The sequence below is a fragment of the Marmota flaviventris genome, chromosome 10, assembly GCF_047511675.1.
Source record: "Marmota flaviventris isolate mMarFla1 chromosome 10, mMarFla1.hap1, whole genome shotgun sequence".
Classification (NCBI taxonomy): Eukaryota; Metazoa; Chordata; class Mammalia; order Rodentia; family Sciuridae; genus Marmota; species Marmota flaviventris.
In genome coordinates, this window is record NC_092507.1 from 6,275,015 (window position 1) to 6,399,414 (window position 124,400).

The 124,400-nt window shown below is 50.1% G+C and overlaps 2 protein-coding genes across 10 annotated transcripts; one reads left to right on the forward strand and one right to left on the reverse strand.

The window, feature by feature from the left end:
- The first annotated feature begins 5,572 nt into the window (after positions 1-5,572).
- Positions 5,573-54,776, forward strand: Pik3cd (phosphatidylinositol-4,5-bisphosphate 3-kinase catalytic subunit delta). 6 transcript variants are annotated; one of them, XR_011708742.1, is made up of 25 exons: positions 5,579-5,640; positions 25,199-25,317; positions 37,808-37,980; positions 40,101-40,329; positions 40,406-40,638; positions 41,041-41,220; positions 41,467-41,616; positions 42,009-42,098; positions 43,097-43,318; positions 43,890-43,986; positions 44,075-44,205; positions 44,585-44,635; positions 44,708-44,875; positions 44,960-45,081; positions 45,294-45,437; positions 45,584-45,683; positions 45,823-46,001; positions 46,103-46,215; positions 46,390-46,468; positions 47,168-47,335; positions 47,904-48,027; positions 48,198-48,343; positions 48,675-48,807; positions 49,520-50,200; positions 53,722-54,776. XR_011708742.1 is itself a non-coding variant. In XM_027947473.2 (24 exons), the coding sequence occupies exons 3-24, from the start codon at positions 37,840-37,842 to the stop codon at positions 49,655-49,657; spliced, it is 3,138 nt and encodes a 1,045-aa protein (XP_027803274.2). In that variant the 5' UTR covers positions 5,579-5,640; positions 25,199-25,317; positions 37,808-37,839; the 3' UTR covers positions 49,658-51,493. The 6 variants fall into 6 exon arrangements, 5 of the variants coding, with proteins under 5 accessions (XP_027803276.2, XP_027803274.2, XP_027803277.2 ...); XM_027947473.2 differs by lacking the exon at positions 53,722-54,776 and having other exon boundaries at positions 49,520-51,493; XM_027947476.2 differs by lacking the exon at positions 53,722-54,776 and having other exon boundaries at positions 44,711-44,875; positions 49,520-51,493.
- Positions 51,564-119,453, reverse strand: Clstn1 (calsyntenin 1). 4 transcript variants are annotated; one of them, XM_071617327.1, is made up of 19 exons: positions 119,341-119,453; positions 82,330-82,452; positions 71,722-71,751; positions 70,442-70,637; positions 69,840-70,048; positions 69,386-69,535; positions 69,093-69,278; positions 67,097-67,345; positions 66,596-66,717; positions 63,241-63,403; positions 60,104-60,160; positions 58,851-59,008; positions 58,462-58,610; positions 57,944-58,170; positions 57,290-57,460; positions 56,818-56,963; positions 55,593-55,728; positions 55,136-55,320; positions 51,564-53,172 (listed from the first exon to the last, which is right to left on the reverse strand). In XM_071617327.1, the coding sequence occupies exons 1-19, from the start codon at positions 119,429-119,431 to the stop codon at positions 52,972-52,974; spliced, it is 2,949 nt and encodes a 982-aa protein (XP_071473428.1). In that variant the 5' UTR covers positions 119,432-119,453; the 3' UTR covers positions 51,564-52,971. The 4 variants fall into 4 exon arrangements, with proteins under 4 accessions (XP_071473428.1, XP_071473429.1, XP_071473430.1 ...); XM_071617328.1 differs by lacking the exon at positions 71,722-71,751; XM_071617329.1 differs by lacking the exon at positions 60,104-60,160.
- Positions 119,454-124,400: the final 4,947 nt, after the last annotated feature.

Sequence of the window (124,400 nt, forward strand, 5' to 3'; positions counted from 1 at the left end):
ACGTCCTTGATGGCAACCCAGCTAAAGAAATCATCTGGAATCCTCCTGTAGAGACTTGTCTCTTCTCCCTCAGTTATTCGCGTGTTCGACCCCAGTCCTATCTGAGGACTCATGGGTATCATTTTTATACTTGGCGTTAAAATTCAACGTTACTTGATCTCGATGCTCAACTTGCTCCAGCTTCGGCCGCTGGAGGTGTTTCCAGCCCCTGACAGTGTCCTCTGACGGGCGCCCGTCTTCCTGGAGTGTTCTTTGCTCTGTTTTGAACACGCCTCTACTCTGGCACCATAAGATGCTCCAGGCTCACGGGGTCCTTTCCTGCCCATCCTAGAATCGCCATTCCTCCCGGTGGTCCTGGTCCCTTTTATTGAGGAGAATTCACTAGAGATCAAGATCCAGATGCTAGGCCTGTTCTCCCGGCTACCGTTGTGCTGCTGTTTCTAGACCTTTCTACTTGACCAGGCCAAGAAATACAGGCATGCATTGCCTAACAATAGGACATGTTCTGAGAACTTCTGTGGGTGCCTTTGTCAACAAGTGGACATCCATGTATGGGTGTGCGCTGGATAGCACAGCGTGACCACTCCATGCGGGCTTTTGTTTTGCAGAGCTAGGGATGGATCCTAGGTCCTCACACATGCTAGGCAAGTGCTCCACCACTGAGCTACACCCTAGCCCTTTAATTTTTTTGAGATGTGTCTCACTGTGTTGCCAGGCTGGTCTCAATTACTGGGCTCAAGTGATCCTCCTGCCTCAGCTTCCTGACACTACAAGCCTGGGTCTCATGACTTTTTGTTTGGTGGGAGGTACTCGGGATTGAATCCAGGGGCACTTAACCTCTGAGCTAAATCCCCAGTCCTTTTTATTTTCTATTTTGATGCAGAATCTTGCTAAGTTGCTTAGGCTGGGCTCCAACACCCTTCTGTCACAGCCTCCTGAGTGGCTGGGATCACAGGCTTGGCCATTGCACGTGGCTGTACTATACTTTTATATGACTGGATGGCAGAAGGTTTGTCTGCCTCAGCATCACCACAAACATACCAGGGGACATGTCACACTAAGACATTGCAAGGTCAGTGGGCGATAGGACTTTTCAGCTCCATCATAATCTTAGGAGACCACTGATGTATGTGGTCCATCGTTAACCAAAATGCCATTACGTGGTGCGTGGTGGCTGTGTCTGTGTTTATACCGTGGACTTTTAAACATGTAAATCATAGCCCGCCACTCCCCAGCTCAGCTTAGAACTTCCCTCTGCTTTCCAACACTCTGGGGCAAACCGCAGATCCTCGGCCACCGCCCAGTTTGTACCCCACCCTTGCCAGTCCCCTCCAGCTCTTGCTGCTGCTCAGGGCCTCCTCCTTGGCCCTTCCCAGTGTGCTCTGGTCAAAGCTCTGTTCAAATGTCCTGACCTCAGAGAGGCTTCCTGGGCCCCAGGGTCCCCCTCAGGCTCTTCCCTATTGTCCCGTGCTTCTTTGCAGGCTTATATCTTGTTTTTGTTCTTCACATTTTCTCATCCCCCTGGAGTAGGAAACCCGTAAGGTGGGGTTCTCCCTGCACCCCACGCTCGGCTGTAACCAGCTCAGCGCCTGCACAGCTACACTGGCTGAGTGTTACCAGCGTGACCACCCCAGAGTCCAGTCTCCTGACCCCAAAACTCGGCCCTCCACTTACCCTGCCTTGCCCTCCACAATTCCTTCTTCATGCTGTGGACTAAGGAGATTCTCACAGGAGTCTTTAGAAGGCCAACTTCTGTCACCTGGACTTGGTGCCAGGAGCAGGGCTGTTGATTCATCTAACTTGCACCCAACCCTGGAGACAGACGGGAGGGTAGGAAGGCCAGTACTGTCCTCCTGTGACTCATGGGGAAACTCAGTCTGGAACGACCCCTAGGGTTGCACAGCTGGTAGGTGGCAGGCAGGGATTTGGACCCAGACAGTCTGGGGTTTTCGAGCGTGTGTCTTTCAAAAGACGATAGCTGGATGGACACAATCCAGGGCACTGACCAGGCCTGACCCCCAAGGCCTGTTCCCCTGCGGCTTCCTCTGAGCCGTCTAGGTCATTCCGAACCCTTCCGTCCCTGGCCTGGAATCAGGTGCAGGGGCTCCACCCCCACCCCCATCTAGCACCTGAAGCCCTCATCTCATTCTGCAGCCAAGTGCATACAGCCTGGGGGTGGACACTGCAAGGACCTTGGGTGCTGCTCTGCGCCTGTGTTCTTACACCGTCAAACTTTCCAGGGATGGAGTCCGACCTTGGCTTCATTCCCTAATCCTCTGCTCTGCCCTTTCTTAGCCATCTCCATTGTGTGGTCCAGGGCAGCAGCTTTCTGGTGGTGTTGAAATGCTCTTGACCTCTTGAATTCACACACACACACACATGCACGCACGCACGCACGCACACACACGCACACACATGTACGCGCGCACGCGCACGCACACACACACACACACACATGCAGCCTACAAGTGGACTATAACCTATGGGAGTGACGCCCCATGCAACACAGTCTGATGTTTCCTATTCTGTTCTATTATTTTTATTTATTTATTTATTTATTTTTGGCCCTGTGTGAATCCCAGGTCTTTATGTGTCATACACTACCACTGAGTTATAATCTCAGCTGGCTTCCATTTTACTTTTATTTTATTTATTTACCAGGGATTGAACTCAGGGGTGCTCAACCACTGAGCCACATCCCCAGCCCTATTTTGTATTTTATTTTAGAGACAGGGTCGCATTGAGTTGCTTAGGGTCTCACCACTGTTGAGTCTGGCTTTGAACTCACCATCCTCCTGCCTTGGCCTCTCAGGCCACTGGTATTTCATTTTAGTTTTAAATTCAAACCACTGAATAGATCTGTAGCACAGAAGGTGTCACAGTCTTCTGATGCTGCTGTTGAAAAATGCTGTTCTAGAGCGGAAACACCCCATTCCACCAAGCCCAAAGATCACTCTCTAATAACTAGAGTAATGACTCCAAAACTCATTTGTTCTGGGGACTGAGTCTGTGTCAGGCACTGTTATAGCATTTTGTAGTATTAACCCAGTTGATCCTAGCAACAGTTGAGCATTATTATTATCATCGCCACACTATAGACATGAAAATGGGAGCAGAGAGAGATTTAGGTCCCTTGCCCCGAGTGCCGCAGCACCACAGCGCCCCGCAAGGCAGTGTGGTTCCAGGGAGATGCTCATTCTCCACTGTGAAGCTTCACCACCCTTTTCTGGCCAAAGCAAAAGGCTAAAGACTTACGCTTCTAAGCTGGGTGGAAGGGAAAGCAGAGCGAAGTGGACTTCCTGCCAGGCAGGGCACAAGGGGGCAGGTGTCTGTAGCCCCTCATGAGGGGGCTGAGGAAGGGGACTGGCTCACACTTGTTCCCCTCTGTGCCTGGGTGCTCAGTGTGGCTGCCTTGAGCTAACTCTGCTTGTGGGCACGCATAGGTGACAGTGCAAGGCTACCAGAGGTTGGGCAAGGACCCTGCTTGTGCATCTGCTGCTAGAAGCTGCGGAAACCAATTGGCTTGGGGGGGGAGATGGGGGGGCAGGGCTCCAGGGACATGGAAAAGAGGCCTGGCTGAGGCCCATCTGCACTGGCCAGCCCCACCCTTTATTGACGGAGGCCTCCATACAATGGGCCCAGTACTTCCCAGCGGGACTCTGCAGAGAAAGGCACCCAGCCCAGGAGTAGCAGTGTGGACCTTCCTAGGGTTAACCTGCCATTTTCCCCTTAGGAGGGCCATAAATTCTCCACCGCATCTAGTTCATTTTATTTACAGTTCAAAGGGAACTTGAGGTGGCTTCCTCCAATACACACATGACAACAGTTAAAAATAGAGTGAGAGAGATCAGAAACCAGAGAGAGGAAGGCAGAAGGCGATTCTATCAGGAACTTGAGGAACGCCGATGACTATAATTGATCGTTAAATTTAGTTTGAGCTTCCTGGCACCCCTGGCAAAGGGGAGGGGCACTCTAAGTCTCTGTGGTTAGGGTCTCAGAAAGAAAGTGTATCAGGTTTTCAGGAAAATGAAACTTCTTAGGAGCTGCAGCTTGGCTTGGTAGTGAAAGGAGTGAGGATCCGGAAGAAGTCGCAAGTTTGCTGACTGTGGCAAATGATTCAACCTTCCAGAAACTCAGTTTTCTTGTCCATAAGTTGGGGGTTATGAGATTTAGTGATAAGATTTATTGCTGGGCATGTGGTGCATGCCTGTAACCCCGAAACTCTGGAGGCTGAGCTGAGGCAGGAGGATCAAGTTTAAAGCCCTGTCTTGAAATAAAAATAAAAGGGATGGGGGTATAGCTCTGTGGTAGAGCACCCCTAGGTGCCATAACCAGTATTGAAGAAAAAAAAATCTTACTTTGCTGGGCTGCTGTAGGGGTCAGAGAGGATAATATGTGAAGCACATCTTAGTGAATTCCCCTGGGAGCATCTCAGAAGTAAAAAAAAAGAGCATGATTAAAATTGTCAGAAAATGCATATTCCATGAAGAATTCTTTCGGAAGCTGCAAGTATCCCTCCTGTTTCAAACAAGGAAGTCTGTAAATCAAGGAGCAGTGTAAACTGCAACCTAGCCAAGCAGGGCTGGGGACTAGAGCAAGAACTCTCAGGACAGGCTGCTGGCTTCACCACCACAGTGTGTCTCTGAATTGCCCCCTTTTCTCCTGACTTTTGCCAGGATCTCCTTGGCATGGGGTGGAGACCTCTGCTGAGCCCCTGTCAAGCCCAATTGTCAGAGTCTGCAGGAGGAGGAGGGCTGTGAGCCTGTGAGAAGTCCAGTGAGTCTGTGGGGGAACAAGGGTCCATGCCTGCAATCCCAAGAATTCTGAAGCCAACACCACTGGCTGGAGCTATCCTGGTCCAAGGCAGCTTGTGGATAAAAGGAGTTCCTCTCCACCCCTCGGGTTCCCCCATGGGTCCACAGGAAAGGTCACGGCTACTTCACTCCCAGCAGATTGAGGAGGGTGGGGTGTTTGAAGCCATGGTGTTACTAAACAATTGCCTGGCTCATGCCCCACCGCATCCTAGAAGGATAGGAGGTCACTTTGATAATCTTGGAGATAGGCTGCCCCCCACGTCCATGCTCTTAGGGACTTTGAGCCCCTCAGGCTCCCTTTCACCCCCTTAGTCCTCTCTTGCCCTGTTGTCCGCGTGGGCACTCTGGGCACTCGGAGGGTTCTTTGGGTGGTGAGAGCTGAGATTACTCCCTCCCCCGCCCTCCAGGGGGGGGGATCCCTTTTAAAATTCTTCGGTGTGTGAATTTGGAGGTTTTATGGGTTCATAGTTTCTTTTGTATAGAAAGAAAACTTGAGGTTTTATGGGTTCATAGTTTCTTTTGTATAGAAAGAAAACTTGTTTGGAAGCAGGGCAAGGTGCAGCTTCCAGAGCACCCAGGACGCTGCCCCTCTGGCCTCAGGCCGTGGGGCGGGCCAGGGCGCCAGCGAGGTGCAGGAGGACCTCTTGTTTTTCCTGTTGTAAGCAAAAGGAAACAAAGTGGGAAGTGGAGTGTGCGGGTTGTCAGCCGGCGGGCGGTCCCCACCGCGCCCCGCCTCCTCGCCTCGAGGCGCACTAGCGCTCAGCGCCCTCGCTCCGTGCGGCCGCCGGGCCGAGCCGCCCCAGCTTCTGCCAGCTGCGCCCGACGGGTAAGCGCGCTTCCCTGGCTGCGTCTGGGGAGGTGGGAAGAGGACAGGGACCTGGGGCTTCGGAGGCGGACAGCTGCGCTCTGGACCGCGGGGTCCGCTCGCGGGCAGGTTCCCCGAATGCACAGCTCGTGCGCCCTGAGCCTGGCGTCACCCCAAGTCTCTAGAGTCGGGCAGTGGGCACCCTGAGGTTAGGCCGCGGGGACCCTGGCCGGGGCTGCACCGGGAGCACGGAGCGTCCCCTGTGCGACTGCCGAAAGGAGAGCTCCCCTGCGCCTGTACCGTGCGCCCTGACGAGCCCGACCGCGAGCTCCCCGGCTGGCATCAGGGTTCCGGCCCGACCTAGGCGCGAGGAGACGGGAAGCGCTCAGCCGAGAATGCCGGTCTCCGAGCGCTTGTGAGCGGGACCTAGCGGCCTCTCCGACTGGAGGCGAGATTCAGGCTGCGCTCCGAGCGGTGTCGCCCAGGTGCGTCCGGCGAGGCGCGGAGGACCGGGCACAACTCCCCTGCGTCCTGGCGCTGCTCTCCCTCCCAGCCTCGAGGAGACAGGATCAGGGCTGGAAAGGGGCTGGGGCCCTGTGAGCAAATACCAGGAGATAGAAATAGAGCTGTCTTCAGCTCACTCAAGAGGCTATGGGTTCTCCCTCCCGAGCGAGGACGCGCGGCCCCTTCCTTCTCCCCGCCCGCCCGCGCAGCTGGCCGCGTTCACGGCAGTGGCGAGTGCGAGATCAGCCACCAGATCTGCGGCTGAGCCCGGGTTACAGCGGCAAAACCGCCTCCAGCTTTGCATTTCCGGACCTTTTTTTTTTTTAACACTCTTACCCGTAATTCAGTCTGAATGAGACTTAAAAAAAAAAAAGTTTCCTGTTTTTATTTAGGCTTCCTCCTCTGCATCTCATCCTTGAGATCGAGCAAAGGAGCGATGGGGTGACATTCCGTGGGCTGGCGGGGGTGGAGGGGACGAACAGTCGACTGCGCTTTGCCCTGGCCAGGAGATGGGCGTCAGGGAACCAGGAAAGGACTGGTGGGAGGCTCGGGAAAGCGCGTTTCGGAGGGAAAGAGGTGGGGATGTGATTCCCGGGGCCTGGGAGGGATCCCTGGGGCGGTCCACATACTGGGTCATCGCTCGCTGTCCTTGGGATCTGCCCAGTTTGCTAACAGCGCCTGGTGGGTTAAGCAACTTTCACTTGATTCCTGTGTCCCCAGAAGAAGGGACCTTGAGCCCCACCAGACTATCAGGCGGGGCTTCTTCACCCGGGATCCTGAGAAGCCCCATCTGGCAACACCCTCTGGGACTTGGGGCATGGGCCTGCGACTATGTAAAGCGGGTGTGCCTGTATTTTCCTCCCTCGGGATTTTGCAAGAGGAAGGTTCGCTGCTCCAAAGGGACTTGGAAACCCGAGACCCATTCCTCTGTTCTCTTCCAGAACAGCTGGACAGGCCCTGGTGCCTGGCTGGGCCTGGGTGTTCTTGTTAATTGAACGGTATCTTAGGGACGTTTTCTCCCCAGAGACTTGCCCTTTTATGTTATGTGTTAGCAGTTAAACAACCTTAGGAGCTGAGTGATGTTGTCTCCTTTTTACAGTTGAGGAAAGGAAGGCTTGGAAAGGTTAAATAATTCACTTCTTCAGGCAATTTACAAATAATTGATCCAGAATCCTGTCTCCCAATGGAGGAGCCCCTGAGGGCAAAGAAAAGATTTGGTCCTGGTAGTTCTCTTGGTGAGGTGCTGGGGAGGCCTGGGGGTCTTCTCAGAGACTCTGCCTGGAGTTACCCCTGATGCTCCCTTGTAAAACCCACATGATTTGATTAATGCTCTAAGTGGGGACCAAGTTTCTTTTGATTTGTGAGTCTGTGAGCAAGTACCAGGAGATAGAAATAGAGCTGTCTTCAGCTCACTCCAGAGCATACGTGCCAACCCCTCAGCAGGCAACTCCATCACTCCTGGAGTTTTGTTGCTTGATATCAGGATTCTGTTGATCTTGGGGAGTGGACTGCCCGCCACGTTCTGGGTGGTTTCTCTGTGGTGCTTCCACAAACTCCTCTGCCTAATGGAAGACACTTCGGGGTGCAGAGGGGGAGTGTTCTTACCAGCCATTGCTTGCTCTAGAGACCACCCAGCTTCGTGCCTTCAGAGCCCCTCCCCCCCATGCCCACTACTGGAGTTCCAGAAGGAGAGCACTGGCCACACTGCAAACATAGATGTTTCTGGAACTCGGGTTTCAGCTCCAGAGGCACACTGATCTTCCCCTCTACAGGACAAACTGCATTTCTGCAGCTCAGTCCATGCCAAGGAAGAACTCAAAAACATGAGAGGGCACTAAGCTGTGGACTTCAAGCAAGAGAGCTTTATGGACTCTAGAGTGTTGGCCCCCAGAGTGTTTACCGATCTCTGGAGCCAGGGGTTGTGCTAAGGGAGACAGGCAGGCAGGGAGGTACCAGCCCCTGAGGGGCTCACGGGACACAACACTCTACAATAGCCAGCACCTCCAGACCCAGCTGGGTTTTGTGCCTGCAGGGAGTTAGGGGGTGGGAGTGAGGTTGAGGGGTCAGTTCCTGCTTCACCTTGTTTTTCTTCAATTTCACAGTTAAAGGGAGAAGTGAATGTGCAGCTCATGAGGCAATTCCCCTTTGGCTGGCTTATTTTGCTTAGAGAACAGTTCCCTCCCTCCCTGAGGCCAGCTGCTCTGTGGGTCTGATGGTGGAGCTCAGGGCCCCAGCAAATGTTTCCTTAATGTGAGACCTTAGAAAAGCTCCTCTATTCCCCCAGTGGACGAGCATGATTCCCACAAGGCCAGTGGAAATCCACCTAACAGCAACCCAGAGGATGGCAGGAGACGGCTTGTTCAGCAGGGAACAAAACATTATCTTTGTGCTGCTGCTAGCATCCTGAGAACAGCCAGCCTGCACGCCTCCCCTCTCTTCTTGTAGTTCACGCTAAAACCGAATGGTCATTCATGTGGCTGCTGGAAATCCCCCGCCATCATATCAGAAATGCTGCTGGTTTCAAGGTGGGGAAAAAACAAAACAAAACAATAAAAACCTGGGACCCTTCCTCTTCATTCTTTGCAGCCCAACTCTGTGCCTTTCTGCCAGACACCCCAAAATATGGTCCACTCTACCCTCCCTGAGGGCCACCACAGTCCCTGGGGCCAGTTACGTTTCCCTTTCCTGCTGCACGTTCTTTCTGCGGCTGCATGAGAACCCTCCTCCCTCTCCTAAAGTAACACCCTCCCACCTGCCTCTGCCAGGCTGCTCCTGGAAATGGGTGCTTTCCAAGGTCACCTGCTTTCTGAGCACAAGGAGAGTTGTGGAAGCCCTGGGTGTGGCAGTTCCAAAGTGGTGTTTCAGGTTTGCTCACACCCGGGGAAATAACTTCCACTGGGGAAAATGCACAGAGGGTGGCAGGAGAAGCCAGAGGGGAGCAGCCTGCCTGGGATTCAGGTCTTGGAGGGACGCTGCACTCATTTCTTGGAACAAATGATCACACATTTTGTGGCTTAAAACAACAGAAATGTCCTCTCTGATGGTTCTAGAGATCAGAAGTTTGAAATCAAAGTGTCATCAGGAACCCGCCCCTGCCAGGGGCTCTAGGGTCAGGGTTAGGGAGCGATGGGAGCATCCTTCCCCAGCTTCTGGTGGCCCTGGGTGTCCTTGGCCTGTGCTTCACTCCATCTCTGTCTCTGTCCTCACTTAGCCTCATCTTTGTGTCTGTATCTCCTCATGTGTCCCTCATAAGGACACTTGTCCTTGGGTTTCGGGCCCACTTGGATAATCCAGGAGAAATCATCTCAAAATCCTCAGCTTAATTGCATCTCCAAAGACCCTTTTCCCACACAATTATTTTTCCAAATAGTGCACAGGTCCCGTGGGTTAAGACAGGGAGAGGCGAGGGTGGGGACACCCATCGGCCCCCTAGGGATAGAGGGATGTGCTTCTTTCTGCATTTTCTGAGGAAGGTGCTGAGTGTCTCTGCCTGCCTCTGCCTGCCTCTGCCCTGTCCTGACCCTGGGTGACCTTGAACCAGAATTTCAGTCCCCCTGCGGAAGCACTGCCCGGAGCCTTCTTCCCATTCCCCAGCTCTGGGAACAGGCAGCCACCATCCAGGTCAGCTCTGCCAACTGCCGCCCTCCTCCAACCCCCTGGGGTCCCCGCAGCCACCAGACTGCTCTTCCTTCCCCTCGGCCACCTTGGTTTCCCCAGCCCCTTCTCTGTGCAGGGCTGCTTCCCAGCCCAGGGTCACCCACCCTATCTGAGGCCACAGGGCCCCCACATTTTGGGCTGTTCTCTGCTGCCCAGCTCCAGGAGAGGTGGGGGCAGGGCCCAGTTCTGCGGCTGTGCCTTGGGAAGTAGTTGACTCACTGAACCCGGAAGTAGTTGACTCACTGAACCAGAGGCTTTCATGGGGAGGGCCTGGTGGTGCTTAGAGGTTTGGGGCTCCCCACTCCCATCGTTGAAGCTTGTGGGAGAGAAGGATGAGGACATGGGGAGCCTGAGTGGGGTGAGAGGGGGCTCCAGCGCTCTCTGAGGTGCTACCTCCATCTTCTGCCTCCCCCCACGGGGACAGCTGCTCAAGTCTGGTTGTAAAACTTGGGATGAGTGGTTTCTTACAGGCAGGGAAGCAAAGTCAGAGCCCTGTTAGTGAAACTTCGTGACATCATTGATGTAGGGGTGGGGGTCATGGGGGCATTGCCACATGGTGTTTGGAGCCAGGACTAGGATTTCTGGGAAATCGACCCAGGGTCACTTGATCACTGAGCCACCTCCCCAGCCCTTTTTAAAATTTTTGAGACAAAGCCTCACTAAATTGCTGGGGCTGGCCTTGAACTTGTGATCCTCCTGCCTCAGCCTCCTGAGCTGCTGGGATTAGGGGTGTGGGCCCTGCGCCCGGCTGGCAATTCTGCGAGGCAGCTAGGCATGTGCTTTTGAGTTGGTTTTCTTCATTTGTCATTGCCTTTCCACACTGGTTCACACCTAGCCACCCTGTCTTGGTGTGTTGTAAGGGTCCCAGAGCAGGGGTGCCATCGTCCCCTCCAGCATCCCCTTTGAGGGAGGTTTGTCTTGCTTCCAGATGCACATACACCACCACTCCCCAAACACTGTAATTGATATTTTCAGGCATGTGGCCTTTCCCATATCCAGGAATCATTGCATCAAAGACATCAAACGTGTTTATGGCTCTTGGAGCTGAGTGGTTTTCCAGAAAGCCTGCGCCAATTTATCCCAGTGACATACAACAGTTTCACAACACCCTTGTCAGCCTCCAATAACACTGAAGGAAATGTTTTGCTAATAGTCCTAAAAGGTAGTAATTTCAAGCATATCTCTTTGATTGCTAATGAGGTTAAATAGCTTTCTTTCTGGTCATGAGCTGGGTGGCGTTGGCTGCCATGTAATGTGGTCGTTAAACCCTGGAGTTGATGGATCCAGAGTTGAACCGGAGCCCTTCAACTTCCTCGCTGTGTGACCTTGAGGGGATTACTTAAGTCCTGATCCTCCATTTCTTTGTAAAATGAAGCGGATGGGACTTGTTCCTAGGTTTGTCTTGTGCATTTAATGAGATAAATTAGATAATGTTAACATCGCCCAGCGTGCCGTCCATACCCAGTGCTGAGTGTTCTTGATGTTATCGTCATTTTCACCCTCAAGATACATCGTGCTTTAACAAGGAGGACTGGCTTACATGTAAGCCAAAGGGATTTGGATTTAAGCATAGGGATCAATATTTCTGCCTTGGATATAGATGATCCTGGACGAGGAGCTGGCTGACTCTTCTGTCCAATTGCAGTGTGTCCTTGGCTGTCTGGCTAGACTTGCTGTGAGCATCCCCGGAGCAAGCAAATGATCCCATGTTGGGGTGATGCACACCTCACAGAGCGGATGGGGAAGGGCTGTGATGGGCCTTTGGGAATCCCAAGGCCCTCACGGGGCTGTTATTCCAGGACCTTGGTTCTCTCTCGCCATAGCATGGAAATGGGAGACAAGACTACTAGGTGGTTGTTGTGGTTGTTTACAGAATTCATCTTAGGGGCTGTTCCACTGATGACATCCACATGCTCCTTCATGCAGTTTGGGAAACTGAGGCAGCCCCATGGATGTCACAGGGATGTCATTTCCGGGGGCGGGACCTAGAGCGACAGCAGCAGTCCCGGTGGCGGCCCTTGATGTCAGCTCCTGGAGCCCCTGAGAGTAAAGTGCTCTCTGCTTTCATCTCCAGTGGGCCTCAGCCGGCCTCAGCGAGGAGCCCGGGCCGGGGCAGGCCTTTGCTCCTCCAGCCGACCTGCTGTTGAGAAGCAAGCTGATGAAACCGGGATCTTGGCCACAAATCAACAATCTTATGAGAAATTTCTTCTAGAGGAAAAAAAAAATACACAAAAAATACACCAATCCCCCAACTTTCCCCCCTTACCTGTCCATCTCAAAAAAAAAAACCCACTAGAAAAGTTTCTCGTGGGCTGGGGCTACAGCTCAGTTGGTAGAGTGCTTGCTTTGCGTGCACAAGGGCCTGGCTTGATCCCCAGCACCAAAAAGAAAAGAAAAAAAAAAATGTGTTCAGAGCCAATGGAAGGCTGAGCTCAAAGACCACACCTCCTGTCTCTGCTGGTTCCTGAGGCAGGAGCAAAGCACCGGGGCATGAGTCTTTTTTCCCTGCGTGTGGTGGGACGAATATTTGAATAATACGACTCATCTGCTGTCATTTGGAAACCAGCGTTGAAGTGTGGCCTATTTTTAAATTAAGCACAGCACATCTCATGCTTGGCAGTTGCCTAAGATGTGCTGGCTTCCTATGCCCAGCAGTGCGGTTAGAGAAAATGAATGGAAGGTGGCTTAATGTTAGCATCACAAACAAGAGCTTTAGAATTAGACAGATGGTTCATGTCTTGGCTCTGACACTTAAAGCACATGTGACTTTGATGAACTGCATAAGCCAGCAGGCTGGCATCTGAAGATTGGGATGATGATATCTTTCATTGAATTGTCATGCAGATCAAACATAATAAAAAAAACTAGTAGTGGGTTATGGCCATTCAAAAGTTACAATTTTGCCATTGGATGAATGAATCTTTGAGGCCCATGATGTGGGACATAAAAGATATCTGTGTTGTAAGTCGTTGAAGTTTGCAGGGCATGTTAAATTAGTCAGCTTTCCATTACTGTAACAAAATACCTGAGATGATCAACTTGAAAACAGGAAAGGTTTATTTTAGTTCACAGGCTTAGAGGTTTCAGCCCATGACTGGTTGGCTCCCTCGTTTTTTGATCTAAGGCAGGGAACATGTGGTAGATAAGCTGTTCTTGTGATGGACAGGATATAGGGGGGAAAAAAAAGAGATAGGATTCTTACTACCACTTTCTTGAGCCTAAGACCTCCCACGAGACCCCACCTCTTAAGGTTCTACCACCTCCCAATAGCACCAGGGGCTAAGGGCAACCCTTCAACCTGTAGGCCTCTGGGGACATTCCATATCCAAACCGTAGGTGGTAGGTTGTTCATCCATTATCTCATTCTATGTTCCAGGGATGACTCATTCAGAATGCACAGGGCATATGTCAGTGGAGAGTAATTTGCTTTGTTCTTTATCAGCCTGTTTTGAGGGTGTAGTTTTTTCAGCTTTTTCTAGCCGTTTGGTGTTTGAAGGTGCTTTGGACATCAGAGTAATCTGTTAGAGATAAGATCTCATCCAGGCCTTTCTCCCCTGGGGTAGTGGCAAGAGCAGTCCCCAGACCAACTCTCAGGGCCTGGACTGGACAGTAAGAGCAGCTCACATACCAGGCATGGTGGCACACACCTCTAATCCCCAACTCGGGAGGTTGAGGCAGGAGGATCACAAGTCCGAGGCCAGCCTCAGCAATTTAGCAAGGCCCTCAGCAATTTAGTGAGACCAATGTCAAAAAAAAAAAAAAAAAATGCTGGTGATGTAGCTCAGTGGTAGCGCACTCCGGAGTTCAATCCCTGGGACAAAACAAAAACAAAACAGCTCACTAGTGAGGTGGGCCATCCGCTGACCTTGACCACAGAAGTGGAATGTGGGCTGACCCTGTTACCTGTGAGCCATAACAGCGAGTCACTGTTCCTGGGAGGGCAGCCACTCCAGGAACCCCTTGCTGTGGGTTTTTAGGGAAGTAGCTGGGAGATGGCAGGCAGCTGGCAGTAACCTTGACCCAAAGGACCATTCTTCTCCAACTTTCCCACCCCGCTCCCCTGGCCAGAGGAGTCGGGATGCATAACCCGATGATGTCTGCAACGTCCCACCCCGGCCATGACCTTGCTTTGAAGCTTCAAGGTCTATTTTTAACACTAACATCAATTTTACATTCTATTCCATGATACGTGCATGTTTATTTTACTATAAAGACTATTTCCCCCTAACTCTTGTGTCAAATCGATGCTCTGGGAAGATGTTTATGTTTTTTCTGTGGCTTCCGCTACTCCCAGCACAGAGACTCCAACCTTAGTTTGAAAATAGTATGAAGAATGATCAGACAGAATTGTGACCAGAAATGCCCAGTTCAGTAGCAGCCCTTATGTCTTAGGTGACTCGTAGGCTGGGTAACTCCAGCTTGGGTCTAGAGGGAGCATCCAGAAATGGCTACACCTCGAATCTAAGCCTTTTCTCTTAACTTGGAGCTTGTCTGTGCACGGGAGGCGCAGCTGCAGCTTTGGTTTGAGTTGCAGTAGGTTCCCTCTACATTTTTATAATTCTCCACCGTCTTTGCAGTTGTCTTGCCCCGTCAGCTGACCTTCGACCCCACCTCTTTCCCAGTCCCATTCAACAGAAAGTCTGAGCGAGTTCTCTTCCTCTGATTTGTAGAACATTTGCCTTCATCTTCATGGAAAGAGCTCTTGCTCCTCACGTCCGAGTTCCAGGCACTGGTGTAAGAATTGCAGGATGTGATTACTAAGGTGAGCAGTGGCGTCAGCCTGGAGCAGACTCAGCAAACTCATGCAGAGAACCCAAGGGAGCCCCAAGTGGCACCATGTTGAACTTATGGGTCAGGAGGGTTATTTGCTTTTTTTTTTTTTTTTTTTTTTGGTACCAGGAATTGAACTCAGGGGCACTTGACCACTGAGCCCCATCCCCAGCTCCTTTTTGTATTTTATTAGAGACAGGGTCTCACTGAGTTGCTTACTGCCTCACTAAGTTGCTGAGGCTGGCTTTGAACTCACAATCCTCCTGCCTCAGCCTCCCGAGCTGTTGGGATTATAGACGTGTGCCCTGCACCCAACTAATAGGAATATTATTTCCTAGGAAATAAGTTTCTTCTGCAATATAATGTTAATAAAATAGGTATTACTTGTTTTGTTTTGTTTTTAAAAGATCCACTTGCCCTAGGGTTTGTTGGAAGTCTGCCTTGAAGTTCTTTTCCACCTTGACCATGACTACCTCTTAAGTAAGATATTGTATGAGTTTACCCTGTAAACTTTTTTTTTTTTCATTACTGGGGATTGAGCCTAAGGGAAGCTCTACCACTGATCTACATCTTTAGCCCTTTGTATTTTTTATTTTGAGATAGAGTCTCCCTAAATTGCCAAGACTGGCCTTGAACTTGCAATCCTCTTACCTCAGCCTCTAGAGTAGCTGAGATTACAGGCGTGCACCTCCACACAGCCTCTAGAGTAGCTGAGATTGCAGGCGTGCACCTCCACACATGGCTTAAATCCTTTTCTTTGTCCTAAATTTACAAACTTCTTTTTAAAGGCTTTTGGCAAAGACCAACTTCCTGTGTCATTTGGTGACTCTCCACTGTAGAACGACCTCATTTACAAGAGGACCATTCTTAGGGACAGCTGCAGCCTCTGGTTTGGGCCCCGTCTTCTTTGTGAAGGGCCTTGGCTTGGGCTCCTGGAAACGCGTTCCTGTGGGAATGAGCTCTGTGGACCTTGTTTAGAGTGGATGGAATCTTCCTAGGGGATGAGAAATCGGTACTGTGTCCAGGCCCCACCTCTGGGGCGCCCAGCGGCTTGAGACTAGGCAGGGTGTCCCTGTGAGATTAGCAAGCAAACTCCCTTTGGCCAAGTGGACCGGGTGGGTGCTGAGCCAGCCACATCACCTGTTTATCTCTGTGGCTTTCTCTCTGACACCAGTCAGCTGACCTTAGACCCCGTCCTCTTTCCCAGGCACCTGGAACTTTCCTCCACTCCAGTGACAGGGAGATTCCCCAGGCCTGCAGGTGGCCCACCTCCCTGGATGCCACTGCCCCTCCTGACTCTTCTCCTTCCTCCTTTTTTAGAATAACAAACTTTATTAAGATATAATCCACATACCGTGCGATTCATTTAATGCACACCATTTGTTGGTTTGGGGTGTAGTCAGGATTGTGCAGCTGTCACATTTTGGAACATTTTCACCCCTCCAGAAAGAACCCCTGCACCAGTAGCCGTCTCCCCTCATTTCCTCCCGATCCCGCAGCCCCTGGCCATCCCCTCCGTCTCTCTGGACGTGAGTCTTCTGGACTGTAGGTAGTCTTTGTGACTTTTTGGTCTTTCTTCCTGCCTCTTCCTTGGGGATCTGACTCCTACAATTACCAGAAGGGTTGTTTGCCGTGAGCATTTATTCACTCACAAGTATGGAAGTCTACTGTGCTGCAACAAATCACCCCGGGACAAAGCTGCTGAAACAACAAGATGCATTATCTCATGTATTATCTCTGTGGGTCAGGAATTTGGGAGCAGTCTGCAGGGTCGGGTTCTGGCCCAGGACCTCTCACAGTGAGCTGGGAATACGGGTATCTAGGGCTGGGGTCCCTGCCAAGGTGTCATCGGCAGGCTTCAGTGGTTGTGGGCCAGAGGTGCCAGTCCTCCTTGTGGAGCTGTTTGAGTGTCCCTACAGCATGGCTGTGGGCTTATGGAGAGCCAGAGATGAGCTCGAGAGCCACAGATCCCAAGACCAGAGCCCCATGGTGTTTCCTGACCTAATTTTGAAGGTGAATGGCATGATATGCTGCCATTTTCTTTTGGTCACACAGACCAGTCTTGCTACACAAAGGAGTGACTCTCAGGAGGTGCAAAACTAGATACAGTTTCACACACAGAACTTGTCCTAGTGACACTCAGCCAGTTTGTTCTTGGGACTGCCTGGGACTTTTGAATCGGCTATGAGCTGTCTGGCGTCTGTTGCTGGGTTAAGCGTCTAGCCAACCCCCTCTGTGTTTGCAGTTAGGAAGTTTCCTGGGTTTCCCACGAGGACAGATAGGACCCTGCGTCTGGTTCCACAGATCTGCCCACTTCTGCTCGTCTAGTCTTGGTGGATGACTTCTCCAGGTGTTTGTGGACTTTGTTTACATTTCTATGGAATTGATGAGACAGCTTTTGGATTTTCTTTCATTTATGTTATCAAGAACAACTGTCGCTCAGCACAGCCCCAGGATCCATGGGATGTCTGGCACTTCCCACACACTTCCCCGGGTCACTGTGATATTGTGAAATAGATATTGGGTCTTTCTCTTCGTTTCCTAGGATACGACTCCTAAAATCCTTGGAATCTTCCAAGTAATCCATGTCTCTTTGGATGCTAATGAGTTGACTGGTGGCTGGCAGCCCCTAGGTAGCTGCAGGAGGGGCCTGCTCATCAGAAAGACCAAGGTGAGATTGGAGATTTGGGTCTTTCAGTCCCAGCCCTCAAACTCTAGGGAGGAAAAGGGAGCAATGATCTGATCACCCATGCCTATGTAATGAAGACCCCATTAAACCCCAAAGAACCAGCTTCAGAGAGCTTCTGGATGGCAGAGCAGAAAGAGGTGGTACCCAGAGAGGCGCAGGAGCTCCGGGCATGACGTGCCCTGGGCATCTCCTCATCTGATGTTCGTCCTCAACCTTTGTTACGGCTTTATTAAAAGCCAGCGAATGTGAATAGCCTCTCCTGAGTTCTGTAGCTCATCTAGCAAATTGGTTGAATCCAAGGATGGGGTCACATTGCAAGTGGGGACTATCTTGTGTGACTGAGCCTTAACCTGTGGGATCTGACACCATCTTTGGCATATAAGGCCACAGTTGAAGTGGAGGGTGCCCTGTTGGTGTCTGCTGCAGGATTGGTTGGTGTTTAGGCTCAAGTGGGGAACCCACGGGACCTCCGGGGTCAGAGGTGTGCTTGTTGGCATGACGTGTGGGAAACTGAGTCTGTTTCCTCTAAACTCAGTCACCTTTGTGATGGGTCACACCATCCAAAAAAGGTCACCAGAGCCACATTCTTTCCTAAATAGTCCATGAGAGTGTCTTGAGGGGCAGAATAGGGTCTCACATAGCTTGCCTTAAAACCTGAGCCTCGGGCCTCTCAGCAACCGGGGCAGGAGGAACAGTCTTAAGGGGTGGTTGAAGGGGGCTGATTACTACTCTGCCACTTGCTGGGTAGCTTTTGGTAAGTCTTTAGCCTCAGTCTCCTGACCGAGACAATCATAGCTACCTTGTAGGGTTGTTTTGGTGGTTTAATGAGGTAATCAATATTCCAGGTATCTGTTGCTGTACAACAAGCCTCCCCCAGCTTAGAGGTGTAAAGCAGCATGTTTTATTATGCTCAGCAGGATGGCCTGGTTGTGCTCGGTGATGTCTGGGATCCATTACTTGAACAGCTGGAGCTGGAATCATCTGGAGGTCTCCCCCCTCAGTCGGGGACTGGGGTGAGGATGAAGAAAGGCTGGGCTCAGGTGGACTGCCAACCCTAGTGCCTACACCTGGCATTTCTTTCTGGCTCTTCTGGGCTTCATCATGGTGGCTTTGGGTCGGTTAGGCTGTACGTCAGCACAGAGCTCCAAGAGGAGCATTCCTGGAACCCAGGAGGAAGCTGCCTGGCTGGCTCTCAGGACCCGAGCTCTCGGGTCACTTAGCACCACTGCTGCCATAACTTTCTTGGGCAAGGCAATCACAAGTTCCCCCAGATTTAAGGAGAAGGAACATAGATGTCACCTGCCAACAGGAGGAGTGTTCCGGAATTTGCTGGCAGATTTAAAAACCTTTACCATAAATATAAAGCGTCTGGTACAATAACTGCCACATAGTGTCAGAACACGGTAGCTGCTGCTGTTGGTTGCCATGGTTCTAATACCTGCATTAGCCAGCTTACTACCACTACGACGGACACTGGAGACCATCGACTTATAAAGAAAAGGTTAACTTTGGCTCATGGCTTTGGGGCTTTCTGTCAGGATCCACTGGCCCCGTTGCTCTGGGGCCTGAGAGGCAGCACATCATGGCAGAACAGATGCTCACCTCACCAGCAGGAAGCCAGTGAGTAGGGAGGGGGCTGGGGTGCCACAGTCCCCCTCCAGGACTCACCCCCAGTGGCCTAGGACTCCCTCTAGGCCCCATCTCTTAAGGTTTCCACACCTCCCAATGGGGCCAGGCTGGGCAGCAGGCCTTTGGTGCCTGGGCCTGAGGATCAGGACGGAAGCAGCACCTCTCAGGCACTGACTCAGGTCAGCACGTGGGAACTTACTGCTGTGCGTCTCACTGTGTGGCTCAGGCAAATCACCTGTCCCCTGAGTGACCTTTAAGTACAGCTCTGTGACTATACTCAATTTAATCTTGCCAGATTTATTCTATTAACCTTCTCTTTTTTAACCATTTTTTAAAATACTTTTTTTTAGTTGTAGTCAGACCCAATACCTTTATTTTATTTATTTATCTATTTTATGTGGTGCTGAGGATCGAACCTAGCGCCTCACACGGGCTAGGTGAGTGCTCTACCACTGAGCCACAACCCCAGCCCCCTATTTACCTTCTTCTAACTTGGACACAATTTTCAGGTTTTTTTTCCCAGTCATTAGTTTAATTTTCTGGCCCTCAGCGGTTTCTCAAACACAGCTAGAGGTTTTACAAGAAGATTCTAGAAAATCCCTTTCAGGTACCCTGAGGCATCTTTCATAAGCTTGGAGACTGACTCATGTTACACCTACTTATTTCCTTATTCTAATTTTTTCCTAGTAAGTATTCACCACTGGCCTTTTTCATGATGGAGAATGTCTTTTCATCCAACAGATGTAAGGATGTCAGGATCACATATTTGAATCAGGACCCTGAAACTGGCAGAAACGGAGACAGGTGCAGCACATCTGGACGGCCCTGGCCAGGTGCTGCCAGAAGCTCCCCACTCATGTGCCATCTGGCTGGTCCTGGCTTCTACCTTCCCGGGCCAGTCCTCTGTGCTGGTGACCCTTTCTGAGTGACCTGTTTTACAGACAGGAGACAGAGCCCTGCAGAGCTTAGGAAACTGCCAGCAATCCGGGTCTAATTCCAGAGTCACACTCTTGTCACCATGCATGCTGTTTTGGTTGACCCACGAAAGAACGAGCACAGTCATCTTTTTTTTTTTTTCTGTTGTTTCCGCATTCCTGCTGTAGGTCACAAATTCTGATCGCATCCGTTAAGACAGACTTTTGGTCTGGCTTGGGGAATTGACAAAAAAAAAAAAAAGGTTTTATTTCAATTAACTTTGTTTTTTTAACTACAGTTGAGCCACTTTTTGAGTTAACTGGAGAGCAAGAACTCAAAGATTAATGAAAATATGTGTGGGTGGCAGGGGAGCAGAGCCTCCTGTAATTAGGCTCCCTCATCCTTATGCTTTGAGAATACAAACATCAAGGGAGCCCTGGACACCGTGGCGTGCACCTCTAGTCCCAGTTACTCAGAGACCCAGGCAGAAGCACTTGAGCCCAGAAGTCTGAGGCCAGAAAGGGCAACATGGGAAGACCCTGTCCCCAATAAAACAAAACAAAACAAATCCAAGGTAATAAAGGGGTAGGGAGTTTGTGTGAATCAATATGGAAGCTCTCTTTTCACTTCTAGGAGGATTTTGATAAGCTCTTCTATTTTCCTAATAGAATTAAAACCAAAATTTTGAACTGGTTATTGTTGGTTGCATCTATTTTTTTTTTTTCCCCTGACTTTAGCTTTCCTGGTCTTGTCTCCAACTCAGCAGTGCTGTATGTGACAGTACCCAGGAATGTGAATGCCAATTTGAGAAGGAAGAGGGAAGCAGAATTCCAACAGGGCTGTGGCGGGTATCTGAGGGTGGTTGAGAGAGGCTGAGATTGCATCAGGGCAAGGTGACCTGGCAAATGAACTCCTTGAGTGGAAAGGGACTCAAATGGAAAGGAAACAGGAGCCTTTGCCTTAGGCTTGGGAACTTAGAGGATAGACTCCTTTTGGCAGTAGCAAGCAGAGGGGCAGAAGTCTAATTTCTTTAATTACTCTGATTTTTTAACAGGAGTGAAACACATTTATTTACTGACTACACTGATTTATTTACCCCCTCACATGGTTTTAGAAAGGGCTTAAAGTGCACGAGCCATGATCAGGGAATCAGGAGACTAGAGTCTTTCCTCTCTCTCCACCACCAACTAATGTGACCTGGGGCCAGCCAGGTCCCCTGGCGTCTGTTTCCTTTGTGTAAGAGCGAATACTGACTCTGCCCACCAGGCACTGCCTAGAGACTTCCCCGTGTACCTTATTATGCCATTTAATTCTCCTCCAAGTTATTATGGTCTGTATCTTTCCAGAATTTTTGCACAGTTCCAGCACATCTTCATAATTAATATGGACCTCTGTCTTTTTGTCGTTTTTGCCATTTCAAAGATTCTCGGATTTTCCTCTCGGCTCCGGAGAAACTAGTGCCTGATATCTCATTGGGTCTAATTCCGATGGGGACCTGGTCGTTGAGTCTGGCTTTCACTCAGATCTGTGTTGAAGGAAAAAAGGAAGTCTTCTAGCAGGGGGACCACTGAAGAACTGGGCCCCTGGGGAGGAGGGCTCCCTCACGTGGAGAACGGGTGGGGTTAAGCGGCCGTCGGTGTCATCTGCTGTGGAAAATTTCTTTGCGGTTGGCGAGTGTTTAGCATACGTGCCTCTGCAACCAGGTGCCTGACACAGAACTCTTCCTAGTCGGCCTGCGGGTCTCAGGTCCGGCCGTAATTACCCGTAACTTCTCCTCCTAGGAAACCCCGGCGCTATCGGTACCGCGCGACCCGCAGGGGACTCACACCTTGGCTAAGTCAGCGGGCTGAGCTGCCATCTGACGTTTCCGGCGCTGCAAGACTGGCTCCGCAGCCCCCGCCGGAGGAGTGACGGGGAGGGGCTGGCAGCGCGGGGCGGGGCCCGGGGGCTGTCCCCACCCGGTGACTCGGGCTCCGCCCACAGTGCCCGGCACGGCCAGTCTCGTGCTCCGTGGGAGGGCCGGTGAGACTGTGTGGAGCGCGGAGTGCGGTGTCTGTGGTCTGCGTCTGAGCGTGTGACAGTGGGTCTGAGCAGTAGAAGGAGGGTATTTTTGAGTGTCTGTAACATCTAGAGATGGCATGGGGGGTATCTTTTCCTGCCCCTCGGCCCTGTCTCCTCCTGGGCTTCCCAAACACCGGGACCCCTGGGGTTGCTCCTGGGTGGCGGAGTGGAGGGGACATGCAGTGGCCGCGGAAAGCGCCTGGCCGGGGCTGCGCGCCCGGGATGGCAGCTCCCAGATCCCGCCGCCTAGTTCTCTCATCTCGGACGTCTTTGATACTCCCAGAGCTTCGGACAGCTTTTCCCCTTGCTGTCTTCACTCGCACGAGGGATGCTCCTGGGGCTTGTTCACTGGGGTGGACCCGCCGCGCCCTGGGCGCCTCTCCAACAGCAGTTAGCACCGCCAAGGAGCGTTCCTCGAACACTCGCCCCCTGGGTGGGGGGGGGGGTTCTAGGCCCCGCCGGTCCTCCTCCTCCACTGCACAAAGTCTAGGTCTGTGGACCCGAAGCAACATGGTAGGGCGACTTGAGTCGCTGCAGAGCGACAAGTTTATGGGTTCTAGGGGGTTCCAGGGCTGTTTTGCCGCTGAGAGGCTGGCCTTGCGGATTGGGTCAGGATGTGAGTGTGGACGCTAGAGTAGGAGTCCTTCACCTTCGCTCATGAATTTCCTCATTTGCCGTCGGGGGAGAACCGTGCCCACCTGCCGCGTAGGTGCCTGGATAAAACCGGGACGCTGGAGCAGAAGGCTGGGGCAAGGATCGCCACGCTGTTCCGGCGCCAGCGACCTGCCAGCGCGCACCCAGCTCTTTGTTCTGAATTGATTTGTTAGTGAAAGCCCTGGCTAAACCCACTTATTTTCTAAATCCGACAATACAGGGGAACCCCCGAGGCTGGATTTCAGCCCAGAACCAGAACTGGACAGCCGTGCGAGCGACCCCGGCTTCCGATCTGTGACCCGGTGTGTACTCCGCCCTTTCTGGTGGGACCCGGGGAGCAGAGGCGCTTGGCAGATGACCAGCCCTCACTCACTTTGCAAAGGCACCTGCTATCTGCTGGTTTTAAGGCTTTAAGACCGAGACCAGGACCATCGTGCGCGGAGTCCCCGTCCTGCGGCTGCTCCGGATCTTGGGGCTCAAGGGAAGAACCCCGAAGGCCCGGCCCTGAGCATCCCGGGTCTCGCAAGGCTTTCTGGCTGCGTTTGCTCGGCGCTTCGCCTAGTTGGGGGTGTGAGCATCTGCGGCTGGTGCCCGCGGCACGGCCGGCTCTGGCCCCGCCCCGGCCCTGGGGCCCCGCCCCGGCCCGGGCTCCGCCCCCCGGGCCCGCCCGCGCCCGCCCCCTGTCCAGCCCCGCCCCGGGCCGCGCCCCTCCGCCGATGCCCCGCTCGCCGGCACTTCGCGCCGCGGGCCTGCCCTCAGGCCCTGCGGTTTCCGCGTCGCCACCGGAGGCTGGCGCCCTCCGGTCACTCCGGGACCCGCCCGCCGTGTCCCCTGGGCAACCGTCTCCAGGGAGACCGAGCCCCACCCCTGGCACCGACACCCGGTACGAAGCCCACCTGTGAGGGCGTCTGCGGGGTCCCAGCGCCCCCCTCCAGCAGTGCCCCGCCCCACCCAGCGCTGGGCTTTGTCGGCCTGGGGCGGGGTGAACGGGAGGCCAGGGGGGTCCGCGGTGTGGGGGCTGGGGGAGGCGGGCGCATCCCGGGGTGGACAGGACCCCACTGAGGAGGCCGGCGAGGCGGGGGGTCGCGCCCGCGCTGTGGTTCTCTGGCGGGGCCGTGCGATGCTCTCTCCTCTCCTAGTCGGGTCACATCCTTTTGTGCCGACCGGAGGATGGAATCCCCAGTATCTCGGCTGCCGCCCTTGATGGGATGAGCGGGGTCCTCCTCGGACCGCAGACCAGGACGCGCCTGTTTGGGACAAGCTGTTTACTTGCCAGGGACCGGGCAGTTCTGTGCGCGTCCTCCCCTCCCCCTGCCCCCATTCGGGACTCAGCATCCTCCGCTCGGTACCTCCCTGGCTTAGCCTACCGAGCTTTGCCCTTGAACCCAGAGGGGTTAGAGAAGGGCAGGTCCACAAGTCGGGGCCAGCTCCCTCCCAGGACGCGCCTTCTCCCTGGCCGCCCTCGTGTGAATTCTGGCCTGGCTTCTCATTTCCTGACCTGAATTCCTGAGGATAAATTCTTTCCTTGCCTCCTTCACTTACTCTTCCTCCTCTCGGCTCCATCACGCGTTTTGCTTTGTCCTTCCTGTTTTGAAAGCGCTTTCCCGTGATCCCTCTCATTTCCCTGGGCCCGTTCTTCTGTGTCTTGGTATCTCCAACATTGCCCTGTCTTTTTATCGATCAGCAGCGGGAGGTGTTTGTTCCTTAGCCCTTAGCACGGGCCTCCAATCCTCCTCTGCCAGTGTCTTGGGAAGTCCTGGCTGTCCTCCCTGAATGCGAGGGAAGGGACCATCCACACCCACCTTCCTGGGCTCTTGCAGCAGGGTCCCCAGAGCATCCTTCCAGGAACTGGGCTGGCAGCCCAGAAGGCTCTGCTTGGCCTCTGGGAGATGTGTTGGTATAGCACACGCCTTTTCCAGTGGGTTCCTGAGGTGCGCTCTCAGCTCATAGAGAAGCCAGTGGTTCCGATTTTCTGCTCCTCAGGAGCCCTCCCAGCTCACCTGCTGGGGTCCAGGCCCACTGTGGAGGCAGCTGTGCCCTGGGCCAGGGTTGAGAGAAGGGACAGATCCTACTTTTAGAATTCACCCAGCTGGGCTGGAGCTCTGGTGTTGTCAGGTCTTCTCTTTCTTTCTTCTCTCTCATTCTTTCCCCTCTTTGGGGTCAGTATTTCTGGGAGTACCCTAGGTAGAGGAAGAAACACCACAGATGCCATGAGCAGGTGGCCCCTCCCTCACATCCTTCTCTTTCATCTCCAGCCCAAAAGGAATGAATTTTTCCTTTAGACTGGGCTTTGAAAACAGATCCACATGGGCAATCAAGAGGTCAAGTTCCTGAACCTACTTTCTGCAGCCACCAAATGGAATTAGAACCCAGGCATGGCTCCGATCAATTACTTTGCTTTCAAAAATCAAACAGAACTAACAACCAACTCTTAAAAATCTGAGTCATCCGTATGTACAGCCCTGCTCCAGGCTCTGGGAATGCTCTGGTGGTGTGCTTCAGGACCACCAAAGGGAACTGGGGGTGGCATTGGCACCGGTGGCAAGAAGGGCCCATCAAGCAAAACGGGACTGGCATGCAAGAAGGGAACCCCCGAGGTGAAGAGTTGCTATTAGGCTGGAATCTGCATAGGAGGCTTCTGAGATTTCATTCTACATGTGTTTTTCTTTTTCTTTTGTTTTCTTTTTTTTTTTTTTTCAGACAAATAAGGAGCTCAGAGTCGGGCAAGGGTGGGATGATGCTCTTTGATGCCAAAGCACCTTTGACCTGCCAGGCAGAGGGGCCTTTGCTGGTGGTCTTTCTTGGCTCAATCCAGAGAGGTAGGTTGGGGGAAGAAAGCAGTGTTTGGGGGAAGGGAGAAGAAATATTGTTTTGCAGCTAAGAATTTGAACAAAATCCACCCTCCTTGACACTTCAACTAAAGAAGAACTTCTCCATAGGACTAGCAGGCCCAAAGGGAGAGAATGACCCAAATTTTTTGCTAGGAGCAAACAAGGGAGGAAGTGAACTAGACCTCAGCCAGCCTCCCAAGAGAAGGATGCTGCTGCCTGGGATGGCTTTGTACTGAGGAGCCCCGGAGCCCATTAGTAAGCTGCAGCCTTTGGTATTTGACTCATGCCAGTTGTAGGAGTTTGGACCTGTTTAGGGAGAGAAAAATTAAAGCATTTTTTTTTCAAAGAAGTGGATTAAAATTTTAAAATTCAGTATTGCTTCCGGAGGAATCCTTAGGTGGGGTTGTTCTCTAGTTCAAGATGTTGGTAGTCACTGGTTCTCTGATAGGATGCTCTTCAGAGTTTTTTGGACATTGACTTGGGAGATGCAGTCCTTTCGCTGTGCAAAAGGAGAGACCAAGGCCAAAGGCTGACACTGACCGGGCATTGGCCAATACTCCCAACCAAGGGCCTGGGGCAGCTGGGGTAGTTCTTGAGCTCTATGATGGGGAGGCCTAGCACTCCTCTTGCAAGCTCTGTGGGTAGGTATTGTGTCCTGAACACATCTGGAACATTCCTTCTGAGCATCTCTAGAGGTTTGTCCCAACTTCAACCTCATTGTCTCTAGGTCTTCTCTCGTCGTTTTCAAATTTCCTTGTTGGTTGTGTCTCTCTTGTAAAAAGTAAAATATTTACAGAATCTTAACCTATAAAGCAGATAATAACAGAGCCACTGTGGGGGAGGAGAGGCCATCCCAGAACTTACTTCTCCCCCTCCTCTCAGGGTGTCCATTCCCTGTGGTGCTTCTCTAGAACCCACTACTCTTCTGAACAGAGGTGTAAGCTGTGGGTGGTGTGGGCCCGTGCTGGAGGATGAGTTTCTTCTACACATCTGTTTGCACTATCTTGATCTTTGTTTCAGAAAATTAAAATTGTAATTTTAGTCCTCATCCTTTTTATTCATAAAGCAAATATTTACTGTTGAAAATCTGCAACACAGAAAAAACTGCACGCATAGCTCACTCTTCTATAATCCCACCCCCAAAGACAGAACCCTTGTTTCCTCAGCAGAGTGCCTCCCTCACTCCTGCAGGAGCTCTTCTATGAAATATTTTTTTGGGCCAGGCACGGTGGCACACACCTGTAATTCCAGTTTCTTGGAAGGCTGAAGCAGGAGGACCGCAAGTTCAAGGCCAGCCTGGGCAATTTAGCAAGGGCCTGTCTCAACATAAAAAGGGCTGGCTTGGGGCTTATTGATAAAGCGCTTGCCTGGCATGTTTGAGGACCAGGGTTCAATCCCCAGCACCACAAGTAAAAAAAGAAATAAAACTAGATTTGGGGGTTGGGGATGTAACTCAGTGGTAGAGCACTTGCCTTGCATGCATGAGCCTGGGTTCAGTCCCCACAGCTCTAGAACAATCTTGATTTTCATTTATTGCTAAAGATTACTACAGGCTTGCTAGGCACAGTGGCACACACCTGTAATCCCAGCAACCCGGGAGGCTGAGGCAGAAGGATTGCAAGTTCAAGGCCAGCCTCAACAATTTAGTGAGGCCCTAAGCAACTTAGTGAGGCCCTGTCTCAAAATGGAAAAAAAAAAAAAAAAGCTGGGAATGTGGCTCAGTGATTAATCACTTCGGGTTCAATCCAAGATTACTGTAGACTTCCACATACACATAACTGATTGAATACCTATGTCTATTCTGTTTCAAAATCCCACTAAGAAAAAAAAGCAAAGAAATAAAATATTTAAATCCTTTGGAAAACAGAGAAGTAAATGATAGAGGAGGCTGTGTGGAGGGTAGCAGGTGGGTGAGACACCGAGCAGAGAGTGTTGGCCTGGGTGGTGGGAGCCAGCTGATGGGCCCTCAGGACCAGCAAGGGTTCCCAAAGGTGGGCAGCAGGGAGAGCTGGAAGCAGGAGAGGGTGGGTTAGAGAACAGACCCTGCCCCAAGCTCACAGAGCCAAGCCGGTGGCTCTCTTCTCCACCCAGGCAGAAAACAGCATTTCCTGCAGGCGTCTGAGTGGCTCAGACCCAGCTTGACACAGAGAGGCCGCGAGGGCAGCAGCTGAGGACAGGGGAGACCTCACACTGGGAGAAGGATAACCTGGAGGTACGCACACCCCGAACGGGGAGAACATGGCCTTCCGGCTGACACCCAGCCTTCAGGCAGGGCTTTGAAGAGCTTCCCTCTCAGGAAACCTCACCAAAAAAGTGGCCCTCAGATACTGGCTTTGAAGGGGAGCCTGTTGATACGCTGGTTCATTACTTTGTCACTTCATAGTGAATCCTACGAAGTGACCAGCCCCCACCTGTGCACAGTAGGTTTACACTGGGTGGATAAGGATCGCCCCACCCAGGCTGAGACCTCTGCCGTGGCAAAAGAGACCCGGGGAAACAGAAGAAAAGGAGCCCAAAGTCCAACGTGGCTGTTAAAAAAAATTAATAATAATAATAATAATAATAGGCACCCTGATAAAATAAACTCTTGCTGGGTATTTTAAAACTATGATAACAGAAGTAAAAATTTCAACAGAAGAGTTGAAAGAGAAAAATTTCCAGAAAGGAGAATAGAAAGCCTTGAAACATGGAAAACAGAAGAGAAGAGAGAAAATTAGAGTCAGTGTAGGAGGCCCAACATTCATCTCACAGGAGGCCAAGGAAAAAGAAGGGAGAGAAATGGAGGAAGGGAAATTATGCAGCAACAACTTATAGAACCAGAGACGTTGCTGCATTAAAGAGGATCTCTGAGCAGGACCCAGCAATAAAAGGCCCGCAGTATGGGATATCATTGTGAATTCTCCAAACTCCAGAGATAATCTTGGCAGGGTGCTGGGCTCCTGTGGTCCCAGAGACTTGGGAGGCTGAGGCAGGAGGATCACTTGAGCCAGGGAGTTCAAGGCCAGCCTGGGCAACATAGTGAGACCCTTTCTCAAAAAACAAAATGAAACAAAAATCCTCCAGAGATAGAATTAAAGTCACCAGAAGAAAGAAAGCCACATACCGATCAAAGAACAGAATGGCCCTGGACTTTTTCAAAAGCAAAAGCAACACTAAAAGCTACAGGAAAATGGATAGATGTTTCAAATTTCCAAGGAAAATGAATTCCCAACCCAGAATTCTTTCGTCATTATTTAAGTGAAATAGTACATTAGACCCATGTTTTTAGATGTGAATTTTCTTTTCTTTTGGTGCCTGTGTCGGGGGTAGGGTTGGTTCTGGGGACTGAATCCAGGGGTGCTCTACCTCTGAGCCACATGCCCAGGCCTTTTTTATTTTATTTTTGAGACAAGGTCCCACTAAGTTGCCCAGGCTGACCTTGAACTTGCAATCCTCCTGCCTTGGCCTCCTGAGTTGCTGGATTATGAGTGTGCACCACTGTGCCCAGTTAGATGTGAATTTTCAAAAATTTCATCCCTCTTTGCACTCCTTTGCAAGAAAGCCCCTGAGTGATGTTCTCCACTAACACGCTGCAAGGCTGAGATCCTGGCACAAAAGTACCAGGGGTACCAACTGGCCCCAGCGTCAGTAGCAATAGCAGCAGTTTTGCCATCAGACATGATTCTGCACAGTGGTGTTCACACAGAGCCCCACGGTTGTATTTATTTTCTTGTTGAATTTCCTGTTTTTCCTGGAGTTAGCAGTTGTCTCAACTTTGTATTTGCTTTCCCTTCAAGGTACTAATCGTGAATTCTTCCTCATATTCTTTTTTTTTTGGTACCAGGGATTGAACTCAGGGGCTCTTGACCACTGAGCCATCCCCAGTCCCATTTTGTGTTTTATTTAGAGACAGGGTCTCATGGAGTTGCTTAGTGCCTTGCCATTGCTGAGGCTGGCTTTGAACTTCCAGCCCTCCTGTCTCAGCCTCCCAAGTCACCACCACTCTTCAACAGGATTGTAGAACTTCTTGCAATGCAGCAGGTATTTCGTAATCTGTAAGCTCCTTCCCTGCTTAATGAAAATCAACTTTTGCCTTTGTTTATCCAGGACTGGGGATTGGACCCAGTGACACTGTTCCACTGAGCTATATCCCAATACTTTTTTTTTTTTTTTTAAATTTTGAGGCAGGATCCCCGTGTATTGCTGAGGCTGGCCTCAAAGTTGTGATCCTCCTGCCTTAGCCTTCCCAGTAGCCGAGATGACAGGCATGCACCACTGTGCCCAGCTGTTACAGTTAGTTATTGGTTGCGAACAAAGAAACTGGCTCTGGGCTGGGGTGCAGCTCAGTGATAGAGCACTTGCCTAGTGTGCATGAGGCCCTAGAACCACAAAACCCAATCAAAAGGGCCTGTGTTTAAGAATAATGGTGCATCTAGCCTAAATGTGTATCTCTTGGGGCCCCTGGACTATTTATTTCTTTGACTTGTACCTTCAGGTCAGGAGGTTGGTAAGGACAGCAGACCCACAGCCTGCTGGGACATGTGCTTCTCGGCTTGTTGAGGTAGAGGGTTTGGGTGTCTTGGGCTTGGAGGGCTCAGTTCTTCCCCTGCCTGCCCCGGCCTGGGCTTTGTCTCCTCTCCTGCTTCATCCTGGGCCTTTCCTCCACTTCTCTCCCTGCAGCCAAAGCTGTCTCCCTTGTTGCCTGAAACCCTCCCGTGGCTCCCGCTGCAGTTCTAGCAAACCCTGGATCCTGGCCGTGGCACCAGAGCCCCGGCAATGGCCACCTGCCTCAGGGCCTCGGCACTCCTATCCCGCTGCCCGGAACCCTGTGGTCACTCCCATGTCGTGGGTCTTTGCTGGCTCCTCTCTCATCAGGGCCTCGACTGTTCAGTGCACCCTCCCCTGAGGACCGGCCCCGGCCCGGCCTCCCTCTATCACATTCCAGCTGCTGCGCTCTCTGAAATCATCTTGTTTACTCATTTGCTTCCTTTTGACTTTTTGTCTGTTTCTATTAGACTAAAACTTCCCTGGAGCAGGGGCAGTGCCCATCCCGTCCCTACTGGGCACCTAGAAGGGACTCAAAGAAACGCCTGCTGAGTAACCGAGCCAAGGACCAGGGCCTCCCGACCCGCGGTTCCCGGGTCTCCAGGAGGCTGTGGTGGTCGAAGGGACTGTGGGCTTTTCGTGGTAGACAGAGCCAGATGGCAGTTTCTGGAACCTCCTTCCTGGCGAGTGTCCAGGAGCTCTGCTGGGAAGTGGGCCCTCTGGTGAGGCAACTTCCGACCCTGAAGTGCCCACTTACTTGCCCACATGGGTTGGGCAATGGGAAAAGTGCCAATTTCAGAATTCTCCACGGGGGAGAGGCTGGAATCAGCCCACTGGTAAGAAGGGCATTTTGAGGCTGAACGTCAGCCCAGGTCAAGGAGCCCAGCCCAGACTGCGCTCACTCAGCGTGGTGCAACAGGCCACCCCTGCGGTCATCCGTCATCGTCACTTACCTCACAAGCGCCTCTGCAGGGTGTCCTCTCTCTCTTTCGTTGAGGTGGCTGCTGGTCTTGCATCCTCCCAGGCTGGGTTGGGCTAGACACCTGGACTGTGTGCTTAACCGCCTTCTCGAGGTTTCTGTGACGGAGGCCCCTCTTCTCAGGTTAGGTGGGTTGTGCCTTTTGGCTCTGGTATCCAGAAGGGAGATGACATCTTGTCATTGGGTTCAGACTTGTAGGCATAACTCCTGCTCTGCAGCAGCTCATGGCGACTCCTTAGGGCGACGTGGAGGGAGCGTGGCACACACCACCTGGGTTCCCTCAGGGAGATGTTCATCACGCAGATGGGCAGGACACCACTTCACCTCTGTCCCTCGCTGCCTTCCCCTGTGCCCGGAGTGACTCCTGTGTTCCCCTGGAAAGCCATTCCCCAGGACGTGTGATTGCAGGTCCCAAAGTGCATCTTTACAATTGGCAGAGGCTGGGCAGTGCTGCCTGGTCAGCCAGCCAGTGATGGCCAGTGGGAAGCAGTGGAGTCCACCAGACTGGGACGATGTCGGCCCAGAGCCCTGGCAGAGGTTTGAGAGGAAGGAAGGGATCCCTCAGGCATCCTGGGCTCAGCCAGGCCCCCAGCCAGCGGGGCCATCGGCCTAGGGGACCAGTGAATGTTGCAGCTTCATCTGGAGGAGGGTCTTCAGCCGTGGGGTGTGCCCTACCTGCCTCCCTCAGCAGTCACAGAAGCACTCCTGCTGCTGGCAGTGAGCCCGTGTGCCACCGTGTGTGCCTTACAGTGTGTGGAACTCCTCTGCTGCCTGTGTAGGGCCCAGGGCAGACCCCAGATGTCCCCTGGCCTTGGGCTAGAGAAAGAGCAGCCAGCGGGAACACCCCAGAACACTGGAAGGGAGGAGGGGTCTCCTGCGATGGAGACCCACGAGTCGATGGCTCTGCTGTCCCCAGCTGCCTTTGAGGACTGAGTGACCGAGAGGTGGGAGGAACTGAGCCCATGCCGTGCTGCTTCCCGGCCGCTTTCCTAGAGCCGGGCGTGGACAGAGCAGACTGCTCGAGGGGGCAGAGGCGGGGGTGGAGGGATTGCTCGGGCTCCATCCTGGGGTGCTCCTGGCCTTCACTGACCCTCTGTCTAGGCCGTCTCTCCTGTCCCCATGGCTCCCCATCTGTCACCTGCCGGCCCCAGGTATATCTCCACGACCCCACAGATGGCTCCCTGGGCCCTGGACGGGGGCACTTGGCCTTTGGCTGTCTTCACTGGTGTCAGTCAGCAGCTCGGATCCCACGGGTCCAGGAGGGACGGCCTGCTGCCACACCCCCAGGGCCTTCTCTCCCTCTGCTTCCCTGGGCGGGCAGTGCCCACCAGCCCTGCAGTCTCCAGGCCCAGACCTGCGGCCAGCCTTGCCTCCTCCCCATCTGAACCCGTCCTCTGGGGAGCGTGCTGGACTCCCTTACTGTCCAGTGCTGGCTCAGGAACTGTCACCTTGCTTCTCCCCAGTCCCTCGGCAGCGCTGCCAGTGGCTCTGTCACATTCCATCATTGCCCTGCCTAAAACCCTCGCGGGCCGCCCACCCACTTAGAGCAGAAACCCAGGTGCTGACCCGTCCTCCGGGCTGTGCAGCACCCAGTCCCCGCTGACCTTGTCCCCCTGTCTCCACCACGTCTTCCCTCCAGCCTCTGGCCCTCTCTCCAGGTCCTCTCCTCGGGGGCATTTCCCAGCCTCCTACAGGCAGTGCCCCTGCCCCCCAGCTACTCTCCAGGACAGTGCCACATGGCCCTGTCCTCCCCTGCCCTGGTGCCACATGCGGCCACCCTGCTTCCTTGCCTGTGTCACCCTGCAGGGTGTGAGCTCCTTCGGGGCCTACACCACCCTATTTCCAGCTCCTCCTGCAATTCCTAGCACTTAATCCAGCTCCAAAATACGAGTGGAATTAAGGAATGATCCTCAGACTGAGTGACATATGCAAAATAAAAGTCCAGTACGGCATGAGCCAGGTAGGAGATGATGGCCCAAAATAGCCACGAGTCTTGAATTCAGTCAGCAATGTTCCCGGACAGGCTGACGGGACGCGGCTTCCGGTGGAAGTACCTGGAGGGCTGGCAGTGAGCTCAGTGACGTGGCCAGCAAGGAAGTTTCCTGGGGGCGAGGGAGGGGGACACGGCACACTTTAAGGCTATGCAGGAGCTTGGTACCTGGAACCTGAGTGTGTCCCTGAAGGCCTCTCTCTGGCCACACATCGCCGCTACCTTTCCATGTTCTCATTACAACACTGTTTCCAGACCCTTTGGGCAGAGTCTGGAATTCTGGATGGGGTCCTCCATCAGTGATGGTGGTCAGGGGCACTGTCTGTGCGCCTCTAGGTGGCAGTACAGAGGACATGGGTTGGCTCACAGAGGCAGGTTGGCTTCTGAGGAAGGAACTTTCTGAACACCAGAAGCTTCCCAAGAGGAAACGCTGCTGCCCTCATGGAAAGAGACCGCAAGTGGCAGAAACTGCTCTGGAGAGAAAAGCCAGAAAGGAAGAAGGAAAGGCCGAGCTGCAGGCATGGCTGGGTCCAGGGAATCAGTGACATCCTTGGGCCCAGATTTGTGTTCCCCGTCTCCACTTTTTCTCTGTGTCCCTCTCTTCTCAGGTTCTGCCCCTGAGGGCAGCAGATGGTTCCTAGAAGCTCTGGGTCAATATTCTGTCTTTTCTATCCCAGAAGGAAGTCTTGACACCAAAACCCAGTCACCTGACTCGGTAGTCACATGCCCATCCTGGGATTGTTGGAGCCTGGGAGGCAACATCCAGGGATGGGTTGAGGCTGCGTTCCCATTCCCATGTCCCATCCAACCTCTGGCAAGGGAGACTCTGATTTCTGATTGGCCTGTGTCCCATGCCTTCTTAGTGGCCAGGGGTGAGGTCAGCCCATCTGAACCACGTGGACCAAGGGTGTGTGGCACTTGTGAAAAGTCTCCAGCACCCAGCAGCCCCTCAGGCCCTCTTGCTCGCTGAGGTCACTCCGCTGCCAACGTGGACAAGCGGTTCTGCCTGTGTCGTTCTCCCTGTGGTTGACATCACGAGCACCTGGTTTTGGTTCCTGGGCTTCTTTGGCTCAGTCTCCTGCCTGTGAGATTCTTTACCTTGTGACGTAGGTGTGTATTTACAGGTTATTCACCCTCACCGCTATATAATATTCCACTGGGAAAGGATAGCCACGGTTTATTTCTCCACCCTTCTGCTGATGTGGGCTTGAGAGGTTTCCAGGTCGGGGCTGTCGTGAACAGTGACGGTGTAATCACTCTCGCGTGTCTCTGGCGCGTTTCTGTTGAGGGGTGGATGCACTGGTCCCAGGCACACTGTGTTCAGCTCTAGTAGGTCCTGCCGTTGGCGTTCTCGGGCAGTTCTGAAGTCCCTGGATCTGCTGGCATCTCTGTGCCTTCATAATGGAGAGTGACGGGTCTGGGCTTTGTCTAGAGCCGAGGGTCGGGGCTTGTTGGCTGATGTAATCTGGGTCCTGGGCCCAGAGAGAGGGAAGGATCTGGCTTTCTCCTCTCGTGTCTCCTGGTCACTCGCTGGCATTGGGTGATGTCCTGTGCACACCTTGAGGGTCTTTCACTGTTTCGTTTTCTGTGGAATTACTGCTCTGCCACCCAGCTGGTATGGCTGAAGACTTCACTTCCAGAGCGCTGAGGGCAGGAGAGCTGGGGTGCGTTTTCTCAGAACCCAGGCCTTTGTCTCCTGGGAGCTCTTGTCTCCTATGCTCATCTTGGCCTCACCAGATTAGGTGACAAATGTACCCCTGGCGTCCCCCACTTGGCAAAGTACATTTAGATAGATTCTCCAGGATTCCTGATTATCCCCCAGGTTTTGAATAAAACTGGAAGGCTTTGGCCTGGCCATTCTCAGAAAGAGGAACCCCAAGTAGGATGTGGTTTCACAATCAAAGGAAGTGGCTGCCAGCAGTGGTGGCCTCGGAGGACAAGGCGAGGTACAGGTCCCACTGCTCAGAGCCACTTCTGCATCCAGCGAGGGAGGCACTGCCACCCAGAGAACAGCACTCTTAAAGTAAACATGTCCATAGCTGGGCACGGCGACATGTGCTTGTCATCCTGGCTTCTCAGGAGGCTGAGGCAGGAGGATCACAAGTTCAAGCCCAGCTTGGGTAACATAACGAAGCCCTCTTTCAAAACAAAAAAACCTGAACATACTTTCAACTACTTTTTTTGGGGGAGGAGATAGGGGAACTGGGGATTGAATCCGGGGGTCTTAACCACTGAGCCACATCCCCAGCCCGTTTTTATATTTTATTTAGAGACAGGATCGCACTGAGTTGCTTAGGGCCTTGCTGAGGCTGATTTTGAACTCACAATCCTCCTGCTTCAGCCTCCCTAGCCACTGGGATTACAGGCATGTGCCACTGTGCCCAGTCTTTCAACTACTTTCAAAAGTCATTTAAATACAGGAGATTGTGACCTTATGGTAGGCAGGGAAGTTTGACTGAATTGTTCCTTCCTTTTTTTTTTGTGTGGTGCTGGGGATAGAACCCAGGGTCTTCTGCATGCCAAGTATCTCTACCACTGAGCTACCTCCCCTAGCTCAGAAGTCTTTTTTAAAAAATAAAAATCATAAAACATATAGAGACTGATATATTTGATTGCGTCGATTGCATTTCATTCATCAAAAAGAGACCATATTGGGCTGGGATTGTGGCTCAGTGGTAGAGCGCTCGCCTAGCACGGGCGGGACCCGGGTTCCATCCTCAGCACAATGTAAAAATAAAGGCATTGTGTTGTGTCCATCTACACCTAAAAATAATTTTTTTTAAAAAAAGAGATCATAAACCAGGAGAAAAGAGACTCAGAGTAGGAAGAAAACATTTCCAACTTATTTAATCCACAAGGAAATGGAATGTAGAACATATAAAGAGATTTTATAAACTAACAAGAAAAAGATAATAACCCACAGAACACAGGCCACGGTCACCAGCAGGCTCTCTGCCAAAGCTAAATATTTTGTGAATGATCAGGGAAAAGCAAATTTAAGCAATGTAAATCCATTTCATACCCATCAGATTGGCAAAAATCAGTAAGTTTGACAGTAGCAAGTGCTGAGGGAGATTTGGAGATCAAGCACGAACTCATGATGGGCAGGACCCCCTTGAGGACAACCCGGGGTGTTTGCTCAAGTGAGCGATGCAGCTCAGAGGTTTCGCCACGTATGACTCTCGGGCACTGGAAATGTACATAGAGTGGTTGAGGAATGAGCTTTAAAAGGTTCCATTTGGTTGGGACGCAGCTCAGTGGTAGAGCACTTGTCTCGTGTACACAAGGACCTGGGTTCCATCCCTAGAATTGCACCAAACTCCCCCCCCCCAAATTTTTTATTTAATTTATATTAATCAAAATTTATAAATTGATATATTATTCATTTCCTGGAAAAGTTTTAAGTGTTTGGAACAACCTGGGTCTGTGAACCTACTTTTTACCTGAAAATAGTGTGAAATCTATCAGTGGACAAAAGTATTTCTTGTGCTGTTTGTTTGGCTGTGCTGGGGATGGAACATACTAGCAAGGGCTCTGCCCCTGAGCTACACCCCGTCCAAGATCAGGTATTTCTTCTCTCTTTTTTTTTTCTGTGGGGCTGGAGACCCATCCAGGGCCTTGTGCATGTGAGGCAAGCACTCTACCCACTGAGCTAAACCCCCAGCCCAAGACCAGTTATTTCTGATGAAAATCTAAAACTGAAATGACAAAAACAAGAAAAAAGAAATGGCAATGAACGAAGTATAAATTATACACCAACTTTCAAAAAAATATTTTAAAAATACATGGAATGGCTTTAGTAATTTTTTTCTTTCTGTGTTGATTTCTTGTCAAAATGACAGTCTTTTGGACGCATTGATTGGGTTAAATTAAATGCATTCTGAAACTTCATTTTACCTGTCGTTTCCCTTTTTAATGTGGCTACTGTTAACTTTGACATCAGGTACGGGGTTCCCATACTTCTCTTGGATGGGGCTCATCTCCGCACCCTAGGACCCCAGTGCAGGAATATTCATGGTTGCCTTGTTTCTAATAACCAAGGAAAATAGAAACAAACCTTCAGGTTCATCAACCAGACAAGGGTAAACACATAGTGCTTGCTTTACACAGTTAAACACCTAGCTCAGCTGCATGTGTCCAGCCACATGATTGTATCTAGGGAACAAAGTTGAGTGACCAAAGCAGGATACAGAAGATTCACTATTCCCTGAAGTTTTAAGGCATACAAAAAATGTCAGGAATTCTTTGTGGATACATATTAGCATAATAAAAGTATAAAAACCCCCATGGAGGTTATAAACAGATTCCAGGTGGTGGTGACCTGGAGGGGGAAGCTGGAGGTGTGAGAAAGGAAGGGGTATGAAAGACACAGTTTGTCGTAGTGTTTTGTTATTTAAGTGCATGGGAGGTAAGGTTAGGGCCTTAGTATGATCCAGATATTTCACCAAATCATTAGCTGGCCAGAGCTGTTTGTAACCCATTTGGTCTTTGGTTAGAAAGTTTCAAAGAACTTTGGGTATGGTGGCCCATGCCTGCAATCTACTGCAGCTACTGCAGAGGCTGAGGCAGGAGGATCACAAGTTCAAGGCCAGCCTCAGCAACTTGGTAAGACCCCCCTCTCAAAATAAAAAATGAAAACGATTAAAAGGACTGGGGGTGCAGCTCAGTGGTAGAATGCCCCTGGGCTCATTTCCCGGCATACACACAAAGTTTCTATGAACCGCAGGCTTCGGGCTTTCTCAAGTCCTGAGGTGTCCACTCAGCCACCTTGCCTTGTCCTGTCCCTGCAAGTTGGTGGCCACGATAGGGTCTCCCAGATGTGTAAATTCCTGAGGGAAAATTATTTGGTCTGGGGCTGTTGGCCTGCTGAGAGGAAGGCAGATGTGTCCACGGGGTGAGAGTGACCTGGGACGGTAGGAGTCACTGTTCTCGAAGGACTGCCCTGTGCACCTGGGGTGGCTCACTCTGCCTTTCTTCCCCTTCAGGTCCCCTGGCCACAGAGAAGTGACAAAGCAGAATGCCCCCTGGGGTCGACTGCCCCATGGAATTCTGGACCAAGGAGGAGAACCAGAGTGTGGTGGTCGACTTCCTGCTGCCCACAGGGGTCTACCTGAACTTCCCTGTGTCCTGCAATGCCAACCTCAGCACCATCAAGCAGGTACCGCGGGGTCTTCCGTCAGCCCCGGGAGCTCAGAAAGACGGACAGAGGTGTAATTCTCAGACTTGGGATCCTCAGAGGCAAAGTTTGAAAGATATAGCATCCGAGAATTTTTTAAAAACATGTGGTTAAACTCCACTTACCATCTGAATTAGCTTTCCTGCAACAGTTCCCTCCCTAGTTCCTACAGGACCAGCTACTAGCCTAGGTCCCCGCAAAGTCTCCAGGGCTGGAATGGAACTTTAAAAGTTTGACCCACGTTATACTGTCACCTTAGTGACCACAGTCTGCCCATGGCCACACGAGGGCCTTGCAGGGCTTTGCCTTTAGACTGTTGCCGCGGTAGTACACATCAGCCTTGGAAAGGTCCTAGTTCATTGAATAAATTTCAGGATGAATTACTGAGTCAAAGCATTGGATATATGGATGCTGTTTGGTAGATACTGACCTGTGACTTTCAAAGGGTTTGTGCCGCTTACAAACTTAGATTTAATAGGTCATGCCTTGGACTACCAGAGAACCTATTTCAGAATTTTAAAAGCCATCATTGAGAGCAGAAAAAAAAAAATGATAGATGCAATGAACTATACTTGAGGGATTTTATTTATTTTATTTATTTTTTAACTTCCTGGAAGATTTCTCTTTCTTTCTTCCTTCCTTTTTCTACCTCAAAAGTAGCCAGGTGCGGTGCTGCACGTCTGTAATCCCAGTGGCTCGGGAGGCTGAGACAGGATGAGCACAAGTTCAAAGCCAGCCTCAGTAATTTAGCGAGGTCCTAAAAAACTAAATGCAACCCTGTCTCTAAATAAAATACAAAAAAGGGCTGGGGATGTGGCTCAATGGTTAAGTGTCCCTGGGTTCAATCTCCAGTACCAAAATAATGATGATAATAATAATAATGATGATGATAATAATGATAATAATAAAAAATGACACATTAAAATTTTGGAAAATAAAAAGGAAGAGACCTACCTGGGACCCAGCCATAGACAACAATCCTAGACAATACTTTAGCCATTTCCTCTTTTCTATCTTTAGTGTTGTTTTATGTGAAAATTCTGATCATGAACTTTCATGTCTTTTTTTCTGAGGGAGCATAGTAACAAATTGTTTATGTTATAAACTTCTATAAATATCATTATAAAGTTCATTTTTTCGGCTTTCAGAACTACACACAGTGTGATTAAAGTTCGAATGCTACAGTAACAGATGTCACACCTGTTCCTGGGGTCCCACCTCTCACTTTGGTGTGGTTTTGATTTCTTCATATTTTTATTGATTTGAGGCTGGCAGGCTCTATGTTATCTGTCACAGTGGCTCAACTCTGTCACTGCTCAAGGCCACCATCGCCTTGGTGGGGTGAAAGCAGCCCTAGGTAATGTGTGTACGGTGGGCATGGCTGTGTGCCAGTAACTGGGTGGCCCACTAGATATGCCCTGAACACTGTAGTGTGCCAAGTCCTGGTCTATGTTAATCAATATGTTTATGATGGTTGTTTTTATGGAATGGGCTGGAATTACATTTGCTGTCCGACAACGTGAAGTTTCAAGAATTGACATACATGGACCCCTCTGTACAGGTCTCCTGGGCTGGTGCCCTCTATTGCATGACAGACCACCATGAGCAGTTCCACACTGTGGTGATGGTGGGCTCTTCCCTGTGTCCCCGGCTGTGCTGGGCTGGGGTGGTGAAGTCCCCTTCAAGGCTGCCTCACCCAAGGGCGCAAACTGGCAGCCTCACCCAGCACCACCCTTGGAGAGTTTCAAGTTTTGGTCCCTGGGTTGTGTTAAGCTTTTCTGAATTAATTTCCAACATTTGAAAAGCAGGTTGCTGAGCCCCAAAAGGTCCTGTCCAGCTGTCTCTGTGGGTAGCCTAGGGTGGGCCATGTGCCCTGTGGGAGAGTTGGGGATGCTCCTGCCCGGATCTCAGCACGTCGCCCCCTTCACAGAGCACAGGGACAGGAGGCCTGCTTACCAGCCCGTGGGTCCAAAGGGCCAAAGGGTCGGAGGAGGCCATGCCCTGAGGTCTCCCTTGGCCCTCCTGCAGGGTGGGATCCCCAGGCCTCCGTCTGCCTCCCATCAGCTGCCATGGCTGGGTGCTGACCATGACTGTCCCCCCAGGTGCTGTGGCACCGTGCCCAGTATGAGCCGCTCTTCCACATGCTCAGCGACCCCGAGGCCTACGTGTTCACCTGCGTCAACCAGACCGCCGAGCAGCAGGAGCTGGAGGACGAGCAGCGGCGGCTCTGCGACGTCCAGCCCTTCCTGCCGGTGCTGCGCCTGGTGGCCCGCGAGGGCGACCGTGTGAAGAAGCTCATCAACTCGCAGATCAGCCTCCTCATCGGGAAAGGTAGGGCACACCTGCGCGGCCGCGGGCCACTCAGGCCGGCCCCACTGCCCCCGCGCTGAGCCGCCCCTGCCCTCAGGCCTCCACGAGTTCGACTCCCTGCGCGACCCCGAGGTGAATGACTTCCGCGCCAAGATGCGCCAGTTCTGCGAGGAGGCGGCGGCCCGCCGGCAGCAGCTGGGCTGGGAGGCCTGGCTGCAGTACAGCTTTCCCCTGCAGCTGGAGCCCTCCGCCAGGAGCCTGGGGGCCGGCAACGCCTCGCGAGTCCCCAGCCGGGCCCTGCTGGTCAATGTCAAGTTCGAGGGCAGCGAGGTGAGCCCGTGGCTCTGGAGTCCTAGGGAGGCTGGCCCCACCGCAGCAGAGGGGCTGCTGTGCCCATGAGGACCCTCCACTGTGAAACTCCCCAGTCCCCCAATTCCTCTCCTCTGACCTGCATCAGATGGCATTTGCCAGGCAGGCGAGGGGTGCAGCTGAGCAGCCCACGAGGTGAGCTTGCAAGGCCAGTCGACCAAATGGAGTGGCCGTTAGTCCCTTAATTCACTGGACAAGTATTTCCTGGGTGTCTGCTGTGCCTTCATCAGTGAACACCCAGGCCCTGCCCTTGTGGGGCTCACACCTGGGGACACCCATTAAGGGCAGACAGGCGGCCTTGCCCATCTACCCCAGAAGCCCAGGACCTGAGAGCAGCAGGCCAACCCTCCCTCCTCCCGCCAGGAGAGCTTCACCTTCCAGGTGTCCACCAAGGACATGCCCCTAGCACTGATGGCCTGCGCCCTCCGCAAGAAGGCCACCGTGTTCCGGCAGCTCCTGGTGGAGCAGCCCGAGGACTACACGCTGCAGGTGAACGGGCGGCACGAGTACCTCTACGGCAGCTACCCGCTCTGCCAGTTCCAGGTGAGGCCTGCAAGGAGCCCTCTGCCCTCGGGGCTCCCTAACGCCCGAGACAGGGCCAGGGTAGGAGTGGGAGACTCGGCCGGGAGCCCAGCAGCTCAGACAGGGCTAGAGAGGAGAGGAGCAGGGCTTGAATCCCAACTCACCCCCATGGCTGCTGAGAGGCTGTGGCCACGTAGGGGGAGGGAGAGAGGGTCCAGGGAATGGGCATGCCACCCATTGGCAGCTCACCCTGTGTCCCTGTCCCAGTACATCTGCAGCTGCATGCACAGCGGACTGACCCCCCACCTGACCATGGTGCACTCCTCCTCCATCCTTGCCATGCGCGACGAGCAGAGCAACCCCGCCCCCCAGGTCCAGAAACCACGCACTAAACCTCCCCCCATTCCCGTGAAGAAGGTGAGATGGCGTCTTCCTCTTCCTTCCCCTCTGTCTCTTTCTCCCACCTGTTGGCCAACCCTAGAGCTTCTTGGGCAGCACCCGGACCCGCTGTAGATCTAGGGGACTTTGGATAGTCCAGTCCTTATGGAGAGACGGCGCCTTGAGCTGACACCCAGGGTGGGGTCCTGTCTGAGCTGCTGGGCTCCTGGGCTGCCTTCTTCTCTGCAGCTCTCGGGAGGCGGGGCCCTGAGCACCTGCGTGGCAGATTTTCTGGTAAAAGATGGCGTTGGGGACAAGTGTCTGAGCCTTGCTGCAAACCTCCACCCTCTCCCCCTCCCGCTACATGGCCACAGCCTTTCAGCAGCCATGGGAGTGAGCTGGGATTCAAGCCCTGCTCCTCTCCTCTCTAGCCCTCCTCTGTGTCCCTGTGGTCACTGGAGCAGCCTTTCTGCATCGACCTGATCCAGGGCAGCAAAGTCAATGCTGATGAGCGGATGAAGGTAGGGGCTCGGGGACCAGGTGAGGGAGTGGGTGTTTTTTGCACAAACAAGGTGGCTGTGGCCTGGAGGGGCAGCAGAGGAAGAAGAGTGGGAGGGTGTCACACGAAAGCCACCTGACCACATTACCCAACATCCCTGCCTGGAGTCACTGTGAACCGCTTCAAAACAGGAAGAGGGGAGGGGAGCAGGCCAGCAGGCCAGGGAGGCCGATTCGATTCGTGGAAACCTGGGCCAAGCAACTTCTGGGTATTTGACTTTGGTGGAGGTTGTGGAATCAGGCTCAGCCCAGGGAGGTAGGGTGTCCAGCTGGAGAGGTGTGTGGCACTGGAGGAGCTGGGCCGAGGTCCTTCCAGGGGGTACCCACCCAGGGGTGCCCAGAGCCTGGGGGTGCTGAGCCCCCGTGGGCTTGGGGGACAATGCCCTGTTGTCTCTTCAAAGCACTTTCACAGCTCCCCTGCCTTCAGAACCACCTGCAGAGGTGGATTTATTGTCCCACCTCTGGAATGTGATGCAGGCCTAGGTCCACAGAGTGTAGGGTGTCTTGCCTGGGTCACTTTTTGTTGGCATAATTTTACAAGATGGGAGGGCTGTGTGTCTGCGGGAGTCATGGAGGACTGGGTGGGAGGGGCTCTTGGGATGGGCTAGTGGGGTGGAGCTGGAGCAGGTGCATCGGGAACTGCTCAGGCAGTCTTACGAGCCACCTGGGGCTCAGAAGATGCTGGAGCAGGAAGGGAGCAGGAGGGTGTTAGAACCCTGGAACTCTTGCGCCCTGAAGGGAAACTGAGGCCCCGAGTGGGCCCACAGAGCCGGGGCGCTGAGCCTGGCTTGCCCCATGGCCACTGTCTCACTGAGCTGCCGGCCTTCACTCTGCTGGACCACCCTCCATGCAGGAAGTAGATTTGGACCCCTGTGTAAATGGGGACCTTCAAGGAGAGGATTGGGACTTTAGATGGGGCGGGGCCTCGCCCCCTCACCGGCGCCCGGCGCCCCTTCCCCAGCTGGTGGTGCAGGCCGGGCTCTTCCACGGCAACGAGATGCTGTGCAAGACGGTGTCCAGCTCGGAGGTGAGCGTGTGCTCGGAGCCTGTGTGGAGGCAGCGTCTGGAGTTTGACATCAACGTCTGCGACCTGCCGCGCATGGCCCGGCTCTGCTTTGCGCTCTACGCGGTGGTGGAGAAGGCCAAGAAGGCGCGCTCCACCAAGAAGAAGTCCAAGAAGGCGGTGGGTCAGCTGGCTGGGTGGGGGGGCCCAGGCCTCAGACACCAGTGCAGCCCCTTGCTGGGGCCTCTTGCCATCCAGCTCCATGGGCAGGCACCCGGAGGACAGGGGTCCTGGGAGGGCCTGGGGACCCCCGCCTCCCTGCCCATCCTAGTCTGGCTCCCTGCCTTGCCTGAGTGACAGTTTATGACAACCTGACTTGAAATATCTGGCCCAGCCCTGTGGCCCTTAGGGGTCCTGGAAGCAGCTCCCTGGGTGGAAGGACCAACAGTGTTCTCAGGGGGACAGAAAGACCTGAGTCCGTGGCTGCCTGGGGAAGGGGTGTGACTGGGCCCCAAGTCACTAGGCCCAGGATGTGATTTGCCCCGCCACCTGGGCCAGCTCTGGGACTGGTGTGACCGACTCGGGTTTCTCTGGAAGCTGTGTGTGATGTAGGCAGCAGGGAAGGGGTTTAGCTGGGAGACCTTTGATGGGGTCTTCTCTCCTGCTTGGCCTGGAGGCTGGTTCCATTCTGGCGATGAGCAAGAGGAACTCGTGTGCATGGCTGGCCCTGACCCGTGGTCTCCTTCCCCAGGACTGCCCCATCGCCTGGGCCAACCTCATGCTGTTCGACTACAAGGACCAGCTCAAGACTGGGGAGCGCTGCCTCTACATGTGGCCCTCTGTCCCAGGTGGGCCCAGGCCCAGCAGGGAGAGGCTTTCAGAGGGTGAGGGTCCCAGAACTGGTTCCCCTACAACTACATCTGTCCCTGCCTTCAGATGAGAAAGGAGAGCTGCTGAACCCCACGGGCAGCGTGCGCAGCAATCCCAACACAGAGAGTGCTGCCACCCTGGTCATCTGCCTGCCCGAGGTGGCCCCCCACCCTGTGTACTACCCTGCCCTGGAGAAGGTCAGTGAGGCCCTTCCTGGAAGCTGAGGGCTGACCAGGAGCTTTCCTGGAGCTCCTCAGAGGGGGTCCCTGGCCGCCCCAGGAAAGCTACTCCTGGGAGCTGGGTCATCATGCTGATTTGGGGGCTTCCAGGAGCTATTTGGCCCACCAGGGGACATTGGTGATGTCTGGTGACATTTTGATGTCACAGCCAATGGGAGAGGTGCTCCTGGCATGTGACAGGCCGAGGCCAGGGATGCTGCTGAATGCCCTGCACTGTGCAGGAGGGTTCCCACCAGCAAGAGTGGTCGGCAGCAGTGCTGAGGCGCAGACCCCCTGCCTGGAGCCCTGCCAGGGCCGGCCCAGGCCTGGGAGCTCACAGCAGGGCCACTTGTTGCAGATCCTGGAGCTGGGGCGTCACGGGGAGCGTGGGCGTGCCACTGAGGAGGAGGTGAGCTGGGGTCCTGGCGGGGCCTGGAGCCAGGGGCTGGGATGGAGGCCTCACCCTGCCTGCGCCCCTTAGCAGCTGCAGCTGCGGGAAATCCTGGAGCGGCGGGGGTCGGGGGAGCTATACGAGCACGAGAAGGACCTGGTGTGGAAGATGCGACATGAAGTACAGGAGCGCTTCCCGGAGGCGCTGGCCCGCCTGCTGCTGGTCACCAAGTGGAACAAGCACGAGGATGTGGCCCAGGTGGGCGGAGAGGGGCACGGGGCAGAGCTGGGGGTAGAGGGATAGCAGCAGGCCACCCACCCCTGACCGCAAAGCGCCCTCCAGATGCTCTACCTGCTGTGCTCCTGGCCCGAGCTGCCCGTCCTGAGTGCCCTGGAGCTGCTGGACTTCAGCTTCCCCGACTGCCACGTGGGCTCCTTCGCCATCAAGTCCCTGCGGAAACTGACGTGAGTCCCAGCCGGGCACTGAGGCCCTCGGGCTGCCTGCTCCTCACTGAGACAGCTCACCCTGGCAACCTGGAAGTGGGTGCTGGGTGGGGAGAAGCCTGGTCTTGCTCCAGCCTAGGCTGGCCTCCCCCTCCTTTCCGGCCACCTGCCCACTGCAGACCTCTGTCCTGAGTTTCGGAGCGACAGACCCAACCAGCCTTCCTCCCCTGCAGGGACGACGAGCTTTTCCAGTACTTGCTGCAGCTGGTGCAGGTCCTCAAGTATGAGTCCTACCTGGACTGCGAGCTGACCAAATTCTTGCTGGACCGGGCCCTGGCCAACCGCAAGATCGGCCACTTCCTCTTCTGGCATCTCCGGTAGCTGGATGCACCGCCTCTGGCTCCTTGGGAACCTAGGGGATGAGGGTCCTCGGGATGAGTGTCCTTCTGACCTCATGTTTCCTGGGCTGGGGAGGGGTTATGTGTCCCTCCTGGCCATGCTCAGTCCTGTCTTGTCCCTCCAGCTCTGAGATGCACGTGCCGTCAGTGGCCTTGCGCTTTGGCCTCATCATGGAGGCCTACTGCAGGGGCAGCACCCACCACATGAAGGTGCTGATGAAGCAGGTGAGGCTCAGAGCGCCTGAGCCCCAGATGGGCTCCCATTCCAGGCAGGGCCAGCCCTGGCCCCTTCACCATCACCCGATCACCCTCCTGGTTCTGGCTCGGGTCATGCGCACTGCTGCTATTCCACTCTGCCCACCAGGGGGAAGCACTCAGTAAGCTGAAGGCACTGAATGACTTTGTGAAGGTGAGCTCTCAGAAGACCACCAAACCCCAAACCAAGGAGCTCATGCACTTGTGCATGCGCCAGGAGACCTACCTGGAGGCCCTCTCACACCTGCAATCCCCACTGGACCCCAGCACACTTCTGGCAGAAGTCTGGTGAGCCCCAAGCCCGGCCCCATGCGAAGCCAGCCCCCCAAGTCCCCCTTCCCCGCCTGGACCCCCAGCCTGCCGAGGCCAACATCGCCCTCTGCTGGCAGTGTGGAGCAGTGCACCTTTATGGACTCCAAGATGAAACCTTTGTGGATTATGTACAGCAGCGAGGAGGCGGGCAGCGCTGGCAGCGTGGGCATCATCTTTAAGAATGGGGATGGTGAGCCAGGCTGGGCAGGGGACCTGCTGAGGCCTTGGCCTGCCCGCCCAGGCCTGTACTACTCTGCGGGAGGGTCCCAGGGGGTACCCTGAGAAGACAGAGCTCAGGGACTCTGAGCATTGCAGGGGTGGATAGCCCACCAGGAACTCCCGCCCTTCCTCCTGGCCCCTGCAGATCTCCGCCAGGACATGCTGACTCTGCAGATGATCCAGCTCATGGACGTCCTGTGGAAGCAGGAGGGCCTGGACCTAAGGTGGGGGCCTCTGACAGTCACCTGTTTGGGCCTGTAACAGGCCTCACAGTCTGTGCCTCTGGAGGGGTCCCTGGTCTAAACCATCACCACCGTGTCAGCTGGGAGAGGGGCTGCTCTCAGAAGAGCAGGGAGCTGGGCAGGGTGGCTCAGGCCTGTAATCCCAGCACCTCGGGAGGCTGAGGCAGGAGGATTGCGAGTTCAAAGCCAGCCTCAGCAATGGCAAGGCGCTGAGCCACTCAGTGAGACCCCGTCTCTAAATAAAATACAAAATAGGACTGGGGATGTGGCTCAGTGACAGAGCACCCCTGAGTTTAGGTCCTAATACAAAAAAAAAAAAAAGAAAGAAAGAAAAGAAAAGAACAAAACAGAGCAGGGAGGGGGAAGAGCAGCTGGAGGAGGGTGGGCAAGGCCACTCCTGGTGCTCAGCTCCCATTTCCTGCCCTTGCTTGGGGAGCAGTGGCATCTTCTTCCAAGCCCTCTGGCTCATTCTCTTCAGAGCAAACATGAGCCCGGCCAAGGTGCGCTCTGCATCTCGGGTGTGAGTGCTGTGTCCCCCAGGCACCTTCCCCAGGGCCCCACGCCTCCCTCCTCCTCCTCAGGAACTTGAGCAGCTGCGTCCCCTGCAGTTTTGTTGGGTCCAGCAGCACCAGAGACTGCCCTTGAGCACAGTGTCTGCCTGTCTCTTCTCTCACACGCTAGGATGACCCCCTACGGCTGCCTTCCCACTGGTGACCGCACGGGGCTCATTGAGGTGGTGCTGCACTCGGACACCATTGCCAACATCCAGCTGAACAAGAGCAACATGGCCGCCACGGCCGCCTTCAACAAGGACGCCCTGCTCAACTGGCTCAAGTCCAAGAACCCTGGGTAGGTCTCAGGCCCCAGGTGGAGGCTTGCTCCTTTCTGAGAGGTGAGGGAAGGCCCGTGGCAGTCTCCATGGCCGCTTGGCTCAGCTGAGGCCTGGCCCACGTCTGGGCTGGGGTGGGGGAAGGGCACTATCCTCCGTGTCCGTTTTTTGATTGCTCCGCGCTACCATTCAAAGCTTTGGGCCTTAAAACAGTCACCGTGTGTGGTCAGTCACAAATCTGCAGCTTGAATAGGTTCTGCTGAGTGGTTCTGCTCGGGTTTGAAATGGCTGGTGCTGGCTTCCAGGGCTTTGCCTGAGCCCAGAGAATCTCCCAAGAGATGCCTAGGGACCTGGCTGTCAGTTGTACCCCTTCCCTTGGCCTCTCCTCATTTAACACATCAACCTCGTCTTCTTTGCATGGGAGTGTGTGGGAGGAGGGAGTAACTTCAAGCTGGGCAGGTGACCTATAATGGAATAATGTCTTCTGTGTTCTGTTGATTAAAGCAAGTCACAAGGCCAGACTCAGGGGAGGGCATCAGAAGGAGCCACTCCACGGTGTGGTCATGATTTTCAATCTTCCCTACCCAGAGAGGCCCTAGATCGAGCCATTGAGGAGTTCACTCTCTCCTGTGCCGGCTACTGTGTGGCCACCTACGTGTTGGGCATCGGCGATCGGCACAGTGACAACATCATGATTCGTGAGAGTGGGCAGGTAAGGGGCACGGTGGGCATCTGCCAGGTAGGTCTGTCCTCCAGCCTAGCCCACTGGTCCCTCTGCCCTGCCCATGGCTCCCAGAAGAGTGCCCCAAGCCCTCCTGGCTTCCTGTTCCCAGAGCCTGGCTTTGTGACACCTATTCGGTCTGTGCCCTTCCCTCCCCTCAGCTCTTCCACATTGACTTTGGCCACTTTCTGGGGAATTTCAAGACCAAGTTTGGAATCAACCGTGAACGAGTCCCATTCATCCTCACCTACGACTTTGTCCACGTGATTCAGCAGGGCAAGACTAGTAACAGTGAGAAGTTTGAAAGGTGAGGGTGCCTAGGGCCCCAGTGAGGGGACAGTTCCCAGCCAGGCGGCAGGGACAGGAACTCGGCCCTCAGCCTAACTCTGGTCTCCACCCTGGGGATGCTGCCTTATTGTCAGGTGCACCCCCAACCCCAGAGCACCCTCTTGGGCAGTGCAGGGAGGAGGTCCATGGGTGGTGTAGGAGGCCTGGGCAGGGGCATTAGTTAGAGGAACTGGGTACATCCATGACCAAAGGCAGACACTCAGGGGCAATTGGATGCAGACCAGCTGCTGGCATTGGGCTGGGCGTGGCTGGGAGGACCCAGGCCTCACCTGCTGCCTCCTCCCCTGCAGGTTCCGGGGCTACTGTGAGCGGGCCTACACCATCCTGCGGCGCCACGGGCTCCTCTTCCTCCACCTCTTTGCTCTGATGCGGGCAGCAGGCCTGCCTGAGCTCAGCTGCTCCAAAGACATCCAGTATTTGAAGGTATGCCAGCTCAGGGCCACACCAGGCAGAAGGCCAGGGCACTGTGCACCTCCCAAGTCCTGCCCAAGCAGTTCAGGGACCTGGGAAGTCCACCTATAAGCCGTCCCGGACCCAGCAGAACAGCCTAGTGGGAAGTGTCAGGGCGATGAGCTCCCGGGCCTAGTCCTGCCCAGTTGCAGGTTCCTTCTAGGTTTACAAGACGCTTTTCCTTCCTGTGCCTTCATTGGTGAGGCAGGGTGGGCAAGGGTGAAGGCTGGCTGCACACTGTAGGGCGTTCCGGAAAGCTGCCCCAGCCCTCTCGCAGTCAAGGTGAGGCCGCCTGGCCATCTGGGGCCTCAGGGCCAAGACACCTTTGGGCCAGGGGCTTTGTGTGGGTCTGGGACCAAAGAGGGAGATATGGGTGGCTCGCTCCTAATTCCCTGAGTGCAGTTCTTTAAGGAGGGAATTTCAAGGGGCTGGGGCTGGGGCTGGGGCTCAGCAGTAGAGCGCTCGCCTAGCAAGGCGCTGGGTTCGATCCTCAGCATCACATAAAAATGAATAAATAAATGTAAATAAAGGTATCTGTCCAACTATAACTAAAAACTGTTTTTTTAAAAAGGATAGAATTTCAAATACTCCGAGGGGGCAAAGGTACAGGGAGGCAGGAGGGGCTGCAGGTGCTGCAGGGACAGGATCCCTGAATGTTGACACTGCCATGACAATTCTGTCCCAGGACTCTCTGGCGCTGGGCAAGACGGAGGAGGAAGCGCTCAAGCACTTCCGGGTGAAGTTCAACGAAGCTCTGAGGGAGAGCTGGAAGACCAAAGTGAACTGGCTGGCACACAACGTGTCCAAGGACAACCGGCAATAGCAGCCACCTCCCAGCTGCCACACGCTGGCAAACCCGTCCTAGAAGGGGACACACCTGAACTGCACCTCACGGGGAAGGACCACACAATTGCCTTTTGTTTACACTGGTTATTTATTTATGACTCGAAATGTTTAAGGAACCAAACAGCCATAAGTGGACATGCATCCTTGTGCTGAGGAGGGACACTGTCCCGTGTCCCTAGTCAGAGCACCGTGAGCCGGGCACCTTGAGGTTGTACCTTGCTCTCGTCTGAGGACTGGCATCCCAAGTCTTCCAGCTGGTGGATCTTCCCAGCAAAGACTGACCTCCTCTTGGGGGAGCCTTCTTCCCGGGCTCCCCACCTTGGCCTCTTGTCCAGACAGGACACCTCAATCCCCAGCTATCCTCCGGCCACCTGTGTGGCCCACCCTGTGTGTCCTCCATTGACCAAGTCCCAGGCAGCTCCCGAAGAAGCCAGGGTACACTCTAGACTCAGGGATGCTTGCTCTTCACTGCTGAAGTGACTCTCGGGTACAGGATGCCCCCACCTTTTTTTCTCTGCGGGTAAGAAAATAATAGCCAAACTATTTACTGAACCTCTACAGCTGGGGTGGAGCCTGCCTTGCCCCAAGTACAGTACAAAAACATGAGCTTGGCAGAGCTCATCCTGGTCAGGGTGAAAGGTCAGAGTGGAGTCGTGCAGTGATAGTGAACAGGCTGCCTGCTTCGGCGGGTTGATGTCCCCCAGGGCTCGCCTTTGAGAACCTGCTGGGAGTAATCACTGGCTGGGCAAGGTGGGGTCTTTCTCTCTGAGGGCACTTAGTTTGAAATGGTCCAGGTTTAGGCTTCCCAAGAGCTGGACAAATGCAGCTGTCCCTACTGCAGGTTCCGGGCCTGCCCCAGCTTTCTGAAGCCCAATCTGGTAAGGCAGCCAGGGCTAAGGCTTTTAGTTTGGGTTTTTTTTTTTTTTTTTTTTTTTTTTTTTGTACTGGGGATGGAACTCTGGGGCACTCTGTCACTGAGCTACATCCACACCCTATTTTGTATTTTATTTAGAGACAGGGTCTCACTGAGTTGCTTAGCGCCTTACCATTGCTGAGGCTGGCTTTGAACTCACAATCCTCCTGTCCCAGCCTCCCGAGCCACTGGATTACAGGCGTGCACCACCACACCAGACTAGGACTTGGGCTTTTAGAAACCCACAGTGAGCTGGGGACAGAGCCTGATGGTAGAGCATGTGCTTAGCATGCATGAGACCCTGGGTTTAACCCTCAGCACTGCAAACAAAAACCTTTTTTTAAAATAAAAAAGCCCTGGTAATGCTGATGCATGAGCAGCCCACTCAGGACCTGCTGGGCTCATTGCTGATCTCTCAGAAGCCTCCCAAGACTCAGCAGAGCCAGCAGCGGCTGCCCCTCAGCAGCCCAGGTACACAGCCTAAAAGGGATTCCAGGTGCCAGCTCTCTCCATTTTGAATAGCTGTTGTGCCACCAGAGTACCTGCCTCATCTGCAGTAGCTAGGGGGTCACACTTTTGTTCCCAACTAAATGCTGAAATTAATCAGGCCACCCGCCTTCTTTGCAATAGGAAAAACCGCGCGTACGTCCGTGTATTGTGTTATTTATTGAATTGAGTCTGGGTGCTCCGTGGAGTGGGCTGCAGGCCTTGCACACCCTCAGCAGTTTCTGGGTGTATGGTCTGTGTGCCTGGTGAGAATATTTTCTATTTTTTTAAGTCATTTCATGTTTCTGTATGGGAAAGGCAAGTTCAATATCACCGTTGTGGGCTGAGTCTGTGCAACTGTTTGTCATGAGATAAAGGCAAGTTGAAAGAAATAAAAGCCTTTTTATGTTCTTACGTTCTCGGCTCAGAAAGAAACAAGGGAACACAGAGTGAAAACGAGGCAGAAAACAGACCCCACTCGGGCTGGAGTTAGAACCAGAACTTTATTGTAGTGTATACACTTTCTGACCTAGCATCAATATACACATCTGGGAGGGGACACCGCGGCGCCACAGACTGTATGAGGACGGCCCTCTCTGTGTTAGCATCTACCGTTGTCTAAACAGAGCAGCTACGGGGACTGGACATGGAAGGGCGGCCACACAATAGCCCAGCCATCAGTGTCCTTAAAACTAGCAGTGAGGACACAGACAGCAAGCAGAACGACCCCAGGCTTACAGTCTGGCATCTGACATGTACACAAGAGCAAAGTGCTGTGTGGCTCTAGACCAAACTGCTTGCTGGCCTTCGCCTGGCCCAGAGTAGAGCAGCAGGGCTCCTGGCTCCTGGAGTGGGCGTCTGACCCCGACACAGGGGCATCCAGGGGCTGGGGTGGGGTAGATGCAGACTTTTGGAACATTCTAGAGTCTGTCTTGGGGCCTCAGGGTTTCCCTTCCTCCATTCTGAGTGCGGATCCCTCAGGGAACCGCTGCTGTCTCCAAACCAACTGGTCCAATGATCTGCACCATGGCTATCAGTGTCCATGACGCAGAGAGCTTCCCCAGCCGGCAATGCACAGTTATGAAGCATCAGTTACAGCTGCACATGGGCCCGGGTGACGTCAAGGAAGCCGCTGGTCCTGGGGAATGCACAAGAGGCCGGGGACCCCACAGTTCCCACCCCCAGCACCATGCTAGAAGTGGGCAGAATCCCAAAGAATAGACCTGGCTATTTCCACACTTCAAACACAAACCCCTGACCTGGTCCCACGCAGCAAGCCACAGCCTACAGCCCCAGGCCCTGGCCAGAGTGGGCAGGCCTCCCCATCCTAGTTTCTTGAGGGGGAGGGAACAGGAGCCAGGGTCCCTCCACTTTACGTCCCAGTCCTGGACTACACTAGCACAAAGGACACAGAGAATCCCAATTTATTTACAAAATATTAAAAAGTCAGTTGATCATCTACATATTAACCCATTCTGCCATTTTATACATGCACTAGGTTTGGAAAAAATAAAAACTTTTTTTTAAAAAGAAAAAATGATTTCCAGGTGGGAAGGAGCATTTCACCTCTGTCAGCTACAGTCAGTCACGGCAACTCTTCTGGAGGTGCGAGGTGGGCGTCTCGCCGGCTGGCAGGGGCCTGTGGTGCTGTGGCCTCTGTGCCGGCAGGAGGCGGCAGGGAGGAAGGGCCAGCTCCTGGCTTAGGGGAGAGCGATCCAGCGGGGACAGGCAGAGGGCGGGAGCCTACAGTCCTACACATGGGCATGGAAGGACGATCAGCAACAGGGGGTCTGCAGACCTGCTGGCCAAAGTGACTTTGTACATCGAGGACCCACGGGCTGGGAGAGGGTGGCAGGTGTTCTGAGGCAGGGACGCAGGAGCCCGGGGTGCATTCAGTAGCTGAGCGTGGAGTCGTCCCACTCCAGCTGCTGCTGCCGGTTGGCGTTCTGGCCGTCCCCAGGGCCACCCTCCTCCTCCTCACTGCTCTCCGACTCAGCGCTGGTGATGTCTTCCTCCTCCTCTCCATCCTCGCTCTCCTCTTCCTCCTCCTCTTCCTCTTCCTCCTCCTCACTGCTGTGCTGGTCCTCGTAGGTCTACAATTAGAGAGGCATGAGTCTAGCTCATGGCCCAATCCCCAGAGTCCACCCTCCAGGAGCAGTAGCAGAAGGGAGACTGCTAAGAGCCATAGCCAAGTAGTAATGATGCATGGCATTTTGGGTTGAAAGGTGACGCCAGCAAGCCATTGAGATGACATGATTATGTTAAGATCTGCATTCAAATGGATATTAGACCCCTGCTGTCCACCTTGGCCTGCTACTTTGGAGCTCTAGCGGGACTCCCAAAGAGTTCCCATTGGTTGGGAAAGTGCAGTAACAGGAAATTTTATATGAGGAGCGCTCATGAATAAATGGATCCGAATTTTTTTTTATTCACGTGATTTTAATGGTTTAATTTAAATTGGGTAAACAGCTGTTGAGGATTGTTTTAATATGTGAACAAATAAGGAGGTTAACAGATCTGTTTATTTACTTTCACCTTTCCTTTTCATTATATTTAATAATTCTGTTCAGGATAATGTAAATTGTTCAGAAAATTGTTTTCTTAATACCTGTTGGAATGTTACATAATTTTTTTTTTTTTAGCATCATTGTCAGAATTCCTATCTTTATCCCAGTGCCGGTGAAGACAAAGATGAAACCAAACTACAGCTTCTTCGACAGTTATCACAACAAACTGTATAAACTGATGCATCAACGAATAATAACTCAACAAGTAATGCTCAATCAAGGAGTCGATTTACTTTGGGAGGAAATGGACATATTGATAGATTCCTCCGATTTGAACTGCTTGCAGAACTTGCCTGGGCTATGTATCACTTGTATACATTGTGAACTATCTGTTGGTGCAGCAAATTGTGGTAGTGCTGGCGTATCTTTGCTGATGGTGTCACCGGTGATACAATTTTTCTAAAGGAGCCATCAATTGGCTTGGTGTCATGGAATTTCTGTATCCTCCTCCCTTCTAGTGATGGTCTAAAATTTGGGGGCCAACAGAGGTGAGGCAAAGAACCTCACCCCCCCACTGGCACGAAGGCCAAATTTGGGGGCCAACAGAGGTGAGGCAAAGAACCTCACCCCCCAACTGGTGCATAGGCCTATCCACAAGTATGGCTGTGTGCTGGACCGGTAGTCAGTGACGGGTATGACCCAATTGCAGCGGTACCAACCTAAGACAGGAGGCTGACGCCTAGAGGTCAGCTCATCCGATGACGGGTAAGGACCATATGTTTTATTGGACAACCTAACAGGCACGGTCCCTAAGCCACATTGCTTGTTGCTTAATTAAACAGAAGGGGGGAGATGCTAAGAGCCATAGCCAAGTAGTAATGATGCATGGCATTTTTGGTTGAAAGGTGACGCCAGCAAGCCATTGAGATGATATGATTATGTTAAGATCTGCATTCAAATGGATATTAGACCCCTGCTGTCCACCTTGGCCTGCTACTTTGGAGCTCTAGCGGGACTCCCAAAGAGTTCCCATTGGTTGGGAAAGTGCGGTAGGAGGGAATTCCGGAGGAGGGATTTCCTGTTGGGGTAGTGTGTCGGGGAGAACGCCGCGTGTGTGGTTCGGCATATTTTTCCCGGGAGAGTGCGTGGCATTGGCGGGAGTTTCAGAAATAAAGTTTGTTCCTGCTTGAGTGGCTCGTCATTTTGTGCCCAGCCAGACTGTGGCAGGAGACACCCCCAGAGAGAGAGACTGGCCAGAGAAAGAGGCCTGGGCATTGCTGAGTGGCCTCTCCCCCATAGAGTCGAGGCATGCAGAGCTCCAAGATGGGGGCACTGGGGTCCCTGGGTGGAGAACTGTCTCTGGATAGAGCAGGAGGGAGCCCCAGCCTGGGGCCAGCTCTCTCTGCACTTACACTTACTAGGGGGTATGACCCTCAGGAAGGCCCCTCGAGCCTCAGCCTACCCCTCTGGATATGAGGACCCTAGCTCACAGAGGCGTGCGGTTGCAAGGCGCAGGCATACAGACATGAGGTGCCCGGTCTGCTCCTACCTCCATGGGGTTCACCGTGATGGTCAAGGCAGAGTCATCCCAGTCCATCTCATTCTCCTTCCCTGTGTCCTGGTCCCGCATGGTTCGCTGATGTGCAGCCCGGATCCGAAACACCCCCAGGATGATCATGAACACCAGGAAGCTGACGCAGACCACAATCACTACAGTGGCGGTGCTCGGGACGACTGTCGAAGGAGTGAAAGGACAAATAAGGCTTCAGAGAGGTCGCCCAGCTGGAGGGCCTTCCCAACTGTCCTCCTCAGCTTTCTGAGGACGGGACACTCCACCTGACCCCCGGAGTCAGAAACACCGGAAATAGCTCTGCCCGGGTCACTGTGGCTATGGGAGGGCTCTCATTTCCTCAAGTGTGACAGGGAACAGCTAAGTGGGGCAGGGGTGTCCACTTGAGCCCTGTGTGACACTCAGTGTTTCCACCCATGTGCCTCCAGCATCCTACCTGCAAATGGGTGAGGATTGGCCAGGTTGTGGCCTGACAGGTCAACAAAGGACCTATGCTCGGGGTGAACAAACTGTGGCTGGGCGGCCATGTGGCTGGCGTGCTCCACAGGGTTGGCGGTGTGGATCACATTCACCTGCAATGGAGAGAAAGGATCACTGGGACGGGCGTCCTGAGTGTGTCCAAGGGAAGAAATGGGGTGGCAGCTGGTATGAGCAGTGCTACTTAGAGTGTCCTCTGGCCCTGCTGGAAGCCAATAGTGCATCGTCCATGAGCAGGAAAAACAAAGAGCGAGCACCTAGAGACCACTGTTACAGCCTGATGTCCACGTCCAAGAAACAGCACTTCTCTAATGATCCCTGTTCGGTGCACTTCATCAAATAACCCAGCCACAGAGCCAAGCAGCAGACCAGCCTCCGGGCCTCGCCACTCAGCAAGTGCTTGGTAGACAACGTTCCTCCTTTAGGCTCAAGCCTGGCCACGAGAGAGGGCAATATCATAACTGTGTGTTTCCTTTCTAATCAGTTATCCTTTGGCTCAAATAAAATCCTCATCAACATTGTGAAGTGGGTCCACTGCTGCCACTGAGGTCCTGGTGAAGATGGCCAATTGCTAAGAATAACTCTGGGTCCATTTCCCCAGACCACAGAGGCCTCTAGCAATGAGCAAGCCACAGGAGAGGCCACTGAAGGCTTTAGAGCAGGATGCTGCCCTGCCTGAGTTACACTGCCAGCCAGGGAAGCATCAGCCCTGCCTGGGGTGTGTCCCTGCATCAGCCCAAGGACCCAAATTCACTCTCAACAGAGCCAGTGACCTGGCATAGCTACAAAGATGCTTTAGTTCCCCGGCTGCTGTTCTTTCTAAAAGAGTATCCTCATGTCTCACATCAAAACCTGACACAGCGATCTCGTCCCTCCCTGCACCTTCTCTGCCACTTGCTCTCTATCACCTCCCCACAGAGCTTCTCAGCTCTGACTCAGGCTGTAGCAGCGGGTGGAAGGGAGCAGCAGCTTGACTCGACCACAGCGCCTCCAGCCCAACCCATCAGGACAGGCTGTGCAGGTCCACCCAGTAGGCCCAGGCTGGAGAAGGCTGCCGCTCCTGGGATGAGCCTCTTGCTGCCGTGACTGTGCTAAGGACTGGCATCTGCCAACATCAGGGCCAAGACACAGGGCCCTCCGTCACCACCAGAGCTGGCTCTTCTGGGTAGGAGCCCTATACGCACCTCCACCTTAAATTCATTGCTGAGGTAGCGGCCATTTAGCTCAGAGCAGATGAGTTTGAACTTCCGGTCGAGCAGTGACCTGGTATGCCAGTTCCGGTAGCGCAGCAGGTGCAAAACCTCTTCGTAGCTGGCCATGGTGTCCACACCTGCAGGGTCAGCGTTGAGAAGAGTGTCAGGTGGCTCGAGTTAGGAAACTGGGTGGGGCCAGAGCCAGGGCCCCAGTGGCTAAAGTCGGTACCTGGGCTGCTGAGTCAGCAGCCACATATTTGTGGCTTTCCAATTAGGAGACAAAGGCAGATCATGCGGGGCATTTAAGGGGCATGTGCTAGCTAGCCCCATCCTATGTAAGTCAGTGCTGTGTGTCCCCTTCCTGTGCAGAGGGGGACAGTATGCAGCAGTGCTGGCTCTCCTCGTGTTTGAAGATGAAGATAGAGCCAGGTGGCCAAGGGCTTTCACAGTCCACCTCTCTCACCTGTGAAGACCATGCCCAGGTCAGAGCGGCTCACTTCGATGCCCTTCTGCTGCAGGCGGGCGGTGTCCACCTCCAGGCTCTCCTGCTCCGGGTTCAGTTCCTCTCCCTCCACCGTGACCTCACAGGTGTCCAGGTCATGCACGATCTCCTCAGACACCAGGGACTCTTGAACTGCAGAAATGGCCCAACCAGAAGTCACCAAGCTGTGGGGCCCAGCAAGGCTGGCCACCCCATGATGGACAGCCAGCTCACAAACCCCTTTTAAGGACCAGCAATAGAGGTAAGGAAGAGTCACCTTTAAGAACAGGGGGCTGCTGAGGGTGTGGTTCAGTGGTAGAGAGGGTGCTTATTAGCACACACAGGCCCTGGGTTTGATCCCAGTGCAAAATAAATACACAAACAAAACAAATGAAGGTACTTCATGAATCCTGGGCAATAACAGCGGGAACACTGTCCGCCTAGGGACTGAGCCTAAAGACACATCTCAGAGCCGCACATCAGTCAGAGAAAGAGGAAAGGACCCTGAGTGGGTTTCCAAAGAGCACAATGACACCAGGCAAGTCAAAAGCCCTCCCAGGCAGAGCCCCCAAAACCCCAGAGGGAGAGCGGGGGGCATGTGCACAGCAGCAAGGTGAGGAGGCTGCCTGTGCCTACCTGTGGGGTCCTCAGGGCCATCCCCCTCGGGCTCCACTTCTCGTGTGATTGTGCTGATGATTCGAAGCTCAGGGAACAGGAAAACCCCTTCTGAGCCCTCAAACTCAGAAGCCGCTCGGGCAAAGCGATGGACACCACTCAGGCTGATCCTGGGCTCTTCCGGCTGCAAAACCATGACGTAGCCTTCGACTGGGGGGATCGCAATGCAGGGCGCCTCATTAAAACACCTACCAGCAAGAAACAGGAGGCAGTCAGGGCTCTGAAGGCCACCTGGGAATCCTCAGGTACAAAGGGTGGTGGAGGGGGACTGCACGGGTCCCCACTACCTTGGGGACAGAGAATGATGGCCCCTGCACAAACCACAGCCATCAGCAGACCTCCCACCCCACCATGTGGGAGTGTGGCGCTGGCCCTTCCTCACAGAAGGGAGGCCAGGGCATCTTGCAACCTAAAAGCACACTTTTCCTCTCAACTGTCACTGAGTGAAAATGAGCTCATTTCTAGAAATCAGGACATACTTGACTGTGCTGGTGATTTTGAGTCTGCGGATGCCTGGCGTGGGGAACTGCCGTGAGTTCAGGTAGGAGACGTGCTGCAGAGCTTTATCCAGCTCCGAGATGTCGTCTCCTTCCAAGGTCAAGGCCGACTGGCTTGGGCTTACTTGGATCTGAAATCACAGCAAAGGGATAGAAGAGGAATGAGGCTCTGATGCTGCTGCTGAGGCCCTGGCTGCTCTGGCAGAGGATTAGCCTGGATTTATTTGAATGGGTGACTTGAAAAGCTCGTATAATTCCAGGTAACAACTCAGGTGCAAACGTCATCATCCCAGAGTTCTGCCTGTTCCACTGGGCTCTCCATTGTGCCTGAGGGGCCCATGAGTGTGGGCCAGGTGGCCGCCCAGTGTTACCTGCACGCCTCTGCCGACATCTTCAGGGACCTGTAGGTCTAGCCCCTCTTTGCAGGTATACAGACAGTCAATCACCTTCTTATCTGCGAGTTTCCCAGAACGTACCGTTAGCCCAGCCAGGTTACCTCGGAAAAACTGGGTCATGTGTAAGTCGCCACCTTTGGAACAGGGGGGAGAAGAAAGAAGTCAGGCGTATGTCCCTGGCACTCCTGGTTAATTTCTCAATGCAGTGTTACCGGTGGTGGCAGCTCGATGGATGGACATGCAGGTTAGTTCTGACCAAATCCTGTTAGCCTTGCCATCTACATGGAAGCGCAATGAAGAAATTAAATTGTTTGTGATCATGCATGTGGCCTGGAGAAGAGAGGAGCTGGGGGTCCCTCACCCCAAGCCAGGAACTAAGAGGCCCCATCAGAGTCCCCACACACACAGCCTCTCCCTGGCGATGGTGGCCTACCCTGCATCCGCCACCAGGGTGTCCGGCAACACTCCCTACCAGTACCAGCCCCTGCCTGCTGGTCAGCTGAGCGCTCTGGGGGCTGCTTCCTCTAACTAGAATACACTCGAGCAGGGGAGGAACACAGGGACACTTGAAGCCGCACCCTGCCCCAGGCCTGTGGAGGCCCTTCAGGGAGCCACCGTCTTGTCGAGCCCCGTTATTTCTGTCTCCTACTTCTGCAGATATCCAGGAAGCAGAGACATGACCAGGAAAACAAAAACCCACCAAATGGTCCCTGATGGACTAGAACAAAGAGCCAAAATCTACACCAGCCTTGAAGTGACGGAGAAGAGACAGACCTTCATGGGTCTTGTCTGACAAAGTCACTGGGCATGGCAAGCCATCACTAGGGATTGAGATTTCTAAGAAATAGCTATTTGAGCTTCAGTACCGAACAGGAAAGAAAGGCTAGAAGAGTCTTTTCCTGTCTTGTGGCTCAGCCGCCTGAGCACCACATGGTGGCCTCCCAAACCCAGCCTGGAGATTCAGCAGGGATCCCTGTGCAGCAAGACCAAGATAAACTTGATGAGAACTAAAAGCCTATGAGTGCTTTGAGGGAATGAGTCACGTGCCGTCCCTTCCATGGGAATCATGAGGCAGGGTGGGGGTGGGGAGCACAATGCAGTGAAGCTGCTGGGAGAGCAGCCAGGACCAAAATGCAACTTGCGTGTTTCATGCGACACGTGGAATGAATCAATGTCTCATCTTTAAATGAAACAAAACAGTGAACTGTAGGGGGGAAAAATCCAGCAACCTGCAGAGGCCATAGTCACAGGCTCAGTCTCATTGTCATTTTCAACTCCTGAATACTCTGTAGAAAAGCAAGACAGACAACAGAAAAGGACCGACAGGTTAGGCTCTTCACAGTGGATGGCGAAAATCAGTTTTGAAGCATCCAAATACAAAACCCAGAGAGAAAACCCCTCCTCAGCCCTCTGCAGGACATATTCCACCTGGGTGCGAGCGGGCACTCCATCACCCATGCCCAGACGCCAGGTCCACACCCCTCACTCTTCTTCTTCTATCCTGTCTTCCTGTATCCTCCCTGCTGCAGCATGAAATAGATTTAAAAGATGAAGAATAAAAGCACAGACATGGAATTCACAGATCCCATCATCCTGAGCCACAAGGAGGGCACCCAAGGAGAGGAGCACCGAGGCAGTGCTGCACTGCTGTCACCTGCCACCCTATGCGAGCTCTGCCCTGCTCCCAAATAGCGACAGTCTCTATACAGACACAGTGGGACAGCACACATAGGGGTCCAAGGCCTGGTGCGTGGTAAACACACACCTGTGCTTTTTGGAATCTCCAAACAGTTCGCATCTGTCTGGACTTCTAAGCAACAAAGACATTTGTAAGCACTTTCTCGGAGGAGAGGTTGAGGAACTCACCCAGAGAAGCACAAGCTATGGTGAGCCTGGGGCGCACACCAGCCACCGCTGCCACAGACATGGATTAGGGTTGAGTATAAGGCCTGGCAGGGCGGGGCGCTCGCCTCCCAGCTGAGGGTGTGACCAATGCCCTCAGGACAGCTTTCGGGGAGCAGGGCTGCTCTGGACACTGGTCTCTGCAGTCTACTGAGGCACCTCTGTTCAGCAGGGGGGAGAGGTGTCAGGTGCCAGGCTAGACCTGTGCTCAGATGAAGCCCTCTGCAGCCTCCACATCCAACACAGGGCTCCTGTAATGCACCCTTACAGGTGACACTGACGTCCTGGAGATGAGCTGCTGCCCCAGGCCCAGCTTTCTCCACAGTAAACTATCAAGGAAAGCATTTCCTATCTACCAAAAGGAAAAAGGACACCCTCCTTCTTGTTAACTAACTTTGTAGGATTTGAGTGTGTTTGGTTTGGGAATTTAAGTGAATTTTCAGCTAAGGGTGCCGAGATGGGTAAGGTAAAAAGAGAGAATAAAAAGTCATCTCTATCTGATGGCAGAGATACCATGACATGAACAGGAGCCAAAGGCAGCAGCGCGGGCTGGTGGTTCATGTTAACCACAGCAACTAAGCTCCTAGGAGAGAAGTCCCAACTAGGTTCACACCTGTGTTTTTACTCTAGTTTTAAAAATATCATTCAAGAGTTATTGTTTAATCTAGGAAGCATTGAACTGAAAAGTCTAAAAATATCAATTTTAAAAATGCTTCATAATTTGTTTCTCACTCCTTGGTCTCTCATTGCACTTCCTCATGGTTGGCTGTCACCAAAATTAAGGGATCTGCTTGAAGAGGCACATGCCAATTCACTGCCTTACTACTCTTCACTTTAAAGAACCTGCATTCTCCTAAGTATATCTGGCCAGGCATGTTAACTCACACCTGTACTCCCAGCAACTCAGGAGGCTGAGGCAGGAGGATCACAAGTTCAAGGTCAGTCTTAGCAACTTAACAAGACCCTGTCTCAAAAAAAAAGAAATCTCTCTTGTGAATTAGGCTCCCCCACCCCCATAAGTTCTTAACCCCAGTCAACCTATTGATTTTTTAGGGGGGAAAAATATTCAAAGCTCTGTTCAGGGAGCACATGTAGTGATGCTTATTTATTTATTTGTTTGTTTATTTATTTATTAGTTGTAGTTGGACACAATACCTTTATTCTATTTATTTATATGTGGTGCTGAGGATGGAACCCAGGGCCTCACACATGCTAGGCAAGTGCTCTACTGCTGAGCCACAACCCCAGCCCCCCCCCATGTAGTGATGCTGATGCCCTGAAATGAAAAGAAATGGAGTTAAGCGGGGCACATGAACCCCCAAGGGAGACTGAGGGGTCCATGAACTTGAGTCGAAAAAATTAAGGCTCATTTCCACTAACTTCTGACATGTGGCATTTCCCTTGGTTATAAATGTAGGCTACATACCACACCAGTGTTAGCAAGAACTGCAATTTGTCATCAATAAAAATCACTGATATTTTCATATCATGCCACAGCAGTTGCAGATATCAAAGTACGGTCACAAAGTGCTTCAACTTTGAACTACGGCCGCTCCAGGTCCTGCCACTAAGGCTTACTCTCCACAGGTTACTAGAGCACCATGGGCAAAACGTTCACTGCTAATTCCTCAGCACATTGGCTGCTATTTCAGGTAAGCTGGTTCTCTCGATTTCACGGGGGCTTAGGGACCGAGTGCTGTAGACTAGAGGCCCACAGGCGTCAGCAAAAGCAAAGGCTCAGCTTCGTAGGAGACGCTCAAAGGCCCAGGTCCAACGGGTCAGAGCACAGGCTGAGGGCATTGGCTGCCCGGTTTGCATCTTGGCTCCGTGGTTACCCACTGGCTGATCCTGGACCGAGCCTCTGTTTCTTTAGCTACAAAGCAGACCCTAGGGATTACTAGAGGTAGCAGATAATGGAGAGGGCCCACAGCCTGCACAAGTAAGCAGGAGGGAGTGGTGCGGCCGCTCTGGTGTGAGTCACGCCACGCCATGTGCCCCACAGAAAGCTCTCCACACCAGAGCAGTTCCCTGACCAGGTTCCTACCAGCCTGTCAAACGCTCAGAACTTGGCAGAGTCCCTCAGCCCAGAGATTTCCGAGTCCTCTATGTTGTCTGCGCCTGATCGCTGACTGTTGCTCCTTTGTTCTTGTAACTTCAGTGAGAAGATGATTTGTAAAGCAATTCCCACAACCACACACTCCCTCCGTGCTGCTCCCTCCCAGTGAGTGGGAGGGTGATGGAGTGTGCAGGGCTCACAGTCACCTTTACGGAGTACCTCGGACGGGCTGTGCTGTAGCATGACACAGCAGTGTCCCCAGAAAGGCTACGCACAGGAGGAGGAAGGGAAAGATAAAGGAAATGAGAAACCAGGGTCCGGGGTGTAAGAAGCTGGTAAGAGCCCGCTCCCACCAGCGCAGCACAGAGGCGCGATCCCATGGCTGGGCCTGGGGAGCACTGCCCTTACCTTGCCAGCAAGCTCCGACCACAAGCTGCGTTTCTATCTTGGATGAATGGAGCGGGTAATCCTCGGTCACAGAGAAGGGCTCGTGAGAGACACCATCCACGTAGAGAGCCACGCTCGGGAACTCCACGTTGAGGACAAAGTGGTGCCACTCCTCATCACAGACCTACCAGAAGCCAAGGAAGCACAAGCTGTCAACCTGCCCTCTTGTCCACAGCTGTGGAGAGAGCAGCACAGCGGGGTAAGGAGTGAATACAGGCTGCCCCAACAAGAGAAGGACTTAGAAGTCTAGTGATGAGGGCAGGGGCTGGGGCTCAGTGGCAGAGCACTTGCCTGGGACTTGTAAGGCCCTGGGTTCAATCCTCAACGCCACATAAAAATAGATAAAATAAAGATATTGTGTCCATCTACAACTAAAAAAAATTTCTTAAAAAGTTTAGTGATGAAGTGTTCTTCAAATGTCACCAACAGGGACAGAGCATCATCTCTAGGGTACTTCCCTCTCCTTGGGGCACAGGCCCCGGACAGGGGCACTGCCCAGCCCCCCACTGCCTGCAACCTACAGTCCTCCTGCCTCAGATGCCTGAGTCCCTGGGATTACAGACATGTGCCGTCACACCCGGCCTGCCTCGGATTTCTTGAAAATTATTAAGCTGTTTTTGAGGAGGTTGACAAAGATTAACAGTGAAGGGGTGCAACAATGAAGCAAGACTGACCGGGAGCTGGCCACTGCCAGAGAGAGGGTTTGCAGGGTTGCTCTGTATGCTAATCTGTCTGCTTTTACATGTCTAAAATTTTTCATAATTAAGTTTTTAAAAATATGTAATCAAAAGAAACTAAACATGAAACACAAAGTAACATGCCTAAAATATCTATTTATGCGAAAAAAGTATTTTTTCCAGATTATACCTTTCTTTAGTTTCTTAGAAAACATAACGGTAAAAGCTTCTGAAAAAATATAATTATTTATGTAAATAACAATTACACCAGGAAGAGGTGAATTCACCACAGTCACACGCTCTTCCCCACTCAAGCTTCTGAATGCTCTTTTTTAAAAATTTTTTAGTTAATGCTGGGATTTGAACCCAGGGCCTTGTGCATGCTAGGCAAGCACTCTACCAACTGAGCCCTTAGTCAGTGCTGCTTAGGTGGCCCTGTCCTCACTCAAACTTCTCTGTTTTTATCTTGCAGCTCTTTTAGAGGACATTATATTTGAGCAACCACAGGTGCGTCTAACCAGGCCAGCCTTTGCCCATGAACTCCAGGAGCTAAATAAAATCAAGCTAGGACAATAGGGACTGGCCAAAGATTCCCTTCTTGTCCAGTCCTGAATCAAGAGAAGAAATGGTCAGCTCTGATTCTGAGAAGGCTCTCTCAGATGACAGTGTCCTCTCATTTCCTGTAACACGTGGATTTTTGTGTAATATTTGCTTTTTATCACAGCAACTATTGGAAAATTAGCTTTGCAGAGAAACAACATCATCAAAAGGAATGGGACATGATCTAATATCAAAACTGTTTACCACTCAAGCTAGTGGCTCAGGCGGGTTTGACCGATGTCAAAATTGCTTGAAAGTTTAACACATGCTATGGTGCCAAAACTGCTGAACGGCCACCGAACAGCTCTGTCACCCTGGGGATCCTCAGCATGATGTGGTAGCCTAGGCCTCAAATAATGAACGAGTGAACAAATACAAGTATCTCAATCCAATTTTTCAGCAAGTGCTCCTTATATAACAGTATGTTGAATTTAAAATGTGCAATTTTTATATCAATATTATACATATAAATACACACATGGAACAAACTTGAGGCTTTCAGTGAAATGGAGTTAAAGAGATTTAATTTACTATCCTTTTAACCACAGACACAGAAATAAAATCATAAATATATTCTGACTAGGGCTGGGGTTGTGGCTCAGTGGTAGAGCACTTGCCTAACATGTGTGACGTCCTGGGTTCGATCCTCAGCACCACAAATAAATAAAGTTAAAAAAATCCATTTATATATAATAAAAAATATTATATATACATTATATATATATATATATATATATATATATTTTTTTTTTTTTTTTCTATTTACACCAGCCATGTGCAAGGTTGCAGTAGCTAGTTTCTCTTAAAAATTGCAATTAAGATGCCAAAAACATAATATCGGAGAAAAGACAGCCTTTTTAACAAATGGTGCTGAGGAAACTGGTTACCATATGTGGAAGAAAGAGACTACAACTTTATTTCTCACCCTGCAAAAAAATCAACTCAAAATGGATCAAAGACCTAGGAATTAGACCAGAAACCATGCAACTCCAAGAAGGAAACAGAGGGTCAACACGCCAATGTGGGCAAAGGCAATGACTTTTTCAGTAAGACACCTAAAGCTCAGGAAATAATGCCAAGAGTTAACATGTGGGAAAGGCATCAAATTAAAAAGCTTCCCCACAGCAAAGGAAAAGAATGCGAAGAGAGAACCGGCAGAAAGGCCGAAAATCTTTGCTAATTACTCTCCTGGCAAAGGATTAATATCTAGAGTCTATTAAAAAAAAACTTGACACCAAATAACAACCTAATTAATAAATGGGCAAATGAATTAAACAGACACTTCTCAAATGAAGAAACACAAATGGGCAACAAATAAATGAAAAAATGTTCAACATCATTAGCAATTAGGGAAATGCAAATCAAAACTACACTGAAACTTCATCTCACACCAGTCAGAATGGTGGTCATCAAGAATACAAATAATAATAAATTCTGGAGAGATCACAGAGAAAAAGGAACACTTTTACACTGTTGGTGGGACTATAAACTAGTACAACCACTACGGAAATCACTGTGAAGGTTCCTCAAAAGACTAGGCATGGAATCCTATGACCCAGCTATTTCCATTCCTTGGTATTTATCCTGAAAAATTAGTCATTACAGTGACACATGTTTACAGCAGATAAAGACAATGTGGTGTATGTACACAATGGAGTTTTATTCAGTCATAAGGAAAAATGAAATTATGTCATTTGCAGGAAAATAGATGGAACTTGAGACCATTATGTTAAACTCAGAAGGTCAAGGGTCATATATTCTCTCTCGTATGTGAAAGCTGAAGGAGAGAAAGGAAAAAATAGGTGGGTGGGTCTCATGAAAATTGAAGGGAGAACAGTAGGGTAGAGGAAAGGGACCAGGGGGAGGGAGACGGAGAGGGAGGGAGAAAGTGCTGGGGAGTAATTTTGACCAAATTACATGGTTATATTATGTACATGTAGGAATATGTAACAACAAATGCCATTGTATACAACTATACCACACCAATAAAAAATGTGGAAAGAGAAAAAAATGTAATTGATGAGTCTTTCTTTGCTCACCTGATTCAACTTCCAGTGAAATTCTGCAGGTTTATACTTCCTCTCCTCAGCAGGATCCTGGCGGAGGAGGAAAACCAGCCGGCACCCATGGACATACAGGGAATAATGGTGTCGGTTCATATCTGCAAGACAGTTTCTTTGGGTAAAATGCCAACTTAAGATCCTCGAGAGGAACCACAGCTGTTTCTTTAATTTATTCTGAAGACACAACTTTATCTGCATAAATGAACCCTCCAGATGGGCCATGGAGGGTTTAGGAACAAATACACTCGGGCGTTACTGAGCAACTGTGCCCGTGGTAACTGCTGACGATAATCCACCGAGCAAAACTAATGAAGCCCTGAATGCTGATAGGGTCTCTAGAGGACAAAGTGCCCCTGGCACAAAGGGTGTCCGTAGACCGACCAGCTCGCCTGAGGCTCTGGGAAGGAAGGGCACCTGCCTCCAGAGGCCACCCCCCAGACCCTGGACAGCAGCAGTGTCTTCAGAAAAGAAACCTACCTGTTTTGTCTGAACTGCAAAGAATCGTCTCCTTCCTCCTGCCAAAAGGCCCGTGCCTCATCCACACGGAGATGGTGAAGGGCTCTCTGGGGCTGAGAGAAACAAGGCCGTCGGGGACCCTGACTGCCTGGGTGCCGTTGAACTCAAACACCTGGTCGCTGTCGTGGCCGTTGTCCGTGGGGAGGCCCATGGTCCAGTTCACAGAGCTGCTGGGGGCAGGGAGCAACTCGGCAGTGCCAGTGGCAGCCCCTAAAACCACACCACACTGACCGTCAGTTCAGCGTATGCCCACAGCTCCAGGGGGCCAAGCCACTCCAAGAAGCTGGCTTCATCTGCTGCTGGACGACTTGCTGGTCCTGGTTTACTCTTCTTCACAAATGAAGGACTGTTAATTACCCACCCAAGTACGTACAGCACTTGTGTGTCAGCATTAGAGAGGCCTCCTTGAAGTGTGCACACATGCAATCAACTCTGCTAAGAACGAGGCCTGCCATGCACACAACACACCCACGCCCCCACACACCCACACCCCCACACACCCCTCCAGTTTCTTCTACAGCCTGATTTTAAACAGGTAGGCTGCTGTCACTTAGCCCCTCTCCCTGGGGACACCGAGGCTGTTTCCAATTCCTTCCCATCATCAGCCTCTCCTTGATGAGCATTTGTGTGGCCCCATGATTATGCTCCAAGGATAAATTCCAGAAATGGAATTACCAAGTCAAAGAATAGGAAATGATCCTACAACTGTCGTCATGTATTGCCAAGGTCAGGTGTTTTTTTTTTCTTTTCTTTTCTTTTGGGTGCTGGGGATGGAGAGCAGGGCCTCACACAAGCTAAGCATGTACTGTGCCACTGTGGTTTTCCCCAGCCCCCAAATTTTCTTTTAAGTTTGTGTACTGAAAAAGATCTTTCACACTCTCTTGGTTGCTTGGTCCTCGACCCCTGTGTGGTTGGTCTGGATTGGCCTAGTCTTTTGAGTAACCAGAGATCTCAATGCAAATCCTAGTTATGCTACTTCCTGAAACGTGTCACTGGACGAGCTACTTAACCTCCCTTGATCTCAATTGATTCCTCCGTAAAAACACAGTCAATGCCGCCTACTCAGTGGGCCTATTGGGAAGGCTAAGTTAAAACCACATGAAGTACCTAGCATAGGGTAAAACGCATGCCTGAATTTAAAAATTAAATCCTTCCTATTCTGCCTTTCAGCTGTTCTACTAAGAAGATGTGGATTTAATACCACAAGAAACAGTGGTATTAGGAGAAAGGAAACAAGTTTTGCATGCTGTGCAGATATGCAGAGTTTGACATGTAAAACGTCCCCAGCCTCTTAGTCTACAACCACACAAGTACATGACTGTGAACATTTGGGCTCAGAGACACGAACACCTGTGTCCTCCTCACAGGCATGCCGGCAGAGTGTGATTCTCTCCTTCCACATATTTACCATTTAACAATTCTGATACTTTGGTTTTGCTTTTTTGTTGTTTGTTTTGAGATAGGGCCTAAGTTGTCCAGGCTGATCTGATCCTCCTGCCTCAGCCTCCGGGGTCCCTGGGATTATAGATGAGACCACCATACCTGACTGTTCTTGTTTTGAGACTACAATTTGCTCTATTGCCCAGGATGGCCTTGAATTCTGGGGCTCAAGGGATCCTTCTGCCTCAAGCTCCTGAGTGGCTGGAACCACAGCATGCTACCAGGTCTGGCTCATTCCTGTGTCACCCTTATTTGGATGACTCAATGTATGTTACTATCTTCAACTCCGTGGTTCTTAGATGCACATACACCTAGCATCCTGGATGGACTTCTAGGGCTTACGCACTCCCTGGAGTGCGTAATGATGTTCGGGGTGAACATCATCCAGCAAGGCAGCAAAAGCCATTTTGGAAGCTAATCTGTTCCCTCATCACTATCCCACAACACACATGGGTTCTGCTGCAGCGTCTTTCACCCTCCCTGGGGAAGGACAGCTTGGGGACACAGGCCTCCTTACCACAGAGCCGGTGAAGGGACTTCTCAGAGTAGGTGTCTCGGTCGCAGCCCTTGCCGATATGGCTGGTCTCCAGCTCCACGGTGGCCTGCACGGAGGCAACCGGCGCGGCACACGTCTCCAGGTGGATGTTCGGGAACACAGCCAAGGTGCCCGTGCCAGGCTCATACTCCACCCGGTCACTCCAGCCTGGGCGACCATTGGTGAGGGAGGAAAGAAGGGAAACACACACTTAGGTTCCCACGGAACCCAGGTTTCCAGAACAGGCCTGAGGGTGAAGGGAGACTGCCGCTCACCTTGCCACCCAGGGGTGCAGGTGGGCTTGATGCTGATCTTCACCAGAGCATCTTCCGTGGCTCTTTTCTTCCCACAATCATAGGCTGTGACGGTCAGCTTATACTGACGCTCCTTGCCGTAGTTGAGCTTCTCTGTGTTTTTTATATAACCTGGCAGTGGAGAAAACAACAACAGAGAACCATCGTCACCCTGGTCCACATCCTCGAATGAAACACAAATGGCAAGTGCATTAAGCCACCAAGGCCAACCCAGGAAGAAGCTCAGGCTGGAGACCACTGACCCGCAGTCTGTCCTGCCTGGCTGTAAGCAACATCCACCAGCAGCATTACAAAAGGGCTGAGACCAAGGTCGCCATGACAGAGTAAAAGTGGAGGCTGAGGCACAGCGGTTACAGGCTGGCGGAACATGAGGCCACCAGGCCGGGGCCCTGCTCTGGGCAGCCCCTGTGCTCACCATCCTTGTCCACGGTGAATGGCACATCCGGGGTGACGATCTCATAGCTGCAGATCTGGCTGAACTGCGGGGAGCAGTCTGCGTCTACGGCCTCCACCCTCAGGATGCTGTCGTACTGCTTCCCCTCCGTGGCCGTGGCTTTGTAGGACTTCTCCTTGAATACGGGCGCGTACTCATTCACATCGTTCACCTGAATGTGGACAGTTGCTCTGGACAAAGGGGGGGGAAAGCTGGGTTTTGGGGTTTTGTTCTGTTTTTTACCAAAAGGATACCAATCCTGCCCCTCCTCTTTTTTTGTGGCTCTGGAGACTGAACCAGGGGCACTCTACCACTGAGGCACCTCCCCAGCCCGGGCCTTGTTTCTTTAACAGCGTATTTGGTGGGATAAAATTACTCATTCATTTATTTTTCAGAACCTGCTACGGTACATGGTGGGCTCTGGCTAGGAGCTGTGCATGAGGGCGGACCAACCCTGACACAGCGCAGACCCCTAAGGGTGCCTCTGCCTTAAATCCCTACACATGGGCAGCCTGGGAACACGGCAGGGCTGCCTCCTCCTCACGTGCACGCTCTCTGGGGCTCTCCCACTGCGGCCTGCTTACTTATGAGACTTTTTCACGCCAGTGCCGTCGGGACCCTTCCCGCAGTCGTAGGCCTGGATGGTGAACGTGTAGTCCTTCTGCAGCTCACAGTCCAGTTTCTCTTTCGAGCGGATTATTCCCTCACCCGTGGATTTATCCACTACTACTGCATCAAAGGGGACATTCTGCCCGTGAATTTTAAAGCCACAAATCTCACCTGGGGAGTCAAAGCAGAGCAGGTTAGAACTGCTGCCATGGGAACCCACGGCACATGCCAACCTCCCCCAGAGAAAATAAACAATAATTCTGCAGCCAGGGGGTTTGGAGGGTCCGTGGACAAAGCAGGGGGCACTGTGCTTTTAACACGGGTGAGTTCGGGGGCTTTAGTAAAAAGAAAAAAAAAAGCAATCTGGCTTTCCAAGCAACTTGTTTACTTTGCATCCATTCATGCAGGAACACAGAGAGGAGACAGAGACAGGCATTCCACAGGAGCACTGAGGAGTCTCTTTAGCAAGAGCCCAGGCCTGAGCACCAGGGCTCCCGGCCACCCGAGGCGGCAGCTCTTTGGATTTGGACCAGAGAGAGGATAAAAAGCAGTTAAGTGTTGAGAGAGGAAGAAGTGTGAGATATAGGACCAGCACCGTAATACAGAAATTCTGTCAAGAAAAAAAATCATAAGAACCAAGTCTTCCTGTGCAATGAGCCTGGCTAAAATTAGGGAATCAAAACAAGCCGCTGGAGAAGGTAGAAATACCAACTTTCAGGCATCCATTTCAACAGCCGTCACCGGCTTCTGTCCTGGGAGCTCGGCTAGGTTCCCTTTATCCTACCACACCTGAAGAGAGACCCAGCCAGGGACCAACCACAGCGACACTGGCTCAGAAGCGTCATGAGGAGCTCAAGGGCACGTCTCCACATGGGCCCGTGGGAGAACAAGCGTGAATGTTCTGACATGTATTCGAAACTCCACAAAACATATTTCACACAAAAGTAAGACTGAATTCCTCCATGATTCCAACAAATAGAAAATTGTTATGAAGCAAATCTCTGAGGTTGAATTAACAAAAAAAATGCACGGTGCTGTCTGTGTGGTTCAAATGGATGTCTGATTTCCAGATATTTCTAGCCAAGGTCTGGCTACACACAATTTCCGTCAATACATTTTAAAATAGCAACAGAGTAGGAGAATAAAGGAGCAAAGGAGCATGACAGTTGCTTCTGTTTAAGGGCTGATTCCCAATTTTAAAAACAAAGTTAGTGGGTTAATATTCAGTAGAGGGAAACAAAGAACCCTTGATCACCTTCTTTGGTGACTGTCACCTCAAAACTCTCTAAAGGGAGAAAAGATAAACCCATGTCAGTAACTCAGGAAAGAGTGAAGACGGAACAATAAGGAAATAAAGTCAAAGATGAACACGTCATATTGAAAAGCTCGACACACGATTTACAATGCACTCGGTGCCAGATGCTGGCACTGCTACCGCAGACCCATCCTCAGCGACAGGCTGAGCCCACTTACCGGGAGCTACTCAGGAGAAAGGCTGTGCGAGCTGGCCTGACACCCCCAGGTGTCTTCAGGATTTCCTTTTAATGATACTTTGATGATGATTATGTGTTTCCATTTTCCAGCTGTTCTCTTAGCTGGGATCTGGTAATATTCCCCTCATCATTAGGTTTAATGAAACCGACATTTGGAGCCAAAGGTTTTACCCTTTGTTCTGACTAATAGCCAGGTCTTCCCATCTAAGCACCCAACCAAGGCGACCAACAGCCCTCTGCGATGGAACACCAGCCTCACTGGGCAGAGGCCAGGCAGAACTGGCCATTAGTTTTGCTCCATGAGAACTCCCTTCTCCAAGGTCAACACCGACCCTGCCAGCCTCCCCATGACCTGGAGATGGGCAGCATGCAGCCCCAACCAGCCTAGCCGTCACAGGCAGAGCCCACCTCCTCCTCTGCCAGAGGGAGTGCCCCTCCTTTTCGAACGTCACCATGGAATCCCCTGAACATGGAATCCACTGCTCCATTTTCTTGTGTTTTAAAGGTTTTAATAAGGTGTCATGTAGTCTGCAGTGTTTTATGACTTGCTTCCTCACAGCCTGGGCACCTAAGACTCACTCATCCTGTGGACCGCCAAGAACGGCTGGTGACTCTCACTGCCACTCGGTGGCCACAGCCTGCAGGGCAAAACAGGTGGGGTGCACCGCTGCTGTCACAGAGCAAGCGTTCTCCATCATGTCAACACACTGCAGTCCCAGGACTCTGCTGCACAGGAACAGGACAGTCACGGCAGCTCTGTCCAAGCTTGCTGCTCACATGCAGGAGACCCCTCAGACCCGCCCTGCCCAAGGTGGGAGCCGCTTGGCTAAAATTCACATTAAAACAATATTAAGTCTTCAGTTCCTTGGCCATGCTGGCCACATCTCAAGTGCCAGCTAGCCACGTGGGGGGTGGGGATAGACGTGCAGCACCCCTCTCCCCGCAAGGTCCAAGGGACGCCTGCCCTGGAGCAGGGCTCTGCACAGTGCAGTTTCTCGGCCAATTTCACTCTGTCCTTGTATTTGAATGGCCTGTGTTCTAAGAATGTTTTTTTGCCTTTTTAAACAATATTTTATAACATGAGAAAACTTTCTAGTGAAATCAAACTTCAGTCTCCACGAGTAGCATTTTATCAGATCATGGCTGTCCTCTGTTTAGGTCGGGCCTCGGGCTCCTACCACAGCAGAGCTTGCTCCAGATTTACAGAGTTGCAAAACACCTGGTGGCCGGCAGGGCCCAAAGCAGCCCAGCAGAGCTGCTTCTGGCCGGTGCCCAGGCTGGCATGGCTGGCACACCAACTATGCCGACTGTGAAAATACCTAAGGAGCTGTGAGTGCCGCTGCTTTTTCCAGCAGACTTTCCTGGAAAGTCTGCCGACCCCTGCTCTAGAGATGACCTGTGAGCAGACCTGAAGGTCGAGGCGACGCCCAGCAGCTTTCCGGGTTGTGCTAATTCACGATGCTTACACTCTTTGGGTGTACATGAGTATCCCATAATATGTTTTAAAATAACTCAAATTGCCCAGAGAAAACTCAGTCTGACCTGGGGTTGACTTTTCTAGAGAAAACACAGTGAGGCAGCTGCCTATCATCTGAACTGGCGTTATTGACCACGGCTGCAGTGTTTTCCTGACCAGAGCCACCAGGCCTTTGGTAGGCATGGATTAAGCCCCCTGTGATTAAACATCTGGCCTGAGTGGGGCCACCAACACAAAGCAATGCCACATGGGGTTCAAAGACACTTGCCACTTAAGCATAGTCTTTTTATTTGGAAATGAGGTCTCACTATGTTGACCAGGCTATGCCCAAGTAATCCTCCTGCTTCAGACTCCCAAGGAGCCAGGACTAGAGTGTGCTGACCTTGACTGACCATGGGTCAACCAGGAGGGACAGAGCTGTCTGCCAACAGAGGGAAGCCCTTTTCATCTTTCTTTTGGGATGAGGGGTAGGAGTCTGGGGTGTAGAAGGGCACTGGATGTTTCAACTGTAGACTCCAAGTGTGCAGGGAACACTTCATTGGTAAAATAGTGTCTGAGTAGAGACCTGAGAAAATTAAGGGAGCAAACCCCATGATTCTCTTGGAAAGAGAATTAGGTGCAAAGGCCCTGAGGCAGGAATGAGGAGGTCTTGCTGCTGGCTCCATGTGGCTGCTGACCTGAAAACAAGTCTATCAGAGGGCCCAGACAGTGGCCTGAGTAACCCAGCAAGGGACGCCCTCTGCCAATCTGGGAAAGGCTGGGAGGGAGGCCTGGGGAGGACGGGAGCTGGGCTCTGGTTCTGAGCATGAATTGTATTGCAATATGTTGGGGGCAGTCTTGGGACAGTGACTCAAAGTACGACCCTCAAATGTAAGAACATAAAATCCCTGGAAACATCACGGAGTTCCAGGCTGCTCTCAGGATCTGCTCCATTCATAGAAAGACAGGCAGAACGTGTAACTGCATCTTTCCCACATTTCCCTGTGATTTTAAGGATTTAAGCAGCTACTTCAGTGGGCTCCACCCACAGGATTTGGTGCCTCAAATACGCTGGGTCCTATTAAACCCGAGCGAGGCCAGGTCCTTTGCCTGTGATGACTGATAAACCACCAGCCGGCCGGCAGCCTCAAGAGCAGGACAGCCAGGGTTTGGCCTTGGGCAGACTTGGGTCTTCCACGGCTGAGAGCACCACTGGGCCGAGGCAGCCTTCTGTCTGCCCAGGACTCTGACTATAATGGGGCAAAGATGGGGGGGGGGGTGAGCAGCGAGACCTGAAAAGGAGGCGCCAGGGTTGATTATAGGGAAGGCAGGACTTGAGGACCAGCTGGAGCAGAGGCTGCATCTGGGCAGCCCATAGGTCTTGGCTCCCCAGACGCGGAGGGAGGAAAAGGCTCGGGGAGATGCTCAGGGCTTGAGTTACTCACCCTGGCGTCCCGCTTGTCTGGAGTACTTAAAGCCAAGCCCAGGTGTGGCTTCACCCAGACACCTCCACGCCCCCTCTGACAGTCCTAATGTGACTAAAAGGAACTCACAGCTCCTTAGGTGTCTTCAGTCAGCACAGTCGGCGTGCCAGCTGTGCCAGCCTGGGTGCGGACCAGACCCTCCAGGCTCCTTTCCTTGTCCATCTCCCCTCCTCCTTAGCTCCTCTGATCTCATCTAAATAACCAAAGAGGTTTTAACTAGAGAATTTTTTACAAGCAAAACATGAAGAGTGTGAAGCACAGCCGAGACCTGCCTTCTCCACCCGGTCATGTAGGGGCTCTCAGCTGCTGTTGGCACCAGTCTTCACTGCCTCCTCTGTCCCCTCCAGGTTCCCTAGCATCAAGCAGCCTTGCCGCTCTTCCCACGTCCTCTTCCTATCTCAGGTTGGCTCCAACCCCACTCTCTTCCCCAAGCAGCAGGGCTCCCAAGCCTCTCCCGGGCCCTGGGCACCCTGCCTTTACAAGGATATGGTTTCCTTTGCTCCTCAAGAAGTTCCCGGTGCTGGTTCTAGTTGAGGTGCTCTGGTTGCAAGCAACAGAATCTCGTCTATCTAACTTAGGCAAAAGGGAATCTATTGGAATGTCATTGGGAACTCATGGAATTGACTTGGGAACAGCCAAAAACCAAGGCGAGCTTAGAGACAGGGACCAAGACGGTTCCACAGAACTTGGACAGACAGAATGGAACCACAACTACTCCAGCTCTTTGCTGCTCTGCCCAATCCTCAGAGTTAAGGAGGGAGCACCTGTTCGGCCTGGCTGGGGGAAGAGGAGAAGGAGCAGTGGACCCACTGATTTGTACCCACCGGGAAAGAGACCGGGAGTGTTAAGAAGTGGACATTGGCAGCAGGTGTCCTCCACAATGTCCCTGCTACACCAACTACCTTCCCTGATCCTCTCTGCTCTGCTTGGCCTTGGTGACCTTTGGTGGCTTTGGTGACCTTTGGCGTCCTTGCTTGCTGGTTTAATGGGGACAAGCTCACATGTGGCTTTGTCAAGCCACCCTAAATGCACAGTAGTGATAACTACACCCGCACCCCTAAGGGTTTCTCTCTCACCAGCTCCCCACTGATAATGGCTGCCCTCAAATCTGTGCCAGGAGCTACCCAGGAAGCCTGTAAAGCTGTGGTGTCCAGCCTTCCCCACATGTTCAGACCCAGACACTCTCGGGCTAGGTACAGACATACGTGTTCTTAGTGAGCGCTGCCTCATGGCTCCAGTGTATAGCCTGCAGAGTTGGAGAAAAAGGTCCATCAGTGTTTCCCAACATAGCTGGCGGGTGCGGGTGCTCAGGCTATGCCTGGAAGTGCAGACCCACGTGGGCAAGAGCAGTCGGGAACCTGCACTTACCCAGGGCCCAGGCAATTTGGAAGCAGTCTTGGAAATCATGTGCACAATTCGCCCTGTCTATCAGGCTCAGCAGCCCGTAGGCACTCATGTGGACGCCCATCATTTGCTCCTCCAGGACTGGGCCAAGCAAGCCCTGCCAGGTCCCACCCTGGAGTCGCTGACTTACCTTCTTAAGTCACATCATCTTGGCACCAAATCGCCAGCACCCATGCCCCTGGTAACACTGCCAGTGCTGGTCCTGCACTCCTACCCAGACTACCAGTGGCTCTGGGAGCAGAGACCAACTTCATGCTTTTGTAAGTGCTCTGGAAGATCTAGCCTCATTCAACGAACATTTCATGGTCACTGAGCCCACACCTGTCCTGAGAGGTGACTGCCATCAGGCACTGTCCACATAGAGCAGCTGTCCTGGCCCCAGTACCTCCTCAACTGCCGCACTGGAGTCTTGACTCCTAATAGGCTCAACCATATGACACGTCAGCCTTTTCAAATATCTTTGTATTTTTAACATACAAAATGACAATTCATGTGGCTCAACCTAACACATCCAATTCACTGCTGCAAACGCAACTTCAGCCCAATGGCTGAAAAGCAAACCCGGGCAGTGGTGGAGGGTGATGAGCCCAACTGGCAACGCTCGGGGCACCAGAGTCTCAACATGTGGACAGAAGTGCCAGGTCTTCGGAGGAGGGGATGTCAGTGAGAATGGAGCTCCCACGCTTTCTTTTGGATTCTATTCATAACATAACTGTTTGGCCAATTTTGTACAATATCCACATCTGGAAAGGCAGGAAAGGCAGGCGTAGACTCCCTGCTGAAGGGAAGAGGAGCTCAAGGGGACCAGGGGATGAGGCGGATGCCCAGTCCCCTGATTCGGGCAGAACACAGCTTGTCCTTTTGTTTTGTTTTTCTGTGCTGGGGACTGAACCCACAGATGCTCAACTACTGAGACGCATTCTGCTTTTTTTTTGAGACAATCTCACTAAGTTGCTAAGGCTGGCCATAAACTTGTGATCCTCCTGCCTCAGCCTCTCAAGTCACTGGGATTACAGGCCATTTTCTCCTGCTGTCATGCAGCCACCACACCCAGCAGAGCCAGTCACTTCAGAACAGTAACACCAGGACTGCACACATGGATCACACTTCAACTCTCCATTAAGTACATGAAATGTAAAATGAATTTTCTTACATCTACTCAGACTTTTAGCAGACTAAGGAAAGGGGAGAGAAAAATAGAGAAAGTCATTTAAATGTCCTAAAATACTTGACAAACATCGAGACTTTGTTCCCTTAGTCTCACCCCACAGAAACAATCTGGGATCGATTCTCCCTCAGTATGTGATCCTGAGCCCGGCACAGCTCTGCGACGAGGCGCCCGACACTGCACATGCGCCTGCTGCGGGCTCTGACCGGGGATCCCCACAGCTACCCACACAGCATCCCCTGGAGGGATGGGACAAGCCACCAGCAGGTGCAGGGTTTGGAAGCCAACAACACAGGGCCAGCAGCTGACCCAAGGCTAGGGGACCCCCAGGCAGCTCTGACTGTGAGCGTGTGGCTATGGCACACTCATGGGCCCCTCACAGACACCAGGGGTGGGCTGTGGCCTCCAGCTGTCAGGCCCACAGGCCCACTGCCAGCCACTGTGCTCATCTCGAAAATGGGAATGGTGAGGGCCGAGCCCACGAGGCTGCCAGCAAGAACCTGATGAAGTCGCTCTCAGGAAGCCCCTGGAATGCCCAGCCACGCAGTCAACCCTCACAGGTGTCAGCCCTCACCTCATCACAGGCCTCACTCAGCTTCACTGCCAACAAACACCCAGCTGAGCCAAGGTACAGCACTGAACCTGGCCTTGTCTCACACAAAACACCCTTTTAAGAAACCATATTAAGAACTGTGTAGGGGGGGCTGGTGTTGTGGCTCAGAGGTAGAGCACTTGCCTCGCAAGTGTGAGGCCCTGGGTTCGATCCTCAGCACCACATATAAATGAATAAAGATATTGTGTCCATCTATAACTAAAAAAAATAAAAAAAAAAAAAAAAGAACTGTGTAGGGGCTGGGGCTGAGTGGCAGAGCGCTTGCCTCACACGCATGAAGCACTGTGTTCAATCCTCAGCACCACATAAAAATAAATAAATAAAGTTAGGGGCTGGGGATGTGGCTCAAGTGGTAGCGCGCTCGCCTGGCATGCGTGCGGCCCGGGTTCGATCCTCAGCACCACATTCAAACAAAGATGTTGTATCCGCCAAGAACTAAAATAAATAAATAAATATTAAAATAAATAAAATTATTGTGTCCAACTACAACTAAGAAAAATTTAAAAAGAATTGTGTAGAAAGATGAAAAGATATTTCTAACAATGTTAAGTGAAAATGGTTTGGGGGGGCTTTTTTTTGGTACTAGGAATTGAACCCTGGGCACTTAACCACTGAGCCCCATCCCCATTCCTATTTTTGTATTTTATTTGGAAACAGGGCCTCACTGAGTTAACTTAGGACCTTGCTAAGTTGCTGAGGCTGGCTTTGAACTCGCGATACTTCTGTCTCAGCCTCCCAAGCCGCTAGGATTTTAGGTGTGTACCACCACCCCTAGCTATTTTTTTATGCACTGGGATTGAACCCAGGGGTGCCCTACCACTGAGCCACATCCCCAGCCCCTTTTATTTTTCATTTTGAGGCAGATTCTCACTAAATTACTGAGGCTGGCCTTAAAGTTGAGATTATCCTACCTTAGCCTCCCAAAAACTGGGATTACAAACATATGCCATGGCACTCGGCTCTGAAAATATATATATATTTTTTTATATTTATTTTTTAGTTATCGGCGGACACAACATCTTTGTTTGTATGTGGTGCTGAGGATCGAACCCGGGCAGCACGCATGCCAGGCGAGCACGCTACTGCTTGAGCCACATCCCCAGCCCCTGAAAATATATTTTAAAAAGATTCCACTATTAATAATAAACCTTCTAGAAGGAGATGCTGGTTGACGGCTGAACAGTCTGGTAAATACCGTATACTAAAAAACCAATGGATGAGCCAGAAGCGGTGACACAAGTTTGTAATTCCAGTGTCTCAGGAAGCTGAGGCAAGAGGGTCACAAGTTCAAAGCCAGCCTCAGCAACTGAGCAAGACCCTGTCTTTTTTTTTTTAAATTTATTTATTTAAAAAAAATTTTTTTAGTTGTAGATAGACACAATACCTTTTTATTTTATAAATTTATTTTTACGTGGTGCTGAGGATCGAACCTAGGGTCTCGCACGTGCTAGGTGAGTGCTCTACCGCTGAGCCCCAGCCCCGGCCCAAGATGCTGTCTTAAAATAAAAAAATAAAAAGGGCTGGGGATGTGTCCCAGTGGACACATCCTGGGCTCAGCACCCCTGGGCTCAATCCCCAGTACCCAAAACAACAACAACAACGAATGGATGGATGGCAACAGCAAAGAGTGGCTTCCACAGTACACACATCTTGTGTCCAGAAAAGAGAGGCGAGGAAGGAACATAGACGAGGACTGCTCCACGAAGACCTCCAGAGGAAGGGCTGGGCCGGGGCTCAGCGCAGAGCGCGCGCCTAGCTCGGTGAGGCCCGGGGTTCGGTCCTCAGCACCACATGAAAATAAATAAATAAAACAAAGGTATGTGTCCAACTACAAATAAGAAAAAAAAAATTAAACAACAACAACAAAAAACCCTCCAGAGGGAAAACAATGGCTTATTTGTCTGCTATGGCAAAGACAATCCAGCTACAACTGTGGCTTGGGTCTAAATTGCTTCTCTGTGTAGTTTTTTTAAAATCCGAATATGTAATTCTTATACATCAATTTTTAAAATCCTGAGGATCCTCAAAAACAAACTCAAAAAGTATTATTTCATCCATAACACATTCAGCTTGATAGGTGATACAATAAAATCCAAAGAGAAAGAAAAAAACCAAGTGATTGCTTCACATCTGTGACCTTTTCCTTCAAAGCTGGCACAGGATGTCCATTTTACTTCCTACTTCCCTATGACCTCCCGCAGCGACAAATGCAGCTACGTCATCGGGCCAAGAGCCATCCCCCTGGGCTGGAGTCCTGACTGCAGCACACCAGCTGTGTGACCCACAGCTAGGAACTTAACTGCTCTGAGCCACAGTTTCCTCTCTTTAAAATAGGACCAGGCAGGGCGGGGTGGCACTCATCTGTAATTCCAGCAGCTCACAAGGCTGAGACAGGATTGTGAGCTCAAAGCCAGCCTCAGCAACGGGGGAAGTGCTCAGCAACTCAGTGAGACCCTGTCTCTAATGAAATATGAGATAGAGATGGGGATGTGCCTCAGTGGTTGAGTGCCCCCTGAGTTAAATCCCTGGTACCGCCCCCACCCCCACCCCCCCACCAAAATAAATTTAAAAAATGGGAATGTCAGAAAGAAGGGTACCACCTTGCAGGCTGGGGAGGGTTACCACTCTTTTTGTTTGTTTTGGGGGAAGTTTTTGGTACTAGGGATTGATTCTAGGGGTACTTAACCACTGAGCCACATCCCCAGCCCTCTTTGTTTTGAGACAGAGTCTCCCTAAGTTACTTAGGACCTCACTAAATTCCTGAGGCGGGCTTTGAACTTGGCGATCCTCCTGCCTCAGCCTCACGAGCCACTGGGATTACAGGCGTGCACCACCGCACTGATTCCTACTTGTAAAGCATCTGGACGGATCCTGTTACAAATGCTGTATGGGCAAAGGTGCTATCAGTACACATGGACCACGCTCCACGGGCCCCACACGGTGGTGGACGAGGCACTCATGCCACATTCCAGAGGAAGGATAGACCAGTGACCACACAGGTATGCCCGGGCTATGCTCACGCAGGTCTATAGGACACTGACCGTGGCCAGCAGGCAATGTGAAAACGACTTCCAACTTGGGGAACCAGCAATGTAATACCACCCGGCTGCTGGACACAAGCGCTTGAGTGTCCAAGGCCTCCTCTCAGGTCTGTGGACAAGCATAACATGCTCTGTCCCCTATGCTGACACACACAGCACAAGCTGGCCCCAGGCTGTTCTTCTGCAATGGAAGTGGCACAGAAGAGAACAAACTGCAAGTTCATTTCTCCAGCAGGGCTTCCGAAACAACCTCACACGTGTCCCTTAGTTTGCTAAAGTGAAATTAACAGGCTGGGATTGTGGCTCAGTGGCAGAGCACTTGCCTGGCACGTATGAGGCAATGGATTCGATCCTCAGCACCACATACCAACAAATAAATTATTTTTTTTTTAAAGATAATTTTAAATAAATAAATCAAGTCAAATTAACGCATGACACATTTAAATGAGCACATCCAACTGCTCCTAGTTTTGCCCAGGCAAACAGAGCACTCTTTAATAGGGAGTTTTGATCTGCAGAAAGTCACGTAAAAACTGCCCTTTAAACATTAACTTCTCAATGTCGTTCCGACTCTGAGGACAAGAAAGGGTGAGGCAGCACGTCCCTCCACCAGTTCAGGCCAGCTTTGATTTGGAAAGTGCCACCAAGTGTCAACAGCACGGACCGCCGCCTCAGGATGGAAGTCTCCTGGAGGTGTGTCTCCAGGAAGGTACAGGTGTAGGCCACAGCCTTACGAACCCCAAGCTGAGCCTACTAAAAGTGAACCTGGGCAAAAGTCTCCATCAAGACCGTTCAGCATTTTCAGTCTTTACAGGTAACTAAAATCTAGGTTCAGGAAATGCTGGGCTGGGAGTCTCTGGGGCCTTGATAGGCAAGGGAGTGGGTGAGAAGGCCCCCAAGGGCTGCTCCTCATCACCACCCTCAGCCACTGTGCCCGCTGCAGCTGGAGATCCACGGGTCCAGACACCATCCACCCAGCTGCATCAAGCTGAGGCATGTAACGCTGTAGTGAAGTTAAGTATTTTGCTTTTCAACAACCAGAACAGGTTTTTGTAGTGACTACCAAGAGAAAAACACATCGCCTCAGAACCAGGGCAGGTTCAGCTACCGAGACACTCCCAAACAGGCTCAGAGCCATCCTAACAGGCGCTGAAGCTCCCCTCCAGTCCAGGTTGGCCAAGAGGGACGAGACCCACATGCCTACCTGCAAAATGCAGAGGAGCATCTTTATCCAGGGCGATCAGCGGGGGATCAAGCAGCACCGTGTTGTCGTTCTCGGTGACGATGCCATGGTAGGTGGGCTCCAGCCACGGCTTGTGTTTGTTGACTGGGTTGAAAACAAAGCAGAAGGAAACAGGGGAGGTTAGGGTTACTGTTGTGAAGTGCACGGTCTTTGAAGACACACTTGTTTTTTTCCTTCTCTCTTTTGTGAAGCTAGGGAGGAGGCAGTGGGCCTTGTGTGTGCCAGGTGAGCTCTCCACCACTAAGCCACACTCCAGAGCAAACCTATGTAAAACAAAACTCCCACTAGACCGCATTTGGTTGTAGTGTTCAATATTGAAACCAAATAAGACAAAATCCTAAAATTCTAGAGTAAGTCCTGTAGAATTCATCTGTCCATGAAGCAACTGGAAATAAGAAAGAAACTGCTCTAGAAATTAAGATGAAAAAAAGGATCAGTGGCTACAAACTCAAACTACTTGTTTTTAGCCAGTCACAGGTGTTTACAAAGAACAATGCTCTTCTTTACATCACCATTGCTTAATTACTGCCGTGTCATTTTAAATCTTCATTACAAAAAAAAATGCAAAAGCTGAAAAATACTGATTAATATAAAATTACAAATATATTAAAATAAAACTAAATGCAAAATTTCTTTTAAAAAAAATATAAAAAAAAAGAGTGTTTAAGAATAATTGCACTTGAGCATCACCAACTTGGGGTCAGATTCTGGCGCCCTTTTATGAGCCAGGTGACCTTGAGCACAGCAAAGAGCCTCTCAATCCGGATTTCCTCCTCTGTAAACCAGGACTGCCCTCCTCACAAGGGGTGGATCTCCTTCTGGACGGGCGCTGGAGCTGCTGTTCTGGCCTCTGCTCGGCCACTATCTCTTCGGCTCTTGTGTGCTTTGCTTTGCCTGGGGTGGGCTCAGGGTCTGTGCAGGACTTCCTCCAGGTTCTGGCCACTGGGTCCCCTGAGCTGGCTGTGCCCAGCTTCTTGTGACTCCCGCACAGTGTGGCTCCTTTTCCTCTCCTTTCTACCTCAGAAGTGCCAAGGCCCCCCCACCAAACGACTAACTAGGGCCCATGTCATTGAAGCTCATCGGAAAAGTGTGAGGACTTGATTTCGAGCCCAGTCTATTGGCCAAATGAATCCTTTGAATTCTTTTCTGCAGGTGCAAATCAACCCAGAAGCATCCAATGCCACCATGTGATACTACAGTCATACACCACACTGGTGACATTTCAAGAAACCAAATATGTGACGGAGGTCCCATGAGACTGTACCATCTGGTGGCTTTGCAGCCCTCTTGGTTTGTGTACACACACTCTGTGAGGCCCACACAAAGCTGGGACCGCCTGACCTGCCCTGCTGTTAAGCAATGTGCTTCTCCACTGCTGTGCAGTGACTTGTGCAGTGACAGGAGCCCCTGGGCCTTGCCTATCCTTTCCTCAGATAGCTGAAGAGTCTGGAGTGAGCAGGCACGTGGGGGCCTGTGTGTGCAAGGGAAGAGACCAGAACAAAGCCGCCTGCTCACCAACAGAAGATACTGGCACCAGATACACCTGCACAGCACACCCAGCCCACAGCAAATCCTCCGGCCTCCGCTTTCAAAACAAGGCCAATCCCTGGAGTGGGTCTGGAGAGCACGGAGATGTTGTACTTTTGCAACATGAACAGCCTTAGAGGCTGCAAAATGAATTTGGCACTCCTGAACTAGGCTCCAAAATGGGAACGATAGGAAATTTTATGTTACGTACATTTTGCCACAATTTTAAAAAATCCACACACATGAATAATCCAGGATAAAGCAATGTCCTGTCACCTCTATGCTCACCTCGGCTGTCAGCAGTCCAGTAACCCTCTCCCCACCATCGGGACTCCTCCACAGTGGTGGTTCTCAACCCTTGTAGTTTCTAAGCCCACTAACAACAAAAATCATGGACGGCCTCTGTGATGTCCGTGCCTGTCCATCTATCAACTTCACTGTATTGGAAATTAAAACCAGGAAAAAATATTTATCCGTTCTTTAAAAAAAAAAAAAAAAAACTTATTTTTAACATAATATTTTTATGATGATAACTTTTTTTTTTTTAAATACTGGAGATTGATCCCAGGTGCTTTACCAGGGAGCTATATCCCCAGCCCTTTTTGAGAATCTTACTATACTACTGAGGATGGACTCAAATTTTTGATCCTCCTGCCCCAGCTTTCCCAGTCACTGGGATTACAGCCACGTGCCACCACACCCAGTAATAAGCATACTTTTAAAAACAATGTTCACCAAGAAAAGCAGCATGTCGTACGTTTCTGCAAACCTTCTTGCCATCTGGCTTACAGAGCCAGCTGGGCTCCCATCTACCCGGACATGCATCCTGCCCCACGCTGCCCCTGCAGCACTCCATTGCACATTCGGGAGGAGGGGAGAAGATGGACTCCGCCCCAGTGCCTCACTTTGGTTTTGGTGCACGGCCTCTTCCAGCTCCCTGCAGCAGCTCACATCTCCCTCCCTCCATCTGTGCCCCAAGCAGGGAGAAGATGGACCCCTGGAACCCAGCCACCTGGGTGAACCCTGCCTGGGCCCTGCCCAACCTGCACATGTGGGCCTCGGTATCCTTATTTGTAAAATAGGACAATGACTCTGGAAGGTGACAGTCAACGCACCCAGTGCTCAGGACAGCCCGGCACTCAGGACAGGTGGAGGAGGCTGCGGTCCTAGCCCACCAGACCCTGTGAGGACATGGCCTTCTGTGCTGCTCGTTCCAATACCCTGGCACTGTGCTGAGCACCAACTTGCTGAGGCCCTACTGGTGCAGAGAGGGACAGACAAGGAGCCTCGTGGGGTACAAATGAAACCAGCTGTCCTGCTCTGGACTCTCCCGCAGAGAAGACGAGAAGACGGCTCTGGAGCTGGGAGCTGGTTCGACTTGGGGTTTAGCACGGGAGGGTGCCCCTGGCTTCTGGAAGGGGTGCTCTAAACAAGGAAGCTGGGAAATCCAGAAGCAGCACAAGAACCAAAGAGGTCAAAAGAGAGCTTCTGGGAAAGGCTACTCTGGTTCAATTACGGGGGACTCAATATGAGATTCAACCCAGATGACAGAGACCAAATTCAAAATGTCTTTGAGACTTGTCCTGTCCCTCCCATGAGGTGCTCCTGGAACAGGGATCTGGCGAGGAGAACCTGGCAGCACTACAGCCCTCCTCCATGATGTACCACAGCTCCGGAACTGGCCTCACAGCAGCCTTCAGTCCCAGAGAGTCCCTGGGAGCAGAGTGCAGCTCCACTCTGCACTGGGTTGGACGCCTCACCTCTGCTGGGCCTCAGCATCCTCTCCAGGCCTCTTCTTAAGTGAACTGTGCTGTGACACACATAGGCTGAGACTCGCCTGCAGTAGCCAGCATAAGGGAAACAGATCATCGTAAACTACGAGTGTGGGGCTGGGGATGTGGCTCAAGCGGTAGCGCGCTTGCCTGGCATGCGTGCGGCCCGGGTTCGATCCTCAGCACCACATACAAACAAAGATGTTGTGTCCGCCGAAAACTTAAATAAATAAATGTTTAAAAAAAAACTACGAGTGTGGCTGGGCGCAGTGGTGCACATCTATGATCCCAGCAACTTGGAGGCTAAGGCAGGAGGGGTACTCCTCTGAATAAAGGCCAGCCTCAGCAACTTAGCAGGACTTTGCTTCAAAATAAAAACAAAAAGGGCTAGGGATGTGGCTCAGTGGTAAAGCCCCTGGAACTACACCGAAAAAATTGAATTTAAACAGTATGAGCATTCTCCAAATGCTGCATTGTTTATCATCCATCTCTCACTTTAAAACGTTTGATTTGCCATTAATAACAATACATGATTACAATCTGTTTTAATACTTTTAATATTTTAATAAAATCACAAGCAGGATAATAAGACTAATGACTCATTCCAGTATTTGAGTCCATAAAACTCCTGAAAAACTAAATGAATTTATTGCCTTTATTAACCCATTGGGAATTGAAGACACTAGGCAGAGAAACCTGCTGGAGGCCTGCAGGGACAGAACTGTGACCTGCTGTCTTAAGGAAAGGCCTACAGCCTAAAATGGCTGTGGGTTCAGGGGAAGTAACTTCATAGCTATAGTCCCAGCTCTTTTATCTTTCCCAGCATTCTAATTTTATAATTCAAAATTTCTAAATTGCTCCTTTAAGCTAGCAGAACAATGAATAGATCTGGCCAGTTCCAGAGACTGAACTTTTCAATATTTAATGAATGGTATTTTTAATATTTCATCACATTCAATTTGCATTATAAAACATTCATAAGCACAAGTGACTGATGTTTCTGTAATCATTTCCCCCAAAAAAATCACCAAGACAAGAGACCACTGGCCCTAAGTGTAGGGATGTATCACCCTAGTAGCCTGTTTATACTTAACTCATGTCATCACATCCGAAACCATTAAAAACCAACTATATTTGGAAGAGTACAGCACTAATTTAAAATAATGAACTGGCAAAGCTGGCAGCCAGACCCGGAAGCACAGGGCACGTCTGGGATACACATTCATTATTTTAGGACGTGACTACTTTTGTTGTGGTCTCAGTGGATTTTATTCTTTAGATTGTCATAGATTTTTAAATCAAGATGAACAAAAATCAACTCAGGGTTAACTTTACATACAAGCTATGTTCATGGTTCTGAAGTAGCTCATTGGCAGAGTGCTCCCAGCACACAAAAGGCCCTGGGTTCTATCCTCAGCACTGGAAAAAAGATCTTTTTTTCAAAAGTTATGCATCCTGGGGCTGGGGTTTGATCCTCAGCACTGCATAAAAATAAATAAGATGAAGGTATTGTGTCCATCTACAAATTAAAAAAAAAAATGTTTTGCATCCTGAGCACACCCCAAATCGTGGGATAAAGAGAGGCAGGTCCTTCACCCGAGTGGTAAGCAGGAGAGTTCAGTAGGCTAGTCTAGAGCCTGTATGCTGACCACAGCGTGCCTTGGTGCTCCGGACGGCACCCTGGACATCAACCCACCACCACAAACCATTCCCTTCTTATTTACTCATTTCTAAGCAGAACTCCACTATTTCCAAATAAGATTTGATGTGTGCTCCTCATTCACTCACCTGGGTGTGTCATATGGTTAAATAATAATAGCTGAATGTTTCCCAAGATTGCACATTTCACCTATAAATCCTAGAAGATTTTGACCTTGATCCAGCAGAAGCATCTGAAACTAAGGAATACTGCCACCAGGTGGCGACAGGTATCCCCAGCTGCAGGCTCCAAATCACCCCTCTACACATCCTGCTGCTTGGAAGCCTTAGGCCCTCTGTTGAGATATATGCTAAATCTGTGTTTAAACTATATGTTTAAAATCTCCAGCTGATTCCTTTTCTCAAAATACATTTGGAGTTGGGTGTGATGGCACACGCCTGTCATTCCAGCAGCACAGGAGGCTAAAGCAGGAGGATCACAAGTTCAAAGTCGAGCTCAACAACTTAGCAAGACTTGGTCTCAAAAATGATTAGAAAACAAAAAAGGGCTGGGGATGTGGCTCAGTGGTTAAGCACCTCTGAGCTCAATCTCTGGAACCCCACTCCCTCAAATTGGAATAGGTATGATATTCACACAGTTTCGAAACCAAAATATAAGAAGACAACCCCTAGTGCTTCCAAGTACCATCCTTAGCTATGAATTCTTTTTTTTAAGTATTTATTTTTTTAGTTTTTAAGGTGCACACAATATCTTTATTTCATTTTTATGTGGTGCTGAGAATCGAACCCAGTGCCTCACACATGCTAGGCAAGCGTGCTACTACCACTTGAGCCACATCCCCAGCCCCTTAGCTATGAATTCTTAAGTTAGGCTCAGTCGCCCTGGCCCTTCCAACCAGTCCTTTAACTTCTCAGATACTGATAGCAGGTCAGCTGGTGCCAAACTCCTTTCCTGAAGACCCTAGTGCATGAGGTTCGCTGCAAGGGGCTTTCTCTCATGCCACCCGAGCCACCTCTGCTGGACAGCAACACCCGTCTGCATTCCAAAAAGGCATGACTACACAGAGAGTACACAGGAAGCATGGTGGTGAGCAAGAGGGGCAAGGCGCTCAGTGATGGGCACTCAAACAGCCTCCATCTCCAGTGTGCCTGAATCTCTCATGAGAGGGACACAGGTCGCAGATGCTCCTAGCTTGAGGTCAAGAGCCACAGGCCTTGCTGAAGTCATAGGGTAGGGAGGTACAATGCCACCAGGAGTCCGGAAGGCAGGGCACATGTATAAGGATGACCAGAACTAGCGAGCACGTGAACCCGAGTTAAGGGGTACAGAAGGCACACAGGAAGGAACAGACATGGCTCACTCCAGCACAAGCAAGACCAAGACCATGCCCCTCCAAGAATGTGAGGAGGAGGGCTGGACCTGACCCGCAGCACCAGCACTGTGGGCGCCTCTGCACACAGACTGCAGGCAGAGGCCTTCTGGGGTAGGATAGGAAGGGCAGGAGCCTTGGAGTTGGAAGGAACTTGGCTGATGTGCAAATCCTGCTTGTTTGCTCCGTACACGGAAGCTGTTCATGTGTGTGGCTTTGTTTGCTTGCTTTTGCAGGGCTGGGGATGGAATCCAAGGCTTTGAGTCTGCTAGGTGAGAGCCGGGAACACACTGCTTATCCACCCTCTCAGGTGACAGCGCCGCCTTCCTCCCTGGCTTTCTTGTGAGGACATGAGTGAAGGCCCCCAGCTCCCTGTCACCAGCCACTAAACAAGTATTTCTAATAAGTTCATCACAAGCAAGAGCTAAAGAAAGGCAGAAAGACCAGGACTGAGACCTGGGACTCCCAAAGCCATTCCCAAGGATACCTCCCGGTTAGCATCACCAGTTAGCAACTTAGGCTAGAGTAAATCCCACACCTCAAACCTCCTTGGAGGCCTGATTTTATCCTTTTTATTCAGCAAAGGAAAAGAGAGAGGCAGTATTATGCAATGATGCTGCAAAGTTTTACTCCAAAACAACAACAACAAAAAGACTTCAACAGAAGAGGAAACTTTAATCAACCAAAGTACTGCCCTGGGCACATGAAATTTACATAAACTCTCCTTTTCAGCTGAGGCTCTTCCCAGTAACAGGTCTGTTTACTACACCATCCATTTCTTCTAACTTTGTAAAACATTTTAAAAATTACTTTTTTTTTTAAACCTAAAACCAAACATTTCCAAAGGATCTCCAAATTCTATAAACACAGGTTTAAGGGTTTCTTCATCATAATTCCAAGCAAACTCAACTTGAAGTGCTTGAAACCAGGCATGGTGGTGCACACCTGTAATTCCACCAACTCTGGAGGATGAGGCAGAAGGATCACAAATTTGAGGCCAGCCTCAGCAATTAAGCAAGACCCTGTCTCAAAAAAAAAAAAAAGTGCTGAAGATGTGGCTCAGTGGTAAAGTGCTGCTGGCTGGGTTCAATCCCCAGAACCAAAATAAACAAACAAACAAACCGTGATATGTATTAGACACTGTTTAGACCAGGGTTTCTCAACTTCAGCACCACAGCATCCTGGGCCAGATGGTAATTCTGGCTGTGGGCTGTCTGGTGCCTTGTGGATGTTTTGCTGCACCCAGGGCTTCCAAACATTAGACAGATGCCACTGGTACCCCCCAAGTTGGACAGCCAGAGTAGTCTCTAGACACTGCTACAAACCCCAACTCCCTTGAGAATCACTGACTTGTACCTACCTAAGAAAACCAGTGTCGGCCACATTAAGACAGCAGCTTTGTAATCTGCAGGCACCGCATCAGTGTAAAAACCAAAAACACCTGCAGTTTTTTTACATTAAATGAACGAGCAGTGTGAGACTTCTGTTGACCCACGCAGGCATTGCGCACACGCACACACACGCACACACGGCCCTGCAACACTCAGCCTTATGCATCGAGTTTCTGAAAGGCGACAATGGCTTCAAAAGCAGAAGGTCTAGACCCACTGTCTGTGAGTTTGCAGGCTTGGAAACCTGTCCCAGGCATGAGCTGGCAGGCAGGCTGGCCAACACAGTTCCAGAAGTGAGGGAGCCGCAAAATGCTGGAGACAAACAGGGCAGAGTGAGAGCCAGGGCTTCTCCTGCCACCCCAGCTGGACTGAGTGGCCAACAAGGAGGGGGAAGTGAGACCAGCCCTGGCCTGACTGGGCAGCCTGAGAGGAGTGGAAGCAGGGGTGAAAGAGGCTGCAGTCTGGTATCTGGGCTTCCACCCCACACAGCCAGCAGGGAACCGCCCGCCTGGGACTGAGAAGAAAGGGGTGCTGTGCTGATGGCGGGTAGAGATAGGGCCTCCAGGAGGTCGTGAGGGGCCCAGCTAGCGCCATGCTCTCTCACCACATCAAAAAGCAGCAATAGGCCCTCCAGGCCAGGCCTGGAACACGCGCCTGTCACCCCAGCAACTTGCAGGGGGCTGAGGCAGGAGGATCCCAAGTTCAAATCTAGCCTTAGCAATGTAACAAGGCCCTAAGCAACTTAGTGAGACCCTGTCTCAAAAAATAAAAAGGGTAGGGATGTGGCTCAGTGGTAGAGCACCCCTGGGCTCAGTACCCAATTTAAAAAGAAAACAAAAAAGCCATTTCTGCATTAACTGATATGATCGTGTGATTAACTGAAGGGATCATGTGTGTTGAGACAGTAGATTACTGACTTTTGAATGTTGAAATAGCCTTGTATACACGGAATAAATCCCATATGGTCGCAGTGTATAATTCTTTTTATACATCCTTCAATTTGATCTGCCAATGTTTTGTTGAGAATGGTTTTTTTTGACAGTTTTACTGACATTGCTGTTCAAAAAGATTTTTTTCTCAGTATGTTTCAATTCACTTCTGTTTTGATCTGAATATTCTACTGACTTGAACATATTCAGTTTTGTTCATTCCATGTCAAATACAACACATATTTACAGAGCCCTGGCTCCCAGTCAGACACTGTGCTTGATTTTGCTTACCATTAAGACTGATTTTTCAAAAGATTTAGCTAATGTTTAGGAGAGAGACAGCAATAGTCACAGTGCTATTTTTGAGAAGTCAGGATCACAAGTGTGCTTGTAAAAATTAGGATACAGGAAACAAGGCCAGGCATGGTGGCACATGCCTATAATCCCAATGGCTCCAGAGGCTGAGACAGGAGAATCGCAAGTTCAAAACCAGCCTCAACAACTTAGTGAGGCCCTAAGCAACTCAACAAGACCCTGTCTCTAAATAAAATATTAAAAAGGGGTGGAGATGTGGCTCAGTGGTTAGGTGCCCCTGGGTTTAATCCCAGGTACCAAAAAAAAAGAAAAAGAAAAAGAAACCAGGAAGGTCAAGCATGACAGCACATGCCTGTAATCCCAGCAGCTCTGGAGGCTGAAGCAGGAGGATCACAAGTTCAAGGCAAGCCTCAGCAACTTAGTGAGACCCTGTCTCAAAATACGAAAATAAAAAGGGCTAGGATGTAACTCAGCTATAAAGTGCCCCTCAGTTCAATCCCCAGTACAAAAAAAAAAAAAAAACACACCCAGGAAGAATTAATGTTTCTGCTGTTAAATCTAAATGCTAAACACAACATCCCGAAAGACAAATAACAGTTAACTGGAAGTTTAGAATGATAGGACCTTCTAAAGCCAAGGTCACAACATTTTCAGATCACAGATTCTTTTTTCTTTTTAAAAAATTTTTGAGTTGTAGGTAGACATGACACCTTTCTTCCACTTATTTAGCTCTATGTAGTACTGAGAACCTGAGGACCAAACGCAGTGCCTCACATGTGCTAGGCAAGCACTCCACCACTGAGCCGTAACCCGGCCCGATCATAGATTCTTTTGAGAAATATAACAAAAGCCATGAACCTCTTCCCCCAAAAAACACCTGCAAACCCACAAAATACTCAGCAGCTTTAAGGGACTTGTGACACCTGCAGAAGCCAGGCAAAAACCTCCAGAAACCTGGCCCCACTGCGCAGCACCTCCACGTGACTGGACCTCTAACTGTAAAGGAGGCTTCTGGTATGCTGGCGGTCAACAGTCTACTTGTATTTAATTGTCTTCAGCAACAACATCTTAATACTCTGCTACTTCCCCTCGCCCTATCCCAGGAAGAAGTAGGGACACCACCTGCTGCGTCTGCAGAGGGCTTAATGGCTAGTGACACAGAAAGGCTGAAGGTAACATAGTCCACCTAGGCTGGCACAACAGTTTGCTTTGCACAGGGGCGAGGAGTGCACGTGATGCTTCTGTGCTGTTTCCCAGCGGCGCTGCCCATGGGGTGTCTATTCCAGCACTGGAGGTGAAATAACCAAACATCCCTCCACTTTCTTGAGAAAGGTGAAAAGGCAGCCGGCAAGCTGGAAGGGCAGGTGGGTGGGCAGATGGACAAACGGGAAATACAGACGTTTCCCTTTGAGATGGTCCAGGCTGGTCTCCAACTCCTGGATTCAAGCACTCTGCGACCCCCTCCCTCGACCTCCAGTACTGCTGGGACTCTGGAACTACAGCCATGTCCCATCACGCCCTTCTGGAAGCAGTTCCAGGTTTCTCTCTACAGGTTTGCTCCGCACAGTCACTGGTGCTCAGCCATCAAGGACACTTAGCATTTTTTCAGTTTTATTAGGAAAATATTCACATTGTAAAGACGCCTCCAACAAGTTTTTTAAATGTTTACATGGGGGCTGGGGATGCAGCTCAAGGCAGAGCATGTGTGCTCAAGGCAGAGCATGTGTGCTCAACCTGTTTCCCACCCACACCAAGCTGACACCAAAAGGTTGCCCTTCAGCTAACCCTTAGCTCATTTTTCTACTGCTCAGGTTTTCACAAAAGGTTGTACTTAATTTTCCCATATCTACAAACCTTTCTAGCAGGCACATAAGAATACTTCAATGGCACCTGGGTTGGTGGCACATGCCTGTAATCCCAGCAGCTCAAAAGGCTGAGGCAGGAGGCTCACAAGTTCAAAGCTAGCCTCAGCAACTTAGTAAGGCCCTGAACAACTTAGTGAGACCTATCTTAAAATAAAAAATAAAAAGGGCTGGAGATGTGGCTCAGTGATAAAGTGCTCCTGGGTTCAATTCCCAGTACTAACAACAACAACAAAAAAAGAATATTTCAGTGGCATTAAGTGCAGAAGTTACTTTCCTAAACAACTTCTTTTTGACTCAATATTAAGATCCACTTATAAAACTAGCAGGCCAGGCTCCAATCCCAAAACCTAATGAGTAAGGCTGATGGTCTCATCTGCATTCCATGCTTACTCTGATTCGGGCTTCATGGGCAGCTCTCAAGTGTCCTGACCAAGGCTTCTATCTTCAGAAACATAATGGGATGTGTGACAGCACTCTTGTGCCTACAGAAAATAAGTTTTCTAGCAACAAAAGCTTTTGCTCTCCAGAAGTCCTTAAGGTGACAGCCAAGGTGCACAGGAAAGGCCATCCTTAAATGTTTTGGAAATAAGGGGTCTCCCTCCAAACTCAGCTGAAGAATCCAGATGGAGCTACTCCTGGGGACGCAGGATTCCTCTGGGTGATGGTAATCAATAACCAACAGCTTAGGTGTGGGAGCCACACCCATAGCTACAGAAGCCAGAATACCCAGAGTCAGTGCCTAAAGACACTGCTTGGTGTCTGTGGGTAGGTGTCCCAGGGAATTTGGGGGTCTTTAAGCAAGGTGGGCAGGCACTGGAGGGGTGTTCAGGGCTGCTGAGATTCCCTCAAGCTCTGCAGCCCTGGGCAGCAGCTGTCCAACACAAATGCTGAGGTGGTCTCAGGACAAGTGGTGAATGGTTGTGAAAGGAGGCTGGGAGGTGGGACAGAGTTAGAGAACGTGCCTCTTCCAGTTGTCCATCTCTGGACTAAGCAGAGGAGGAAAACAAGTATCCTAACAGCAGGGGGGCCAAACCTAGAGGGCCCTCCCCACTCAGCTGCAGCAGTGGTCCCTAGCGGGGTGGCAGGCCAACCTCTAGATGTCTCCCGCAAACTGCATCTCCTGGGCCTCTGGCAGGTCTGGTTTGGAACGTTCTCTAGGAGACTGTGACACAGTCCCCAGCAGAAAGCCACCATGTCACACCAGGCTGGTGAGCAGAGGCCGTCAGGAGCTTTCTTAAGTTTTTCATGTTACTCCTTAAGTGCACTGACACGCCCCCCTCCCCCCTTGCAGCCTGGCTCCTGTAGGACACCTGATCAACACTGGTACCACAGCTGCCTCCGGCACCTGGCTTCTGCTTTAGCACAAGAGCTCACCTTAAGCAAAATCACCTCGTGTGTGACTGTTAATTCTCCAAAGTGTAACAAACAGAACTTCCCATGGGAAAAGCAAACAAGACTGTGAACATTACCAGGATCACCCACTACTCTCTCTCTGTGCATGCTGCTGCCAGGTGTCTAGAGGCCCACCCTACTCCCCACCTCCCCACCCCCACAGTGAAGAAAATGCTTCCAGATTTTCAGGACTGCTTCCTTAGCTCCAACTTTCTACTTCCTGGTTGCCCTGCTAACACAGGCCAGCTGGTCTGGATACTAATTTGCCTTAAATGCTAATGATTACCCACCCTTGCACTCTGCAAAGAACTTCAATTATTGCATATAAAAGTAGAAACTATGGTAAGAAATACAGGGATTTCTTATATAATACAGAAATACAGGAGCAAAATACCTTTGGAATAGAGCCCTTTAACATCCCTCAGTTCAGTTCCTCTGTGTGTGTGCGTGCACAACTGCATGCTCAACACTGGGGATTGAACCCAGGGCACTCCACCACTGAGCTACAAGTCTAGCCCCCAGGTTTTAAATTTTATTTTGAGATAGGGTCTCACTAGTGTTACTGCTGGGGTGCCAAGCTGGGGTCCAGCGCCTTGGTGTCCTAAACAAAGAATTAATTGTTACATACAGTAACAGGCAAAGTGACAGTGGAGGTGAGGGCAGCACCCTGTGAGGTAGAGAAGTGGGCTGAGCAAGAGAGGCTCAAGGCCCCAGTGTCTGGAAATCAGAGTCTTATGTGCTGAGCTTTGGGTTGGGTCTCTTCCCTACACAGACCTTATTGAAGACCTTATCCAATCTGCCCCCATAGGTTACCTTATGATGCCTGATTAAAATATCATCCACTTTCCCCCCATTGTTTACTTAGAAAACCTAATTAGAACACTGTCCACTTTATTCCCATTGGTCATTTTTAAATATCCAACCTGTGGTGGGAGTTGTCATAGTGATAAGTCCGCAGGCGGAGCTGTCATGGTAATGGGACTTATCCTAAACAAGGAGGCAACTTGTCTCCCTGTCTGGTCCTCCAGCGGCATCTTTGTCATACCCTGCCTCCACCATCTGGGTGTCCCTGAACCTAAGCTAAGTTGCTGAGCTAAGTTGCTGGCCTCAAACTGTAATCCTCCTGCCTCAGCCTCCCGAGCACCAGGATTATACAAGTGTGAACTGTGGTGAGTCAGGTTTTTAACGGATGCCCATGAACTCCTACAACGCCAATCGGAAATCCAACTGTGGAACTACAAGCCGCCACAATCTCCTTAAACTTGCTATTTTGCAATGTTATCAGAAAACACAGGCCAGGCTTGCCCTTTTCTTTCTTCTTTATCATTATCACATTTGTCTTGAATTAAATTAGGACAGGGCGCTGTCCTGAATGGCGACTAACAACGTGATTTCCAACTCCTGTGTATGCTTTTTTAAGACTCCTGACCTTCATGTACAATGAAAAACTTTATCATACATAGTTTTTAAAAGGCCACACAGTATTTAAGACATGCTGACATTCATTATCAATGCAAAGAGTTCTTAACAGCTGCTACCCAAAATACCACCACAAGCTAAGATTGCCTAAGAAATCCATAAATGCTAGTTAGAGGCGGGGGAGGGATCAAGATTCTGTCCTTGCTCTTTTTTTTTTTTTTTTTGGCACTGGGGACTGAACCCAGGGGGGGCTTTACTACTAAGCCACAACCCCAGCCCTTTCTTGTTTTCTATTTTGAGATGGGGTGTCACTAAGTTGATCAGGGCCTTGCTAAATTGAAGAGCCTGGCCTTGAACTTCGATGGGATGACAGAGATGCATCACCACACCCAGCTTGCTCCTTTGTTGTTTATGTTCCTAAAATACTAAACACAGCAAGATTAACATTCTTACGTTATTTGTAAAATAGTTAACATTGCATGAAAAACACAGAAAATGAAACTGCTTAAACATTTTGCCACTGAAACTCTCAAGAAGCACATTTAATTTTATTAGAAAGAGCAGAATCAATACAATGAGAGAACTAGATCCAAGATGGGGGAGGACATGAAGGAAAAAGAAAGGTTCACACAGTTGGGTAGGGTGGCACACACCTATAACCCAGCCACTTGGGAGGCTGAGGCAGGTGGATCTCAAATTCAAGGTTGTCCTGGGCAACTTAGTGAGCCCCTGTCTCAAAATAAAAAGGACAGGAGATGTAACCTAGTGGTAAAATGCCCTGGGTGTTCAATCTCAGAGAGAGACAGACAGGCACACACCTCACCCTTAGTGTCTCGGGTTCTAGATCCCAGGACACCGAGAGGCTAGCGGTAGCACCGCCAACCTGCATTGCAGCCCATCTGGAAGGAACCCATGAAACACCCAGAGACGTGATCTATGAACTGGGAAGAAGATGGAAACAGCCACCTATGGCTCCAAGGGTTTGACACTGGGGAGGACAAAGGCCTAGTGGTCCCTGTGCCCTTAGAGGAAGACAGGAAATCACAAGGGTTGGTGACAGCCTCCACCAGAACAAGTTATCTAACCATTTTCCCCTCTGTGAAGGGTACCAGGGAAGCCCAACAGAAGCTGGAAGAATAACACCAGCCATAGTTTAGCTAGCGCCGAGCATCCGCTAAAAACCTGACTCACCAGTTCATCTGAAGCCCAGGATGGCGCTCTGGATGGCACCCTAACCGTGGCAAGACACCCGAGGAAGCTCCTCCCGAGCTGAGACCCAGAAGGAGAGCGCGAGCTGGGAACCAAACCAAAGGACTTGCAATGGGTTAATGGCCACCCCAGAGGTTGCTGAAGAAGGGCCCCTGGAAACCTGGACTAGCCCATCACCTGGCTCTCCTCAACCGTCCGCCGTGTTGGATTCCAGAACAGGAAGCCAGAGTGATGACAGGAAGCCAGAGTGACAGGACGGGACACAAGGTGGAGTGAGGAATCAGAAGCAAAGGGCAGAACGGGCAGAGGGGCCAACAGCGACCAACAAAGGCAAGGACCCGCCTCCAGCAGAAACCAAGGTCGGGGGTCGGGGGCTGGGGGCTGGGGGCTGGGGGCTGGGTCAGGCCCTGCCCCTCCATTCCGCCCGCCCTATACAGGGGCCTCAAACCCTGGCCCTCTGCAGCAACATCACACCATGGAGGCCCCCAAGCGAAAGAAGCCAGGCACCTGGGGGAGACTGGAAACAAAGTCACAGGAAGAACCACTGAAGGAAGCAGGAGCCTGGCTTGGAAATGCCAAGAACTGGCCTGGCAGGAGGGCACAGGAACTGCTCCCTTTGGCAGCGGGCTTCTACTGCTGGTTGGCGACTCCCCAGTCAACTACACAGAAGCCAGCACGGCGACCCAGGAAAGGCTGGAGGAGCCAAATATAAGGTCAGCCTCAGCAAGGAAGCAAGACCCTATCTCAAAATAAAAAGGGCTGGGGATGTGGCTCAGCGTTCACACTGCTGGCTTCAGTCTCAGTACCAAAAATTAAATAAAAGAAAATAAACTACATGGGCTTGCCGTGTGACCCAGTAATTCCACTCCCAGATGTGCATACCTGAAAGAACTGAAAACAGGCACTCAAACACTTACCTAGGAATATTCAGAGCAGGAGTATTCAAAATCCCAACAGGAGGGAAAACCCAGAATAAGCATCAACAGATGAATGCCTGTATATCCACACAATAGAACCATTTTTTAAAAAATGAAATGAGATGCCTACAATACTGACAGACCTCAGAAACACGAGGCCTGCTGGAAGAAGTCAGACACAAAAGGTCATGTCTTGATTCCGAGACAGGGATTTGGAAAAAAAGGAGAGATGGAATCTCAAAGGAAACACCGGTGAACCACTAAAAAAAGCGTGCACCATGGAACTCCACCCTGGTCCACCTCCAGTCAGCCCCAAACACTCACCCCACCAACCAGCCACTGTCTCCCCTCTGGAGACCTCTTCATTCTGCACCTTTCTTGCTTCACCCCAAAAGCATCCCTCTTGAGATGGCCCCAGTTCCCTTGGATGTGTGTCTATTTTCCTAAGTAACCCTGTCTGCCCTGGATTGCCCTGCACCACGATGCTTTTCTATCAGGTTACACCAAGAACACTGCTGGTCCTGAGCCAAGGCCCCCCACTCTCCGGGAACTCTTGGGACCCTTCTTCAGACACACCTTCTCACACGACAATTCCACTTACAGGAGTATCCAGAATAAGTAGATCCACAGAGGCAGAGCAGGTCAGTGCCCACCAGGCGCTGGGGAGGAGTCAGGACTACGTAATGGTGTAAGGCTTTCTTTCGTGGAGATGAAAATATTGTAGAACTAGATAGAAACAGTGGTTATACAACACTGTAAATAGACTAGATACCACTGATTTGTGTATTTTAAAATGTTATAATGGGGGTAGGGGTGCAGCTCAGTGGAACAGCGTTTGCCTAGCACAAGTGAGGCCCTGGGCTCCATCCCCAGTATTGGCAACACACACACAATCAATCAATCAATCTCTCTCAATCTCTCTCTCTCTCTCTGGGGAACTTGTGGTTTCCAGCCCTGCATATAAGGAGGGTGGGAGTCCACCTCTCTGTCCTAAAAATGAGTAAAAAGTGGGACAAACTGAAAAATTAACAACTCTTCTTTGGCAGAGAAAAGAGGCTGCAGGACACACTGCTGCCCTCAAACTGGAGGCCCAAAGGTGAAGACAGAGATGCACAGCTTACAGGGCAGAAGGTCCAGGGGCAGGCCGGGTAGGCAGGCTGCCACAGCACACTACAGGAGATCCAAGGGCACAGGCGGAAAGGGAAAACCTCGGGAGACTTGGTGGTAAGGGAATCCCAGGCTTCTGAGAGTTGTAGCTCAGAGCCCTCCAGGTCCTCACAGTCAGTATCAGAGAAAGCTCAGGATGTGTGTCCAGCAGGGGAAGGGAGGTGCTGTGACTCTTGACAGCGCTGTTCCTCAAAACAGTGCTAGGGAAGAGCCTGCCTCTCCCACTGGAGGCAAGGGGCGCCACTGCTGAGCTATATCCGGCCCGGACTCTGCTCCTAACACCTGAGCTTCTTTAACAGAAATAATATCTTTTTTCCCCCGCTGGTGGTGGTAGTAAGGATTGGACCCAGAAGTGCCCTACCTCCGAGCTAACCCCCAGCTGTTTTTTATTGTAAAGCAGGTTCTCACTGAGCTGCTGAAGCTGGCCGCTAACCTGCAATCCTCCTGCCTCAGCTGGGTTTACGGGCCTGTGTCACTGTGCCTGGCGCGATGTCTCCTTTTGTCAGACAGACCACAGTGAAAGTAAAGTAGAAATCAATAATAGAAAATAACAGGGAAACTCCAAAAACACTTGGAAGTTAGACAACACACTTCTAAATAACACATAATCAAAGAAGAAATCTCAAAGGGAAACTTTCAAACACTTTGAACCAAATTAAAATGAAAGGCAACTTCTCAAAATTTGTGGGAGCTAGGGGTGCAGTTCAGTGGGAGAGCACTTGCCTAGAATGCACAAGGCCCTGGGTTCAATCCCAGCACAGGGGGGGGGGAAAGAAAACAGTACTGAGAGAAGAAGAATTTCCAGCACTGAATGCAGACACATAATGGCAACTCAGTCAACAAAGGACCACATGTGACAGTGGTCCCATAAGATTATAATACAGCTGAAAACTTCCTGTTGGCTGTTGTAATGTCACAGCACAACATGTCATGTGTTTGCAGTAATCCTGGTGTAAACACACCTACCACACTACCTACCAAATAAAAACACAGCATGCACAATTACATACAGTGCACGATATTCAATAACTACAATCAACAACTTTGCCGCTGGTTTATGTATTTTCTGTACTTTTTACTGTTATTTCAGAGAGTACTTCTCCTATTTAATAAAAAAATAAATAAAAAGCTGTCAACAGTGGCAGGCTGTTGCCATAGGATACAGTGACTCCAGGTGCACTGCTGCCCCAGGACCTCGCAGTAGGCCAGAGGTGGAGATGGGAGAGAAGCAGATCCCAAGCCCCTGCAGGTCTGGGCCGAGGTGTGGGCGTGGCTTCATCTAATAACAAAACAGTTTAAGTAAAAAGTAAAAATTAAAAAAACTTTCACTAGAATGCAAACTGAGCATAGGCGTTCAGCAGGCTACACCACCCAGCTCTGTGTACTCCACGATGTCCCCTCAAGGGCTACATGGCCCAAGGACACAACTCTCAGGATTTGTGTCCATCGTTTGACGTAAGACTCAATCTCAGGACACTAGAAGAAGGTCAGCAAGTTAAAGATCAGCAAGCAGAAGAAAGAGGAATAAAAACCAGGGCAGAACGAGTAAAGCTGAAAACAAGAAGTCAACAGAAAATCAACAAAATCAATTTTCTCTGAAAAGATCAAGAAAGCTGATAAGCCTCTACTCAATCTAAGAAATGACGCAAACCACCAGCATCAGAAATGAGAGGACATCACCGTAGATCTCAGGAATGGGATAACCCAGATGAAATGGACCCACTCCTTGAGAGACAAGTCTGCCAAAACTGACACGAGAAACACACAACCCAAACAGATTAAAGACACTAAGAAAGAGGCTGGCAGTATAACTTGGTGGCAGAGCTGTCACCCACATGTGAAAGGCCCTGGGTTTGATCCCCAGTACCCTGGCAAAAGGGACCACACACCTGTGATTGGTCATCACAGATCAAAGTAAAACACAAAACTTCAACTGGGTGTGGTGACCCATGCCTGTAATCCCAGTGACTCATAAGGCTGAGGCAAGAGGATCACAAGTTCAAGGCTAACCTGCACAGAATCCCAGGCTCAAAATGAAATATAAAATGGGCTGGGAATGTAGCTTAGTGGTAAACTATCCCTGGGCTCCATGTCAAGTACCCCTGATACCACCACCCCAACAAAACTACAAAACTAGAAGTATAGAGAGGAGAAAACCCAGATGACCTGTGTATGGCGACTGCAATTACCTTTCAAGTATTACATAAAAGGCATGATCCTTGAAAGAAATTATTGATAAAGAAATTATTAAAAATAAATATTCTGCCAGGTGCAGTGGCACATGCCTGTAATCCCAGCAGCTCAAGAGGCTGAGGCAGAAGGAGCACAGGTTTAAAGATATCTCAGGGGGCTGGGATTGTGGCTCAGTGGTAGAGCACTCCCCTAGTATGGGCGGGACCCAGGTTCGATCCTCAGCACCACATAAAAAAAATAAAGGCACTGTGTTAAAAAAAATAAAAACAATAATAATAAAAAGCCTCAGAAACTTAGTGAGACCCTGTCTCAAAATATAAAAAAGGGCTGGGATGTGTGTCTATGGTTAAGAACCTTTGGATTCAATCCCCAGTACCAATATATAAATAAATATTGTGAGCTAAGCCTGGTGGCACACACCTGTAATCCCAGTTACTTGGGAGGCAAAAGCAGGAAGATCACAAGTTTGAGGCCAGCCTCAGCAACTTAGAGAAACCCTGGCTCAAAATGAAAAGTAAGACATAGTTCAGAGGTAGAAGCACTTGCCTTGCATGTATGAGGTCCTGGGTTCAATCCCCAATATCGCAAAAATAAATAATATAAAGGTTCTGCTCTGCAAAAGGCCCTGGCAAGAAGAAGGACAAGCCACAGACTGGGGTAAAACATTTGCAAAAGACACATCTGATAAAGGACTGTTATCAAAAACACAGAAAGTTCTTAAAATTCAACAATAAACTGGGTGCAATGGCACACACCTTTAGTACCAGCTACTCAGGAGGCTGGGGGAGACCAGGAATTCAAAGCCAGCCTGTGCAACATAGCAAGACACACTCCAAACAAAATTACTCAACAGTAAGAAAACAATCTAATTTTAAAATGAGCAAAAGACAGGGTAACAGACTTCTCACCAAAAAGCTCTACAGAAGGCAGGTAAGCATATGAAAAGATATTCCCTCCAGAGGATGTGCTATTGGGAAATGAAAATCTAAACAAGGAGACACCCTATTAACGGTCAAAACGCTCCCAACGGAAAACATCAAGTATCTGAAGACAGTCGCCAAAGACCAGGGAGATGTGAAGCCACAGGAACTCATTCACTCATTCACAGCTGGAAGGAATGCAAAAATGCACAGCCCCCTTGGAAGGCAGTTGGAAAGTTTTAACAAAATGAAAAAAAAAAGTTTAAAAAACTTTGATATGGTCCAGCCATTGTGCCCCTTGGTATTCACTTGTGGAGTAAATGTGAAACTGAAAATTCATGTCCATATACCACAATGACGCCGAAGCTTTATCCAAAACTGCCAAACTGTGGAAGCAACTAAGGTGTCCTTCAGTAGACAAGTGGATACATAAACTGTGGTACATGCAGACGATGAACTGCTGCCAAGTGCAAAAAAGAAAGGAGACAGTGTGCCACGAGAAGACCTGGAGGAGCGTAGCTGTGTGTTATGGAGAGGAGCCAAGGAGAAGAGGCTGCACCCCAGGAATTCCAGCTGCAGGATGTGCTGGGAGGGCAAGACCGGGAGACAGCAGAAGGACCAGCACCCAGGGCCTAGGGAGGGTGGAAGGAGCACATCCAGAGCAGTGCCACGGTTCTGCAAGCCACCACGTCTGCCCAAACCCACAGAATGCACAGCCGTGGTAAGCTGTAATATGAACCATGAACGTGGGTGACGGCGACATCAGCGCAGGTTCACTAAGCCACCACAACGAACACACTACCTGGTGCAGCCTGTTGACAGGAGGGCTGGGAGCAGGAACAGTAACATGGGAAATTTCTATACTTCCTGCTCAGCTTTGTGGAGAACATAAAGCTGTGCAAGAAAAGTAAAGTGTTTTTTTTTTTTTTTTTAATTTACTAAAACTTATTAAAAATCATTCATTGTTACATAAATTACAATACCTTTATTTTATTTATTTATTCTTAAGTGGTGCTGAGGATCAAACCCAGGGCCTCACATGTGCTAGGCGAGCACTCTACCTCTGAGCCCAACCCCAGCCCAGCAAATGTGTTTATAATAGTGTTGTAAATACTCTACAAACTTCATTCTCCTAACAACTCCATGAAATAGATGTTGTCATAATCCTCATTTTACAGATGAAGAAACTAAAGCACAGAGAAATTAAGCCACCCCAGATCCCACAACTATTGAGCAGCAGAGCTGGGATTAGATCTGGATAGTCGGCTCCAGAGCAGGGGCTGGTACTGGGAACGGTTCCACCCGCTCCTGCAGAGCCTAAACACTGTAGGGACTGGGGCAGAACAAAGAGAGACTTTCTGACCACAAAGGTTGCCCTCCAAAATGAAAGGGGCTCCCTGGCAAGTGGGGCTCCACTAGAAAACAGGGAATGGGCGCAAACGCTACAGAGCCTCCTCCATCAAATCCGCACATCACTTCTGAAGCTCTGGTCAACGCAACACTGACAGAGCACAGCGTGCAAATATCCCAGATGTCTCCATTAGAAAGTGCTACAAGGGGCTTGGGTTGTAGCTCAGTGGAGCGTGCTCGCCTAGTATGCAGGAGGCACTGGGTTCGATCCTCAGCACCACATAAATGTAAAATAAAGATATTGTTGGGACTGGGGTTGTGGCTCAGTGGTAGAGCACTCGCCTAGCATATGGGAGGCCCTGGGTTCAATCCTCAGCACCACATAAAGATAAATAAATAAAATAAAGGGATCCAATTACAACTAAAAAATAATTTAAAAAAAAAAGAAAAAATGTTTAAAAAAAAAGATATTGTGTTCACCTAAAACTAAAGAATAAATATATATACATATATATATATAAAGACTCAAGCCTTCCCCCACCCCTAATCTCAGAGCAGTTTCTCTCACCTGTCAGTTCTTTTTTTTTTTTTTTTAAATATTTTTTTTTTTTTTTTTTCAGTTTTCGGCGGACACAACATCTTTGTTTGTATGTGGTGCTGAGGATCGAACCCGGGCTGCACACATGCCAGGCGAGCACGCTACCGCTTGAGCCACATCCCCAGCCCCACCTGTCAGTTCTTTAAAAAAAAAAAAAGCGCTACAAAACCGGGGCTGGGGTTGTGGCTCAGCAGTGGAGCGCTGCTCTAGCACATGCAAGGCCCTGGGTTCGATCATCAGTACCACATAAAAATAAATAAACAAAAATAAAGGGATCTTGTCCATTTACTTCTAAAAATACACATTTTTTAAAAAAGTGCTACAGGGGCTGGGGATGTGGCTCAAGCGGTAGCGCGCTCGCCTGGCATGTGTGCGGCCCGGGTTCGATCCTCAGCACCACATACAAACAAAGATGTTGTGTCCGCCAAAAAAACTAAAAAATAAATATTAAAAAAAAGTGCTACAAAACTGAAAAGAATGTGGCTTTGTTCAATGATGTACTATTTATCCAAACCGTCTAAAACTCCATTCCCATTTTATAATTTGCCTTCCTGGTTTGACTGTAGAGTCACCCACGTGAGTACTGCCTGAACAGTCTCCACTACTGGAGGACGGGGCTGAGCTTGCCAGGCGGGGCTCTCCCCACTGCTGCTCCTTGCTCCCTGTGAGGGCAGAAGCCTCCACTGTTTCCTCTTTGGTGAATGGGCCAAGTTAACTGGTCTGTTTTCTTTTCTGTGAGTATGTGCTTGTGATACAAGGATTGAGCCCAGGGCTGTTCTACCACTGAGCCACAACCCCAGCCCTTTTTATTTTGAGACAGGGTCAAAGTTGCTGAGGCTGGCCTTGAATTTATAATCTCCCTGCATTTGGGCTAAATGATTTCAAAATTTTCTTCCATTTCTAAAATTCTAGCCATATAATTCAGAAGCTGATATTGTAGATAAATTAGCAGATTTTTTTCAAGCTTAAGGATTTTTAAAAAGTACTTAACATTTTAATGCAATAATATATAAGTAACCAGAACTTTCCTAAGTAGGAAGGCAAATAGCCAGCCTTTAAAAGTAAAAGCCTCCCACATGAAAGGGTAGAGAGGATGAGATGCTCTCTCAAGGAGAAGCCAGACTCATGAATGTAGCTGGGAATTACTGAGATCTGGGATAATGCCAAAACAAACAAACAAACAAACAAACTGCCCTGAACCCTAGCACCCAGCTTTTCCCACCAAGGTATGAGGATTCCCGAGTAAAGCAATTCTGAGGAAACTCTAAAAGCATTCTCAGGAAAACAGAGTGAACAATAGTTATAAAAATGAAAAGATTTTACAATGCAAGCAACCAGATTGGGGGGCGGGGTTAGGTACTGGGGATGGAACCCAAGGGAGCTTTACCAAAAGCCATATCCCAGCCCTTTAAACTTTTTACTTTGAAACAGGGTCTCCCTGGATGGCTGAGGCTGGCCTTAAAATTGCAACCCTCCGACCTCAGCCTCCCAAGTCACTGGGATTATAGGTGTGCGGCACTGCACTAGGCTGAAAGCAATCATTTAAAGGTTTCAAATAGGCCACCTTGTGAAGACAAATGGTAATGTTTTTGTTAATAATTAAACTTTTTTTAAAAGCCTTGATTTTTTAGATTGCATAAAAATATTAAAGCGAATAAGTATATACTACCAAAGAATAAGCTTCACAAAACCTGACTTTGATGTTTACTTACAGTTTTCACCAATCTTTGCTCTCTTCCTTATTAAAAAAGTGGACATGGTGGCACACACCTGTAACCCCAGTAACTCAGGAGGCTGAGGCAGGAGGATCGCAAGTTCAAAGCTAGCCGCAGCTACTTAGTGAGGCCTAGTACTAAAGAGAAAAAGAAAACCAAAGTAATAACCCTCAGGCACACCTGAGCCTGACTCCACATGGACGGACACTGTCCACCTGTAAGGACCCTCAATAGGCAGCAACAGTATCTGCTTAAGTTACAGGCAATGCCAGGCCTGGACCTGACTTTGCCCCCCTTCCCCACCTAAGAGAGCAAGGAACTCTGTAAATAACAAAGTGACATGGTTACATGAAGAAGCAGAATTACTTTTGTGGGAGGTAGGTAGGGGTGGTAACTGGGAATTGAACCCAGGGGTGCTTAACCACTGAGCCACATCCCCAGCACTTTTGACATTTTATTTTGAGACAGGGTCTAAGTTGCTTAGGGCTTTATTAAACTGCTGAGGCTGGCCTTGAATTTGCAATGCTTCTGTCTCAGCCTCCGGATCATACTCACTGGAATTCCCTCTGGGAATCACTAGGATTATATGTGTGCACCTCTGCACCTGGCTCTTATTTCTTTTTCACATGTAAGGAAATCATTTGTAAGTTTTAGTTTGCAACTTCACTGCTTAGAAGCCATTTATGAGCAACTTATCCCCCAACTGTACTGTAACATCAACTGCTGCCCAGAGTAGTAGTTAGAGCATCCTCTGAGGACTCCTGGAGTCCCAAGGCCACCTTAGGGGTCCACAAAGACTCTTTTTCAACTGCATGTGGGTGAGGCTAAATTTTCTTCATCTACTTCAACCAAATAGCAGCAACTGACTGAATGTGGAATGTAGCTGACTTCTAATAAACGAGACATCAGAGATTAGCAAAAACAGAAGTTGATGCTATGCTTCTCCCTAAATTGCCTTTGTTTTCTTTTGTTCTGAGATACTGAGGGTCAAAACTAAATCCCTGTGTTAGCTAGAAAAGTGCCCTACCCCTGAGCTATAACCCCACTCCTCATACCCTCTTTTTTGTTTTAAAAAAACATAGTCATTGGGGCTGGGGCTGTAGCTCAGTGGTAGAGAACTTGCCTAGCATGCGTGAGGCACTAGGTTTGATCCCCGGCACCACATAAACAAATAAAAGTATTGTTCATCTACAACTAAAAAAAAAATTTTTTAATGGTCATTTTTTTTTTTTTTTGAGAGAGAGAGAATTTTTTTAATATTTATTTTTTTGCTTTTTTTCGGCGGACACAACATCTTTGTTTGTATGTGGTGCTGAGGATCGAACCCGGGCCGCACGCATGCCAGGCAAGCACACTACCGCTTGAGCCACATCCCCAGCCCTCATTTTTCATTAAAAAAAAAAAAAAGGTTAAATTACCATGTTGTGGGGTTGTTACTGTTCCCAATAAATTAATCATCAAATTATTTAATAGGTCCTCACTTTTAATTTCTAATACAGTAAGTATGGACAGATAAAAATCCACATGAACAGGGGCTGGGGTTATGGCTCAGTGGTAGAGCACATGCCCCACATGAGTGAGGCACCAGGTTCGATCCTTAGCACCACATAAAAAATAAATAAAATAAAGGTATTGTGTCCACCTACAACTAAAAAGTATTTTTAAAAACCCCACATAACCACAAGTTCTTCAGTCTTCAAGAATTTCTGAGTACAGGGTGATGATACCAATTTGGGAACCCCAAAAGATGGACCACACAGAATCTACTATACCCTTTAAGAGATTATCTGACACACTTTACCTGGTACAAACATTTTGTTTTGTTTTATACTATTTGTGACTGCCCAGGCTGGCTTCAGAACTCCTAGGCTCAAATGATCCTCCTGCCTCATCCTCATGAGTGCTGGGACACTGCACCCACCCTTGGTACAAGTGTTTGCTGAATGAATGACATTAAGAGAATGTCATAAAAACTCTATATAGAGCTGGGAGTGGTAGCTCAGTGGTAGAGTAGTGGTCTAGCATGGACAAGGCCCTGGATTCCAAAAAATTCCAGCACCACTAAATAAATAAGTTGTACTATAAAATATAATCACATTTTGTTTAACACTTTACATACATTTTTTTTTAAAAAAAGAGAGAGAGACTTTTTTTTAAGAGAGAATTTTTTTAATATTTTTATTTTTTAGTTTTCGGCGGACACAACATCTTTGTTTGTATGTGGTGCTGAGGATCAAACCCGGGCCGCATGCACGCCAGGCGAGCGCGCTACCGCTTGAGCCACATCCCCAGCCCTACATAAACTTTTAAAAGGTAAAAAAATTGAAAGGCTGGGTATGTAGCTCCGTGGTAAAATGGTCAGTCCCTAGTACTGCCAAACACAAACACACACACACACACACACATACACGCACACACGCGCCACTTTTTAAATTTACCTTAGTGAAATACTTCTACAAAAGAGTAAATTTAATTCATACAGATTCAGAGACTTGGAAGATTCAAGAAATGCCTTTACTTTACATATATGTAAATTTACATATATACAAATGTATATGTACATTTACATACATTGTATATATTGCATATATAATACTTATTTTACATATATAATTCATCTATTTATTTATCTACAGTACAAGGGACTAAACCCAGGGGTGCTCTACCACTGAGCTACATTTGCAGCCCTGTTTATTTTATTTTTGGTAATAGGAATTTAACTTAGGGGGATTTTATCACTAAGTTATATCCCTGGTCTTTTTTATTTTGAGACAGGGTCTCAATAAGTTGCTCAGGGCCTCATTAGAATTTGAGCTGGCCTTGAATTTGTGGTCCTCCAATCTTAGCCTCCCAAGCTGCTGGGATTACAGGCATGCGCCACAATGCCCAGTGATATTTTTTACTTTCAGACAAGGTCTTGCCAACTTGCCCAGGCTGACCTTGAACTTGCTATCCTCCTGCCACAGCCTTCCAATTAGTTGGGTTTACAGAATAGATGAGCATATAGGCATGCACCACCAAGTCCCTCCAAGGAACACTTTTAAATACACTCATAAATTAAATTATTTGATGAAATTATTTGAGTCCAGTAAGTTCATCTGACCATTGGTTGTTCCTTTAGTAAGTACTCACATTAGAAAGTACTCCCTAGAAGGTACAGTTCCTGTGTGGTGGACCTGCCCTGCCCAGCTCTGCCCAGACCCTTCTCCGCCTCCTGCACTTGTCCCTGCCCCCAGTGTACGACCTGGGCATCCGTAGGTCCTTGGCTCACCTCCTCTCTTTGGCTTCCTTTTTCCTTCTGGAGACCATGATGGACAGGCCACTGTCCCTCCTTTCCCTCTCCCTGCAGTCAGAACTCAAGCCCATGGGTTCTCCCTCCACCCTGGCAACCTTCCTTTTCCTTTGTCTCTTCTTCATCCCATGTGACCCTGGAGCAACTGGCATAGCTGCTGCTCCTGAAAAATCTTTCAAAGGGACCCTACCACTTTCCACAAAACCATAAGGGACATTTCATCACTGTGGTGTAATCACTAATACTGTGATGGGTGTGCACGTGTGAACGCCCCGGGTGCCCACTCGGGACAGGTTAAATAGGTTTCTGATGGTTGCTTCTGGAGCTTACACCATTTGTAACAATGTTTCCATGGGGAAAATACAATTTGTGTTCCAACTTGAACTCCTTAGGGCTCAATATGAGTTGCCTTTTCAGGTCATCTGAGAATCAGAAATTACTCCAGTCCCAGGAAACAATGTATCAGAACAAAACTGGGTGGAGGCAGCTGAGTTCAGGGAAAAAGTGATATGGCCTAGGTCTGAAATCCCAGAGGCTGAGGCAGGAGGATCCAGAGAGCAAAGCCAGACTCGGCAATTTAGCAAGGCCCTAAGCAATTTAACAAGACCTTATCTCAAACAATAAAAAGGGCTGGGGATGTGGCTCAGCTGTAAAGTTTCCCTTGGTTCAATCCCCAGTACACGCCTCCCCCCGCCCCCCCCCCAAACACACACACACACACACACACACACACACCCTGAGTATTCAAGAGAGAAGATTTCCATCAGAGCAAAATGAGATGTGGCCTAACTGGGGCTTCTCAGAGGTGGGGGTCCTGCCACTGCCCTCTGCACCAGCTTGCCTCAGCTTTCCTCCCTGGGTTTCTAAAAGGTAAGAAAGTACAGTTAGTCTGTAACCCCAGCTGCTCAGGAGGCTGAAGCAGGATCAAATGAGCCCAGAAGTTCAAGGCCAACCTGGGCAACACAGCAGGACCTCATCACAGCAAAAGGGAAAGAAGAGGAAAGGGGGGGCAGGGACAGAAGAGGAGGGGCAGGGCGGGGAGGAGGCAGGAAAGGGAGGCACTGGCAAGTGGGGACTTCTGCCCCCATCCTTACTTGTCCCCCCAACCCTCTGAGCTCAGTTTCTAGATAAGACAGAAACTTCAGGAATCCCTCCTGTACTTCTCCCTCAGGCCTAAGTGACCGCACTGTTCTCCATTTGCCCTTGGCTTTTCTCTGTCAGGCCTGAAAACCCCTTAGGCAGACGCAGCTAAGGGTCCCATCCCTCTCAGCACCTCCCTGAGAAGGGTCAGAATGTGACCCACATTCACACTGGACATGCACCACTCAGCCACACAACCACTGAGTGGACACCTGAATGCCCTCATTCACCTGACCTTCTGCCATTTTCCTGGGTCAGCACCTGGCCCCGGATAATCCATTCCAATCTCTGCAGTCAGGCCTCCTGCACTGCGCATCCTGAAGGTTGTTAAGGACCTCTGAGTCACCAACCCCACAGGGCCCTCTGTCCTCACAAGTTCACTGCTGTCTCTAAAACCTAGACTGCTGACTGCATCTACCCAGAATGCTCATTCTATACACCTCCTGGTTCCTCTGTTCTCTAGTCCCTTCCCTGACTCCAATGACCCTGACAATAATCTAAGGCACATGTCACATGAAATGAGAGAAACCACACAGGCCAGCTGTTCTGACCCACTTGCCATAGCATTACTTTTACAAAGCAGTGGTAACCAGGCACAGTGGTGCACGCCTGTAATCCCAGCGGCTCAGGAGGCTGAGCAAAGCCAGCCTCAGCAAAAGGTGAGGCACTAAGCAACTCAGTGAGACCTTGTCTCCAAAATACAAAATAGGGCTGGGGATATGGCTCAGTGGTTGAGTGCCCCTGAGTTCAATCCCCAACACCCGCCCCTCAAAAAAAGCAGTGGTAAAAAGCTCAAGCTTTTTAAGAACACTCAGAATAATTTAAGAAAAAACTGGGCGAATAAACTCAACCAACTGAATAAGCAAATATATATTAATCACTGGCATGAATGACCTCTTTAAAACAATATTTTATTCAAATACAAATGTTAGAGTTATTAAAATTACCAGAACAGGGGCTGAAGTTGTGGCTCAGTAGTAGAACATTTATATAGCACATGTGAGGCACTGGGTTCAATCTTCAGCACCACATAAAAATAAATAAAAACAAAGGTATTGTGTCTATCTACACACACACAAAAAAAAAAAAAAATTAGGGCTGGGGCTGTGGCTCAGCGGTAGCACACATGCCTGGCATGCATGAGGCACTGGGTTCGATTCTCAGCACCGCATATAAATACAATAAATGAATATGAATAAAGGTCTATCAACAAATATATATATATATATATATATATATATATATATATATATATATATATATATATATATATAAAATACAGTGACCGGAACAGGAGAGAATGTTGTATTGTGAAATCATCTAGGGCTGGGGATGCAGCTCAGTGGTACAGTGCTTGCCCAGCAGGTACCATACCCTGGATTCAATCTCCAGTTCTGCCTACCCCCCATAAAAAAGAAAAGAAATCATGTCCTAGTTTAGAAAGTTTTAAACATGTCAGATTTCATACCCCCCAAAAAAATTGTCCTTTTTTACTTTGTATTTGTTTTCGTTGGAGAGAGAAGCACACACTCCCTACCACTGAGCTGCTCCTCCAGGCCCAACATTTACTTTCTACAGAGAGTCTGAATGTTCGGAACATGCATACCAGTTGCTTCTCAGCTAAGCAGGAGCAGGCTCTCATATGCTTAGGTATGGACTTTTTAAAACCCTTGCCAAGTGAACTACCAGAACCCCAAGCAGACATGGATGGATTTACAAAAAACTCAGAAGCAAGATTGGCCCTGGCAACTCAGGGCTTTGTGATCCAATGGGAGGATCATCTAGGTGCCCTGCCATCAACAGCACTAGCAACTGACAGGCTCCAATGCTGTGAATGGCTGCAGCCCACCTGTTAGTGCCCCCACTGTTCCTTCTGCAAGTTAGCCCAGAGGAGGCCAGGAGTAAATTAAATTCGAGGCAGTGCATTTTGCTACTTACTACTTTGATGAACATCTGAAATGCATAGCAGAAAAAAAGATTAGGGATTACCCAAGAATTTTAATTATTTCTGTTATCCCCTTCACTGATTCCATACGTAACAGGAAACTGGCATGAATTAGTCAAGGTATTTTATTTTATTTTTTTTTTTTAGTCAAGGTATTTTAAAGGTAAACATAATCTATTTGACACAAGGGCTTTAATCCCCCAAATCATAAGTGACCTCATTCCTCAACCTCTACCTCCCATTTGTTCTCACCATCTCTTGTGAATTGGTTTAATCTCTTTCCTCCTGCTGGAGACAGAAAAGCAGAGCCATGTCCACCCTGAGGCTACTGGGGAAGAAAAGGCTAGAGTCTTGGATGGGGGGACCAGCTGGAAGGGGCAGCTGGGGGTGGCTGGGCACTGGCAGAGGAGGACTGGTTCTGGCAAACACCTCAGAGCTGGGCCCACATGCTGACCACTGACAGGCAGCCATAGGGGCTGGGGACATAGCCCAGAGGTAGCCCACCCTTGGCATGCAAGAGGCCTGGGTTCAATCCCCGTACCACAAAGAAAAAGAAAGAGAAAAAGATGTACTATATGAGAAAAAAAAATTTTTTTAATATTTTATTCTTTTTTTAGTTATAGATGGACACAATATCTTTATTTTATTTTTATGTGGTGCTAAGGATCGAACCCAGGGCCTCGCATGTGCTAGGCGAGCGATCTACCACTGAGCCACAACCCCAGCCCAGGAAAAACTTTTAGTAAGAGCTCAGAATAAATGTCTGTTACATTGTAAGTAGGTATTGAACAAAGATGACATTCATTTTTACTGAGTTTTAAAGTGCATTTTGAGTCCAAAGACATCTAAGTGTTTTATACTATGATTGAAGATTAGGTAAATAAAGAATAGTTAATTAAAGAATGAAATCAAAAGACCAAAATAATTAACTAACTGTACTTTTTCAGTCAATTAACATAACAAAAAAATGTAATGAATGAGGAAATATCATTTTTTAAAACTAGTAGTAGTTTAGGAATTCTAGTGTTTTTTTAAGTCCCTTTCATAAAGTTCAACCCTGTTCCCATCACCTAGGTACTTACTCTGCAGTGCCCCCAGCCCTGAGCCTGCAGCACCGCAGGGACTCGTTTCCAGATTGGCAGTAGACACGAGGCCTCGGTGTGGGCCACGTGCCCTGGGCCTCTCAAAGAGAGAGGGGGCAAAATCAGAGCTGTAGGCCTGGACACCACAGAGAAGAAGGAACGACTAAATGCCATCCTAAGGAAAGCTGACCAGAGTCCCTAACAAGAGTTTTTAAGAAAATGTCATTTTGTGAGCCAGCAAGTGCCCAGCGCCAGGGAAGTCCACACAGCTGAAGGACACACTCTGTCAGAGGCTGTGGAGAAATGTTTCACAGGGAAGGCTCCGTAAGCAACAAAGCACAGAACTTTCAAAGTTCCTTCCAACTCAGTCCAAAGCTCTGGGCAGTAAGGAGACAACAGCGAAGGCAGGAACTGGTTGGATGAAATGCCCCTTTGCCCCAGAGCAGGAAAAAAATCAGCAACTTAAAATCTGAAAACTCAGGCGAAGGCTGAGATGCAGCTCAGTGGTATAGTGCTTGCCCAGCACATGCGAGGGAGGGAGGGAGGGAGGGAGGGAGGGAGGGAGGGAGGGAAGGTCTTAAGTGTGTTTAAGCAGAAAAATGCTCCTGTAAAACCAGGCACAGTGAGTGAGGCAATCCTGAAATCCTAGCTATTCAGGAGGCTGAGGCAGGAGGATCCCAAGTTCAAAGTCAGACTGTGCAACTTAGACTGTCTCAAAATAAAATTAAAAAGGCTGGGGATGTAGCTCAGTCATAAACATCCCTGGGCTCAACCTTTGCACCCCCCCACCCCCCCCAAACACACAAAGTGGATGTAGGAAAAGATTTTTTTGTTCAAAACAACAAGTTAAAGTACAGATCAAGGCAGACTTGAAAAATAACAAATTCAATATGGAGTTCTTGTCAAAAGAGCATTAGAGTGGTCCAAAAACAGGTGACTGAAACATAATATTCACATCTGACCAAAAAGGAAAACACGGATCTTCCTTCGGTGTGCTACCACAACTCTTAATTTTTTTTTCTTTTTTAGTTGTTGATAAACCTTTATTTTGTTTATTTTTTGGTGCTGAGAATAGCACCCAGTGCCTCACACATACCAGGCAAGTGCGCTACCGCTGAGCCACAGCCCAAGCCCTACCACGCAATTCTTATGGGCTCTGGAAAGGAAGGAAATTAACTTCATACGTGCTTTAGAAGTTTATAAGATGATCTGAATTCAGTTATTTTGAAGTAATTGAATCTTTGCCGAGAACCTTTAAAAATAAAAAAGACTTAGCAACGGATCTTGTGAATTTTTAATCTAATAATATCCCCCTAAGGCTAAAAAAGAAAATTAGCAAAAATATGTCTAACACATAAGGGAGAAAAGACCTATCAAATCCGGGACAACAGAAAGCAGCACTCCAATCCTGATATGGTGGCAGCTATATAGAGTTGGGCACAAGGAAGGGTTGTCACAGTCTGGTGTTCCTATCTGGCCTCTGGATAGCCTCTGCTGGTGTCAAAAGACACTTGTGAAGGCTTTTTGCTTTTTTAAACAATAAGAATATGACTTTGCATAAATCATTTCCACTAGTCTTGAGTTGGTATTTTCTGATGCTCTATTAAAATATTTCATAGCAAATTAACATTTAAATTTTCATTTATAAAGACACAGTATTTTTTTGTGCAACTCTTCTGACAAATCAACACCAGAGAAAAACCAAGCTACAAAGATCTGATCCCTCAACCAGAATACAGGAAAGATGCTTGTGGTAGTGTTCAGATAATCAGATCTTCAATGTTGCTTCAACATTTATGAACAAAGATCTAAAAAAATTACCATTTTCCTGTCCTAGAAAGCAATAATATAAATACTCCAAATCATTTTAAATGCTCTAAAATTTTAATATAACTCTGGTTTCTCGTTTTAAACATTCATATGTGGTTTCATAAGCTTAACCAAGTCCCGAAATTAGTGCTATGAAATTATAGTTTGTTTTTTTTTTAATTATAGCATTTTCTAATTTCAATGTAAAAATAATGTTGTATTTTATTAAAATTTCATTTTGGTCATATTCTTCAAATCCGAAACTGGAATACTAGTTGCTCTTTTCAGCTTACAAATCAAACAATGCAGGAGCTGGGGATGTAGCTCAGCGGGAGAGCCAGTGAGGCCCTGGGGCCCACACCACCAAGAGAAGGGGGAAGAAAAAGGAAAGAAAATCAAACAATACCAGCACAAATAATACATGACCTGAGCTCCTAAGCCTTTCTTTTGAAAAAGAATCCCCATAAAACTATTTGATTTTATGCTTTTTCTCCTAGAAATATAAGATGAATTTCAGCTAACTAAATATTCCAGTTAATCAAGCTGAAGCTCAGAGAGGAATACCTTCAGAATCAGTAATATTTTATTATTTCTTCAGCAGTTATAGGTTCCCCATTGAGATGTTACTGACCTTCAGCATTTAAAATGTCAGGAAAAAAGAAAACAAAATAAAAGCATTAGACTAAGGGTAATACTGAACTCTATATTCAAATGGCTTTTTTTCCCAATGTTGCTTCTAAGAAAGGAAAGGAAATTAACTTCATACGAGCTTTAGATAAGTTTAGAGGTTTATAAGTCATATTCTTGTTGTTGTTTAAAAAAGAAAAGAAATATGGTACTTTTAAAAATAGACCCAAGGTGGGGGCTAGAGCGCTTGCCTAGCATGTAAGGCACTGGATTTGATCTTCACCACCACAAAAAAATAAAGATATTGTGTCCATCTAAAAATACATAAATAAATAAAATAAAGACATTATGTCCATCTACAACTAAAAAAAATACTCAAAATGGTAGCAATAGCTTTCATAAGGCTCAGCCAGATTTTTATGGTCCAATATCCCAACACTGCAATCAACAGAAAGGATCCTTGAAAAATTCCTACTGATGAATTCTCTTAACCATGTTGCAGAATTAAGTCTACTTTAAACCCCTATGCATGTTTGTAACACTTTCTGCAGTATAACATTCACAGTATGTAATACTTTTTTCAATACATAACATTTATCTGTCCAGTGAAAATGGGTATGTAAAAACACTATGCTGTCTACACAGAAATACAGTCACCCATTCATTCATTCCATCATACCACAAATACTTCATGCCTACTGTGTGCCGGTGAAAGGACACAGGCCAACAAAACCCTCTTCCATGTCTGGATATACATCGTACCGGGAGGAAACAGAAAATAGATAACAAGGCATGTCAGAATGCATTAAGAGCTATGGAAAAATGAAAAAGGGAGGCCAAGAAGAAACAATCCAGGGATTCTGGGAGGGAGATGAAGTTCCAAACAGGATGGTGAGGAGAGGTCTCACAGAGAAGTCTGTGCAAACTGGAAAAGTAATGGTGAATATTATTTTTTTGACTTTGAAATACACTACATAGTTTCATTTACTTTTATATATTCATACAGCTATTTTCTCTACTAATTTCAACTTCCTGATCTCCATAACTATAGGGAAGACAGGCTGCCTGCTGACAGGGCCATCCAGGGCACACCAAGCATAGTTCTAATATTTTGGCTTACTGGATGTTTTTTGAAAACTATTGCTAAAATTGAAGTGAAATTTTGGGAGGACTGTCTATGAAGCATCTAACAGTCGCATGCAATTTATATAAAGAAATCTATCATTTCCTACATAAGTTTTATGTGATCTTTATCCATTAATGATTCAAGATAGCTGGAGTATGAACAGCAAGCAGCTCATGCTATTCTGTCTTGTGGCAATAAAAAGAAATTAGATATTAGGCTGAAGGTATAACAAAGTGGTAGGGTACTTGCCTAGCATTCTCTGGGCCTGCGTTCTAACCCCAGCACTCAGGGGAGGGTGGGGTGCAAATCAGACATTAGCTGAAATGATGATCTTTTCAAATGAGCCCATAGAAAGTGCCTCCACAAATTGCATATTTACGTATAAAATTCATTTGTAGCATTTCAAAATGAAATAGTTTTATTAGCATTTCATGTAATATTTATGAGACATTTTCTAACATGGAAGATAAAAAGACAACAAATGCAACAGAATAACTGATGTTTAAAATTTTTATTCTGAACACTGGGAATCCAGAAGTCGTTCGACTGCAGCAAAAAAAGCACAGAGAAAACTAGCAGATTACAAATGATTCTAGCACTCAGCACATCTTCCCCAGAAGACTTCTGTCAGTCCTCCATAACAAAGATAATCAAGAGCTAAAGTCTACACCAACTGTTTAACCAAAGTAATTAAGTAACAAAGAGCAAATGCAGGTGTGTGAACTTTAAAAACATGGATTTTTGGCAAGAAATGTTATCACTGACTAAACACACTTGAACTTTTCCCAAAATACTCAATTCAAGCACATATTTTTTAAATGTGTACGTATTTCCCAAGAGAAGGAAGCAAAAGTCTTTTTTTTTTTTTTTTCTTCCCTTGGATTTATTCCTCTTTCAGACCTCCATTTCACATCTGGAAAGAACATTTCAAACTTAGCTTGATGTAACTTTTAAAAATCAAATCGAGGGCAATTAGATACATGGAGACTAAGACCTAAATTTAACAGAGTCCACAGAATGTTAGAAATGAAATAAAAGTATTCAAAGTTTATCATGTTCATGTGAAGAAAGGAACATTGGAACAAAAGATGCATTCGCCTCTTCTGCCCTTTAATTAGTGAACACCATACTTCTTTCCGTATGGCAAGCTGAGAAGAAAACAAGAATTATTTTAAAGCTTGCTAAATTGGAATATGGCCATTTCATCTAGACTTCTTATAATCTTCCCCCTCAAATTTTCCTTTTTAAAAAAAAAAAAAATCAGAAGAATAAATTCAGGTCTCTGTGGACAACACCTAGATTACTTTGCTCCAAGGCCAAGGAAAATGTTTACGATTTCTAGATCCATTCGGAAGCCCTGTATCTGCAATGCGTAAGCTTCTGGTTGGCAAGATCAGTCAATATCAGAAAGCATGTAACGTTTAAAAGGTTAAGTAGATGAAGGTAAGGTTAAGAAATAACAACCAACTGGCCAACAAATGTTATTTGCCATCTAACCATAAAATAATTTAGGTCTTAAAATCCTAACCAACGTTTCTGGCGAGGCCACCTAAGCCGTGCACGATCGGCATTACCGTCACAAACCCCGCAGGAGATGCACATTTGTGACACCTGGTGAGACCGCGGTCGCGAACCTCATCACGATATCACCTTTGGGTGAAAAGGAGGGAGGGGAGCGAGAAGTTTCAGCCTCCGCTCGTTTGGACCAGACGTTTACAGGACTCGGGGAGAAGGCGCAAAGGGGCGAAGTCGCGGTGTCCGCGGCGCAGCGGCAGGGACTCGGGATCTGGGGAAGGGATGCGGAGGAGTGAGTGGGCTCTTATGTAAGCACACACCGAGCCCCGTGCGTGCACCCCCGGCTGAGCCCACTCGAGCACTCACACGCACACCGCATCCCCCCGGGGTGCGTCCCCAGCCTGCCTGCGCGGCCGGACCCTGCGGCCTGTCTACCCAAATAGGCGCAGCCACCACCCAGGGCTGCGCAGGGGGCGGCCGCGGCCGGGGTGCCCCGCCCGGGCCCGAGCCTGGCTTCCCGGGGGCATCCGCAGCGCGGCCCCCGGCCTCCCGCGCCCGGCCCGCGCGGTGCGCCCCCGAGCACCCCTGCCCCGCCGCGACCCTGCTGCCCGCGCCGGCCCGACGCCTGCGTTCGGCTCCGAGCCCGAGCCCCGTCGCGGCTCCCGGAGCTCGGACCCGACTCCCGCACCCAGACCGAACGCCCGGCCCGGCCCGGCCCCGCCGCTTACCTCGCGCGGCCCAGACCCCGCCGCCGCACAGCAGCCCGGCCAGCAGCAGCCCGGCGGCCGGGGCCAGCGCGGGCGCAGGGCGGCGCAGCATCGCTCGGGCTCCCGGCGCCGCGGCCGGCCGGAGGCGGGAGCGGCAGGGAAGCGCGCGGGACGCCGAGCGGGGCCCTCGCGGCCCGGGGCCGACTGCCTCGCGGCGCGGCGAGCACCGGGGTCCGAGGAGGAGCCGCCGCCGCGGCCGCCGTGACGCTGGGCCGCGCGCTCGGCCGCGGGCGCCCTCCCTCCTCCGAGCAGCGCTCCGCTGGAGGCTGAGGCAGCAACTAAGATGGCGGCGCTGCTCTCTCTCGGGTCCGGCGAGGGTACCCGGCCGGGGGCGGGGTGGCGACGGGAGGGGCGGGGAGGGGAGCGGCGCGCGCGCGCCGGGCCCCGGGAGCGCGCGGGCCTGGAGGGAGCGCGGGGGCGCGCGCGGCGGACCCGAGAACCCGTCGGCGGAGCCCGCCGCGCGCTCCCGCGGAGATGCGCCCGAGGGTCGGCTCCTGAGCGGCCGCGAGGGACCCGGGGGGTGCGCCCCTGTCGCCGGCCGCGGCCCGGGTGCATCAACCCCTCATCGCCGCGCGCGCTCCCGGGCTCCCGACGCCGGCCGAGCGGTTCCTGGGGTCCCGCGCCTCCCCTCCCTTCCCGAAGGACTCGTCCCCGACCCTCCCACCCCCACAGCTCCTGCGGAGCACAGACCTCGACGGGAGGGTGCGGCCCAGGCCTGCAGCGCCTGTCGCTTCGGACGAGTCACGTCGCTTCCCAGAACCTCTGGTTCTCTTCTGCCGAGCGGAGGTGATGAGAGGGAGCTTGCGGGTCGTGAAGGGCGTTCCAGGAGCCCAGGTCCCCAAACCCGCTTGGTGAACAGTCCCAGGCTCAGCGCAGGCGCAGGTGCAGGTGCTGCACTTGTTCCAGCCCCAGATGAGGGGCGCGGCTTTTTTGGAAGAGTTTGGGGAAGATGGAGGGAATGGGGGCTGCTCTCAAAGAGGCCTGGACTTAAAGAAGAGATCTACTTGTGGCTTTTAAAGGGCGGCTTGTGTGCATGCACTTTCTGACATAGAAGGACCTCTGAAGGATCCCACGGGAGATCTCTGGGGTCCCTCCTTTACTTTGTGCCCTGCCCTCTCCCTTCTCTGAGCTGGACTGCTTAGACTGCTCCACCCTGGAGGATAGGATTGGAGCAGCCATGGACGGACTCTGGGGAGGCAGGCACTGTGCCTATGAGGTTTATTGGCTCCATTTGACAGAGGAAGAAACTAAGTCCGAAAGATGAAATGACTTCCCCAGTTGGGATAACTGTGTATATTATGTATTGTAAAAAGAACCAATCCTGGAGGACAGGACAGCACTGAGAACCCAACAGCCTAAGTTCCATAGCAATGAAACCTTAAGCTCTTTTGGAAGAGCTACCAGTGGATGTCAAGGGCCAAGTTTGGAAGGGTCCTACTGCTGATGAGCTTTGTGGAGGCCAGCTTGATGGGGGAAGTGCCGGAGGTTGGGTGGAACACAGAGAAGTTTGGAAAAGCTGGGGCAATGAACCCAAAAAAGTAAATAGAGGCCAGATTGTGAAGTGCCTCATGATGATAGGATGAGAAATTTGGGCTTGAATTTACGGCTACAGGAAGACCTTGAACAGTTGTGAACAGAGGTGTGTTGTGACCCAAGGGGAGACTGAAAGACAGCTCCCCAGACTCCTCCCCACAAGCATTTTCCAAAGTCTGAAGATTCCATCTTGTTAATGCCAGCCCTTCCCCTGTCATCCCTCCCACCCCTCCGAAGACTCAGGCCCCATCACCTCTTCCAGCCAAGGGTGTCACCCTCTCCCAGGAAACAGGCTGGCCAACAGCAGCTTGCCATTGATTTTGTCCCTGTCTGGCTGTGAAACTCCGTTTGGGCTTCTCACTGCCAGCTCAGAAAGTCTAGACAGCTCCATGGGGCTTCCCACTTCTCAACCCCAGACCCAAACCAGCTGACCTCAGGGCATGCTGCCCACCACTGTCCTGGCCAAATTCATTCCTGCTCAAGACCTTAGGCTGCCTTGCAGGAAGTCTTCCTGCAGACCTTCCTTTCACAACCCCACTGTGCTAGACAGGCAGTCCATTCTCTGCACTCTGCTGCCTTGCACCAGCCACTGGCTAATCCATCCGGGTCCTTTTCTCCTCCCTGCTGTATTGTTTCTCTTTCTTTTTTTTCAGTACTGGGGCTAAACCAGGGCGGCTTTATCCCTGAGCTACATCCCCAGCCCTTTTTATTTTGAGACAGGTTCTCGCTAAATTCCCAAGGCTGCCCTTGAACTTGCAATCCTCCTGCCTTAGCTGGGATTACAGGCGGGCCCCACCACACCTGGGCCCCCTACTGTAGTCCAGTGGGAAGGATCCAGATGTAGTCAGACAGGACTAGACTGGAATTCTGTCTCCCATTACCACAAGTGACCTATGACTTATGGAACTTCCTGAGTCTCTTTCCTCACCTGCGATAGAATAACAATACCCACTTCCTAGAGTTGCCCAGAGTTCAATGAACTGAGGCTATTAAAGAGCCTCATAGAGCTTAGTATGTAGTTATCTAAATAGATGGCAGTTTCTCTTTTTCCCTCAGGGGTAGGAGCCTTCTGAGCTCCTAGCATCCTGCTGAGAACATAGTAAGTACTCAATAAATACCCAGTGATGGACTAAATGAATTGCTGTATTAGTTTTTTATTATCATCATGGAGCTTATACTTCAGAGGGGAAAAAAAAATAAAAATGAAAAACCTGCAGGTTTCCCAGGAACCTTTGAATTTACAGAACTTAAAATCAGAAAGGTCTAATCTCAGAGCTGTGTTTGGAGTCAATAGGCTGATGCCAAGAGGGAAATTTTAATGTATTCACTTCTATGAAAAACAGAAACAAAAGCTCTTCAGTGTGTGAAATCCTGATCCCTTTATCTTCTCAACCTCACTGTCCCTTAGAGAAACAAAGAGGTAGATGAAAAAGGTCCAGCAGCAGGTGGGGTGGACAGACGGCGGGTGAGCTCAGCGCAACCTGCACACGCTGAGATCTTGCCCACATGAGAGTCCCAGCTGCAGTGCTCAGCTGGAGAGTCTTGAAAGCCAGGGAAACAGTGAACTCCATTTCTGGCCCACCTGACAGTAGCCTCAGCCGTATTGGCACTTTTCAAAGGTGATGGATTTTTAGTCCTCAAAAGGACCCTGAATTAGAGATTGATCTGGAGGGGGGTTAGCAGAGAGAGGAGCCTCCTCTGGGCTGAGCCAGCGTCCTGGGCCCTGGAGCAGTGGGAAGGAGGCATCCTGCAGGCTCATCCTTACTGGGGACATGGCTTGAGGGTAAGGAGGTGGCTTTGTTAGCTGGTCAGGGAAGACTCAACTTCTGCACATAAGGCAGTAGGTGGAGCGGATTTTCGGAGCTGCTGTGCCCTGTAAGATTACTCTTGCTGATTACGCCAGCTCCGCACTAAGCCTCAAGCTACCTGTTACAGGAGGTACTTTCATTGTCACTGTCTTAGAGAGGGGGAAGTGTCAAATTTGCTCAAGAGCACATTGCCAGAAAGTAGGACTCCTGGGATTCAATTTTGTGTCTGTCTGAGCCCAAAACAGTTCTTTAGCCTATATGTGAAATTACCCCACAAACACTCTGCACAGGACCCCACAGCCAGGACCCCGCCGGGTCAGAGGAACCCCCAGCTCTCATTTCTCTCCAGCTGTACAAGGCACCGAAGGCAGACCTCACGGAACCAGAGCCCAGGCTTCCACCATTCGTTTCCAGGTCTGCGTCACACAAAGCTGAAAAGAGGTCTCATGCAGAAAAGCCCTCTGCCGGTGTAGAGAGCAGGTGGGCGTGTTATTCCTTTTTCGCACAGTGTGCTCTTGGCAGGTGTTGGTGGCACAGAGTCTCAGCCAGGTAAGCAGTTATTAGAGGCACACTCCTAATGATGTGCTTGGGGACAAATCCACCTCCAGGCTGCAGCAGGAGAAAGTTATGAGAATCTTGTTTGTTTTCTTTTCATTTTTTTAATGCAGTACTGGGGATGGAACTCAGGGCCTCACGCCTGCTGGGCAAGCACTCTACCACTGAGCCCAGGTTATGAGAATCTTGACCAAAGCAGCTGATTGGAGCTCAGGGAAGTATTAAATCTTAGCCCCTGGAACCCAGGGCGTATGAGGTCTGGCACCTTCTCTGCCTTGTGGTGACCTAGACAGGTTTCTTCACTGCTGTTAAAAGAGATAATTAGCTGGGCATAGTGCACACACTTGTAATCCCAGTGACTTTTGAGGCTAAGTCAGGAGGATCACAAGTTCAAAGCCAGCCTGGGTAATTTAGCAAGAACCTATCTCCAAAAATAAAAAGGAATGGGGGTATAACTCGGTGGTAGAGCACCCCTGGGTTCAATTCCTAATACCAAAAAAAAAAAAAAAAGGAGGGAGGATAATTCCTTTCTTCATGTGCACAGTGCTGCGGATGGATCCCAGGGTCTTGTACGAGCTAGGCCACCACCTCTGAGCTAGAACGGATAATTAATGAGAGACAAAATGACATTGTAATTCTGTTTTCTATAGTTCTATTAAATATTTATATAGTTCTACCACTATATCTAGAAAGCAAGTCTTTCAGAGAAGTCTAGACCCATCCTTCCTAACTCCTTCCTCCTCCTTTTCTAGGCTACCAATTTGTCTATTTTTAGCTTACTTTCCATTTTTTAAAAATTTTGATATTTTTCTCCTCTTTCTTAGATCAAAAACAGCGGAACCTGCTATTCTGCAGCATGCTTTAACCACTTAAGAAAATATTCTAGGGGTGGGCTGGGGTTGTGGCTCAAAGATAGAGCACTTGCCTAGCATGTGTGAGGCACTGGGTTATATCCTCAGGTACCACATAAAAAAATAAATAAAGTTACTGTGTCCAACTAAAAATTAAAAAAAAAAGGAAGTCAGTTCTAAGTTGACATGTTGAAAAGAAAAGAAAATATTCTAGGAGTGTGGGGATATGGCTCAGAAGTAGAGCACTTACCTAGCATGCATGAGGCCCAGAACA

Bases quoted from the DNA above. Each gene is read 5' to 3' on its own strand.
- Pik3cd (XM_027947475.2), top strand. From the start codon at position 37,840: ATGCCCCCTGGGGTCGACTGCCCCATGGAATTCTGGACCAAGGAGGAG. The intron at 40,639-41,040 runs GTGAGCCCGTGG...TCCTCCCGCCAG, and splicing joins TCAAGTTCGAGGGCAGCGAG to GAGAGCTTCACCTTCCAGGT. The intron at 46,002-46,102 runs GTGAGCCCCAAG...CTCTGCTGGCAG, and splicing joins ACACTTCTGGCAGAAGTCTG to TGTGGAGCAGTGCACCTTTA.
- Clstn1 (XM_071617327.1), bottom strand. From the start codon at position 119,431: ATGCTGCGCCGCCCTGCGCCCGCGCTGGCCCCGGCCGCCGGGCTGCTG. The intron at 69,279-69,385 runs GTGAGCGGCAGT...ATGGTCGCCCAG, and splicing joins CTGCACCCCTGGGTGGCAAG to GCTGGAGTGACCGGGTGGAG. The intron at 63,404-66,595 runs GTGAGCAAAGAA...GGCTTCTGGTAG, and splicing joins TTCACTGGAAGTTGAATCAG to GTCTGTGATGAGGAGTGGCA.